The sequence below is a fragment of the Zingiber officinale genome, chromosome 2B (assembly GCF_018446385.1).
Source record: "Zingiber officinale cultivar Zhangliang chromosome 2B, Zo_v1.1, whole genome shotgun sequence".
NCBI classification, from domain to species: domain Eukaryota; kingdom Viridiplantae; phylum Streptophyta; class Magnoliopsida; order Zingiberales; family Zingiberaceae; genus Zingiber; species Zingiber officinale.
In genome coordinates, this window is record NC_055989.1 from 70,550,727 (window position 1) to 70,694,905 (window position 144,179).

The following is a 144,179-nucleotide window of genomic DNA, read 5'->3' on the forward strand; positions in this document are numbered from 1 at the left end:
TTTTTACTAACTAAGATATTTTTTGTTGGGTGCAGTGGAGGCCTATTATGACTCCATGATTGAGCAAAGACTAAAAGTGAGAGATGAAGCGATCAAAGCGAAGGAGAAAGAACTTCTTACAGCTTTGAATTAGCCTCCCTCAACAGAGGTTCCTGCCAGTGTGGGTCAATCTTCTTTCGCAGAGGTTCCCACGGGTACAGAGGGTGCTTCTGTTTCACAGGCTGCAGCCTCGGAGGAGACCCTCAATGATTCCCCAGCGAGGTAGAAATCCCCTCTCCAGTGTCCTCGGAGAAATCTCTTGAGAGAGCTCCTGTCCGGAAGAGGTGTAAACTAACTATTGCCCTTTCTCCCAAAAGGGCATCTTCTTCCATTCCTGAGGATTCCCCTCCTATAGACACAATCCCTGCTTCTCCGGATCTTCCCCTTGCGTCCCTCTACTCGACTCTTGTCTCCTTATCTTCCACAACCCCTTCCACTACTATGGGTAGCTCTGCATCTACCTTTTTTGCGAATTTCCCTATACATACCACTTCAACCACTCAAGGCTCAACCTGTCTTTTTTTTTATCCTCCTTTGGCTCAAACCCATTTATCTTCTATTTCTTCCCTCACCTCCACATTTCCGATAATGCTAGGAGGGTCCCTTAGCACCCTTTGGGAGGAGGTGCGCCAGGCATATGAGGGAACTTCTCATTCAGAGGTAGCCACTCGATTTTCTATTGAGGAGATAAGGGTAACAATATTTTCTTATCTGTATTTATCATGTTTTTACTGATTTGCTAATATACTTTAATTGTGCAGCGCTGGTTACATAACTTGTGTCTATCCCATTTGTTGGATTCTTCCCTTCGGAAGATAGAGACATTAAGGGGGCAGACTTCAAAATTATCCTCAATTCAGGCTTTTGAATAGGTAAACAAGTTGTCTGCCGAGCTTCAAGAGGTTCATTCATTACTTCAGTCTGAGACCAAGAGAGATGATCAATGCAAAATCGAGGCAGAGAATTCTCAGTCTCAATTATAGTTAGTCGCCACTCATAGTGATGAATTGTCCTCCAAACTGGCTGAACAAACGGCCGAAATCTCTCGATTATCTTCCCAGCTATAGTCTTTGAAGGATGGTCATGCTAAAGAGCTAGCTGATCAGTTATCCCAGCTTAATTCGAAAGAGGATGCTTTAAAGGCCGCCCAAGAAGAACTGGCAGACTATAAAGCCAACGAGGATGCCCGGTTCGAGACACGCCAGAAGGCCTTCTTTGAATCTCCCGCCTTCCTGGTCCCCATGTCTGATTTCATCATCAACGATATTCATTTTATACTTAAAGAGGGGGTGGACCAACTGAAGGACTTGAAGTTGGTGGTTGCTGATCCTCCTCCCAGCTTCCCTGATCATAGAAGAATACTGAAGAACCGCCCTCCTGACTTTTATCCCCGCTTTTCATAATTCTTAAAGTGTTGTATCTCTTAAAATGGTACCATGGTTGTTTTAAAACTTGGTTGGGTGTATTTTGATTATTTTTTGGTTGGTTTCACTCCCCGGGTAATATTCCCTTCGCTTGGCTCTTCTCTTTGAGAACATTGATTGAATAATTGTATATGTAAATTAGGCATCCGTTCGATCCTTCTATCGAGGCAAGGTGGACTTATTTGCCTGACCCCCCTCTCAAAAGACAGGGCGAACCTATAAGTTCCCTTCTCCTCATTCGTTCAATATACCCAGACGGACTTTTCCCATCCGCTCGGGTTATCTCACACCTCTCTTGGATTTTCTCGATTATGCGGGCGTCCGTTCCTTCCATACCGACCTAACATCTGAGCACACCTTTCTATCGCATTGACCAGATTAATCTCAAGCATTCACTCGAGCTTACCACTAGAAATCTGTTAAAAGGCGGATCTTCATCCTCCTCGGGCTTTGATATTTACTTGGGATTAGTGTTCTGGGAAATGACGCAACATAAGCGTGCCTCCTTCTGTGTACCCTCTGATCTACCTGCACCTCTACTGGCTTTCCTTCCGTCTTCGTGCTTCCATCTTGCTGTGTGAATCATTTTTATAAGTCGTTGTTTCATAGGTTTTTAGGAAAAAGAACGGAAAGGAGATTAAGGGTTTTTCTCTTCGTCTTCCTCCTCACGCCATTTCCACTATCCCTGTTCAATCAACGACTCCGACCCCCTTCTTCAGTCCTTCGCTTATGATGGCTTCTTCTTCCTCGGCCACTGAATGGTTCGCCATCTGCTCTTCCGACGCTAGTGAGGCAGAGGTTTGTGTGATTGACCTGGATTATGACTTTCCTTCGTATGTAGCCCTTCCTACTCCCGAGGATCGCCCCCACCTTCCTCCTACAAGTAGCATCGCCGTTTTTTGGGAGCAAGTTTTGGCAGGCTTTCGACTTCCTCTACATCCTTTCTTTGTGGATGTAAGTTCCTACTTTGATATACCCTTGAACCAACTCATTCCTCAATCCTTTTCCATCCTATCGGGCTTCATTGTTGTCTCCCATTTACTAGATTTTCCTCCTACTCCTCGCTTGTTCAATCAATTTTTCATCCTCCGTCAAGTAGAGGATAGCCTTTTTAAATTTCAAAGTCGCCCCAAAACCAGTTTATTCTATCACATTCCCCCTCATGCAGAATGGAGACAAAAGTTTTTCTTCTTACAACTTCCTTCTCCTCCCCCCTACCCTATAGTCTGGCGACGGGTTCTTCCTCCTTCTCCCCCTCCGGAGACAAGGTCCATTGACTTGACATTCAGCCCTTCTATGTCAAAGCTACAAGGGGTCAAGTTTAGCTTGCCTCCGTTGATCGTTGAAGGCTTGCTGTTTATTTTTGGAATAAGCTCCGTGGACATAGAATTGAAGGCTTCTTTTGGTGAGTTCAATACTTCTACCCATGCTCATTGATTTCCTATTATCTCTATCTCATCTTCTTAATTCCTGCTTCTTTCAGCTGATGTTGTTCTCCCCGCTTTCATGTACAAACATCTGGGGCTAACTAAGTCAGTTCTAGCCAATTTGGGCGAAGAACTATTGTGGCGGCGTCGACTCAATCCTCGTTCCTCTTCTCTTGGATTGCTTCCTCTTCATGAGGCTCCTGTTGAAGCTGATGAGTCTTCTGAAGAAGAGTCCCTTTATTGTTCATCGTCCGCAACATCTCACCACAAAAAACAATCGTCCTCCAATCGTCATATCTGAATTTACCCAAGCTCTAATTACGCCAGCCGAGATTTCTTACGAAAAAGGTAAGGGACCAGCGCCTCCCAGTCGTTTTCGTCGTAGATTGGCCCTTAACATGATGGGACCCAGTTTGCTAATTTCTACAGTTCCCCCAATTGTCTCTGCTCCTGAGGTAACACCGACCACATCGGAATCTCCTCAGCTTCCCCTCACCTTCTCTCCTTTTCAATCGATGGCGAGGGCTAGAAGAACCCCTTTTAAAAGATCTTCTCATCTTATTTCTCAAAATACTACTTCCGAACCACCTTCTGAATCCCTTCCTCTAGCCCTACCTTCCAACGTTTCTAACCCAAGCGGTCTTATGACTCTAAGCGTTGAGCCCCCACCTTCTTCTTCTGAGTCCTTACCTCCTTCATCTGTTAATCCCTCCTCTTTTGTTCCTCCTAGACTTCTGTTTCGGCAAGCTCAATGCGTGCCCTCCGCGATGGGAAAAATGTACCCCCTTCTGCTTACGGGATCCTTCAGTTGCATGACTTAGTAGCCGGGGCTTGGCTACGCGGCCAAGACTTTCTAAAAGGCAAGAGTGTTTCTAAACAAGCTGACCTTCACCACCGCCAAGCTTCTACTGTAAGTATTTTGGGTATGTTTCCTTATTTTACAATTACAGTTCTGTAATTATGTTATTGCCTTTGCTTAGTTCATGGCCTCAAGTTTCCACATGGGCGCCCTGGCTCCTGAGTTAGACGGGGAGAATAAAATCTTAAGGGATCAAATAAAGGCTTTGGAAGCAGCCTCCCTTTTCTTTGGTGGAGAAATCACCCGATTAAAGGAAAAGATAGACTCCCAGGCTCAACAGACAACCCTTCTGGAGCAAGATTTGCAAAATCACAAGCAACTGCTAAAGACTAAAGATGAGGAGAAAAGGACTCTGGAGTTACAAATACAAAGTCTCTCCTCTCAACTGAGTGTTGAGGTGACCCTGAAAGATAAAGTCATTTCAAATGTCACCCTCAAGTCTACCCTTTTGACTCGATTTGGAACTTCACGTCCTTGATCCCCTGATTCAGCTCAAGAATTAGCCTCTCACAATTTTGAGTTGTTGCAACTACAAGAGCAGCTGAAAGCTCAAGCCTCATAGGCGGATTTGCTATCCAAAGAGCTGGATCGTGTTAAAGAAGAAAGGGATAATTTTAAAGCTACGTCAGAACGTCTTACTTCATAGCTACAAGATTATAAGACAGATGAGGAAAAACGTTGGGAGAGTAGGCATCTGGAGTATCTTGCTTCCCCTGAATTCGGATTTGAGTTTGCCGGGCGCATCATCGGGACCATGACTAGCTCAGTTAAAGACATTCTTGAACAACTGAGGGAAGGAGGTTTTTTACCTCAAGAACCTCCTCCCTATTTCGTAGATTTCCGGTGTCTCAAAGAAGGGTTACCCAAAGACCTGTTTGGCCGTTTCAAATAAGGGTTGAGTGTATATATTGATCATGGGACAAACCTACTGGTGTCTCTCCCCACTACTCAAAGACTATGTTGATGTGTTTTAGCCTCATTTATTTACCCCTCACTTACCATCTCGTTAAGGTTGTAAAGCAGATTTAGCAAGATATTTTTGTAATAAGCAAGGTATTGCACGTAAACATGTGAAGCAATTGAATAATGTATTTTGTAAACCATAGATGGGTATTCAAACATTAGTGTTTACCTGTTTGATGATTCTCGATACTTTTTTCCTTTGTGTCTTCAGAACCACCCTTGTCTGAATTCCTCCCCTCGTCCGAAGAGGATTTTTGAGTCAACTGAAATGAATAGAAAAACATGTTCCACCATACGTGGTTTAGGCGCATATCTGTTTGAAGGATGTAGAATTTTTGTTTTTCTTCGTGGAGATCTAACCGACCACCTTACCGGGTCTTTAATTGGCCATAAAAGAGCATAGGATGCAAGCTTGCTCTTTTCTTTGAAGGTTAAAAGTTTCTGGTTCTTCATAGGAAAACCCGATCGACTATGACAAAGCGGAGGAAGCATACTCGAACTGTTTAAGGTTTCAAGTCTCCGGTTCCCCCTGAGGAAGTCTGACCGGTCATACCTCAAGGTCCCCGATCGACTATGATAGAGCAGAGGAAGCATGCTCGAACCATTTAAAGGTTTAAAGTCTCCGGTTCCCCCTGAGGAAGCCGGACCGATCACTCCTCAGGGTCCCCGATCGACTGTGACAGAGCGGAGGAAGCACGCTCGAACTGTTTAAAGGTTTAAAGTCTCCAGTTCCCCCTGAGGAAGCCAGACCGGTCACTCCTCAGGGTCCCCGATCGACTGTGACAGAGCGGAGGAAGCATACTCGAACTGTTTAAGGTTTCAAGTCTCCGGTTCCCCTTGAGGAAGCCTGAGCGGTCATACCTCAAGGTCCCCGATCGACTGTGATAGAGCAGAGGAAGCACGCTCGAACCGTTTAAAGGTTTAAAGTCTCCGGTTCCCCCTGAGGAAGTCGGACCGATCACTCCTCAGGGTCCCCGATCGATTGTGACAGAGCGGAGGAAGCACGCTCAAACCGTTTAAAGGTTTAAAGTCTCTGGTTCCCCCTGAGGAAGCTGGACCAATCACTCCTCAACGTCCCCGATCGACTGTGACAGAGCGGAGGAAGCACGCTCGAACTATTTAAAGGTTTAAAGTCTCTGGTTCCCCCTGAGAAAGCCGGACCGGTCACTCCTCAGGGTCCCCGATCGACTGTGACAGAGCGGAGGAAGCACGCTCAAACCATTTAAAGGTTTAAAGTCTTCGGGTCCCCCTGAGGAAGTTGGACCGGTCACTCCTTAGGGTCTCCGATCGACTGTGACAGAGCGGAGGAAGCACGCTCGAACCGTTTAAAGGTTTAAAGTCTCCGCTTCCCCCTGAGGAAGCCCGACTGGTCACTCCTCAAGGTCCCCGATCGACTATGACAGAGTAGAGGAAACACGTCTGATAGTGAGAGCAATTTATACTCATTAGTGTGGGCACAACTTGCTTATAGAATCAATGTCTGCACTTTTTCATTACTCTTAAATTAGATGAAACGCATGTATGAATTACAGGTGTACTTGCTAGGTTCTATATGGTTGCAAGTGATTAGCGCTCCAAGGTCTATCTAGATTTCTCCCTTCTGCATCCTGGAGATAGTAAGAACCTAAGGCAAGCTTCTGTATAACCTTGTATGGTCCTCCCCACTGAGGAGCCAATTTACTAACATCTCCCACCGGTTTGATGCATTTCCATACTAAATCCCCTACTTGAAAGAATCGAGGGATGACCCTTCTGTTGTAATTCTACCTCATGCGTTGTCTGTATGATATAAGGCATGTAGCTACTTTGTCTCTAACCTCTTCTATCAAATCTAACTCCATGAGACACCGACCAACATTATCTTCTTCATCATATAGCCTTCTTCTATCTGATTCTACTCCAACTTTAATGGGAACTATTGCTTCTCCACCATATACTAACTGAAAGGGAGTAATTCCTGTGGCTTCTCGAGGAGTAGTGCGGTATGCCCATAGAACACTAGGTAACTCGTCTACCTAACTACCACCAACATGATCTAACTTGGTTTTGAGGCCTCTGATGATCTCCCTATTAGTCACCTCTGTCTAACCATTACTCTGTGGATATGCTACAGAGATGAAGGCATGTATAATGTCGTATCGTGTGCACCATTCTTTAATCTTTTTCCCTTGAAACTATCTACCATTATCAGAGACCAATTTATGAGGGATACCAAATCTGCAAATAATATTTTGCCATAGAAACTTGATAACCGCGCTTTCAGTGATTCTCGCTAGTGGTTCTGCCTCTACCCATTTGGAGAAGTAATCCACGGCTACTAATAAGAACTTCCTCTGTGCAGTCGCCAAGGGGAAGGGTCCTACTATATCCATGCCCCACTGATTAAAAGGGCAAGAGACTACAGAGGCTTTCAACAGTTGAGTAGGATGATGTAAAATATTTTGATGAGTCTAACAAGATATACAGGTTCGCACAAGTCGAGCTGCATCTTCCTGTAAGGTGGGCCAAAAATATCCGGCTAATAATATTCTGCGAGCTAGAGATCTTCCCCCAGCATGACTACCACATGAGCCCTGATGAACTTCTTGTAAAATGTAGGGTATATCATCGGTTCCGATACACTTAAGCAAGGGACTAGAAAAGGCCCTCTTGTATAGATGGTCTCCTATCAGGGTGTAATGAGTAGCCTTCTTCTTAAAGACCCTAGCTTGCTCTACATCTACAGGGAGGATGCCTTGTTGCAAGAATAAAATGATGGGTGCGCGCCAGTCTCCTTGTATCTCCGCATTGGATACTCTCTCAATACAAGATACTAAAATTGTTTGTTCTACTAGTTTGTCTAGGTTCCAAGGTATCACTGCTGACACGAGTTTTTGCTAATTCATCAGCTACTTGATTCTCTGATCGGGGTATCTTCTGTATATTAACTTCCTGGAATGAAGCTCTCAACTTATCAAAGGCCTCTGTATATAACTTGAGTCGGTCATTATTAATTTCAAATTTGCCCATCAACTGTTGTGCTACTAATTGAGAATCAGAATACATCTGTACCCGTGAAGCCCCTACATGCCGAGCAGCTTGCAACTCAGCTATTAGTGCTTCATATTCTCCCTCATTATTAGTGGCTCTGTAATTTAGGCGAACGGAAAGTTGGATTCGATCCTCCTTAGGGGATATGAGAAGAATTCCGATCCCACTACCCTGCTTGGTGGAGGATCCATCCACATAAATCTTCCAAACTCCTTCTTCCTCCGGACCTTGTACCTCTGTTATGAAATCTGCCAATGCCTGTGCTTTGATGGTTGATCGGGGTTGATACTGTATGTCATATTCACTGAGTTCAGTTGTCCATTTAATCAAACGACCCAATGCCTCGAGGTTAAGAAGTACGCGGCCCAGAGTACTATTGGTCAATACTATGATAGCGTATGATAGGAAATAAGGGTGTAATCTTCTAGCTGTCAATACTAGTGCACAGGCTAATTTCTCAAGCGTAGTATGTCTACACTCGGCTCCTTTTAATAAGTGGCTTGAAAAATATATAGGTTGTTATTCCTTGCCCTCCTGCCTTACCAATACAGAGCCTACAGCATGCTCATTCGCAGAGAGATAGACCCACAAAGTCTCTCCTACCACAGGCTTAGCTAGGACAGGCAAGGTAGACAAATAGTCCTTCAATTCTTGGAAAGCTTTATTACATTCTTCGTCCCATTGAAACTTAGTGGCCTTCCGAAGTATCTTGAAGAAGTGGAAACTCCGGTCTGCCGAGCGGGAGATAAAACGGGACAAGGCTGTAATTCTGCTGGTCAACCTCTAGGCTTCTTTTATGTTGCGCGGCGGCTCCATGTCCTGGATCGCCTTGACCTTGTCGGGGTTGGCCTCTATTCCCCATTCTGTAACCATATAGCCCAAAAACTTGCCACTCTTGGCTCCAAACAAGCATTTGCAAGGGTTTAGCTTGAGCCCATATTGTCTCAATGTTCTACAAGTTTCTTCTATCTCCCTGCATAAATCATTAGCCTGAAGAGATTTAATCAATATGTCATCCACTTAAATCTCCATATTTCTTCCAATATGTTTTCTGAAGACCTTATTCATGAGCCTTTGATATGTTGTCCCTGCATTTTTTAGTCTGAAAGACACAACATTATAACAGTAGGTACCTTTGGAAGTTATGAAACTAACCTTTTCCTGATCCTCTTTGGCGCGGGGGACTTGATGATAGCCCTGATAGGCGTCTAATATACAAATATACTCACACCCGACGGTAGAGTCCACCACTTGATCTATGCGAGGAAGGGGATAAAAATCTTTTGGACAAACTTTGTTAAGGTCTCTGAAATCGATGCATACCCGCCACTTGTTCCCGGATTTAGAAACCAGGACCACATTAGCCGACCAACTAGGGAATTGTACCTCCCTGATGTAACCCGCCTCCATCAATTTATCTATTTCTTCTTTAATAATCTGATTTTGATCAACTCCGAAATCTCTTTTCTTCTGTTTTACGAGCCTAGCATCAAGGTAGACATGCAATGAATGTTCCATTACCAGGGAAGATATGCCTATGACTTCTTTGGGCATCCAAGAAAATACATAGTTGTTTCGAACAAGACATTGCACTAACTCGACCTTAAGGAGAAGATCCAGATCAGCAGCTATGTAGGTTATAGCCTCTGGCCGGCCAGCTTGTATCTGTATTTCTTCTTTTTCATCGTACACTAAGTCGGGTGATCTTTCTTCAACAGTGTTAACTTCCACTCTTTGAATTTTACGAGTTGTACTAGCTTCCATCCGGATAATCTCCACATAGCATTTACGTGCCAACAACTGATCTCCGCGAACTTCTCCCGCCTGGTCATCAACAGGGAACTTCACCTTCTGACAGAACGTAGAAACGACCGCCCTAAACTCATTCAAGGCAGGTCGACCCAAGATAACATTGTACGCAGAAGGTGCATCTACTACCATGAAATACAATCTCCTAGTTCTCATTAAAGGCTCCTCTCCTAAAGAGATGGCAAGCTTTATCTGATCAAACGGTTGCACTTCATTGCCGGTAAATCCGTAGAGCGGAGTCATCATGGGTTGGAGCTCGCTGGGGTCTATTTACAGTTGATTGAAGGCTGGCTTGAATATAATATTAACAGAACTGCCCATATCAATGAAGGTGCGAGAAATATTATAATTGGCTATAACAGCTTTGATTATTAGTGCATCATCATGAGGTATTTCCACTCCCTCTAGGTCATTAGGACCGAAACTAATTTTTGGTCCAGCCGCCTTCTCGGCACTACACCCTACAACATGTATTTGCAACCGCCGAACGTGTGACTTCCTTGCCCAGTTTGAATCACCGTCAGTAGGACCGCCTGTGATCATATTTATATTACCTCGCGGGGTGTTGCTCCAATTTTCTTCTTGGCGGACGGTGATCATTTCAGGCTGCCTTGGTTCGAGCATCCGAGAAGGGCTTCCCGGTATCTGCACTGTATCTTGCTGGGGCTCGGCCATCCAATATTCCATCCTGGGCGGGATATTCCGTCTCTGGTAGATTGGTCGATTGGGAGATCGTTGGCGGTATCTGCCCTCATTCATTCGCTGATTCTTCAGGGCAAAATAATTCTCGGTGGAGTGGGTACCTGACATATGATATGTACACCATCTCCTAGGAACTTCTTGTGGTATCTACACGTGTTGCACTGTGTGAGGCCTTTGTCCAGGATATCGATGTGGTGGGGGAGCTGCACGTGGTCCTCGTGGGGGCTGTATAGGAACAAGGGTTCTGTCATTAATCGTTAGCGGAGCAGGGGCAACAGTTTCCTTTTTACGAGATGCTTGTGCTTCTTCCACATTAATAAATTCCGTGGTTCGATCGATTAATAAATCGAAATTTGTGGGTGGATTACGCACTAAGTCTTTGAAAAAATCATTATCATTAAGCCCCTGAGAAAAGACACTCACCAGGATTTCCATGGTAGCATTAGGAACATCAACAGCTACCTGATTAAACCTTTTGATGTAGGCCCTGATGCTTTCTTTAGGCCCCTGGTTGATGGAAAACAAACTGTAACGACCCGCCTTCTACTGACTAGGCTGTGAGGCCGATCGCTACATTATGCTGTGCTAAATTACTATTGCGGAAATCTGGATTGATTAAAATTTTACTAAACTGATTACTGTAAAATCTGAACTTAATATTCTAGGTGTACCTAGGAGTTGTACACATGCTAGGGAAGATAATCTATGCCTCTCGGATGTCCTTCTGGCTATAATCAGGCATTTCAATCGATCCATGAATCGATTGGGTTGTCGGATCGATCCAGTGATCGATCCAGCTTGATACCGGCACGGAGAAAACTCAGGATCGGTCGGCTGACCGATCCATAAGCTATATTGCTTCTATATACGGTTGGATCGGTCTACCGACCGATCCAGGAGTACACTGATCAGTCGGCTGACCGATCAGTGAGCTTCTGTACTCCCTGTTCGCATCTGGATCGGCCGGTTGACCGATCCATAACAGACGCAAACTCTCTGTTCGCGACTGGATTGGTCAGCTGACCGATCCAGTGGCACAACCCAATTCTGATCGATCTGTAGATCGATCTGGGTTTCTGATTTCGAATCAGAACCCCTGATTTCAGCACTATTTCGTGCCCAACTCATACACATCAAGTCTATAACAGCTAGAAACATTTTTAACATGTATTAGCTTGTTGGTTGCTACTCGGAAAACCTAGAGGTTCCACTGTACAAAAATTTTGTACAAAGGTTTGAACCTTTTCCTAGCTACCATGTGTTCTTTTTAAATTAAATTTTGGATCGCCTGCGGAACTTAACACGTTTGATCCAAAACTTAATCTATTTGTCTTTAAGGTTTAGACTTGGATCTCCTGCGGAACTTAACACGTTTGATCCAAATCACCTAAGTTATTAATTCCATTAAATATTAATTTCCATAATTGGTTCCCAGTACTGACGTGGCGAGGCACATGGCCTTCTTGGATATGGGAACAACCACCACCGACTAGACAAAACCTTTTATGGAAAGCTAATATTTAATTTCCTAAAATAACTTTAGGTCAACCAAAAAGAACAATCAAATCACAAGGAAAAGAAAAAAAATAAAAGAACACAACTTCGAAAAACATATTCGAAATACTAGAATCGTAAACCTCTTGTATTTGGTATTATTTCCATAAATAACTAGCATGATGCGGAAAGGAAAAATTACTAGTTATACCTTCTAAAAAGACCTCTTGATCTTCTACCGTATTCCTCTTCTAACCTCGGACGTTGTGTGGGCAACGATCTTCCGAGATGAGAACCACCAAGCACCTTCTTCTTCCTTGCAAGTTTCGGCCACCACAATTCTCCAAGAGAAGTAGAGGTCCGACCACCACCACCAAGCTCCAAGGGATGCAAGAAACAAAACCACCTTTCTCTCCTTCTTCTCCTAGCTAGAACCGGCCACCATCAAGAGCTCCAAGAGAGGTTGCCGCCGGCCATAAGAAGAAGAGAAGAGGAAGAAGCTAGGGTCGGCCACCAAGGAGGAAAAGAGAGGAGAAGAATAATAGAGTTGATCACCCGTGAAGGCACCTCTACCCCCTCTTTTATAATCCTTGGTCTTGACAAATAAGGAAATTTTAATAAAAAATTCCTTAATTCTTTTGTCATAAAAAAGAAAAATTATTTTAATTAAAAAACAATTTTCTTCTTTTAATAATAATGGCCGACCACTTCTAATTCCCCAAAACAAGGAAAATTTAATTCACACAAGAATTAAAACTTCCTAATTTGTTTCTAGAAATTTATAAAATTTCTCCAATAATTTTATCCCTTCATGATTGGTTAATAAAAGGAAATTTTATAAATTAAAATTCTTCTTTTAAACATGTGGATAATTTCCAAAAGGAAAGTTATCTCTAAAATTAAAATCTCTCTTAATCTACAAATAAGGAAAGATATCAAATCTTTTCTTAATCTTTTGTAGAAACTAATAAAAGAGAATATTTAATTTTTAAACTTCTCTTTTAAATTATTATCATGGTTAAAAAGGAAAGTTTTTCTTAAAAATAAAATCTCCTTTCAATCTACAAATAAGGAAAGATTTCAAATCTTTTCTTAATCTTTTGTAGAAAGCTTTAAAAGGAAAGATTTAATTTTTAAACTCTCTTTTAAAACTATGATATCCACATAAGAAATAATTTTAATAAAAAAATCCTTTTTAATATGATGTGGCCGGCCACCTAAGCTTGGGCTCCAAGCTATTGGCCGGCCACCTTAAGGCCAACCTTTAGGCTTGGCCGGCCCTAAGCTTGAGCTTCAAGCTTAGCTTGGCCGGCCCCTATTGGTTGGGTAAGAAGGTGGGTATGTGGTGGGTATAAATCTCTATATACAAGAGGCTACGATAGGGACCGAGAGGAGGAATTGGTTTTGGTCTCCCGATGAAATTAAGCTTCCCGTGTTCGCCCCGAACACACAACTTAATTCCATCAATAATAATTCATTCCACTAAAGAACTATTATTGAACTACCGCACCAATCCCAAATTACATTTTGGGCTCCTTCTTATTATGAGTGTGTTAGTCTCCCTGTGTTTAAGATGTCAAATGTCCATTAATTAAGCGAGTTACTGACAACTCATTTAATTAATATCTTAGTCCAAGAGTAGTACCACTCAACCTTATCGTCATGTCGGACTAAGTCCACCTGCAGGGTTTAACATGACAATCCTTATGAGCTCCTCTTGAGGACATTCTCAACCTAGATCACTAGGACACAGTTTCCTTCTATAATCAACAATACACACTATAAGTGATATCATTTCCCAACTTATCGGGCTTATTGATTCATCGAACTAAATCTCACCCATTGATAAATTAAAGAAATAAATATCAAATATATGTGTTTGTTATTATATTAAGATTAAGAGCACACACTTCCATAATAACTGAGGTCTTTGTTTCTTTATAAAGTCAGTATAAAAGAAACGACCTCTAATGGTCCTACTCAATACACTCTAAGTGTACTAGTGTAATTATATAGTTAAGATAAACTAATTCCTAATTACACTACGACCTTCCAATGGTTTGTTCCTTTCCATTATGGTCGTGAGTTACTGTTTATAATTTATAAAGTACTGATAACATGATCCTCTGTGTGTGACACCATATACCATGTTATCTACAATATAAATTAATTGAACAACTACATTTATCATAAATGTAGACATTTGACCAATGTGATTCTTATTTCTAGATAAATGTTTATACCAAAAGCTAGGCTTTTAGTATACACTCTAACAATCTCCCACTTATACTAAAACACTAAGCTGTCATATCTGCTGCCATACATCTGATTCCCAACCCTTCAACATGTCCATCAAAAGCTCTCGCTTTAAGGACCTTAGTGAAAAGATCTATAGGTCATCATCTGATGCATTCTAGGCGGCAACAACTTCTCCTCGTTTATACGATTTCTCGTATTGGGTGGTACTTGCGCTCTATTGTGTTTACTTGCCTTATAGACTCATGGTTTCTTCGAGTTTGTTACTGCACCATTATTATTACAATAAATTGTAATAATTTTTGGACAAACTAGAAATCATATCTAAGTCTATCTTGAGGTAATTAAGTCATTCAGCTTTTATGGCTTCCTCAGAGGCTTGCCATATACTAAGCTTCTATGGTGGAGTCCAGAAAAACACCTATGCTTATCACTCTTCCATAGTTATGACTTTACCTCCTAAAGTAAACACAAAACCCCGAGGTTTACTTATTATTGTCCCTATCCGATTGGAAGTTAAAATCCATGCAACCCACAGGGACCAAATTAACTGCCTTGTAAGCTAGCATATAATCTCTAGTACCTCTAAGGTACTTCAATATATGCTTTACTGCAGTCCATTGTCCTTGTCCAGAGTTATTTTGATATCTGCCAACTATGCCCTTGGCAAAACAGATTTCTTATCTCGTGCATAGCATTCATTAGGCTTCCGACAGCCGAAGCATAAAGAACTGCCTTTATTTCCTTTATCTCCTTTGATGTCTACAGAGACATATCTTTAGATAAAGTTACTCCATCCTGAAAAGGTAAGAAACCTTTCTTGGAGTTTTGCATGCTTTAAAACGAGCAAGGATTTTTCCGATGTATGAAGCTTGGGATAAGTAAAATATTCTTTTCTTGCGATCCCTTATTACTTTGATCTCAAGAATATATTCATTCTCCCAAGTCCTTTATATCGAATTGTTTGGACAACCATATCCTTACTTCTGACAACATTTTGATATTGTTTCCAACTACCAAAAATGTTATCTACGTATAGTACGAGAAATACCACCACGCTTCCATCATACCTTTTGCATACACAAGACTTATCCGGTTACTAAATAAATTCATAGGTCTGAATTACTTTGATAAACCAGATGTTCCAAGACCTTGAAGCTTTGCCTCAGTCCATAGACTGATTGAGCTTTACATAAGATGCTCTTAGCCCTTTGCAATGAACCCTTCTGGTTGCTTTATATGGATGCTTTCTTCAAGACTTCCATTAAGGAATGCTGTCTTGACATCCACTTGCCAAATAGATAAAAGAATCCGGATAGACTTAAGCATGGCTACCAGTGAAAAAAGTTTCCTTTTTCATCAAGCCTTGCTTTGAAGGTTTCTACCTCCCTGTCTATCCCTCTTTTCCTATTATAGACCTTTTACACCCAAAGGCTTTTACACCACTTGTTGGTTCTACAAGCTTCCAGATTTTATTAGAATACATATATTCTAATTCTATTATTCATTACTCTTTGCCAAGATGCTGCATATTTATCTTGGAGTGCTTCGTCATATGTCCGGAGATCAGGTTCATGTCCTTCAGGGATCGAGTTCAAAAACTCTCCCAAAACATGAATCTTTTAAGGTTGCTTAACAACCCTCCCACTACGACAAGGCATTTTCTGCAATTGTGTATCATTTGTGATACGTGTTACAGTTTTCTTGTGGTATCTCATCTTGTACAGTTGGTACTAGATTAGACATGTCTTTTATTATTTCCTTAAGAACAAATTTACTTATGAGCATGTGGTTCATTATATAGTCATTTTAAAATCAGTCATTGATGCTAACAATGACCTTCTGATTTTTAAGACTACAAACCTACTTTTGTTTATCTAGGATAACTTACAAACAAGTGAACTCCTATCCAACTTATCATTATCTCTCTTTAACATATGTGCTGAATTACCCGAATCCGAATATGCTTCAAAATAGGCTTACGCCTATTCAACAATTCTATATGAGTAGAGAGTTCTAACTTGGAAGGTACTATGTTCACTTTCATTTTCAGAGTTTTATCCTTAAAACAAACTTGGTAATTCTCTGAATAACTCATCATCTATCTAATTATTCCATAAGAGTCCTTTACCTTCTTTCTACTACACAATTCTGTTGGGGTGTACCAGATGCAGTTAGTTGGGATTGAATCCCTACTTCTGATAAGTAACTCCTAAATTCTCCCAAGAGGTACTTGCCACTATGATCTCACCATAGTGTCTTTTTACTTTGTTGTTTCTCCACATCAGCCTAGTACTCTTTGAACTAATCAAAGTACTTAGTCTTGTGGTACATTAAGTAAATTTATTTGTATCTTGAATAGTTGTCTATAAAATAGACGAAATATTCAATACTACCTCTTGTCTGGATAGTCATAGGATCACACAAATCAGAATAAATCAATTTCAACATATCTTTGACTCCATACCCCTAAGACTTAAAAGCTTCTTGGTTATTTTTTCTTCCAAGTAAGACTCGCAGGTTGGAAAGATTTCCACTACTAATGAACCCAAAAGTTCATCAGCTACCGATGAATCCTACTCAGGTTAATATAACCTAGCTTTAGATGCCAAGGATATAATTGGTTCATTTCCGAAGGTTACTTCCTCTTAAAGTTAGAAGATGTGTTACTAATTTCCATTTGTTGCATCGTGAGAGTTATTGGATTTATAAATTGCCAACCAACGTACCAGAATAGATAACTTCCCTCTTTTTCTTAATAACAACTTTGTTATTAAAAGAGGCAGAATATCAAGTTCTTTGAATAGTTTAGAAACTGAAAACTAGTTCTTTCTAAACTTGGTGCGTAAAGACAATTACTCAAAAATCCATGTTTTATTCTTATCAAAAGATAAACATCTCCCACTGCAACAGCTACCATTTTTACAGTAGTGCCCATGTGGACGGTGTTTTAATTTTCATTTAGTTGCCGGATTTCCTGGAACCCTGCAATGAATTGCGGACATGATTGATGGCATCTGTATCTACATTCCAGGTTCTGGTAGATAACACCACTAAACATGTTTCAACTAATGAATTAAATACACCTATATTGTTCTTAGTTCTAAGAAGACAGTCTACCTTAATGTCCAAGTCCTATTTCCAATCATTACAATTAGGACTACTAAGTCTTTTCTATAGTATAACAACTAGGGGATTGACAAACATTTTAAATCCTAAGAATCACAAAAATATTTGGTCAAGATCAATTCTTTAAAATCCCCATGAATTTTGTATGCCACGATAGTGTGGACGTATACAAAATCAAAGAGGAGATTTTATCCATTAATTTTATTATCTCGTCAACTTTACTTTATGACGAATAAAATTAATAGTTGATCTGTCTTTGATCAAATATTTGGTCAAAACCTTTTGAATTTAAAATAAAATATTGATTCCTAAAACAATATTATTTAAATTCACCAACACCTCAAACACCGTGAATTTTGCATGCCACGTTAGTGTGGACGTATACAAATTCAACATTTGTAAAAAGGAGGGTTTTACCCATTAACTATCTTGTCAACGTATCTTTATGACAAATAAAATTATCTCAAACACCGTTAATTTTGTATGCCACGTTAGTGTGGACGTATACAAAATCAATCATTTGTAAGAGGGGTATTAACCCTTTAATTTTATTATCTTGTCAACCTAGTTTTATAACAAATTAATAGTTGGTTTCATTTGGTCACACAAATAATAGCAGTGACTCCGATGGGGAGGATACTATTAGATGTGTCTAAGTGTATACCATTACTTGACACTAAGTCCATTAATAAGATTATGCCCCTTCCGTTGGGGAAGATCACACGCTCTTAATTAACTTCCTATAGTCATCCAAAAATGGAAGTCTGTTCTAGTGATCCACAAACAAGCTCATCCGTTATGGAGGAAGGCACTCAGAGCCAACGCGCAAGCTTGTTTGCATCACTTACAAACCAGTAATGGAGACCATGGGATTTATTTAAAAATCTCTCTCCCACTTAGTTATTTATAAACGAGGAATTTTAACTATGCTAGCCTACTAGTCATGTATACTAACATGCACACACAACACAATATAAAAGCAATAAATAGAAAATCTAATTTTCAACTATTATGGCTTTTATCTCTAGTTATCCTCCGTGTGTTGTCATCCCAAGCTGCTGCAATATTTGGCCACCGCCACCGGTCTGTCGCATCCATCTTGCTCCTAGTTCCGCAGCGCCTCTGGTCCTTAGAAGGTTCCACGCTTTGCAAGATTCGATCCGCGACATAAATAGAATTTTACATTTTGATCCTATATTCCATAAAAGGAATGTACATGTATCTAGATCAAAAATAAAATCCTAATAAAACTAAATACAGCTCCTGCTGTATTTTAATACAATCACGCACACACAGATAAATGCCCTTGACATGTCCAAGGGTCCAATCACACACATAATAACTAAAAGCCATAATAGTTGGATCCTGCATCCACAAAGTTAGCACATCCTACTATTAACCTGCCTAAATTATGTATGACATGTGCATAATTAAACTAATACCAAATACACAGAGGCAAAAACCTAGTTCTGATACCAATTGTTGGTTGCTACTCGGAAAATCTAGAGGTTCCACTGTACAAAAATTTTGTACAAAGGTTTGAACCTTTTCCTAGCTATCATGTGTTCTTTTTAAATTAAATTTTGGATCGCTTGCGGAACTTAACACGTTTGATCCAAAACTTAATCTATTTGTTCTTTAAGGTTTAGACTTGGATCTCCTGCGGAACTTAACACGTTTGATCCAAATCACCTAAGTTATTAATTCCATTAAATATTAATTTCTATAATTGGTTACCAGTACTGACGTGGCGAGGCACATGGCCTTCTTGGATATGGGAACAACCACCACCGACTAGACAAAACCTTTTATGGAAAGCTAATATTTAATTTCCTAAAATAACTTTAGGTCAACCAAAAAGAACAATCAAATCACAAGGAAAAGAAAAAATAAAAGAACACAACTTCAAAAAACATATTCGAAATACTAGAATCGTAAACCTCTTGTATTTGGTATTATTTCCATAAATAACTAGCATGATGCGGAAAGGAAAAATTACTAGTTATACCTTCTAAAAAGACCTCTTGATCTTCTACCGTATTCCTCTTCTAACCTCGGACGTTGTGTGGGCAACGATCTTCCGAGATGAGAACCACCAAGCACCTTCTTCTTCCTTGCAAGTTTCGGCCACCACCACCAAGCTCCAAGGGATGCAAGAAACAAAACCACCTTTCTCTCCTTCTTCTCCTAGCTAGAACCGGCCACCATCAAGAGCTCCAAGAGAGGTTGCCGCCGGCCATAAGAAGAAGAGAAGAGGAAGAAGCTAGGGCCGGCCACCAAGGAGGAAAAGAGAGGAGAAGAATAATAGAGTTGATCACTCGTGAAGGCACCTCTACCCCCTCTTTTATAATCCTTGGTCTTGACAAATAAGGAAATTTTAATAAAAAATTCCTTAATTCTTTTGTCATAAAAAAGAAAAATTATTTTAATTAAAAAACAATTTTCTTCTTTTAATAATAATGGCCGGCCACTTTCTCCCCTAAACAAGGAAATATTTAATTCACACAAGAATTAAAACTTCCTAATTTGTCTCCAGAAATTTATAAAAATTTCTCCAATAATTTTTATCCCTTCATGATTGGTTAAAGAAATTTTATAAATTAAAATTCTTCTTTTAAACATGTGGATAATTTCCAAAAGGAAAGTTATCTCTAAAAATTAAAATCTCTTTTCAATCTACAAATAAGGAAAGATATCAAATCTTTTCTTAATCTTTTGTAGAAACTAATAAAAGAGAATATTTAATTTTTAAACTTCTCTTTTAAATTATTATCATGGTTAAAAAGGAAAGTTTTTCTTAAAAATAAAATCTCCTTTCAATCTACAAATAAGGAAAGATTTCAAATCTTTTCTTAATCTTTTGTAGAAAGCTTTAAAAGGAAAGATTTAATTTTTAAACTCTCTTTTAAAACTATGATATCCACATAAGAAATAATTTTTTTAAAAAAAATCATTTTTAATATTATGTGGCCGGCCACCTAAGCTTGGGCTCCAAGCTATTGGCCGACCTTTAGCCGACCCTAAGCTTGAGCTTCAAGCTTAGCTTGGCCGGCCCCTATTGGTTGGGTAAGAAGGTGGGTATGTGGTGGGTATAAATCTCTATATACAAGAGGCTACGATAGGGACCGAGAGGAGGAATTGGTTTTGGTCTCCCGATGAAATTAAGCTTCCCGTGTTCGCCCCGAACACACAACTTAATTCCATCAATAATAATTCATTCCACTAAAGAACTATTATTGAACTACCGCACCAATCCCAAATTACATTTTGGGCTCCTTCTTATTATGAGTGTGTTAGTCTCCCTGTGTTTAAGATGTCAAACTAATTAAGCGAATTCCTGACAACTCATTTAATTAATATCTTAGTCCAAGAGTAGTACCACTCAACCTTATCGTCATGTCGGACTAAGTCCACCTGCAGGGTTTAACATGACAATCCTTATGAGCTCCTCTTGAGGACATTCTCAACCTAGATCACTAGGACACAGTTTCCTTCTATAATCAACAATACACACTATAAGTGATATCATTTCCCAACTTATCGGGCTTATTGATTCATCGAACTAAATCTCACCCATTGATAAATTAAAGAAATAAATATCAAATATATGTGCTTGTTATTATATTAGGATTAAGAGCACACACTTCCATAATAACTGAGGTATTTGTTTCTTTATAAAGTCAGTATAAAAGAAACGACCTCTAATGGTCCTACTCAATACACTCTAAGTGTACTAGTGTAATTATATAGTTAAGATAAACTAATACCTAATTACACTACGACCTTCCAATGGTTTGTTCCTTTCCATTATGGTCGTGAGTTACTGTTTATAATTTATAAGGTACTGATAACATGATCCTCTGTGTGTGACACCACACACCATGTTATCTACAATATAAATTAATTGAACAACTACATTTATCATAAATGTAGACATTTGACCAATGTGATTCTTATTTCTAGATAAATGTTTATACCAAAAGCTAGGCTTTTAGTATACACTCTAATATAGCTAACATTTTAAACATGATATCACGCATGATTCACTAATTCATGGCATGCAAATGTACTATGTGTAGAATAATAAGGTTCTAACAGTTAACTAATTTTGCTGAAAGTTCTAATGCATAAATAAAGCTTGTTAGATCCCTAAGATCTTTTATTCCAAGTTCCTTCCACACACATCTTCATCGCATTGTCCTCCAGCCTCCGCTAGTCCATTTTCTCTTTACCTTTATCTGCAGTATAAGGAAAAAGTATCTGTAAGCTTAAAGCTTAGTAAGAAACCAGCTACCTCACAAATCATGCACACGATGCAATTTATGTTTTGAAAACATACTATTTGAAATACGTACTGAACATAGATAAGCATGACATAGCAAAGTTACTAAGCACAAATACTGAAACATAACATGCATATCAAAATCTAAGCATGGAGCTAACTCATGGTATCAGTCAGGAAGAACTAAACTGAAACTGAACTAAACTAAGCTGATACTGAATTAAATCCTGATCACATAGGTGACTGAGAGTTTTGAAAACTGTATACATAAGTAGATTAAAATAATAATCATGCTGCTGAGGGCCCTTGCAACTGTACGTGCTGTGCGCGCACCCCTAGCTAGACCCGGGATTGCAAGTTCCAAATCTAGTAGAGTTTACTAGGTTATCTGAACCTAGGGACGACTGTGGGAGTCCAACCCAATGGATATCTGATCCTGTACAGTGCCACTGCTGAAAATAAAATATTGAATAGCTGTACTGTTTTATTTAGCCGTTTCTAGGTTATCTGAACCTAGAGCTAGGTTGTCTGAATCTAGAGGCGACTGTGGGAGCCCACCCATTGGACATCTAGCCCCATGAAAGCTGTAATAAAGCTAATTAACTGGATCAATACGTCTATACGGCATTTGACTGAGCTGAATAAATGCCCACTGAATCAAAAGCTGTCCTAATCTTTTTATCGAGCATTTGGTGTGCTCTAACTCTTCTCTCTAGTAGGGAGACCACCTCTAGGCACCCGACAACGTCTAACACCTCAAACTGAAGAGGGCAAACGCGTCCGACCCATCTAGAGGTGCTCGACTAATCCCTAAAGCTGCGAGGAGGGTTAAATACACCCTAGATGTCGACAAAAATTCGAGTATAACTAATCTAAAAGCATGCATTCAAACGGAAGCTACTTATACTGCAGGTGAGGGGTTTCTTATCTCCTGTTAGGATTTTCTTACGATTCTAATTGCTGGATTTCCGGAGGAGACGATCCTTTCAACGATCTTCTCGCGTCTACACGTTCCTCTCGCGGAGGGGAGCGTCCTCGTGTCGAAGTCGTCGCCGGAAAGTGCTCTCGGAGCCCTTGGGACGGAACCCTCGCTTGCTCTTGTGGTTGGCGCCGAGAGAAGGAAGAAAAGGGAGAGGGTCGGCGAAAACTAGGGTGAGGAGGAGCAAGTCACGTTAAAAGAGAAAACCAAATAACTCTTCACCCATTAATTCCCTATTTATATTAAGTGGGTATTTCGGCCCAACTTAAACTTAAATATAAATGTTTCCCTTTCCTTTCAGCACGGCCCTGCTGGGTTCACTTGGTTACCATGGTTCACCATAAGTCATAGGACCCAATAGATCTCGGGTTCAATTCCCGCGTAGGCTATTTTACGGTCCTACTTATTTTTGCTACTTCCATTACTCTAAAAATTCCATAAAATATTCTAAAATTCCATAAAATTCGTAGAATATTTCTAAAATATTTTTGAGAATTTTCGGGCGTTACAATCCCCCATACCTTATAAAAAGTTCGTCCTCGAACTTAGAATAACTCGGTGTCTTTCTTGGCCTCTGCCTCCCAAGTTGCCTCTTCTGTTGGACTATGCCAAATAACTTTGACTAATGGTACTTCCTTGTTCGTAATTTCTTAACCGCTCGGTCTATTATCCGAATAGGCCGATTGTCATAGTTGAGGTCTTACCGACTGGGGCTCAATCACCTGGTGGCATCTGGGATATGCTTCTTCAAAGATAGAGACATGAAATACATTATGGACGGTGACATTTCCTGGGTAGCTCTAGCTCATATGCTACCTTGCCCACTCTTGCGATAAGGTATGGTCCCACATATCGGGACTTAGCTTGCCCTTCTTCCCAAAACGCATTACTCTTCATGGGAGCTACTCTAAGGAACATCAATCCCCAAATGAAAACTCCAAAGGTCTGCAGGATATCAAGATAGCTTTTCTCAAGGCTCTGCCTCTATCCTCTGGCGGATCAGATAGCTATTGTGGTATCGCCACTAGATCTGTCAAGTTCTAGCTCTTCTGCTCACCACTCATACCCAGATTGGAGATCTACACCTCCGCCCATAAAGAGCCTCATAAGGTGTCATACCGATAGTGGCCTGATAGCTGTTGTTGTATGCAAATTCTGCTAAACTCAGATATTTGCACCAACTTCCCTTGAAATCTAGGGCACATGCTCGGAGCATATCCTCGAGTACCTGATTTACTCACTCTGTCTGTCCATCTGTCTGCGGATGGAAGGCTATGCTAAACTTTAACTTCGTGCCCAAAGCTGTCTGTACACACTCCCAGAAGTGTGACGTGAACCTGCTGTCTCTGTCTGAAATAATGGTTCGTGGGACTCCATGTAATCTAACGATCTCCTTGAGATACAACTGAGCTAGCTGTTCCATGGAGTAGGATATCCTGATAGCTAAGAAGTGGGCTGATTTAGTCAATCTGTCGACTATTACCCAGATGGTATCAAAACCATTCGTGGTTCTGGGTAATCCCACTATAAAATCCATAGAAATGTCTTCCCACTTCCATTCTGGTATCTGTATGGGCTGCAAAACTCCCCCTGGTCTCTGATGTTCTGCCTTAACCCTTTGACAAGTTAGGCAGGTGTTGACATATCGAGCGATGTCCCTCTTCATCCCAGGCCACCAAAAATGTTTCTTCATGTCTTGGTACATTTTGGTGGAGCCAGGATGCATCGCATAGGGAGTCTTGTGAGCCTCGTCTAGGATTTTCCTCTGTAGTTCCTCCTGATCCGGAACACATAGCCTGTCACCAAAATACAACACCCCGCTATCTGATATTCTGAACTCTCCACCTTCTGATTCTGCTAAACCTTGCTTGATCCTCTAAATTTCAGGATCCTGCTCCTGAGCTGTCTGGATGTCACCGAGCAAGGTAGACTCTAATGTCATAGTAGAGAGTTGTCCGACTATGAGCTCGAGATCGAAATCTGAGATCTCCTTCTATAGGGGCGGTGACATGGCTGCTAGAGATAATAGGGTAGCGCTGGACTTCCTGTTGAGGGCGTCTGCTACCCTATTCGCTTTTCCTGGGTGGTAGAGGATATCTATGTCGTAGTCTTTGACCAGTTCTAGCCATCTGCGCTGTCGCATATTCAGATCCTTCTGAGTGAAGAAGTACTTCAGACTCTGATGATCTGTATACACTCTGCACTGAGCTCCATACAAGTAATGTCTCCAAATCATGAGAGCGAACACCACTGCTGCAAGCTCAAGGTCATGAGTAGGATAGTTCTTCTCATAATCCTTAAGTTGTCTGGAGGTATAGGCGATCACCTTGCCATCTTGCATCAGCACTGCTCCTAGTCCCAACTTCGAGGCATCACTATATATGTCAAAGCTATCTGCGTTCTCTGGTAGAGTCAGAATAGGTGCACTGGTCAATCTCCTTTTCAGCTCGCTGAAACTGTTCTCACAGTCCTCTGTCCACTGAAATTTTCTGTTCTTTCTGGTAAGAGCTGTCAGTGGGGAGGCTATCCTGGAGAAGTCCTCTACGAATTTCTTGTAGTAACCTGCTAATCCCAGAAAGCTTCTGATCTCACTGGCGTTCTTGGGTCTTTTCCAGTTGCTCACACCTTCTATCTTACTAGGGTCTACCATGATACCATCCTTTGAGATGATGTGACCCAGGAAGGACACCTGATCTAGCCAAAATTTACATTTGGTGAACTTGGCGTACAGCTTATTCTGTTGAAGGGTCTGCAATACTGTTTTCAGGTGCTCTACGTGTTCTTCCTGAGTTCTGGAATAGATAAGGATGTCATCGATGAACACGATAACGAACCTATCTAAATATTCTCTGAATACCCTGTTCATAAGGTCCATGAAAGTAGCTGGAGCATTTGTCACGCCAAAGGGCATGACTACGAACTCGTAATGTCCGTATCTAGTCCTGAATGCTGTCTTGGGTATGTCCCCTTCTTTAACCTTCACCTGATGATAACCTGATCTGAGGTCTATTTTAGAGAACACTGCTGCTCCCTTTAGCTGATCAAACAGGTCATCTATTCTGGGAAGAGGATACCTGTTCTTGATTGTGACTTGGTTCAGTGCCCGGTAGTCTATACACAGGCGCATGCTCCCGTCTTTCTTCTTCACGAACAATACAGGTGCTCCCCATGGTGAGTGACTAGGACGGATGAAGCCCTTGTCAAGCAGCTCCTGTAGTTGCTCATGAAGTTCCTTCAGTTCTGCTGGAGCCATGCGGTAAGGTGCTTTGGAGATAGGATTTGTACCGGGAATGAGCTCTATCTCAAATTCGATCTCCCTGTCTGGTGCTAGGCCTGGTAACTCTTCAGGGAAGACTGCTGGGTAGTCACATACGACTCGGACCTCTGCTAGCTGTTGGTCCTTGTCCTGACTGGTGCTGACTACGTGTGCTAAGAACCCCGTACATCCTGAATCCATCAACCTCTGTGCCTTCATAGCTGAGAGAAACTTCTTGGCCTTTCTCCTGGGTTCTCCGACGAATTCGAACTGTGCTTCTGCTTCAGGTTGGAATATGACTTTCTGTTTACGGCAGGAGGCACCATATTTGATTAAGAAGTCCATCCCGAAGATGACGTCGTAGTCGGTCATATTAATCACTATCAGATCACAAAAGAGCTCTCTGTCTGCTATAGTGACCGGCACTGCTCTGAGCCAGTGCGTAGACGCCATGATTTCTCCTGAGGGTAACGTCGTAAGGAACTGGCTACTGAGTACCTCTGGAGGTACTGCTAACTTCTCAGCAAATGCCCTGGATATGTATGAATGGGTTGCCCCAGTATCGAATAAGACAGTTGTACTTTGCTGTAAAATACTAATCTGACCTGTAACAACTGTCGAGGCATTTGCTGCGTCCTCTCTGGTGAGTGAGTAGATCCTCGCATTGGTCGTAGCTGGAGGGGCTTCTAATCTGCCCTGGCTGATATGTGGACCATCTAAAGCGGCCTGCATCTGATGTAACTGAGCTGGCTGGCCTCCATACTGAATCGGCTGTGGCTGAGGAAGACTGGTCTTGTTTGGACACTGCTTGGCCATATGCCCTTCCTGTTCGCATTCAAAGCATCCTCGTGTGCCTCTACGAAACTCCAGGATGGATTTTCCCACAAGTAGCACACTTTGGATAACTGGGTTGCTTGCGGCCCTCCTTTTGGGTAACTCCTGGTTTGCGCTTGTTCTTGGAGTTCCCTTCCGCTAGAGCCATGGGAGCCGTGGGCCTCATTGCTTCGAAAGTGCCCGAGCCTCCTTGACCTTTAGCTTTTGAGAGGACTTGCTTCAGCCGCTTGATGCTATTCTCGTAATGCTCGGTGATTAGAGCACCGCTCACTAATTCTTACGTGGTTTGTGGCCCATGAACGCCACCACCACGCTCATTGCTATTTCCTCAAGATCTTGAGCATCAACCGGATTCGTTCCCTTCTGTGCCGACTAATTCAGGCATAGACGAGCCAACCTGTTGAATTTCTTCACGGCTTCCTCAACTGATAGGTTGACGAAACTCCGTGAACTCATCGTAGTGACGGTTGGTGACGTGAAAGAACTCCTCAAAGAATTCCTTCTCAAGTCACCCATGTCATCTGGTTCACTGCACTTCGCTCCGATTCTCTCCCACCACATACGTGCATCTCCCTGCATAAGGAGGCGCACTTCACCTTCTCATGTTCGCGTCCAGAAGCTCCATCGTACTTTCTAGTGTTTTGAACCATGCCCGAGCATCCCATGGTTCATTGTTGCCTGAGAAATTCTCCGCTTGACTCTCTGCCACTGGATTAGATAGGCTTCTCTCTGCGTTCCTGCTGCTAGTGCCGTAGGCTGGACTGTGGAACCTCTAAGAACCACGTGTCGCTAAGTTAAGCTCCGGGTGACAGTGGTGTTCTGCCGACTAGCCTTTAAGGTGGCTATTTCTGTCGCCTAGTCAGAATCGAGCCACTAGTGTCAGAAGATCCGGGGAGGCACCGAATCGCCCGCCTCATGTCGGGTTTCGATGGTCGATGCCCTTCTAGCTGGGCATCCTCGTGCCATTTCTAAAGACATGCAGGACATACATGACTAACACAAGCATAATAGAGAAACTATTGTTATCATGTTAACTACTATCATAAACAAGCATGCTTTAGTTATCTATAACAGAAAAGCAATAAACATACAAAGTGAGAGGTATTCTTACTTGGAAGCTGCAGGTACAATGCTGATGTGTGTGTAGGAAGTATGGAAACTTGGCTCTAATACCACTCTGTAACGACTCGCCTTCTACTGACTAGGCTGTGAGGCCGATCGCTACATTATGTTGTGCTAAATTACTATTGCGGAAATCTGGATTGATTAAAATTTTACTAAACTAATTACTGTAAAATCTGAACTTAATATTCTAGGTGTACCTAGGAGTTGTACACATGCTAGGGAAGATAATCTATGCCTCTCGGATGTCCTTTTAGCTATAATCAGGCATTTCAATCGATCCATGAATCGATTGGGTTGTCGGATAGATCCAGTGATCGATCCAGCTTGATACCGGCACGGAGAAAACTCTGGATCGATCGGCTGACTGATCCATAAGCTATATTGCTTCTGTATGCGGCAGGATAGGTCTACCGACCGATCCAGGAGTCCACTGATCGGTCGGTAGACCGATCCAGTGGCACACTGATCGGTCGGCTGACCGATCAGTGAGCTTCTGTACTCTCTGTTCGCATCTGGATCGGCCGGCTGACCGATCCATAACAGACGCTAACTCTCTGTTCGCGACTGGATTGGTCAGCTGACCGATCCAGTGGCACAACCCAATTCTGATCGATCTGTAGATCGATCTGGGTTTCTGATTTCGAATCAGAACCCCTGATTTCAGCACTATTTCGTGCCCAACTCATACACATCAAGTCTATAACAGTTAGAAACATTTTTAACATGTATTAGCTAACATTTTAAACATGATATCACGCATGATTCACTAATTCATGGCATGCAAATGTACTATGTGTAGAATAATAAGGTTCTAACAGTTAACTAATTTTGCTGAAAGTTCTAATGCATAAATAAAGCTTGTTAGATCCCTAAGATCTTTTATTCCAAGTTCCTTCCACACACATCTTCATCGCATTGTCCTCCAGCCTCCGCTAGTCTATTTTCCCTTTACCTTTATCTGCAGTATAAGGAAAAAGTATCTATAAGCTTAAAGCTTAGTAAGAAACCAGCTACCTCACAAATCATGCACACGATGCAATTTATGTTTTGAAAACATACTATTTGAAATACGTACTGAACATAGATAAGCATGACATAGCAAAGTTACTAAGCACAAATACTGAAACATAACATGCATATCAAAATCTAAGCATGGAGCTAACTCATGGTATCAGTCAGGAAGAACTAAACTAAAACTGAAACTGAACTAAACTAAGCTGATACTGAATTAAATCCTGATCACATAGGTGACTGAGAGTTTTGAAAATTATATACATAAGTAGATTAAAATAATAATCATGCTGCTGAGGGCCCTGGCAACTGTACGTGCTGTGCGCGCACCTCTAGCTAGACCCGGGATTGCAAGTTCCAAATCTAGTAGAGTTTACTAGGTTATCTGAACCTAGGGACGACTGTGGGAGTCCAACCCAATGGATATCTGATCCTGTACAGTGCCACTGCTGAAAATAAAATATTGAATAGCTGTACTGTTTTATTTAGCCGTTTCTAGGTTATCTGAACCTAGAGCTAGGTTGTCTGAACCTAGAGGCGACTGTGGGAGCCCACCCATTGGACATCTAGCCCCATGAAAGCTATAATAAAGCTAATTAACTGGATCAATACGTCTATACGGCATTTGACTGAGCTGAATAAATGCCCACTGAATCAAAAGTTGTCCTAATCTTTTTATCGAGCATTTGGTGTGCTCTAACTCTCCTCTCTAGTAGGGAGACCACCTCTAGGCACCCGACAACGTCTAACACCTCAAACTGAAGAGGGTAAACGCGTCCGACCCATCTAGAGGTGCTCGACTAATCCCTAAAGCTGCGAGGAGGGTTAAATACACCCTAGATGTCGACAAAAATCCGAGTATAACTAATCTAAAAGCATGCATTCAAACGGAAGCTACTTATACTGCAGGTGAGGGGTTTCTTACCTCCTGTTAGGATTTTCTTACGATTCTAATCGCTGGATTTCCGGAGGAGACGATCCTTTCGATGATCTTCTCGCGTCTACACGTTCCTCTCACGGAGGGGAGCGTCCTCGTGTTGAAGTCGTCGCCGGAAAGTGCTCTCGGAGCCCTTGGGACGGAACCCTCGCTTGCTCTTGTGGTTGGCGCCGAGGGAAGGAAGAAAAGGGAGAGGGTCGGCGGAAACTAGGGTGAGGAGGAGCAAGTCACGTTAAAAGAGAAAACCAAATAACTCTTCACCCATTAATTCCCTATTTATATTAAGTGGGTATTTCGGCCCAACTTAAACTTAAATATAAATGTTTCCCTTTCCTTTCAGCACGGCCCTGCTGGGTTCACTTGGTTACCATGGTTCACCATAAGTCATAGGACCCAATAGATCTCGGGTTCAATTCCCGCGTAGGCTATTTTACGGTCCTACTTATTTTTGCTACTTCCATTACTCTAAAAATTCCATAAAATATTCTAAAATTCCAGAAAAATCCTAGAATATTTCTAAAATAGTTTTGAGAATTTTCGGGCATTACACAAACTCCAAGGAGTCTTGTGATACCTCCGATTACTGGAAAAATGATGCAGAAAAGCTTTTCGAAAATCTTTGAAATGCTTGATAGAATTTTTGGGTAGTCTTTTAAACCACCTCTAGGCTACTCCTCCGAGAGTAGTAAGAAACATATGACATTTAACCCCATCTGTGAATTGCTGCAACAGGGCTGCACTCTCAAACTTGGAAAGATGATCTTCCGGATCAGTGGTTCCAGAGTATTCTCCAATGTTTAAAGTTTAATAACGCTTGGGTAGGGAATCGTCAAGGACTCTCCGAGAAAATGGGGTAATCACCCTTTCCGGAGAACTATCGCTGGTTACCACTTTTCCTTTGCGCTTTTCCTTCATGGGTGCTTCATCTGAAGATTCATGAAGTGCAGGTTTCCGTCCTCCTTGATCTATTAGAGTGCGGAAGAGTGTTTGGAGATGGCGAGTGGGTGAAATAGGAGCTGGGGTTATATAAGAGATTTCTTCTTCCTCTATACCTTTGTTTCTCCGTCGATCTGTGGTGGAAATTGCTAGATTCATTGTTACCAGTAGCGTACCTCTAGCATTCACTTGTTGCTGCTGTTGTTGCAATGCTTTTTGGATGCTGGAGTTGATGAGCAACTCCAGATCTTCCCAAGTCATGGTGATGGTATTGGATTTTCCAGCGTCCTCCATCATGAAGTCTCAGATTCAAGTGAGATTTCCCACAGACGACGCCAAATTTGATCCTGTCTGAGAGCTTGCGAGATGAAGCACTGGGCGGCGACGGGTGATGGTACATTCTGATACCGATGAACAAAAGAAGATCTGAGAAAACCACAGCGGACCTTACTCACTCTTGGAGACAAGATAACCGATTTGAGAAAACCAAAGCGGATCTTACGGATGATACCTCACGAAAGGGAACGCTGGTGAGATGGCTCCGAGAGTCAGCAGAAAACCGACAGTCCGATGGATGAAGCGATCTCGTGATCCTGCACACAATGAGACTAACCGACAAAGCGTTAGTGACCTAAGACCAGGGTGGGAATCCCTGGCTAGGCCCTCCGACGCTCAAGTTAGTTTCCGGCGAGGAGAAAGAGTAATGTGGAAGAAGATGAAAATTAGGGGTTTGCATTATGTAGGAATGATTACTTACCTGGCCAGTGGAGAGGATTCCCCTTTTTATACCACCTCACTTGACCTTCACAATCATGAGGTGGACCCCGATTTGTTGAAGTTGGTTATGAGATGACGTAAGCATCACTTATAAAAATAGTTTAAGGAATATTTATTGTACCCCAGATGTACCTTCTTTGTCTTTTAGCCAACCTGTACAAGCTTCTAGAAGACATTTCCCGCCAAATTAGTTAAACCTTTATATAATCACAAAGCATTTCCATATGATTTATGCACTAGAGTTTATAAGGAGTTAAACGATATAAGACTCGGCCAGCCTCTTTCGCTCGGTCGGTCTTCGCTGGCCGAGCACACGATACCTTGTCTGCTGTAGGGATAAATGCTTCTTCTACTCGACTAACTGCTTACGGCCCGACCTGTCCCGGCCCGCCGAACCTAGGTACTCGATTGGTCCTTTTCGCTCGGTTGACCTCTTTCGCTCGGTCAGTCTTCGCCACCCGAGCACATGGTACCTTGTCTGCTGTAGGGCGAAATGCTTCTTCAACTCGACCGGCTGCTTCGGCCCGACCTATCCTGGCTCGCCGAACCTAGATACTCGGTCGGTCCTTTTTGCTCGGTCGGCCTCTTTCGCTCGGTCGGTCTTCGTCAGCCGAGCACACGGTACCTCGTCTGTTGTAGGGCTAAATGCTTCTTCTACTCGACCGACTGCTTCGGCCCGGCCTGTCCTGGCTCACCGAACCTAGATACTCGGTCGATCCCTTTCGCTCGGTCGATCTCTTTCGCTCGGTCGGTCTTCATCTGCCACACTTATACAAACATTACTGCTTGATTAGTTTTCCTTCCTCCTTTACTGGAAAAATGGATCTATTCTCCATAACCCGTATTAGTCATCAAATATTACTAAATAGTATACATTTCCATTAATAGATTTAATTTCATATGAGTCAAATCAATCCAAATGTAATAATGCAAGTGTTGAATAAGTTTAAATTTGATTAGTTAGTTTGTGGGTTGATTTGGTATGTTTTCCTTCTTGACAGGCATTACAAATTGTTGTGTTTAAGTTGGGTAGTTTAGGTAGTCCTCTAACTAAGCCATTTAGTTTGGTGAGGTTTCTAAAGTTAGTGTGAGACATTCTCCTATGCCATAGTCAAGCTTCTTCTTTTTGTATCAAGTGACACTTAAGTGAAGAGCAGGTTAGGTTAATTGTGTAAATATTATTATCCCTAAGTCCTTTTAACCTTATTGTAGGGTCTTTCATATGTTTAATTAAATATTCAATGGATGTAAATCTAACCTTATATTCTGAATCACACAGTTGACTAACACTCAGCAGGTTAAATTTAAAATTTTCAATAAGTAGTACCTTATGAATAATGAAATTAGATTCTAAGTCAATGTTACCTATTCCAATTACCTTTAGTTTATCGTTATTTATAAAGATAATTGTTCCTAGTCTTTTGAATGATAATTTAGTGAACATTGCTTGATCCTCGGTTACATGTCGACAGTAACCACTGTCCAATATCTACTTAGATTCCTATAAATAGTAAGAGAAAAATAGTTTTAGCTTAAGTGTGAACTTAATTTAACTTAATTTACTTTAAATTTAATTTAATTTAAATTTAATTTAATTTAAATTTAATTTAATTTAACTTGAATTTGAATTTAATTTTAAATTTAATTTTAATTTCATTTTAATTTAATTTGAATTTGAATTTGAATTTAATTTTAATTTAGTTTAAATTTAATTTGAATTTAAATTTAATTTGAATTTAAATTTAATTTTAATTTAATTCTTAGTCATCTCACCTGATCTATATTTTCAATCAGGGAATCTTATGATTTTATGAGATGACTTAAGTTGAAATTCAGGGTTTGGTTTAGTTTAGTGTTAGATTCAAGTTTAGCTTTGAGTTTAACAAATAGACATTCTTTAGATAAATTTTTAAGCTATGGTGTGTCACCTGGACATCATTAAAGTAATCACGCCTTCAAAATTTTCCAAATAGTCCTATCCATTAAACTTAATGCAAAACTTTAGTCTAACCAGTTAAGATTAATAAGGGGTAGTTTCAGTTAGTTCCACTAAGTCAAATGCACCAGATCGAAACATATCTTCCTAGACATGCATAGACAAAGCTTCCCTAACCTACTATCATCCAAAACTTCTCTAATATTGTTTATCAAGTTAAACTTTTATCCCTATTGAATTATATCTTTTGGTATATAGTACTACTGATTAAGTCCTACTTGCGTGGTTAGGTATACTTTTGGAATCTAAGTTTTAGTTAATTTTGACTTCTGAGTTAAAGTTAAAAATGATTTAAACGTTGAGTTAGATTCGAATCCAGATTTATTATACACAACTCTTTGGGATCCAAGTATCATATTTAGATACTTGGATCCTGAGTTAAACTTTTCCAACTGTTCTTTCAATTCTTTAACTTGATTTTTAAAAACAAATTTTTCTTTCTCAAGATTTACAACTTGAGTTGAATTTCTGTGTTGAACTTGGTCAGTTAAAGAGATCAAGCTCAGATGTTCCTTAAGGATGTTATTTTCCTTAAGGAGGAGTTTAGCGTATTCCTCGGTTTTAGTTAATTTCTTGTTTAATCATAAAATAAGTTTAAAAAAGTTTGCAGTGTAATTAAACTTTACCCCAGTTGGTTCATTTGAACCGGATGTAGATTCATTGCTCGACTCATATTCTGACTCGTCTCTTGATCCGTTTCACTTCTAGTTGCCATCAGAGCGAGGTAACTCACTTGCTTTGGTTCGTCTGCTCTTGATCCGTCCAAAGAAGATTTATCCCAAGTCACCTTTAGTGCTTTCTTCTACTTCTTTTTTGATTTTGTCTTTGTTCGGGCATTTGTTTTTGAAGTGTCCTTTCTTATTGTAGCCATAGCATGTGACATTTACCTTTGAGTTGTTGGATGCAGATGTGGGCATCTTCTTCATGTCGTGTTTAGTGAAGCTTTTCTTGCGTCTGGTGAACATCTTCCTTACCATGTTCACCAATTGCTCTTCCTCATTTGATTCTAATTCGGATTCAATTTCAGCTTCGGGTTTAGTTCCCTTCGCGGTACCTGCAATAATGTAATTCCTATCTTGACCCTTAGGCCTTTAGTTTGTTCATCCATTTCAAGTTTGCAAAATAGTTCATCTAATTTTAACTTGGAGAGGTTCCTTGAAACCTTATAGGCATCTATGATCAATGCTCATAGTGTGTTTCGAGGGAACGAGTTAAGAGCATATCTTATTACATCCCGATTTTTGAGCTGGTGTCCGATTAGATGAAGGTCATTGAGAATGTCCTTGATTCGAGTGTGGAGTTGATTTGCGGTCTCACCTTCCTACATTTTAATGTTGAATAATGAATTAAGAAGTAGGTCGCGCTTTGTTACCTTCAAATTAGGAGATCCTTCGTGTAGCTCGATGAGCTTGTCCTATAGTTCTTTTGTATTCTCGTGTATGCCGACTCGGTTGAGTTATTCTTTTGTGAGTCCATACTGGATCGTGTTCAATGCTTTGGAGTTGATCTCGGTTTCCTTTTTATCTTCTAGACTCCATCTTTCTAGATCGAGTGGTACTTTTGTTACTTCATCTACAGGTGCCTGGTACCCTCGTCGAATGGTAAACCATTGCTCGATGTTTGTCTTCAAGTAAACTTCCATCCTCTTCTTCTAGTACGGAAAGTCATTTTTGTTGAAGAGAGAAGGATGAGCGGTGTTGAATCCCTCAAGTTAGGACATTTGATTACTGAAAAAGAAAACTAGAAGGAGGTATCAAGACTTGGTCTTGGATTAGTAGTATTTGAAAAAAAAAAAAATGCGTCGATGACTCGAGTGGTGTTACACCAATTTCAAGTACAAACCAAATGAGAAGGAATTATTTGAAGAGATAAATTTTACTAATTCAAATAAGCTACGAAAAATAGAAATCAGAAAAAGAATTAAAATTGTTCCCCTGGCTTGATTGATGGTTGCACTAATTCAAAACAGAACCTGCTTTGATACCACTTATTAGATCGAGATACACATAAGAAGGGTAGGTGAATCACGTGGTTTTAAAAACTTGTTCTTTTCGGTTTTATAAAATCAAGTGTGAAGTGGAAAATTAAGTACTAAAGCGAAATAAAAGAACAAACAAAAAGACACACGGTCAGTTTTACTTGGTTTGGAACCTTCAGCAACTCCTACTCTAAGACCTAAGTTCCGCAGACCTATCAATGAGTAATCCATTAAAGAGGAAATCGAGTACAAAAAGAGTTGAAGAAGTGTAACACACTATACTTCCCATTTGCAAAAATTAAATACAAAAATTAACTTTTTACCAAACACTGTTTGTAGTCGGTCAGATCAACCTCGGTGTTTGGGCGACTTCTTGGTGACAGTCGGGTGTAGTAGACTAGTAGCAAGGTAGCAGCAGCAAGCCTGAGCAGCCAAAAAGCTGATTGAATGTGTAGAAGCTCGTATGGAAGTTCTATTGAAAGCCTTAGGTGAGACACCGTTTTATTAAGCATGGAAGATGGCTGCCATAACTTTGAAGGTGCCTCCAATGTGAGAAATTTGATCTCAAACAACTCGCTCCTTATATGGAATAAAGTCTGAAATTTTATCCTGCAAAAGGTGTCTTCCATGGCACTGAAGCCACCTTCCATGAACAGTGTAGAAAACGCCTTCCATAGCATAGAACGCACATTGGGCATTGTTCACTCAAGGCCTTTTGTGCTCCTTTTGCCTTGTAAAAAGTGTTAGTCCAATAACCTGTAAGACAATGTTAGCATAGTAATAATGAGTAGTAATTATACCTTGTCTCTCCGAGACCAAGATCTAGTCAGGGTGTCAATTTAGATTTTCGAAATGGACCTAAATTTGACTGACGCCTACTATCCCTTCGAACAGGAATGCGTCCTAACTTAGTCATTCTCCTCCAGTGACTTACCTCCACTTACCAGGTGTAGAGTTACCTCCGGAATCACATATCTGGACTTCAAGAATCAAACATCCCGACCTACCAGAATCACACATCCAGTCTTTTCCAATCAAGAATCGCACATCTCGACCTACCAGAATCGCACATTCAGTCTTCTCCTATCAGGAATCACACATCTCCACCCTTGCCAGAATTCCACATCTAGACTTCAACTTGTCGGGAATCGAACATCCCAACTTGCCAAAATCATACATATGATCTTCAATCAATTAGGAATCGAACATCCTAACTGGGTTAGTCAATCATGCACACTCGATAACAAGGTTAGATCATAACTCATCTAACTTTAACCTATTTGTCATTCATCAAAACTCAGGTTTGACCATTAGTGTCAACTACACCAATAGCGACAACCAAGGCAAAGGCAAGGGGAAGGGCTTAGATAAAAGCAAAGAAAGAGCTTCAAGCAAAGGCAAAGGCAAAGGCAAAGGCAAAGGCAAGCAGATAATATGCAACGAAGGTAACGAAAATCATTGTGTTATTATTTTCAGAAATCATGAACAAAAGGCTATATTCAATATGTTTGTTTCTAGGAAAATTATTTGCACTCATTATCTTAACGAAACTACCATGTTTGTGCTAGGAATTAAAGATAACATTGATTGGTTAAATAGTGCCTTTGGTTGGAATAATTTAATGTATATATCTCATCCAACCTATCCCCGCCTTACCTTGAAATTCTTAAGTTCAGTAGAGATACATTTCCACTTTGAAGATGATCATGATAGGAAAATTAGTAGTCGAGGTAAATACCTCCATTATGTGCTAGTCACTATTCCAAAGGCTAGTAGCCGCCCGTGATTTACCTCCTCCGTGTTGGCCCTGGGACGGGTTAGCGGGGGCGCTGGGGGCGAGCGTATTCTCCTTTTGCCACAATGATAGGAAAATTAGCTTTTGATTGTTGAATCATGATTATCAATGGACTCTATTTGATTTTGTTGGCGCAATTTGCACTAATTGATCTAACTCAGGTTTCGATGAATGACAAGGGAATTAAAGTTAGAATATTATTGTGATCTAATGCATTTATCAAGTGTGCAGAGATTGATATGTCTAGAGGACCTGACATCAGAATGAAATCCAACTAGGTCTGAGGACCCAATAGTTAGTATGAAGCTCAGATAGGTCAAAGGTTGACCTGATATCTAGTAAGAAGTCCAGCTGGATCCATGGCGCCTGATAGCTGGCTGAAGTCCAGTTGGGTCTGCAGACCTGATAACTGGTATGAAGACCTGGTGGGTCAAGAGACGAATTAATAGACTGCAATTGGTAAGTAAAGGTAAGTCACTGGAGGAAAGTGACTGAGGACGCATCCCAGTTAAGGGGGCAGTAGGCGTCAGTCCAGCTTAGGTCCATTTAGGAAACCTAAGTTGAGACATTGACTAAATCCTGATCTCAAAGAGATAGAATCTAATTACTACTTCTTATGCTTATTGTGCTAACTCTGTTTTATAGGTTATTATCTGTTTTGATCTAACATGGACTTGCAAAATTGATTGGCACAAATTCACCTTGGATAAACAGTTCTGAGGTCGCCTCTGAGATGGCTAGAGGTGCCTCAGACCAGGCTGAAGGTGCCCTCGCACGTGGGCTGAAGGCGCCTTAGATCTGATGGAAGGCACCCTCTCGTGTGAACTGAAGGTGCCTAATTAGAGCTGATGGAAGGCACCCTAAAGAGGATCATAACATTGCTTCATCGTGGATGAGAAGTGATCTTCTGGGAATAAAGCTTCAAGGTTGAAGTGCCTCCATGGGCATTGGAGGCGCCTCCAACAGCCTTTAAGAGGGTTGTTTGAGCAGCATTTGAAATTTAACTTGAAACCGAGCTTCTACGACTCCTTTGTTGCCTCGATTACGATCTGCTGCTACTGCACTTCTACTTCGTGATATCTGACTGCTGCCTATAGACCGATATCAACGCACGAGCCTATTCAGATTCCTATCTACTAAAGTGTTGGTAACAATCTTAATTTATTGTTTACCTTTTATATTGACAAAAAGAAAGTGTAGGTTGTTACACTGTCCTATTTTCTATCTTATATTCGATTACCTCTTCCGGCGATTTTAGAAGAGACATTTAATAGATTACCCATTGATAGGTCCACGGGACCTGGATCTTGGAGTAGAGTCACTAAAGGCTTCGAACCAAGTAAAATCGATTGAGTTTTTCATGTGCGTTGCTTTCTTTATATTTCCATTGAAATTTTATTTTTTACTCTCTAATTTAAATTTAAATAAGTAAATCATGATTCACCCCCCCCCCCCCCACCTCTCATGATCCAACATATTTCAATAATTATTTCGGCTTGCTTACGGGTGGCTCTCCCTAATTTGATCACAATTTTAATAGTAATTCCTTTTGGAATGATATCACTGGTATAAAGGAACCCCATGACCCTTCAAGATCAAAAGCTTCATATATGCAAAATCCTGTCTTTCGATACCTTCACCGTGTAATGAGCAAAGTAATTTTTAGTAGAGGTGAGAGTGATGGGGTGATGAGAAAGGTAGAACTTAATTCATTTTGGGGCATGCTTCATAAAGTGGACTTTGACACGAGTTTCCATTTTCAACATACCCTTGCTAGAGTCGGGAAGGTTTCTTCCAATATGATAGTTTTGGTGGACTGATAACCCATATTGCTTTAAATGTGCAATGGGAATTTTTTTTTTAGAGATTATTCATGGCAATTCTAAAATTAATATTGATACATGTCTTACTATGAAAATAATATGTCAAAATGAAAATAGTTTTGCTTCCCCAAAGAGGGATGGATTTCCACTCTTCCTTCCAAACCCTGATCGAACCACGGTTTGCAACCCTAATAATTGAGTTATTAGGGATTTAGCACCCAAGCCTGCTCCCATCCCCCCTAGAGCACCCTGAAGCCTCATCTTCTAGACATCCGGGGTCGAATACTTTTTCAGAGCTAGCTAGATACTCTTTTGCCCATGGTAGCACAGGTCCCTCTAGATTCGATTTCTAAGATTTTCGTGTCTCTATAGAGGCTCTCCATGAGAGACAAAGTGGCATCCAACTCATGTTGGAAGGGCACTGTACGTTGTCTCAAGAACAATTCCAAGATGTATGTGATTGTTTTTAGGCGACAAGGACCTTTCAGGGACAGGTAGTAAGGTTTGTTAAGGATTATTATTTGAATTGAGAGAGGGAGGCAAATTTTAATAATAATTGAGAGAGGGAGGCAAATTTTAGACGTACCATGTACTATATGAACCAGCAGGTGGCCTCACTTTATGATTATCATGAGGGTTTTGGCCATGAGCTAGGTCTTCCTACTTTTCTGGTTAGGCCCTGTGGTCATCGTCATAATGATGGACCACCTCCTGAGTATCCTCCTTCCCATCCGATACCGACATACCACCCTCCACCAATGGAGTGATTTAATCAGGACGATAAAAAGTTTAAATCTAGGGGGATTGTATATATGTGCATATTAGTCTTGCTTTAGTCTTGTTTCAGTTTGTGTCTGTTTTTAGCTATATGCTATTTGTTTTGCTTCAGATTATTTGTTGTTTGCTTTGCTTCAGTCTACTTTGTTGCTTTAGACTTGTCATTTGGTGGCATTTGGAGTACATCAATCGTGCTTTACTGTTGACTTTCCTAATAGCAAAAATTTCTTGCACATTCATTGTTTAGACTATGTTGTTGTGTTTTGTTAGTGCAAGTATATTTAGTGAGCTATTTTTCTCTATCTCTAGTAGCATAAAATGAGCATTGTTTTATGTTAAGAAAGATTAAGGAATGACCTAACTTAAGGATATCACCTCACTTTGCCTAAGTTTAGATAGTTAAAAACTGAAAATAGTTATGATTCATAAAACTTGTACGTACTTGTATACCATGGGGATCTCCCAAACTACATCTAGGTTACTGGATGAGGCTTGAATTATGTAAGATTTCTTGGGAAAATTAAAATATCCCTACATTTGTACTCATTTGCATTTATAAGTGCTATGTTTGATGCACCAAAAAAAAAAGTTGAATTGAATAAGAGATATAAAAAAATAGTTTCGCAAGTGGAACCTAGTAATTTACCCCTTTGAGACTTAGTTAGGTTACTGGGGAAATAAATGCTAAGTTTCTCTTGATATCGAACAAGCCTTTGAGACCTAAGGTAGATTGGAAGGGATGAACCAAGTGTATGGCAAGTAAATGACTATCGCTAGGAAAATAAGAAACACAGTTAGATGATGACTTGACTAGATTTAGGGATTGATACTTGAAAAACTTTAAGTCATTCATCGCACTATGCACGAGAACTTAAACTTAGAACATATACTTGAGTTACTTTATGATCATGCACACCAATGAAACTAGTTATTAGAGCTAGACAGTTTCACTAGGGATTATGAGGCACTATATGAGCACATGAGTCTAGATTGCAGAGTTTTCCTTGAGGACAAGAAAAGGTTTAAGTCTGGGAGTATGATGTGAGTAGTTTGTATACAATTTTATCCTTATTTTAACACTCATCTACTTACATTTCTTGATGTGAGTAGATCCCTCGTTCGTTGCCCTCTTCTCTCAATCACGACCAGTGATGGCATCGCCAAGCTAGAGCACCGTAAAAAAATTGTTCGTAACCGCAAAGAAGTCGTCAGCGCTGATATGAGCTTGCAGAGAAATCCAACCGGCAAAAGGTGAGAGGGCGGTAGTGATGGATCAAGAAGGAGAGCTCAGCCGGAAAAGGATCCAGGTTAGCGCACGAGAGTGGTTGTAGTGGCGATTGTCGACACCTAGCAGCACATCTCACAGTCAGGGTCAGACGGCTAGCGACCGGCATCAGACCGTGGTCGGCAACAGCAAAAGTAAGGAAGTGTATTGGAGAAAGGGCTCGATAAGCCTACCCATGTCGCCGGCTCGTGTGCTCGGCTTCCAGCAAGCACCTGGTGCTCGTGGCTAGGAGAGGAAGACAACACTATTATCGACGAGGAGATGCGACGATGGTAGGTGGCGGCTGGCGATCTAGGGTGATGATGACGAGATTAGGAGAGGGGGTCGGCGATTCAGTTTGGGGAGAAAGGAAATCGGCGAGAATGAGAAGGAATCGGGAGAAGCAAATGAATTAGCAATTAAACTTAGGTTTAGTTTTTATACTTAGGTCAATTAGGCTTAATGAAATTAATCAACACCCACTTAGGGATATTCCAAACAGACTCCCTCTAAGCCTTATTAATTCATCCCCTTAAACGTGTCATACGAACTCCGTTTAATTTCAAAAAAAAAGTAATTCCCTAAAAATTCAATAAGGTTATTTCTCCAATAACACTTATTATTTAATTTGTCATATCTTACATTCTCTCCCACTAATAAAAATTTGGTCCCCAAATTTACTACTCAACTCAGAGATCCTCATCTAAGGGTAACAACTAAGCAACATACTCATATACCACTTCAACCATATATCATGAACAAATCTCCAACCGTAAGGGATGACTTTATGAGTTATAAGCTCACCCTGCTTTCACTACTCCCCCACTACTATGTTAGGATCTCTTCGTACGGCTAGAGAGGGGGGGTGTGAATAGCCGACCCCAATTGCTCGCGTTTCTTTCTACAAACTAGGGTTAGCGCAGCAGAAACTAAATACAGAAAGAAAACAGGAGAAGAAATCAAACCTCTACGCAAGGATGTAACGAGGTTCGGAGATGAAACTCCTACTCCTCGGAGTGTCCGTAAGGTGGACGAAACCTATCAATCCGTCGGTGGATGAGTCCCCGGAAAACCGGCTAAATCAAACTCCTTGTGGGTGGAGAAACCTCGCCACAATCACTTGCAACAGCAAGCTAAGAGTACAAGAGAATAGCAAGAACAAAATACAACAGGAATGTAAACACAGTAGCTTGCCTTCTCGTCGACTAGGGTCCCGGATGAAGTAGCAACTTCACGGACAGATGCAACAAGCAACTCAGCAGCAGCTGATCCAGTCGTGGAATGAAGCTCACGCGAAGCTTCGACAAGGAGGAGCTCAACAAAGCTCAAGCACAACAGCACTTCGCAACAGGAAGGAAGAAGAAGAAGTAGAAGAAAAGTAATTCACCGAAGTCCTGTAGCCCTCTTTTATACCTGCGAAGAAGAAGAGCAGAGAACTAGCCGTTGTCGATCAGGAGATTCTGATCGGTCCATGGACCGATCAGGAACCTCCTGATCGGTCCACGCATCGATCGGCCCCTCATCGACGGCCTCTCGATCGGGTCTATGGACCGATCAGGAACTCTCGATCGGTCCATAGACCGATCAGCCTTGGCCTCAATCATATTATGCCCGATCGGTCCGCCGACCGATCAAAATAGGTGGATCGGCCGGACCGATCCACGCTTTCTCGCGAGGTTGAGTTGCCTCATGATCGGTCTCCGCACCGATCGATTACAATCGCGAGCCATCGATCGATTTCGATCGGTCACCGCACCGATCGTGGCAAACGCAGATCATCGGATCGGTCACCGCACCGATCCAAACTTCTCACCCTAAACCTAAGGCTTCCACACCAACATCCGGTCAACCTCGACTGTTGGCACATCCCTAGCATCCGTCACCCTCGACTGCTAGCACTCCCCGCTAAGTGTCCGGTCAATCCCTTTGACCCACTTAGACTTTTCCACACCAGATGTCCGATCATCTCTGATCCATCTGGATTTTCCTCTTCGTGCCAAGTATCCGATCACTCCCTTGATCTACTTGGACTTTCCAACACCAGATGTCCGATCACCCTTGATCCATCTGGATTTTCCCTTGCCTGGCTTCACTCACCAGGACTTTCCAACTGCCTAACATCCCAGTTAGGACTTTCCCATTGCCTGGCTTCACTCACCAGGACTTTCCAACTGCCTAACATCCCAGTTAGGACTTTCCCATTGCCTGGCTTCACTCACCAGGACTTTCCCTTGTGCCAAGCTCCCTGCTTGGACTTCTCCGTGCCAAGTCACCATACTTGGACTTTTCCAGTGCCAAGTCTCCATACTTGGACTTTTCCAGTGCCAAGTCTCCATACTTGGACTTTTCCGGTGCCAAGCTCCCTGCTTGGACTTTTCCGTTGCCAAGTCTCCATACTTGGACTTTTCCGGTGCCAAGCTCCCTGCTTGGACTTTTCCGTTGCCAAGTCTCCATACTTGGACTTTCTCCCGAATCAGGTCAACCAGGTCAACCTTGACCTACGGTTGCACCAACAATCTCCCAAACATCTATTCTTGTCAAACATCAAGAATAGAACTCTCTTTTCGTCAAATATCAGCATACAACTCAACTAGGTCAATCTTGACCTAAGGTTGCATCAACAATCTTCCCAAGTCAAACATCAAAATACAACTCGAGTCAAGTCAACTCGAGTCGGGTCAACCAGGTCAACCTTGACCTAAGGTTGCACCAACAATCTCCCCCTTTTTGATATTTGACAAAAACCCATAATCAAGTTAGGTTAACCCGATAACCTAACTTAGGTTTTCCAACCATCTTCCAATGTTCTTTCCTTGAACATTCTCTAGACATTCTCCCCTTAGGTTAACCCGATAACCTAACTTGGGTTCTCCAATAATTCTCCCCCTTTTTGACACACATCAAAAAGAATTCCAATGTTCTTCCTCGAACATTCCTTGACATTCTTCCCCTAGCTTAGGTTAACCCGATAACCTAACTTGGGTTCTCCAATAATTCTCCAATGAACACTCTCCCCTTTTTGACACACATCAAAAAGAAAAAGAAGGGTATCAAGGTCAAGAGTTTCTTCCTAATGAGAGTCACATACTTTTCATTGAAACTCTTAATTTCCCCCTTGATACTAAACTCAACAATCAACTTAGTGATAATCCCATATCACTAATCCTCAAAAGTCTTAAGGAGTAAAAACTCCCCCTAAAAGTCAACTCCCCCTTGACAATTAGGTAAAACTTCCCCTAAAGGTCAACTCCCCCTTGACCATTGCACCAACAATGTCTTGGAGAGTTTCAAACCTTTAGAAATCCACAAAACTCAACTCCCAAAAATTGAAATTTCAGACACCTGCTGAAAATCAGAAACTGGCACGCACTGATCGGTCTGCAGACCGATCCATGCTTCACTGGATCGGTCCGCAGACCGATCAGGACTTCCCTGGATCGGTCCCCAGACCGATCCAGACTCTGACAGGAGATTTCTGAAATTTCCTTCCCGAAATTCAGAAACTCCTAGAAAATTCCAGAAAATTCGAAAAATTGTGAAATTTTGAGGATACATTCCTCATACCATATACTATCAAGGAAAAATAGTTTTCTATGAAAATAACTTCCATTTTTCAATCTTGATACAAAGTTCAAAAACTTTGAAATAGTTCAAGTTTAACTCAACTTTGTATCACAATGTTCAATGATGAATGCAATCACTAAGATGGCTTCATCAAGATTTTCCAAATCAATTTCAAAATGATTTTAAACCTTTTAATTTATCTCCATAATCTTAGGGCTAAATGTACATGACTTGTACACAAGTTTTCCCTATGATCCTCCATTTCTTGAATTAGGCTCATCTAGGTACAAGAACTATGCACCTTGATCCTAATTCATGATCCTAATATCTCACACACATCTAAAGTGTATCAAACACATCCATGGCAATTTTGATGTGAGATATGGGTTTAGGTATCTTAGACTAAGGTCTCATGCATTTTCTAAACACAAATTTGATCTCAATATCAAAATGTGTTTTTCATCCTTAAATCAATTCAATTGATTATTAATGCAAGAGATGATGACATGGCATAAAATGGTATCATAAATGAAAACATGTGCCAATGTCATGATGTCATGGCATAAAGTTTGAAACTTAAATAAACATGACATAAAAACTAGCCTAAGCATTATCATGACATTTCAAATGATAATAAAACTAAACATGATGTCATGACATGTGAGGGCAAACAATCATGGCAAGATTTAGCATACATAAGACATACCTAGATTGTCTATCTAAGTATCCTTAGTCTTAGCTAATACTTAAGCTTTAACCCTTGATCGCCCTAAAATGCCAAAATCCTAATTTTGACACTTCTTGAACTCTAGATTCATTCATGCCACCTAAAGATCAAATTTATCCTCAAATCTTGGCTTGTTTCAATTTTTCCTCAAGAGTTCTCTAGATTTTCCCAACTTGTGCCAATTGAAATTATCATCAACATTTTCCATGATGGCACATTTTACTCTTCCAAGGAGTAAAGATTATTCCATTTCATTTTCAAAGGTTCACAAAACCTTGAAAATGCTCCTTGAGTGTCAATTTCCTCAAAGTTGGGTTAACTACCCTTCTAATCGGAGTTGACACTCTCTAACCCATCTATGGGGTAGAGAAGATGCTCCTAGGAACCCAATACCTATTTGAGCTCATTGGGTTCACTAAATATTCACTAGGGATAACTTCCCTAGCAACCCTCCTAATGACCCTCTTAGGCTTTAAAGCCTTGGCCATTTGGGACTCATCCAGATCAACTCTAGGGGTGACTCCCCTTGTGACCTTGGTGTTGGTCTTCCTAGCCCTAGGTTTTGTTCCATAATCGAATGGAACATTATGATAGGTGGGCTTGACCATTTAGGACTTAGGTTTGTGACCCAAACCTTTCTTATCCTTGGACTTGGGTTTTTGACCCCTAGACCCTAGAGTCAAATCCTTAAGAGCCTTTTCTAGAGAGTCAAGTCTTGACCTCAAGACTTGATTTTCTTTCTCTAATACCTCAAGTTTTGATTTGTCATTCTTTCTTGAGGTGTTCCTAGGCATGTGTCTAGTTGATTTAGGATTCCTACCTAGGTTATCCTTAGCCTTAGATGGGTTGATCCTAGGGTTAGCCTTTCTAGAATTATCCTTATCTAGACTCACATGTTTAGCTCCTAAGCACATGTATTGATCCCTAAGGTTATCATGCTTGTTATTATCGACAAGTGCAATAAAATTCCTAGCATGCATTTTATTAGAATTGCAAAAATGAACCTTAGATGTTACCTTAGATTTTGCCTTAGCTCCCCCTATCGATGTGCCCGGTCTCTTGCCCTTGTGAGGTTGCCTCCCCCTCGGACAATGGCTCCTATAGTGTCCCCTTTGCTTGCATTGGAAGCACACGATGTGCTCCTTGCCCTTGCGTTTCGGGACTCCGGCTTCCTTGACCTTTGGCGCCGGTGGAGTCTTTCTTACCCTCTTCGGACACTTACTCTTGTAATGTCCATGTTCCCTACACTCAAAGCACATAATGTGTAATTTAATTGAACTTAAATTGCTTGAGTTACCTAGGGTTGAGGGTGGATGCGAGCTCTCTTCTTCATCCCTTTCGGAGGTAGAAGTTTCTTCTTCTTGCTCCGAACTTGAAGAAGAACTCTCCTCCTCTTCGTCCTTAGATGTTGAGTAACTCTCAACTTCTAATTCCTCTCCTCCATGATGTGAGCTACTTGATGACTCACTTGTCTCCTCTTCATGATTTGAAGTGGAGCTCTCCTCATGGTACTTGGCTAAGTTATCCCATAATTCCTTGGCATTGTTGTAACCTATCTTACACAAGATGTTAGTAGGCAATGAAAATTCAATTATTCTCGTTACCTCTTCGTTGATTTCGGATTTGTGAATTTGTTCTCTGGTCCACTCCTTCTTCTCAAGAGGTTTTCCTTCCTTATCCACCGGAGGAGTAAAACCTTCTTGTACACAAAACCAATTCATTATGTTAGTCATAAGAAAGTACTTCATCCTTACCTTCCAATACGCGAAGTCACCGCATTCGTAGAATGGTGGAATGGTGACATCTTCTCCGAGTAGATCCATCCTCTAGCTCGTGCTCCCCGGGTGTTAATCCGATGAAGAGCAAACCTTTGCTCTGATACCACTTGTTAGGATCTCTTCGTACGGCTAGAGAGGGGGGGTGTGAATAGCCGACCCCAATTGCTCGCGTTTCTTTCTACAAACTAGGGTTAGCGCAGCGGAAACTAAATGCAGAAAGAAAACAGGAGAAGAAATCAAACCTCTACGCAAGGATGTAACGAGGTTCGGAGATGAAACTCCTACTCCTCGGCGTGTCCGTAAGGTGGACGAAGCCTATCAATCCGTCGGTGGATGAGTCCCCGGAAAACCGGCTAAATCAAACTCCTTGTGGGTGGAGAAACCTCGCCACAATCACTTGCAACAGCAAGCTAAGAGTACAAGAGAATAGCAAGAACAAAATACAACAGGAATGTAAACACAGTAGCTTGCCTTCTCGTCGACTAGGGTCCCGGATGAATTAGCAACTTCACGGACAGATGCAACAAGCAACTCAGCAACAGCTGATCCAGTCGTGGAATGAAGCTCACGCGAAGCTTCGACAAGGAGGAGCTCAACAAAGCTCAAGCACAACAGCACTTCGCAACAGGAAGGAAGAAGAAGAAGTAGAAGAAAAGTAATTCACCGAAGTCCTGTAGCCCTCTTTTATACCTGCGAAGAAGAAGAGCAGAGAACTAGCCGTTGCGTCGCAACGGCTAGATTCCTGATCGGTCCATGGACCGATCAGGGAACCTCCTGATCGGTCACGCACCGATCAGGCTTGATCCCTCGTCGATCGGCGTCTCGGACGGACCGATCAGAACCTCCCGATCGGTCCATAGATCGATCATTCTCGGCCTCACCACTAATCTATGCACGATCGGTCCACCAGGCCGGGTGAATCGATCGTGCACCGATCCACGGCTTTCTCTCGCGAGGTTGCGTTGCCTCGATCGGTCTCCGCATCGATCAGCCGCGAGCCATCGATCGATTACGATCGGTCACCTGCACCGATCAGCAAACGCAGATATCCGGATCGGTCACCGCATCGATCCAAACTCTCGACCCTAAACCTAAGGCTTCCACACCAACATCCGGTCAACCTTGACCTGTTGGTACATCATCCCTAGCATCTGATCACTCCCTTGACCTGCTAGCACTCCCCGCTAAGTGTCCGGTCAATCCCTTTGACCCACTTAGACTTTTCCACACCAGATGTCCGATCATCTCTGATCCATCTGAATTTTCCTCTTCATGCCAAGTATCCGATCACTCCCTTGATCTACTTGGACTTTCCAACACCAGATGTCCGATCACCCTTGATCCATCTGGATTTTCCCTTGCCTGGCTTCACTCACCAGGACTTTCCAACTGCCTAACATCCCAGTTAGGACTTTCCCATTGCCTGGCTTCACTCACCAGGACTTTCCAACTGCCTAACATCCCAGTTAGGACTTTCCCATTGCCTGGCTTCACTCACCAGGACTTTCCCTTGTGCCAAGCTCCCTGCTTGGACTTCTCCGTGCCAAGTCACTATACTTGGACTTTTCCAGTGCCAAGTCTCCATACTTGTACTTGGACTTTCTCCCGAATCAGGTCAACCAGGTCAACCTTGACCTACGGTTGCACCAACAATCTCCCAAACATCTATTCTTGTCAAACATCAAGAATAGAACTCTCTTTTCGTCAAATATCAGCATACAACTCAACTAGGTCAATCTTGACCTAAGGTTGCATCAACAATCTTCCCAAGTCAAACATCAAAATACAACTCGAGTCAAGTCAACTCGAGTCGGGTCAACCAGGTCAACCTTGACCTAAGGTTGCACCAACATACTATCTAGCCAACCATGGATAAATCAAACATCTCCAAAATCCATAACACATACAATCAGCGGATCCTCAAACATCTTATAGTGCGCTCAGACTATCCATCTGTCTGAGGGTGGAAAGCTGTACTAAAATAGAGCTCTATACTCATGGTATGTTGTAAGATATGAATCGTGGATCTCCATCCGATATGATACTTAGAGATATACCATGAGGTCCGGTAATCTCTCTACAGTATAACTATACTAATCAATCAAAAGAATCCATTCTACGAATCGATAGAGCAAATTAGTCAACTAATCAACAACTACCCAAAACACATCATATCCTCTCCGTGTCCTGGGTAATCCCATAACAAAGTCCATCATAACATGGTACCATTCCCATTTCGATATTTGTATCTACTAAAACAATTCTGCTAGTCCCTGATATTTAGTCTCCACTTGTTTATATACTAGACATCAAGCTACAAAATCTGTGATATCTTTCTTTATGTCATTCCATGAATAGGAATGCTTCAAGTCTCTATACAATGGATACCATCCGAATGTATCGCAAATCCCAAACGATGTGCTTCCTATAGTAACTCCTCTCGGGCAAGAAGTGACTTAGGAATACACATCTCACATGCAAATAAAGAATCTCATTCACATTACACGAGAAGTCCGTCTTCTGGCATAAGACTACTCTGCTCATGCTACATCAGAACTGATTCCAAAATCATGAGTCAGATAATTCTTCTTATGATCGTACAGCTGTCGAGAAGCATATGGAACTACTCGATCGTGCTACTACAAAACTACACCTAATCCCTGGTATGATACATATGTGTAGAATACAAATCCGTCCACACTAGAAGGTGAAACCAAGACAGGTGCAGCTATCAGCTTTTCGTTTCAATTCCTGAAACTGGTCTCATAAGCCTCTGTCCAAGAAAGTTTCATACCCTTCCTTGACAATCCAGTCAACGGCATAATAATGCTAAAGAAACCCTCAACCAATCTCCGGTAATATCCAACCAGACCAAGGAAGTTGTGAGTCTCCTGTGTAAACTTCAACTACTCCCAACTGGTAAAAGCCTCTATCTTCTATGAATCCATTAATATGCCACTGCTAGAGACAATGTGTCCCTAAAATCCTATAGAAGACAACCCAACATGCACATTTACTAAACTTCGCATAGAAATGTTCTCGTCCAAGCATCTCCAGAAGTATGCGAAAATATTATTCGTAATCCACCTCGGATCAAGTATATATCACAGTATCATCAATAAAGACAATACCAATCTGATCCAAATTCCTTAAGAATATCAGATTCATCAAGTCCGTGTAAACATCTAGGGCACTGGTAAGCCTAAATTATAATACCAAGGACTCATAATATCCGTACATCAGGCACCCTCAACTATAAGATCACCGACGAATCTATAATATGATCACCAACTATAAATCACCAAATCCACAAATATCACAGACATACTACTCCCCATGTCACTATCAACATCAAATACCAAGTCATAGGCCACCAAGTCAAAAATTCACAAATAGATCATCAGAAACCACATCATAACATTAGATCTCATAGTATCCATCAATCACAAACCATCCTCAACATCCATCAAACCTGATAACTCCCCAGTGACCAATACTCATTGTGGTGTACTATCAAAATATAAAAATATATCACTATCCTACCAAAAGTGTATGACTACTAAAGTCCAAGGGATATCCCTTGACTTCCTGATCAATAATCGACAACTCTCCACATAGTAGAGATACGATCTATCCATGAGATATGAGTATAAAAACTGTCCTAATTTCATCCAAAATATCTAAAGAGTATCTCAAATCTCATCCTTTCAAATACTCAACTGTCCACAGTAAAGGAATGATAATCCAAAGTCCAAATAGTCACTCAACCTCTTGACTGAGAGTATATCCAGCAAGAGGGTATCTCTCCAACTCTTATATTCGTGTCTATAAATATCCCTCGACAAATATCAATAAAAGGTCGAACCCTCTGATCTGAGATCTAGACTTTAAGACCTTGAGTAAATAGTCATGTGGTCAAGATCTTAAGCTACTTAATAAAGACAATATTAGTTAAGTCGCCTAACCATTATCTTGTAACCATCCATACTACGATTGCTCCACCTGAGGACCAATAACCTCTAGTGACGAGCCATGCATACAAGGATAGAGGAGCACTATCACTAAATAGCTAGTCAAAATATCTGTCAATCGATGTTGTGCCCCTCGAGATCAACATCTGATATTTACACTTAGTAACAATGGAATTTCATAGGTATTAATTAACTAATACCACCTCTTCTACATTATTATGGATCGTATAACTCTAAATATTATCAATGTCATCTAACCATATCTGATCTATCCATGAGTTAGGATCTCCCATGGAACAATGTTAGGTGAGTCAACTGACCATCACCTTATAAACCATCATACCACCAAAGGAGGTAGAAAAGTACTCTCTATCCAAACATCTCAAAGTAATCACCAAGTGATACCTTGGTCTCAAAAATCATATTTTGTATCTTCTTTCACATGGTGCTTGGTCACATAAAGGATACACAACTAACATCATCTAATCCACATCAATACAAGTCATATATCTGAATGTACTCTCCAAGTTATACACCCAAGTAACGGTTGTATCTCTTAAGTGTTAAGCAGGAAGCTCCACACTTGTCCACATCAGTGGGGCATCTATCCAAATGTACCTTTTAAATTATCCAACCAAGTACAGACAGTTCATAGTCAAAGTCTCCATGGAATACGATACATCGATCCTCTACAATTGGTCGAATCAACAATGATATACATCTAATTTAGTCCTTTCTATGTCTGAACAACTCATGTACCCAAACGTACCTTCCAGGTTATCTAACCAAGTAGAAGTAACTCAAAGGTCAGAATCTCCATGGTATAGAGTAAGCCAATATCATACTGATCGAAACAACAAGAATAGATCAATCCTCTACTAATCAAGTCAACAAGGATAAATCAGTTCTTTACTGACCGAACTAACTAGGGTAAATCAATACTCTATTGATTGAGTCAACATGAGTATACAGATACTATCCACTATCAAGCTAATAATAGCAAGGGTTGATTTATGACTCAAACTCTCAACCAACTAATAGTAACAGAAACTAGTAAAACTGATGGTATGTACAAGGAATCCCCTGAGACTCTAATCCTTGATTTTCAATAAGGTCGGATAGACATAAATAGTGGTTCCCACACATGTCATAGATGATCCAAACAACTAGACCACTACTAACAGAAGAGTACCAACACATGTCATAACTATCATAGATAACTATACTTGTACCAACAAAAATGTATGATAACAGTGATACAAACTTACCTCTTACAACTTAGAGATGTCTATCACTGTCTGGTCCCAAAATCCAAAATATCACATCGAGAAAACAAACCACGAAATCAAAACACAAGAAATAACCCTCGTAAACATATGGTTATGATACCAATAAATTATCACACCCTAGAGGAATTCCTGTTTGACAAACGGACAACATCTCCCTTGTAATAGTGACAATATAAATCATATATATAATGTCACACAGCTACTTACAAGTTATAATAAATAGCTCACACGACTAGAACATACATAACCACGTAGTTATATACACAGCTCACTCTACTAGAACAAAATAAAAACCAGGCAATTGTATAATAAAAAGCTCACGCGGCTGTACTAAAAACACAACAGAAAAAGAAAGGAAAGCTCATAAATCAAGAAAGATAAACCGCCAGCCGACTAGGCTTTACACACAGTCACAACAAGATAAATACAAGATACCAACATAGCAAAACTCTAAAATAAAATTGAAGAAATACAATGTCAAGCTCACAAATTCGTAAAGCAAGTAAAGTAAGAAGTAAAACCCAAAACCATCCTCAGATGTGACGTGGGACCGACAAACAGGATACTCCAAGCGACTCCACAATCATCTACCTACTACCTGAGGAAAAAGACAATACACAAATGTAGTGGTGAGTATTGGTCACTCAGCAGGTAATAGACAAGATAGTGCATGGTCTAAATAAAATATGGAGATCAAAATATACAGTCTCAATAGGGAAATAAGAACATGTTCATACTGACATAATCAATGCATCTAAACATAACTGCATAATGAATACACATATCCAATCTGGATCTAACGCATAAGGTCAAGATCGAAAATATGATAATAGATGTGTATATCCAATCTAGAATCGACATATACGGTATAATGATTAGTAAAATCACCAAGGATCAACAACAGATCTGCTTGTAATACCTGAGTAATATAACCGAAAGTATACACATATATAATAAATGATATGTATGAAGCATGACAACCATATGCAACAATCATAACTCAAACAAGTACAACATATCACAATCACATGTATCTAGTATCTACTAGATATATATGTAAATATATCTCCACAGATGCACCGCGCATCATATACAAATGTGCATGCATGCCACATGGTCACTCACGCCACCCCTCAAGACACCACAACACCTGTATGACCGAGAGACTTGGGTCCGTGACAACTGTACTACCTTCTAGATACCACAATAGAGTGGTCGAGGTGAACAGTTCGCTAAGTAGTTATCTAGCTACATAGCATTAGGGTCTCTGACTACTCACATCTCTAGCCCCTTACTACTGTACTCTCCAGATACCACTACTCATGGTGTGCCGAGGCTGACAAAGTACAAGTACATAGGTGTAGGAAAATCCAACAGGTGTCCACTAAATATCAAATACAGTAAATAGCAACACTATACACATACACACCCTGCACTGTAGGTATAATCAACATGAAACCTCCAATAGTCATACCAGACACGTATGCACATGACCACATAGGTATAATTAGCAAGAAACCTCCAATAGTCATACCAGCCACATAAGATCATCAAAATAAGCATTATCGACATGATTCCTCCAATAGTACACATCAAACACATGTACACACAACATAGATACAATCAATATGGTTCCTCCAATAACAAACATCGGACATGTAAACACACACAACATGCAAATAGACAATCAACCAGGTGACTCTTATAACATATACCGATCATGTGTACACTCAATGTCAAATGCATAATCAGTATGTTAACTCAGTCATCAAGATATCCCCTACAATAGACACTCTACATGTGTACACACAACGGAGTCTAGATATTCAAAAGTCAAGACTTATGTGATATAAATACATTATCTCAAAGGTCAAGCATAAGTATCAAGTAAGATAGCAGAAAACGTACAGATTTAAGGTAAAGTAATATAATCCATCAATCAAAAACAACCATGCACTAAGTTCAAAGAACTAAAGAAGCTAAGGAAGAAATACCCGTGTTTATCTGTTCATTGTGATAAACAAATCCCACATCGAGATGCTCGTCTCAAATCAAAGTCCTGCAATACATGATTTACAGATTTAGCTAATTACATATGAATTAATTAGCTAAATCAAATCCCCAAGCCTATTAAGAGTAACCCTAATCGAAATACGATCATTGATTAACCACCTAAACTAGAGTTAAACTAGTTTAATCCTAATTAATGATTAATTCCAACTAATATCAATTCCTTGATTGAATTAGGTTTAACCCAACATTATCAACTCCTTGATTGATCCAAGTAGAAATCAATTTACTAACAAATCAACTCAACATAAATCCAAAATACCTAATTCATCCAATTGATTAAATCAATTATTTAGATCATCCATTAATCAAATTACATCTCTATCATCAATAGATTATTAAAATTGCAAATCTAACACAACTCCAAATAAATCCACATCTCAATTTATTCCTTAATCTAATCTAATACATAATGTAAACAATCCATAGCACAACTTACCCAAATTGAATTTCTCCTCCGTCGATTCACGGCCGGAGAGGTTCACTGTCAGAATAAGATGGTTCGAACTGTGGTTCTCCAACGAACAATATAATGTTGGCTGAAGCTACAAAAACCAGCCAAGGATCAAATCTCCTCATCCCAATATAAAGAATGTAAAATCGATCTCTGTTAATCCAATTTTAAGCATACATTACCTCAATCCGGGTTTATAACTATTTAGTGAAGAAACCACAGGTTACTGCGATAAATAGGGGCTCTATACACAGATCTACAACCACCCGATGAAGATCCTGGATGCTACTGTGAGGAAATAGAGATCTCTCGCTGGTTGCCCTCTTCTCTCAATCACAACCAGTGATGGCATCGCCAAGCTAGAGAACTGTCACACAATGTTCGCAACGGCAAAGAAGTCATCAATGTTGACCTGCGCTTGCGGAGAAATCCAACAGGCAAACGGCGAGAGGGCGACAGTGTTGGATCAAGAAGAGGGAGAGCTCAACCGGACAAGGATCAAGGCTAGGGCACGAGAGTGGTTGCGGTGGAGATCGTCGACGCCTAGCAGCGCATCTCATGGTCGAGGTCAGACGGCTGGAGACCGGCATCAGATCGTGGTCAGCAACAGCACAAGTAAGGAAGTGGATCAAAGAAAGGGCTCAAGAAGCCTACCCCTATCGCCGACTCGTGTGCTCGGCTTCCAGCAAGCACCTGGTGCCCATGGCCAAGAGAGGAAGACAACACCATTGTCGACGAGGAGACGCAATGATGGTAGGCGGCGGTCGGCGATCTAGGGCGACGACGACGAGATCGGGAGAGGGGGTCGGCAATTCGGCTTGGGGAGAAAGGAAATCGGCGAGAATGAGAACAAATAGGGAGAACAAAATGAATTAGGTTTAGCTTTATACTTAGATCAATTAGGCTTAATGAAATTAATCAACTCCCACTTAAGGGATATTCCAAATAGGCTCCCTCTAAGCCCTATTGATTCATCCGCTTAAACGTATCATACGGACTCCGTTTAATTTCAAAAAAAATTCTAAAAATTTTTGAAAAATTCAATAAGATTATTTCTCCAATAATACTTATTATTTAATTTGTCGTATCTTACATGAAGACCCAACACTGCACTTGGATAAGCTTTTCTTATCTTTTCTCTCTTAAATTGCTTAAGAAGCTTATAATCTTAATGTTTTTGGATTCAATTGTCCTTGTCATGGAGTAGATCCACTTATTCTAAGATTAAGGGAATAATTGTAATGTGAGATTGATATCAACTCTATAGATATGCTAATTTCCCTTCCAATGATGTGTTTATGCCTTGTATCCATTTGATTGAAGGTGTGTGTGACATGTTTATGCTTAATTTCCATGTTTAATTGATTAAATATATAGATCTTTTACCCCGTAGAGGGGATGCCCTAGATCGTATACCCGAGGAGGGCCGTGATAAGGGGTAACCCTTTAACCGAATTTTCAAAAGTGTCATCTTGAAAGGGAGAGTGATTCTCTACACAGAATGACCTAAGTATGTTTAATGGGTTGTTTCTTATTCTATATTAATAGGTATATTATATAATCTAGGATCGTAAACTCGGGGAGCCCTATGTGACAAAATGTAACCCTTTAACTAAACATTATAGGTTATCTCTAATACTTAGGGACATCAGGTAGTCAAGGGAGCAATACTCCAGTACGATCGTCATTAGGGAGTGTTAGGACTTAGTTAAACTTCCTACATTGCATAATAATAGAGGGTAAGAGGAGCAATTCATAATACATTGATCAACGTTATAATGAAATCGAACCCTTATAACACTCATTGTAACGATCCGCCTTCTACTAACTACACTGTAAGGCCGATCGTTACGTAATGTTGTGCTAAATTACTATTGCGAAAATCTGAATTGATTAAAATTTTGCTAAACTAATTACTGTAAAATCTGAACTTAACATTCTAAGTGTACCTAGGAGTTGTACACATGCTAGGGAAGAGAATCTATGCCTCTCGGATGACCTGCTAGCTGTAATCAGGCATTTCAATCGATCCCTGGATTGATTGGCCTGTCGGATCGATCCAGTGATCAATCCAGCTTGATACTGGCACGGAAAAGCCCTCTGGATCGGTCGGCTGACCGATCCATAAGCTGTCGCTTCTACATGCGGCTGGATCGGTCTACCGACCGATCCAGGAGCACACTGATCGGTCGGTGGACCGATCCAGTGGCTCACTGATCGGTCGGCTGACCGATCAGTGAGCGTCTGTGCTCTCTGTTCGCACATGGATCGGTCGGCTGACCGATCCATAACAGACGCCAACTCTCTGTTCGTGCATGGATCGGTCAGCTGACCGATCCAATGGCACAACTTGACTCTGATCGGTCTGTAGACTGATCTGGGTTCTGATTTCGCACTAAAACTCTTGATTTCAGCACTATTTCGTGCCTCAATCACATTACATGTTCTAAGATGGCTAGGAAACACTCTAACAATAACAACTAACATTCTAACATCATATATTTAACATTCTAAGCATAATCTAAAGCATGGTTCGTTAGCTCATGGCGTTTAACATGCTAAAACAAAGAGTAATAGAAATACTAAAGTTCATATGCTTAATTGAAATTGCTGGATCCCTAGGATCTTTATTCCATGTTCCATCCACACACATCCTCATCATTGCATTGACCTCCAGCCTCCGCTAGTCCATCTTTCCTTTACCCTTATCTGCAGTATAAGGAAAATAGAATCTGTAAGCTTAAAGCTTAGTAAGAAACCATCTACCTCACAAAAACATGCATACGGTGCTAATAATGTTTTTAAAACATGATATTTAAAACATATGTTGAACATGTAAAAGAGGGCATGGCATACAATCATCCAAACATGTATATCGAACTGAACATAGAGTTATCATGCATAATCACAGGAAAAAAAACTAAGCTGGAGCATGATACTGAGCTAAGCTATTACTGATCTGATACTAAAACTGTACTGAATTCATATAACTATTTTATGAACTTTTGAAAACTATATACATAATATGTGAAAATACATAATCATGCTGCTGGTTGGGCCCGGCAACTGTACCTGCTGTGCGCGCATCCCTAACTAGACCCGGGTTTGCAAGTCTCGAATTTAGAAAGGTTACTAGGTTATCTAAACCTAGGGACCGACTGTGGGAGTCCAGCCCAATGGATATCTAATCCTGTACAGTGCCACTGAAAAGTAAAATACTGATTATGGTTGTATTTCTAGGTTATCTGAACCTAGAGCTAGGTTGTCTGAACCTAGAGGCGATTGCGGGAGCCCACCCATTGGACATCTAGTCTCATATAAGCTGTAATAAAGCTGAATGTGCTAAATGAATGCTTCTATTGCATTTAACTAAGCTATTAAAATGCCTAAATTGCATTTCTTTTCTGGGCTGAGCATTTTATCAAGCACTTGGTGTGCTCCAACCCTCTCCTCTACTAGGGAGACTACCTCTAGGCACCCGACAGCGTCTACATCCTCCAACTGTAGGGGAAGGACGTGTCTGGCCCATCTAGAGGTGCTCAACTAAATCCCTAAGTCGCGAAGGAGGTTAAACACACCTTACGTGCCGAAAAACTGCGTACAACTAATCTACAAGCATGGAATTCATACGAGAGCTACTTATACTGCAGGTGAGGGGTTTCTTACCTCGTGTGCTAGATTTCTTACAAATCTAAGCGCTAGTTTCCGGTGGAGAAGGTCCCTTCGTCGATCTTCTCGCGTCTACGTGTTCCTCTCGCGGAGGGGAGCGTCCTCGTGTCCGAGATGTCACCGGAAGGCACTCCTATGGCCCTAGGGATGAAACCCTAGGCTTGCTTGGGTGTTGGCGCTGAGAGAAGGAAGGAGAAGAGGGGGGGTTTGGCGTGTGGCTAGGGTGAGGAGAGAAAAGTTTTCTCGTTAAAGAAAAATAGCAATTTCTCTCTTAAATTCCTATTTATATTAAGTGGTAATTTCGGCCAACTTAAGTATAAATATTATTGGTCCCCATTCCTTTCAGCACGGCCCTGCTGGGTTCAACTGGTTACTAACATTATCCGTAAACTGTAGGTTTTGGGTTCAATTCCCGTTTAGGCCGTTTTTCGCTTATATTTATTTTTGCTACTTCCGCTACTCTAAAAATTCCGGAAAAATATCTAAAAATTCTAGAAAAATCATACTATATTTCTAAAATAGTTTTAAGAATTTTCGAGCGTTACAATCCCCCATACCTTATAAAAAGTTTGTCCTCGAATTTAGAATAATTCTGGGTACTTCTGTCTCATGCTGGCTTCTGTCTCCCAAGTTGCCTCTTCTGCTGTGTGACTGTGCCAAATAACTTTGACTAATGGTACTTCCTTGTTCCGTAATTTCTTAACTGCTCGGTCTATTATCTGAATAGGCTGACTGTCATAGCTGAGGTCTTCACGGATCTGTACCGACTGGGGCTCAATCACTTGGGTGGCATCTGGGATATGCTTCTTCAGCATAGAGACATGAAATACATTGTGGACAGCTGACATTTCCTGGGGTAACTCTAGCTCATATGCTACCTTGCCTACTCTTCTGCTGATAAGGTATGGTCCCACATATCTGGGACTTAGCTTGCCCTTCTTCCCAAAACGCATTACTCCCTTCATGGGAGCTACTCTGAGGAACACTGAATCCCCAACTGAAAACTCCAAAGGTCTGCGCCGTATATCAGCATAGCTTTTCTAGCGACTCTGAGCTGTCTCTATCCTCTGGCGGATCTGCTGTATAGCTGCTGTGGTATCTGCCACTAGATCTGTCTGAAGTTCTAGCTCTTTCTGTTCACCACTCTCATACCAGCAGATTGGAGATCTACACCTCCGCCCATAGAGAGCCTCATAAGGTGTCATACCGATAGTGGCTTGATAGCTGTTGTTGTATGCAAATTCTGCTAAACTCAGATATTTGCACCAACTTCCCTTGAAATCTAGGGCACATGCTCGGAGCATATCCTCGAGTACCTGATTTACTCGCTCCGTCTGTCTATCTGTCTGAAGATGGAAGGTTGTGCTAAACTTTAACTTCGTGCCCAAAGCTGACTGTACACACTCCCAGAAGTGTGACGTAAACCTGCTGTCTCTGTCTGAAATAATGGTTCGTGGGACTCCATGTAATCTAACGATCTCCTTGAGATACAACTGTGCTAGCTATTCCATGGAGTAGGATATTCTGATAGCTAAGAAGTGGGCTGATTTAGTCAACCTGTCGACTATTACCCAGATGGTATCAAAATCGTTCGTGGTTCTGGGTAATCCCACTATAAAATCCATAGAAATGTCTTCCCACTTCCAGGTATACTGTATGGTGCAAAACTCCCCGGTCTCGATGTTACGCCTTAACCCTCGATAGGTTAGGCGGTCTTGTATATCGGCGATGTCTCTCTTCATCCCGTGCCACCAAAAGCGTTTCTTCATGTCCTGGTACATTTTGGTGGAGCTAGGATGCATCGCGTAAAGTCTTGTGAGCCTCATCTAAAATCTTCCTTACGAGTTCCTCCCGATACAGAGTCTGTCGCCAAAATACAACACCCTGCTATTTGATATTCTGAACTCTCCACCTTCTGATTCTTCTAAACCTTGCTTAATTCTCTGAATTTCAGGATCCTGCTCCTGAGCTGTCTGGATGTCACCGAGCAAGGTAGACTCTAATGTCATAGCAGAGAGCTGTCCGACTATGAGCTCGAGACCGAAATCTGAGATCTCCTTCTGTAGGGGCGGTGACATGGCTGCTAGAGATAATAGGGTAGCGCTGGACTTCCTGCTGAGGGTGTCTGCTACCCTATTCGCTTTTCCTGGGTGGTAGAGGATATCTACGTCGTAGTCTTTGACCAGTTACTCACAGCTTCTATCTTACTGGGGTCTACCATGATACCATCCTTTGAGATGATGTGACCCAGGAAGGACACCTGATCTAACCAAAATTCACAATTTGTGAATTTGGCATATAACTGGTTCTGCTGAAGGGTCTACAATACTGTTCTCAGGTGCTCTGCGTGTTCTTCCTGAGTTCCTGAATAGATAAGAATATCATCGATGAACACGATGATAAACTTATCTAAATATTCCCTGAATACTCTGTTCATGAGGTCCATGAAAGTAGCTGGAGCATTGGTCACACCAAAGGGCATGACTACGAACTCGTAATGTCCGTATCTAGTCATGAACGCTGTCTTAGGTATATCCCCTTCCTTGACCTTCACCTGATGATAACCCGATCTGAGGTCTATCTTAGAGAACACTGCTGCTCCCTTTAGCTGATCAAACAGGTCATCTATTCTGGGAAGAGGATACCTGTTCTTGATTGTGACTTGGTTTAGTGCCCGGTAGTCTATACACAGGCGCATGCTCCCGTCCTTCTTCTTCACGAACAACACAGGCGCTCCCCATGGTGAGTGACTAGGACGTATGAAGCCCTTGTCAAGCAGCTCCTGTAGTTGCTCATGAAGTTCCTTCAGTTCTGCTGGAGCCATGCGATAAGGCGCATTGGAAATAGGATTTGTACCGGGAATGAGCTCTATCTCAAATTCTATCTCCCTGTCTGGTGCTAAGCCTGGTAACTCTTCAGGGAAGACTGCTGGGTAGTCACATACGACTCGGACCTCTGCTAGCTGTTGGTCCTTGTCCTGACTGGTACTAACTACGTGTGCTAAGAACCCCGTACATCCTGAATCCATCAATCTCTGTGCCTTCATAGCTGAGAGAAACTTCTTGGCCTTTCTCCTGGGTTCTCCGACGAATTCGAACTGTGCTTCCGCTTCAGGTTGGAATATGACTTTCTGTTTACGGCACTCGATGGAGGCATCGTATTTGATCAAGAAGTCCATTCCAAAGATGACATCATAGTCAGTCATATCTAATACTATCATATCACAAAAGAGTTCTCTGTCTGCTGGAGCCATGCGATAAGGTGCTTTGGAAATAGGATTTGTACCGGGAATGAGCTCTATCTCAAATTCTATCTCCCTGTCTGGTGCTAAGCCTGGTAACTCTTCAGGGAAGACTGCTGGGTAGTCACATACGACTCGGACCTCTGCTAGCTGTTGGTCCTTGTCCTGACTGGTGCTAACTACGTGTGCTAAGAACCCCGTACATCCTGAATCCATCAATCTCTGTGCCTTCATAGCTGAGAGAAACTTCTTGGCCTTTCTCCTGGGTTCTCCGACGAATTCGAACTGTGCTTCCACTTCAGGTTGGAATATGACTTTCTGTTTACGGCACTCGATGGAGGCACCGTATTTGATCAAGAAGTCCATTCCAAAGATGACATCATAGTCAGTCATATCTAGCACTATCAGATCACAAAAGAGTTCTCTGTCTGCTGGAGCCATGCGGTAAGGTGCTTTGGAGATAGGATTTGTACCGGGGATGAGCTCTATCTCAAATTCGATCTCCCTGTCTGGTGCTAGGTCTGGTAACTCTTCAGGGAAGACTGCTAGGTAGTCACATACGACTCGGACCTCTGCTAGCTGTTGGTCCTTGTCCTGACTGGTACTGACTACGTGTGCTAAGAACTCCGTACATCCTGAATCCATCAACCTCTATGCCTTCATAGCTGAGAGAAACTTCTTGGCTTTTCTCCTGGGTTCTCCGAAAAATTTGAACTGTGCTTCCACTTCAGGTTGGAATATAACTTTCTGTTTACGGCACTCGATGGAGGCACCATATCCGATCAGGAAGTCCATTCCAAAGATGACATCATAGTCAGTCATATTTAGCACTATCAGATCACAAAAGAGTTCTCTGTCTGCTATAATGACTGGCACTGCTCTGAGCCCTCTCGAAGGTAACGTCGTCAGAAACTGACTACTGAGTACCTCTGGAGGTATTGCTAACTTGTTTGCGAATGCCCTGGCTATATAAGAATGGGTTGCCCCAGTATCGAATAAGACAGTTGCTATTTGCTGAAAAATACTAATCTGACCTGTAACAACTGTCGAGGCATTTGCTGCGTCCTCTCTGGTGAGTGAGTAGATCCTCGCATTGGTCATAGCTGGAGGGGCTTCTAATCTGCCCTGGCTGATGTGTGGACCATCTAGAGCGGCCTGCATCTGATGCAACTGTGCTGGCTGGCCTCCGTACTGAATCGGCTGTGGCTGAGGAAGACTGGTCTTGTTTGGGCACTGCTTAGGTATGTGCCCTTCTTGTCCACATTCAAAGCATCCTCGTGTGCCCTTACGACAAACTCCAGGATGGAATTTCCCACAAGTAGCACACTTTGGATAACTGGGCTGCTTGTTGGCTGGTCCTCCTTTTGGATAACTCCCTGGTTTGCGCTTGTTGCTGGAGTTCCCTTTCCAGTTAGAGCCATGGGAGCTGTGGCCCTGCTGTTTCTGAGTGCCTGAGCCTCCTTGACCTTTAGCTTCTGAGAGGACTTGCTTCTGCTGCTTGATGCTATTCTGGTAATGCTCAGTGATTAGAGCAATGCTCACTAATTCTTCTGTGGTTTGTGGCCTATGAACGCCACCAGCCATGTTCATTGCTATTTCCAGCCTCAGCATCTTGAGCATCAACCGGATTCATTCCCTTTCTGTGCTGACTAATTCAGGGCATAGACGAGCCAACCTGTTGAATTTCTTCACGGCTTCCTCAACTGATAGGTTGCCCTGACGAAACTCAGTGAACTCGTCGTAGCGACGGTTGGTGACCGCATGTGAAAGAACTCCTCAATGAATTCCTTCTCGAAGTCAGCTTATGTCATCTGGTTCACTGGGCGCTTCGCTCTGATTCTCTCCCACCACATACGTGCATCTCCTGTCAGACAGAAGGAGGCGCACTTCACCTTCTCATGTTCTGACCAGTCCAGAAGCTCCATCGTGCTTTCCAGTGTTTAGAACCATGCCTGAGCATCCCATGGTTCACTGCTGCCTGAGAAGTTCTCTGGCTTAACTCTCTGCTATTGGATCAGATAGGTTTCTCTCTGTGTTCCTGCTGCTGGGGCTACTGGTGCCGTAGGCTGGACTGGCGGAACCTCTAAGACCACTGGTGTCGCTAAGTTAGGCTCCGGGGTGACAGTGGGAGTGTTCTGCTGACTAGCCTTTAAGGTGGCTATTTCCTATTGTTGTTCTGAGCTGCCTGCCTCATGCTGGGGCTCAGTAGCTGGTGCCCTTCTAGCTGGGCGTCCTCGTGCCATTTCTAAAGACATTGAGGACAGGACATGCATAACTAATACAATCATAATTATATAACTATTGCTATCATATTATATACTATCACATACTAACATGCATCAATTATCTATAAACATGAGCTATAACAAGAAAGCAAGAAACATAAATAAAGTAGAGGTATTCTTACTTGGAAGCTGCAGGTACAATGCTGATGTGTGTGTAGGAAGTATGGAAACTGCTCTGATACCACTCTGTAACGACCCGCCTTCTACTAACTAGACTGTAAGGCCGATCGTTACGTAATGCTGTGCTAAATTACTATTGCGGAAATCTGAATTGATTAAAATTTTGCTAAACTAATTACTGTAAAATCTGAACTTAACATTCTAAGTGTACCTAGGAGTTGTACACATGTTAGGGAAGAGAATCTATGCCTCTCGGATGACCTGATAGCTGTAATCAGGCATTTCAATCGATCCCTGGATTGATTGGCCTGTCGGATCGATCTAGTGATCGATCCAGCTTGATACTGGCACGGAAAAGCCCTCTGGATCGGTCGGCTGACCGATCCATAAGCTGTCGCTTCTGCATGCGGCTGGATCGGTCTACCGACCGATCCAGGAGCACACTGATCGGTCGGTGGACCGATCCAATGGCTCACTGATCGGTCGGCTGACCGATCAGTGAGCGTCTGTGCTCTCTGTTCGCACATGGATCGGTCGGCTGACCAATCCATAACAGATGCCAACTCTCTGTTCGTGCATGGATCAGTCAGCTGACCGATCCAATGGCACAACTTGACTCTGATCGGTCTGTAGACTGATCTGGGTTCTGATTTCGCACTGAAACTCCTGATTTCAGCACTATTTCGTGCCTCAATCACATTACATGTTCTAAGATGGCTAGGAAACACTCTAATAATAACAACTAACATTCTAACATCATATATTTAACATTCTAAGCATAATCTAAAGCATGGTTCGTTAGCTCATGGCGTTTAACATGCTAAAACAAAGAGTAATAGAAATACTAAAGTTCATATGCTTAATTGAAATTGCTGGATCCCTAGGATCTTTATTCCATGTTCCATCCACACACATCCTCATCATTGCATTGACGTCCAGCCTCCGCTAGTCCATCTTTCCTTTACCCTTATCTGCAGTATAAGGAAAATAGAATCTGTAAGCTTAAAGCTTAGTAAGAAACCATCTACCTCACAAAAACATGCATACGGTGCTAATAATGTTTTTAAAACATGATATTTAAAACATATGCTGAACATGTAAAAGATGGCATGGCATACAATCATCCAAACATGTATATCAAACTGAACATAGAGTTATCATGCATAATCACAGGAAAAAAAACTAAGCTGGAGCATGATACTGAGCTAAGCTATTACTGATCTGATACTAAAACTGTACTGAATTCATATAACTATTTTATGAACTTTTGAAAACTATATACATAATATGTGAAAATACATAATCATGCTGCTGGTTGGGCCCGGCAACTGTACCTGCTGTGCGCGCATCCCTAACTAGACCCGGGTTTGCAAGTCTCGAATTTAGAAAGGTTACTAGGTTATCTGAACCTAGGGACCGACTGTGGGAGTCCAGCCCAATGGATATATAATCCTGTACAGTGCCACTGAAAAGTAAAATACTGATTATAGTTGTATTCTTGGCTGTTCTTGCTATTTCTAGGTTATCTGAACCTAGAGCTAGGTTGTCTGAACCTAGAGACGACTGCGGGAGCCCACCCATTGGACATCTAGTCCCATATAAGCTGTAATAAAGCTGAATGTGCTAAATGAATGCTTCTATTGCATTTAACTAAGCTATTAAAATGCCTAAATTGCATTTCTTTTCTGGGCTGAGCATTTTATCAAACACTTGGTGTGCTCCAACCCTCTCCTCCACTAGGGAGACCACCTCTAGGCACCCGACAGCGTCTACATCCTCCAACTGTAGGGGAAGGACGTGTCTGGCCCATCTAGAGGTGCTCAACTAAATCCCTAAGTCGCGAAGGAGGTTAAACACACCTTACGTGCCGAAAAACTGCGTACAACTAATCTACAAGCATGGAATTCATACGAGAGCTACTTATACTGCAGATGAGGGGTTTCTTACTGTTGGTTGCTACTCGAAAAACCTATAGGTTCCACTGTACAAAAATTTTGTACAAAGATCTGAACCTTTTCCTAGCTACCATGTGTTCTTTTAAATTAAATTTTGGATCGCCTGCGGAACTTAACACGTTTGATCCAAAACTTAATCTATTTGTTCTTTTAGGTTTTGACTTGGATCTCCTGCGGAACTTAACATGTTCAACCCAAGTCTCCTTAAGTTATTAATTCCATTAAATATTAATTTCCATAAAAGGTTCCCAGTACTGACGTGGCGAGGCACATGGCCTTCTTGGATATGGGAGCAACCACCACCGACTAGACAAAACCTTTAATAGAAAGCTAATATTTAATTTCCTAAAATAACTTTAAGTTAACCAAAGAGAACAATCAAATCACAAGGAAAAGAAAGAAACAAAAGAACACAACATCGAAAAACATATTCGAAATACTAGAACGTAAGCCTCTTGTATTTGGTATTATTTCCATAAATAACTAGCATGATGCGGAAAAGGAAAAACTACTAGTTATACCTTCTAGAAAGACCTCTTGATCTTCTACCGTATTCCTCTTCTAACCTCGGACGTTGTGTGGGCAACGATCTACCAAGATGAGAAAACACCAACCACCTTCTTCTCCTCCAAGCAAGGTTCGGCCACAAAGGAAAAACTTCACCAAGGAGGAAAACCAAAATACTAACCAAGCTCCAAGAGATGCTAGCTTCCTCTCCTTCTTCTTCTTCTTCTTCTTCTCCGAGTAGTATCCGGCCACCACAAGAGCTCCAATGGAAGAGGGAGATTCAGCCACCACAAGAGGAAGAGAGGGAGAGGTTGGCCGGCCACACCAAGGAACAAAAGAGGGAGAGAAATAATAGATGTTGTATCTCATGAAGGCACCCTCACCCCTTCTTTTATATTCCTTGGCCTAGGCAAATTAGGAAATTTAATTATAATAAAATTTCCTCAATTTCCTTGATATGATTTAATTGAGAAAAATAAAATAAAATTTCCCCAATTACAATCACATGGCCGGCCACATCATTGGAGAACAAATTGGACAAGTTTTAATCAACAATTAAAACTTCCTAATTTGTTTCCGGAAATTTTAAAAAATAAAATTTCTCTTTAAAATCTCTTCATGGTTGACAAAAGGAAATTTCTATAATTTTAATTTTATCAACATGTGAATAATTTTTAAAGAGAAAATAAAACATCTCTCCAATTTACAAATAAGGAAAGAGATCTAATCTCTTTCTTTAATCTTTTGTAGATCTTTTACAAGAAAGATATTTTAATTTTAATTCTCTTTAAATTATATCTTCCACATAATAATAAAAATTCAAATTAAATTTCTTTTTTAATTTAATTTGGCCGGCCCTACTAGCTTGGGTTCAAGCTAGGGCCGGCCACCCAATTTTGGCCCTAGCTTGTTCCCAAGCTAGCTTGGCCGGCCCCTATTGGGTGGGTATAGAAGGTGGGTATATGTGGGTATAGAACTCTACTAATAAGAGGCTACGATAGGGACCGAGAGGAGGAATTGGTTTTGGTCTCCCGATAAAATTAAGCATCCCGTGTTCGCCCCAAACACACAACTTAATTTTATCAATGATAATTCATTCCACTAGACAACTATCATTGAACTACCGCACCAATCCCAAATTACATTTTTGGGCTCCTTCTTATTATGAGTGTGTTAGTCTCCCTGTGTTTAAGATATCGAATGTCCACTAATTAAGTGAGTTACTGACAACTCATTTAATTAATATCTAAGTCCAAGAGTAGTACCACTCAACCTTATTATCATGTCGGACTAAGTCCACCTGCAGGGTTTAACATGACAATCTTTATGAGCTCCTCTTGAGGACATTATCAGCCTAGTATCTCTAGGACACAGTTTCCTTCTATAATCAACAACACACACTATAAGTGATACCATTTCCCAACTTATCGGGTTTATTGATTCAACGAACTAAATCTCACCCATTGATAAATTAAAGAAATAAATATCAAATATATGTGCTTGTTATTACATTAGGATTAAGAGCACACACTTCCATAATAACTGAGGTCTTTGTTCCTTTATAAAGTCAGTATAAAAGAAACGACCTCAAATGGTCCTACTCAATACACTCTGAGTGTACTAGTGTAATTATATAGTCAAGATAAACTAATACCTAATTACACTACGACCTTCTAATGGTTTGTTCCTTTCCATTTTAGTCGTGAGCTTCTGTTTATAATTTATAAGGTACTGATAACATCATCTTCTGTATGTGACACCACATACTATGTTATCTACAATATAAATTAAATGAACAACTACAAACGAATGTAGACAATTAGACCAAATGTGATGCTTTATTCATAATGAATGTTTACAAAGCTTAGGCTTTCAGTATACACTCCAACAATCTCCCACTTATACTAATGACTAAGCTGCCATATCTTCTACCATACATCTGATTCTCATTCCCTCCACATGCCGATCGAAAGCTTTCGCTGGAAGGGCCTTAGTGAAAGGATCTGCCAGGTTATCCGCTGATGCAATCTTGGCGATGACAACTTCTCCTCGCTTCACGATATCTCGTATCAGGTGGTACTTGCGCTCTATATGTTTACTTGCCTTATGAGCTCGTGGTTCCTTCGAGTTCAGCGCTATTATCACAATAAATTGTGATGATTTTGGGAAAACCAGAATCACATCTAAGTCCATTAGAAAGTTCTGAGCCATCTTGCTTCTTTAGGCGCCTTAGAAGCTCATATATTCTTCCATGGTTGAGTCGGCATTGCTTACACTCCTCCATGAAACGGCTCCACCTCCTAAATTAAACACATAGCCCGATGTAGACTTCTTGTTATCCCTATCGATTGGAAATCAATCAGTGTAACCCACGGGGCGGATCGTCCGCTTGGTAAACTAGCATATAATCTCTAGTCCTTCTCGTGTACTTTAATATATGCTTTACCTGTCAATGTCCTTGTCGAGATTACTCGATATCTGTGACCATGCCCACGGCAAGCAGATATCGGTCTCGTATATAGCATACATTAGGCTTCCTACGGCATAAGGAACTGCTTTCATGTCCTCTATCTCTTTCGACGTCTTTGGAGACATCTCTTTAGATAGAGCTATTCCATGTCTAAAAGGTAAGAAACCTTTCTTGGAATCCTGCATACTAAAACGAGCAAGGATTGTATCTATATATGAAGCTTGGGACAGACACAACATTTTTTTCTTACGATCCCTTATAACTTTGATCCCAAGAATGTGTGCACAATCTCCTAAGTCCTTCATATCAAATTATTTGGACAACCATACCCTTACGTCTGATAATACCTTGACATTGTTGCCAATTAACAAAATATCATCTACGTATAGTACAAGAAATACCACCACGTTTCCGTTACACTTCTTATATACATAAGACTCATCCGGACTTTGAATAAATCCATATGACTGGATTACTTCATTAAACCGGATGTTCCAAGACCTTGAAGCTTGCTTCAGTCCATAAATGGACCGATTGAGCTTGCACACTAGATGCTCTTTGCCTCTTTCAATAAATCCTTCTGGTTGCTTCATATGGATGTTTTCTTCAAGACTTCTATTAAGGAAAGCTCTCTTGACATCCATTTGCCAAATCTCATAATCCATATGAGCAGCAATGGATAAGAGTATCCGGATAGACTTAAGCATGGCTACCGGTGAAAAGGTTTCCTCATAATCGATTCCCTCTTTACGAGTGTACCTTTCGTAACAAGCCTAGCTTTGAAGGTTTCTACCTTCCCATCATCCCTCTTTTCCTTTTGTAGATCCACTTGCATCCAGCTTTTACACCATCGGTGGTTCTACAAGCTCCCGGACCTTATTAGAGTACATAGACTTTATTTGAATTCATTGCCTTTTGCCAAGTTCTTTGCATCTATATCTTGGAGTGCTTCAGTCATATGTTCGTGGATCGGGTTCATGTTTACAGGATCAAGTCGAAGACTCTCCCAAAATATGAATCTTTGGTGCCTTACAACCCTCCCACTACGACGAGGCACCGTCCGTGGTTGTGTATCATGTGTGACACGTGTTGCGGTCTCTTGTGGTACTTCATCTTGTCTTGTTGGTGCTGAAGTAGACATGTCCTCTCTTAGTTCTACTAAAACAACTTTACTATTTGGGCTTGTGATCCATTATATAGTCTTCTTCTAAAAGCGGGCATTGGTGCTAACAATGACCTTCGGTCTTTAGGACTATAAAATAAATCACCTTTCGTTCCTTTGGGATATCCTACAAACACGCGAACTTACATGCGATTCTAACTTATCGATCTGGTTTCACGTATGTCTTGGACTACCAAATCGAATATGTCTTAGGCGGGTTTCGCCCATTCCACAATTCTATGGGAGTAGAAGAAACTGATTTAGAAGGTACTAAGTTCAAGCGATATCTTCTTTGTTTCGTATCATCCCAAAAGAATTTGGTAATTTCGAATAACTCATCATCGATCTAACCATCTCCATAAGAGTCCTATTCCTTGTTCGCTACACCTAATTCGTGTGTTCGGTGCAGACAGTTGGGATTGAATCCGGCCTCGATAAGTAATTCCTAAACTCTCCTAAGAGGTATTCGCCACCACGATCAGATCGTAGTGTCTTGATACTTTTACCTAATCGTTTTTCCACATCAGCCTTGTATTCTTTGAACTTATCAAAGCACTCGAACTTGCGGCGCATTAGGTAAATATATCCGTATCTTGAATAATCGTCTATGAAGGAGACAAAATATTCAAAACCTCCTCTTGCCTGGACAGACATAGGACCACACAAATCAGAGTGAACCAATTCTAACACTTCTTTGGCTCTATACCCCTTGGCCTTAAAAGGCCTCTTGGTCATTTTATCTTCCAAGCAAGATTCACAAGTTGGAAAATTTTCCAACTCTAATGAACCCAAAAGTCCATCGGCTATAAGCCTCTGAATCCTACTTAAGTTAATATGACCAATCCTTAGATGCCAAAGATATGCTTGGTTCATTTCTGAAGGTTCTTTTCTCTTATTAGAGTTAGAAGATGAATTATAAATTTCCATGTTTTGCTTTGTGGAAGAAATTGGATTTAAAGTATACAAATTGTCAACTAATGCACCAGAACAGATAATCACTTTATTTCTTTTAATAATTACATCGTTACTGAAAGAAACTGAATATCCATCTAAAAATAGTTTAGAAACTGAAATTAAATTCTTTCTAAAACTGGGTACATAAAGACAATTTCTTAAAATCAAATTTCTATTTCTACTAAAAGATAAGTAGACGTCTCCCACTGCAACAGCTGCCACCTTAGTAGCATTGCCCATGTATACGGTAATCTCCCCTTCAGATAGTCGTCGGGTTTCCTGGAACCCCTGCAAAGAATTGCAGACATGATCAGTGGCTCCCGTATCTACACACTAGGTGCTGGTAGATAACACCGCTAAACATGTTTCAACAACTAGAGCATGAGATATACCTTTGTTTTGGTTTCTACGAGGACAGTCCGCCTACCAATGTCCTGTTTGCTTGCAGATGAAGCACTTGCCCTTGGGCTTCTTCACTCCAGCTTTAAATCCTGTACTCTGAGATTTATTCACTTTCTTTGCTGAACCAGCTTGTTTCTTCTTCTTCTTTCCTCTCGGTTTAGAAGTAGAACCATTTTCAGCATAGTGAATTTGAGAATTATGACGAAATAATCCTTCTGCTGCTTGAAGTTCTGTCAGTAGTTCCCCTAATGAATAAATCCTCTTATTCATATTATAGTTCAGGCGGAACTGCTCAAAACTTCTAGGTAGCGTTTGGAGGATCATATCGATCTGGGTTTCCCCATCAATTTCTCCTCCAAGGATCTGTATCTCGTTCAGATAAGCCATCATCTTTAGGATATGATCCCTTACAGGAGTACCTTCTTGCATGGTGGTTGTCATTATCTTTCTCATAGCTTCTTGTCTAGAAGCCCTATCCTGATGACCAAAGAGTTCCTTGAGATTGTTCATAATATCATAAGCTGTTGGTAAATCTTTATGCTGATGTTGCAATACATTTGACATTGAAGTCAAAATGTAACACCGCGCCATCTCATCTGCCTTTACCCATCTCTTATGATATTCAATCTCCTCTTGGGTAGATTCACCAGTGGGTGCATCAGGACAAGGTTCAGTCAGTACAAATTTATAGCTTTTAGCAGTCAGAACAATGTCCAGGTTCCTTTTCCAATCTATGTAATTAGGTCCAGTAAGTCTATTTTGTTGAAGTATGATGGACAGTGGGTTGAAAGTCATCCTAAGAATCACAAATAACTTTTGGTCAGAACTCTAAATTTAGAATAATATTGATTCCTCAAACAATACTATTTTAAATTAACCAACACCTCATCACACCGTGAATTTTGTATGCCACGTTAGTGTGGACGTATACAAATTCAACATTTGTAAAAGGAGGGTTTTAACCCATTAATTTTATTATCTTGTCAACCTAACTTTTTGACAAATAAAATTAATAGTTGGTATTATTTGGTCACACAAATAATAATAGTGACTCCGTTGGGGAGGATACTATTAGATGTGTCTAAGTGTATACCATTACTTGACACTAAGTCCATTAATAAGATTATGCCCTTTCTGGGGAAGATCACACGCTCTTAATTAACTTCCTATAGTCATCCAAAAACGGAAGTATGTTCTAGTGATCCACAAACAAGCTCATCCGTTATGGAGGAAGGCACTCAGAGCCAACGCGCAAGCTTGTTTGCATCACTTACAAACCAGTAATGGAGACCATGGGATTTATTTAAAAATCCCTCTCCCACTTAGTTATTTATAAATGAGGAATTTTAACTATGCTAGCCTACTAAACTTGTAAACTAACATGCACACACAACACTATATAAAATCAATAAATAGAAAATCTAATTTTCAACTATTATGCCTTTTATCTCTAGTTGTCCTCCGTGTGTTGTCATCCCAAGCTGTTGCCATATTTGGCCAACGCCACCGGGTCTAGCTGTCGTATCCATCTTGCTCCTAGTTCTGCTGCGCCTCTGGTCCTTAGAAGGTTCCACGCTTTGCAAGATTCGATTCGCGACATAAATAGAATTTTACATTTTTGATCCTATATTCCATAAAAGGAATGTACATGTATCTAGATCAAAAATAAAATCCTAATAAAACTAAATACATCTCCTGCTGTATTTTAATACAATCATGCACACACAGATAAATGCCCTTGACATGTCCAAGGGTCCAATCACACACATAATAACTAAAAGCCATAATAGTTGGATCCTGCATCCACAAAGTTAGCACATCCTACTATTAACCTGCCTAAATTATGTATGACATGTGCATAATTAAACTAAATACCAAATACACAGAGGCAAAACCCTAGCTCTGATACCAATTGTTGGTTGCTACTCGGAAAACCTATAGGTTCCATTGTACAAAAATTTTGTACAAAGATCTGAACCTTTTCCTAGCTACCATGTGTTCTTTTAAATTAAATTTTGGATCGCCTGCGGAACTTAACACGTTTGATCCAAAACTTAATCTATTTGTTCTTTTAGGTTTTGACTTGGATCTCCTGCGGAACTTAACACGTTCGACCCAAGTCTCCTTAAGTTATTAATTCCATTAAATATTAATTTCCATAAAAGGTTCCCAGTACTGGCGTGGCGAGGCACATGGCCTTCTTGGATATGGGAGCAACCACCACCGACTAGACAAAACCTTTAATAGAAAGCTAATATTTAATTTCCTAAAATAACTTTAGGTTAACCAAAGAGAACAATCAAATCACAAGGAAAAGAAAGAAACAAAAGAACACAACATCGAAAAACATATTCGAAATACTAGAACGTAAGCCTCTTGTATTTGGTATTATTTCCATAAATAACTAGCATGATGCGGAAAAGGAAAAACTACTAGTTATACCTTCTAGAAAGACCTCTTGATCTTCTACCGTATTCCTCTTCTAACCTCGGACGTTGTGTGGGCAACGATCTACCAAGATGAGAAAACACCAACCACCTTCTTCTCCTCCAAGCAAGGTTCGGCCACAAAGGAAAAACTTCACCAAGGAGGAAAACCAAAATACTAACCAAGCTCAAAGAGATGCTAGCTTCCTCTCCTTCTTCTTCTTCTTCTCCGAGTAGTATCCGGCCACCACAAGAGCTCCAATGGAAGAGGGAGATTCGGCAACCACAAGAGGAAGAGAGGGCGAGGTTGGCCGGCCACACCAAGGAACAAAAGAGGGAGAGAAATAATAGATGTTGTATCTCATGAAGGCACCCTCACCCCTTCTTTTATATTCCTTGGCCTAGGCAAATTAGGAAATTTAATTATAATAAAATTTCCTAAATTTCCTTGATATGATTTAATTGAGAAAAATAAAATAAAATTTCCCCAATTACAATCACATGGTCGGCCACATTATTGGAGAACAAATAGGACAAGTTTTAATCAACAATTAAAACTTCCTAATTTGTTTCCGGAAATTTTAAAAAATAAAATTTCTCTTTAAAATCTCTTCATGGTTGACAAAAGGAAATTTCTATAATTTTAATTTTATCAACATGTGAATAATTTTTAAAGAGAAAATAAAACATCTCTCCAATCTACAAATAAGGAAAGAGATCTAATCTCTTTCTTTAATCTTTTGTAGATCTTTTACAAGAAAGATATTTTAATTTTAATTCTCTTTAAATTATATCTTCCACATAATAATAAAAATTCAAATTAAATTTCTTTTTTAATTTAATTTGGCCGGCCCTACTAGCTTGGGTTCAAGCTAGGGCCGGCCACCCAATTTTATACCTAGGCCGGCCCTAGCTTGTTCCCAAGCTAGCTTGGCCGGCCCCTATTGGGTGGGTATAGAAGGTGGGTATATGTGGGTATAGAACTCTACTAATAAGAGGCTACGATAGGGACCGAGAGGAGGAATTGGTTTTGGTCTCCCGATAAAATTAAGCATCCCGTGTTCCCCAACACACAACTTAATTTTATCAATGATAATTCATTCCACTAGAGAACTATCATTGAACTACCGCACCAATCCCAAATTACATTTTTGGGCTCCTTCTTATTATGAGTGTGTTAGTCTCCCTGTGTTTAAGATATCGAATGTCCACTAATTAAGTGAGTTACTGACAACTCATTTAATTAATATCTAAGTCCAAGAGTAGTACCACTCAACCTTATTATCATGTCGGACTAAGTCCACCTGCAGGGTTTAACATGACAATCTTTATGAGCTCCTCTTGAGGACATTATCAGCCTAATATCTCTAGGACACAGTTTCCTTCTATAATCAACAACACACACTATAAGTGATACCATTTCCCAACTTATCGGGTTTATTGATTCAACGAACTAAATCTCACCCATTGATAAATTAAAGAAATAAATATCAAATATATGTGCTTGTTATTACATTAGGATTAAGAGCACACACTTCCATAATAACTGAGGTCTTTGTTCCTTTATAAAGTCAGTATAAAAGAAACGACCTCAAATGTGTTGGTTGCTACTCGGAAAACCTATAGGTTCCACTGTACAAAAATTTTGTACAAAGGTCTGAACCTTTTCCTAGCTACCATGTGTTCTTTTAAATTAAATTTTGGATCGCCTGCGGAACTTAACACGTTTGATCCAAAACTTAATCTATTTGTTCTTTTAGGTTTTGACTTGGATCTCCTGCGGAACTTAACACGTTCGACTCAAGTCTCCTTAAGTTATTAATTCCATTAAATATTAATTTCCATAAAAAGTTCCCAGTACTGACGTGGCGAGGCACATGGCCTTCTTGGATATGGGAGCAACCACCACCGACTAGACAAAACCTTTAATAGAAAGCTAATATTTAATTTCCTAAAATAACTTTAGGTTAACCAAAAAGAACAATCAAATCACAAGGAAAAGAAAAAATAAAAGAACACAATATCGAAAAACATATTCGAAATTCTAGAACGTAAGCCTCTTGTATTTGGTATTATTTCCATAAATAACTAGCATGATGCGGAAAAGGAAAAACTACTAGTTATACCTTCTAGAAAGACCTCTTGATCTTCTACCGTATTCCTCTTCTAACCTCGGACGTTGTGTGGGCAACGATCTTCCAAGATGAGAAACCACCAACCACCTTCTTCTCCTCCAAGCAAGGTTCGGCCACAAAGGAAAAATTTCACCAAGGAGGAAAACCAAAATACTAACCAAGCTCCAAGAGATGCTAGCTTCCTCTCCTTCTTCTTCTTCTTCTCCGAGTAGTATCCGGCCACCACAAGAGCTCCAATGGAAGAGGGAGATTCGGCCACCACAAGAGGAAGAGAGGGAGAGGTTGGCCGGCCACACCAAGGAACAAAAGAGGAAGAGAAATAATAGATGTTGTATCTCATGAAGGCAACCTCACCCCTTCTTTTATATTCCTTGGCCTAGGCAAATTAGGAAATTTAATTATAATAAAATTTCCTCAATTTCCTTGATATGATTTAATTGAGAAAAATAAAATAAAATTTCCCCAATTACAATCACATGGTCGGCCACATTATTGGAGAACAAATAGGACAAGTTTTAATCAACAATTAAAACTTCCTAATTTGTTTTCGGAAATTTTAAAAAATAAAATTTCTCTTTAAAATCTCTTCATGGTTGACAAAAGGAAATTTCTATAATTTTAATTTTATCAACATGTGAATAATTTTTAAAGAGAAAATAAAACATCTCTCCAATCTACAAATAAGGAAAGAGATCTAATCTCTTTCTTTAATCTTTTGTAGATCTTTTACAAGAAAGATATTTTAATTTTAATTCTCTTTAAATTATATCTTCCACATAATAATAAAAATTAAAATTAAATTTCTTTTTTAATTTAATTTGGCCGGCCCTACTAGCTTGGGTTCAAGCTAGGGCCGGCCACCCAATTTTATACCTAGGTCGGCCCTAGCTTGTTCCCAAGCTAGCTTGGCCGGCCCCTATTGGGTGGGTATAGAAGGTGGGTATATGTGGGTATAGAACTCTACTAATAAGAGGCTACGATAAGGATCGAGAGGAGGAATTGGTTTTGGTCTCCCGATAAAATTAAGCATCCCGTGTTCGCCCCAAACACACAACTTAATTTTATCAATGTTAATTCATTCCACTAGAGAACTATCATTGAACTACCGCACCAATCCCAAATTACATTTTTGGGCTCCTTCTTATTATGAGTGTGTTAGTCTCCCTGTGTTTAAGATATCGAATGTCCACTAATTAAGTGAGTTACTGACAACTCATTTAATTAATATCTAAGTCCAAGAGTAGTACCACTCAACCCTATTATCATGTCGGACTAAGTCCACCTGCAGGGTTTAACATGACAATCTTTATGACCTCCTCTTGAGGACATTATCAGCCTAGTATCTCTAGGACACAGTTTCCTTCTATAATCAACAACACACACTATAAGTGATACCATTTCCCAACTTATCGGGTTTATTGATTCAACGAACTAAATCTCACCCATTGATAAATTAAAGAAATAAATATCAAATATATGTGCTTGTTATTACATTAGGATTAAGAGCACACACTTCCATAATAACTGAGGTCTTTGTTCCTTTATAAAGTCAGTATAAAAGAAACGACCTCAAATGTGTTGGTTGCTACTCGGAAAACCTATAGGTTCCACTGTACAAAAATTTTGTACAAAGGTCTGAACCTTTTCCTAGCTACCATGTGTTCTTTTAAATTAAATTTTGGATCGCCTGCGGAACTTAACACGTTTGATCCAAAACTTAATCTATTTGTTCTTTTAGGTTTTGACTTGGATCTCCTGCAGAACTTAACACGTTCGACCCAAGTCTCCTTAAGTTATTAATTCCATTAAATATTAATTTCCATAATTGGTTCCCAGTACTGACGTGGCGAGGCACATGGTCTTCTTGGATATGGGAGCAACCACCACCGACTAGACAAAACCTTTTATGGAAAGCTAATATTTAATTTCCTAAAATAACTTTAGGTTAACCAAAGAGAACAATCAAATCACAAGGAAAAGAAAAAAATAAAAGAACACAACATCGAAAAACATATTCGAAATTCTAGAACGTAAGCCTCTTGTATTTGGTATTATTTCCATAAATAACTAGTATGATGCGGAAAAGGAAAAACTACTAGTTATACCTTCTAGAAAGACCTCTTGATCTTCTACCGTATTCCTCTTCTAACCTCGGACGTTGTGTGGGCAACGATCTTCCAAGATGAGAAACCACCAACCACCTTCTTCTCCTCCAAGCAAGGTTCGGCCACAAAGGAAAAACTTCACCAAGGAGGAAAACCAAAATACTAACCAAGCTCCAAGAGATGCTAGCTTCCTCTCCTTCTTCTTCTTCTTCTCCGAGTAGTATCCGGCCACCACAAGAGCTCCAATGGAAGAGGGAGATTCGGCCACCACAAGAGGAAGAGAGGGAGAGGTTGGCCGTCCACACCAAGGAACAAAAGAGGGAGAGAAATAATAGATGTTGTATCTCATGAAGGCACCCTCACCCCTTCTTTTATATTCCTTGGCCTAGGCAAATTAGGAAATTTAATTATAATAAAATTTCCTCAATTTCCTTGATATGATTTAATTGAGAAAAATAAAATAAAATTTCCCCAATTACAATCACATGGTCGGCCACATTATTGGAGAACAAATAGGACAAGTTTTAATCAACAATTAAAACTTCCTAATTTGTTTCCGGAAATTTTAAAAAATAAAATTTCTCTTTAAAATCTCTTCATGGTTGACAAAAGGAAATTTCTATAATTTTAATTTTATCAACATGTGAATAATTTTTAAAGAGAAAATAAAACATCTCTCCAATCTACAAATAAGGAAAGAGATCTAATCTCTTTCTTTAATCTTTTGTAGATCTTTTACAAGAAAGATATTTTAATTTTAATTCTCTTTAAATTATATCTTCCACATAATAATAAAAATTAAAATTAAATTTCTTTTTTAAGTTAATTTGGCCGGCCCTACTAGCTTGGGTTCAAGCTAGGGCCGGCCACCCAATTTTATACCTAGGCCGGCCCTAGCTTGTTCCCAAGCTAGCTTGGCCGGCCCCTATTGGGTGGGTATAGAAGGTGGGTATATGTGGGTATAGAACTCTACTAATAAGAGGCTACGATAGGGATCGAGAGGAGGAATTGGTTTTGGTCTCCCGATAAAATTAAGCATCCCGTGTTCGCCCCGAACACACAACTTAATTTTATCAATGATAATTCATTCCACTAGACAACTATCATTGAACTACCGCACCAATCCCAAATTACATTTTTGGGCTCCTTCTTATTATGAGTGTGTTAGTCTCCCTGTGTTTAAGATATCGAATGTCCACTAATTAAGTGAGTTACTGACAACTCATTTAATTAATATCTAAGTCCAAGAGTAGTAAGACTCAACCTTATTATCATGTCGGACTAAGTCCACCTGCAGGGTTTAACATGACAATCTTTATGAGCTCCTCTTGAGGACATTATCAGCCTAGTATCTCTAGGACACAGTTTCCTTCTATAATCAACAACACACACTATAAGTGATACCATTTCCCAACTTATCGGGTTTATTGATTCAACGAACTAAATCTCACCCATTGATAAATTAAAGAAATAAATATCAAATATATGTGCTTGTTATTACATTAGGATTAAGAGCACACACTTCCATAATAACTGAGGTCTTTGTTCCTTTATAAAGTCAGTATAAAAGAAACGACCTCAAATGTGTTGGTTGCTACTCAGAAAACCTATAGGTTCCACTGTGCAAAAATTTTGTACAAAGGTCTGAACCTTTTCCAAGCTACCATGTGTTCTTTTAAATTAAATTTTGGATCGCCTGCGGAACTTAACACGTTTGATCCAAAACTTAATCTATTTGTTCTTTTAGGTTTTGACTTGGATCTCCTGCGGAACTTAACACGTTCGACCCAAGTCTCCTTAAGTTATTAATTCCATTAAATATTAATTTCCATAAAAAGTTCCCAGTACTGACGTGGCGAGGCACATGACCTTCTTGGATATGGGAGCAACCACCACCGACTAGACAAAACCTTTAATAGAAAGCTAATATTTAATTTCCTAAAATAACTTTAGGTTAACCAAAAAGAACAATCAAATCACAAGGAAAAGAAAAAATAAAAGAACACAATATCGAAAAGCATATTCGAAATTCTAGAACGTAAGCCTCTTGTATTTGGTATTATTTCCATAAATAACTAGCATGATGCGGAAAAGGAAAAACTACTAGTTATACCTTCTAGAAAGACCTCTTGATCTTCTACCGTATTCCTCTTCTAACCTCGGACGTTGTGTGGGCAACGATCTTCCAAGATGAGAAACCACCAACCACCTTCTTCTCCTCCAAGCAAGGTTCGGCCACAAAGGAAAAACTTCACCAAGGAGGAAAACCAAAATACTAACCAAGCTCCAAGAGATGCTAGCTTTCTCTCCTTCTTCTTCTTCTTCTCCGAGTAGTATCCGGCCACCACAAGAGCTCCAAGGGGGAGAGAGAGGTTCAGCCACCACAAGAGGAAGAGATGGAGAGGTTGGCCGGCCACACCAAGGAATAAAAGAGGGAGAGAAATAATAGATGTTGTGTCTCATGAAGGCACCCCTACCCCTTCTTTTATATTCCTTGGCCTAGGCAAATTAGGAAATTTAATTACCATAAAATTTCCTCAATTTCCTTGACATGATTTTATTGAGAAAAATAAAATAAAATTTCCCAAATTAAAATCAATGGCCGGCCACATCATTGGAGAACAAATTGGACAAGTTTTAATCAACAATTAAAACTTCCTAATTTGTTTCCGGAAATTTTAAAAAATAAAATTTCTCTTTAAAAATCTCTTCATGGTTAATAAAAGGAAATATCTATAATTTTAGTTTTATTAACATGTGAATAATTTTAAAGAGAAAATAAAACATCTCTCCAATCTACAAATAAGGAAAGAGATCTAATCTCTTTCTTTAATCTTTTGTAGATCTTTTACAAGAAAGATATTTTAATTTTAATTCTATTTAAATTATATCTTCCACATAATAATAAAGATTAAAATTAAATTTCTTTTTTATTTAATTATGGTCGGCCCTACTAGCTTGGGTTCAAGCTAGGGCCGGCCACCTTAAACCCAAGCTTAGGCCGGCCCTAGCTTGGTTCCCAAGCTAGCTTGGCCGGCCCCCTTTAGGTGGGTATAGAAGGTGGGTATATGTGGGTATAGTACTCTATAAATAAGAGGCTACGATAGGGACCGAGAGGAGGAATTGGTTTTGGTCTCCCGATAAAATTAAGCATCCCGTGTTCGCCCCGAACACACAACTTAATTTTATCAATGATAATTCATTCCACTAGAGAACTATCATTGAACTACCGCACCAATCCCAAATTATATTTTTGGGCTCCTTCTTATTATGAGTGTGTTAGTCTCCCTGTGTTTAAGATATCGAATGTCCACTAATTAAGTGAGTTCCTGACAACTCATTTAATTAATATCTAAGTCCAAGAGTAGTACCACTCAACCTTATTATCATGTCGGACTAAGTCCACCTGCAGGGTTTAACATGACAATCTTTATGAGCTCCTCTTGAGGACATTATCAACCTAGTATCACTAGGACACAGTTTCCTTCTATAATCAACAATACACACTATGAGTGATACCATTTCCCAACTTATCGGATTTATTGATTCATCGAACTAAATCTCACCCATTGATAAATTAAAAAAATAAATATCAAACATATGTGCTTGTTATTATATTAGGATTAAGAGCACACACTTCCATAATAACTGAGGTCTTTGTTCCTTTACAAAGTCAGTATAAAAGAAACGACCTCAAATGGTCCTACTCAATACACTCTGAGTGTACTAGTGTAATTATATAGTCAAGATAAACTAATACTTAATTACACTACGACCTTCTAATGGTTTGTTCCTTTCCATTCTGGTCGTGAGCTACTGTTTATAATTTATAAGGTACTGATAACATCATCTTCTGTATGTGACACCACATACTATGCTATCTACAATATAAATTAAATGAACAACTACAAACAAATGTAGACCATTTGACCAAATGTGATTCTTTATTCATAATGAATGTTTACAAAGCTTAGGCTTTCAGTATACACTCCAACAAAATGGTCCTACTCAATACACTCTGAGTGTACTAGTGTAATTATATAGTCAAGATAAACTAATACCTAATTACACTACGACCTTCTAATGGTTTGTTCCTTTCCATTTTAGTCGTGAGCTTCTGTTTATAATTTATAAGGTACTGATAACATCATCTTCTGTATGTGACACCACATACTATGTTATCTACAATATAAATTAAATGAACAACTACAAACGAATGTAGACAATTAGACCAAATGTGATTCTTTATTCATAATGAATGTTTACAAAGCTTAGGCTTTCAGTATACACTCCAACACTTACCTCGTGTGCTAGATTTCTTACAAATCTAAGCGCTAGTTTCCGGTGGAGAAGGTCCCTTCGTCGATCTTCTCGCGTCTACGTGTTCCTCTCGCGGAGGGGAGCGTCCTCGTGTCCGAGATGTCACCGGAAGGCACTCCTATGGCCCTAGGGATGAAACCCTAGGCTTGCTTGGGTGTTGGCGCCGAGAGAAGGAAGGAGAAGAGGGGGGGTTCGGCGTGTGGCTAGGGTGAGGAGAGAAAAGTTTTCTCGTTAAAGAAAAATAGCAATTTCTCTCTTAAATTCCTATTTATATTAAGTGGTAATTTCGGCCAACTTAAGTATAAATATTATTGGTCCTCATTCCTTTCAGCACGGCCCTGCTGGGTTCAACTGGTTACTAACATTATCCGTAAACTGTAGGTCTCGGGTTCAATTCCCGCTTAGGCCGTTTTTCGCTTATATTTATTTTTGCTACTTCCGCTACTCTAAAAATTCCGGAAAAATATCTAAAAATTCTAGAAAAATCATACTATATTTCTAAAATAGTTTTAAGAATTTTCGGGCGTTACAATCCCCCATACCTTATAAAAAGTTCATCCTCGAACTTAGAATAATTCTGGGTACTTCTGTCTCATGCTGGCTTCTGTCTCCCAAGTTGCCTCTTCTGCTGTGTGACTGTGCCAAATAACTTTGACTAATGGTACTTCCTTGTTCCGCAATTTCTTAACTGCTCGGTCTATTATCTGAATAGGCTGACTGTCATAGCTGAGGTCTTCGCGGATCTGTACCGACTGGGGCTCAATCACTTGGGTGGCATCTGGGATATGCTTCTTCAGCATAGAGACATGAAATACATTGTGGACAGCTGACATTTCCTGGGGTAACTCTAGCTCATATGCTACCTTGCCTACTCTTCTGCTGATAAGGTATGGTCTCACATATCTGGGACTTAGCTTGCCCTTCTTCCCAAAACGCATTACTCCCTTCATGGGAGTTACTCTGAGGAACACTGAATCCCCAACTGAAAACTCCAAAGGTCTGCGCCATATATCAGCATAGCTTTTCTGGCGGCTCTGAGCTGTCTCTATCCTCTGGCGGATCTGCTGTAATATCTGTCTGAAGTTCTAGCTCTTTCTGTTCACCACTCTCATACCAGCAGATTGGAGATCTACACCTCCGCCCATAGAGAGCCTCATAAGGTGCCATACCGATAGTGGCCTGATAGCTGTTGTTGTATGCAAATTCTACTAAACTCAAATATTTGCACCAACTTACCTTGAAATCTAGGGCACATGCTCGGAGCATATCCTCGAGTACCTGATTTACTCGCTCCGTCTGTCCATCTGTCTGAGGATGGAAGGCTGTGCTAAACTTTAACTTCGTGCCCAAAGCTGACTGTACACACTCCCAGAAGTGTGACGTGAACCTGCTGTCTCTGTCTGAAATAATGGTTCGTGGGACTCCATGTAATCTAACGATCTCCTTGAGATACAACTGTGCTAGCTATTCCATGGAGTAGGATATTCTGATAGCTAAGAAGTGGGCTGATTTAGTCAACCTGTCGACTATTACCCAGATGGTATCAAAACCGTTCGTGGTTCTGGGTAATCCCACTATAAAATCCATAGAAATGTCTTCCCACTTCCATTCTGGTATCTGTATGGGCTGCAAAACTCCCCCTGGTCTCTGATGTTCTGCCTTAACCCTCTGATAGGTTAGGCAGGTGCTGACTTATCGAGCGATGTCTCTCTTCATCCCAGGCCACCAAAAACGTTTCTTCATGTCCTGGTACATTTTGGTGGAGCCAGGATGCATCGCATAGGGAGTCTTGTGAGCCTCATCTAAAATCTTCCTTCTGAGTTCCTCCTGATCTGGAACGCACAATCTGTCGCCAAAATACAACACCCCGCTATCTGATATTCTGAACTCTCCACCTTCTGATTATGCTAAACCTTGCTTAATTCTCTGAATTTCAGGATCCTGCTCCTGAGCTGTCTGGATGTCACCGAGCAAGGTAGACTCTAATGTCATAGTAGAGAGCTGTCCGACTATGAGGTCGAGACCGAAATCTGAGATCTCCTTCTGTAGGGGCGGTGACATGGCTGCTAGAGATAATAGGGTAGCGCTGGACTTCCTGCTGAGGGCGTCTGCTACCCTATTCACTTTTCCTGGGTGGTAGAGGATATCTACGTCGTAGTCTTTGACCAGTTACTCACAGCTTCTATCTTACTGGGGTCTACCATGATACCATCCTTTGAGATGATGTGACCCAGGAAGGACACCTGATCTAACCAAAATTCACAATTTGTGAATTTGGCATATAACTGGTTCTGCTGAAGGGTCTGCAATACTGTTCTCAGGTGCTCTGCGTGTTCTTCCTGAGTTCCTGAATAGATAAGAATATCATCGATGAACACGATGACAAACTTATCTAAATATTCCCTGAATACTCTGTTCATAAGGTCCATGAAAGTAGCTGGAGCATTGGTCACACCAAAGGGCATGACTACGAACTCGTAATGTCCGTATCTAGTCCTGAACGCTGTCTTAGGTATATCCCCTTCCTTGACCTTCACCTGATGATAACCCGATCTGAGGTCTATCTTAGAGAACACTGCTGCTCCCTTTAGCTGATCAAACAGGTCATCTATTCTGGGAAGAGGATACCTGTTCTTGATTGTGACTTGGTTCAGTGCCCGGTAGTCTATACACAGACGCATGCTCCCGTCCTTCTTCTTCACGAACAACACAGGCGCTCCCCGTGGTGAGTGACTAGGACGTATGAAGCCCTTGTCAAGCAGCTCCTGTAGTTGCTCATGAAGTTCCTTCAGTTCTGCTGGAGCCATGTGATAAGGCGCTTTGGAAATAGGATTTGTACCGGGAATGAGCTCTATCTCAAATTCTATCTCCCTGTCTGGTGCTAAGCCTGGTAACTCTTCAGGGAAGACTGCTGGGTAGTCACATACGACTCGGACCTCTGCTAGCTGTTGGTCCTTGTCCTGACTAGTGCTAACTACTTGTGCTAAGAACCCCGTACATCCTGAATCCATCAATCTCTGTGCCTTCATAGCTGAGAGAAACTTCTTGGCCTTTCTCCTGGGTTCTCCGACGAATTCGAACTGTGCTTCCGCTTCAGGTTGGAATATGACTTTCTGTTTACGGCACTCGATGGAGGCACCGTATTTGATCAAGAAGTCCATTCCAAAGATGACATCATAGTCAGTCATATCTAGCACTATCAGATCACAAAAGAGTTCTCTGTCTGCTGGAGCCATGCGATAAGGCGCTTTGGAAATAGGATTTGTACCGGGAATGAGCTCTATCTCAAATTCTATCTCCCTGTCTGGTGCTAAGCCTGGTAACTCTTCAGGGAAGACTGCTGGGTAGTCACATACGACTCGGACCTCTGCTAGCTGTTGGTCCTTGTCCTGACTGGTGCTAACTACGTGTGCTAAGAACCCCGTACATCCTGAATCCATCAATCTCTGTGCCTTCATAGCTGAGAGAAACTTCTTGGCCTTTCTCCTGGGTTCTCCGACGAATTCGAACTGTGCTTCCACTTCAGGTTGGAATATGACTTTCTGTTTACGGCACTCGATGGAGGCACCGTATTTGATCAAGAAGTCCATTCCAAAGATGACATCATAGTCAGTCATATCTAGCACTATCAGATCACAAAAGAGTTCTCAGTTCTGCTGGAGCCATGCGATAAGGCGCTTTGGAAATAGGATTTGTACCGGGAATGAGCTCTATCTCAAATTCTATCTCCCTGTCTGGTGCTAAGCCTGGTAACTCTTCAGGGAAGACTGCTGGGTAGTCACATACGACTCGGACCTCTGCTAGCTGTTGGTCCTTGTCCTGACTGGTGTTAACTACGTGTGCTAAGAACCCCGTATATCCTGAATCCATCAATCTCTGTGCCTTCATAGCTGAGAGAAACTTCTTGGCCTTTCTCCTGGGTTCTCCGACGAATTCGAACTGTGCTTCCGCTTCAGGTTGGAATATGACTTTCTGTTTACGGCACTCGATAGAGGCACCGTATTTGATCAAGAAGTCCATTCCAAAGATGACATCATAGTCAGTCATATCTAGCACTATCAGATCGCAAAAGAGTTCTCTGTCTGTTATCATGACTGGCACTGCTCTGAGCCAGTACGTGGATGCCATAATTTCTCCCGAAGGTAACGTCGTCAGAAACTGACTACTGAGTACCTCTGGAGGTATTGCTAACTTGTTTGCGAATGCCCTGGCTATATAAGAATGGGTTGCCCCAGTATCGAATAAGACAGTTGCTATTTGCTGAAAAATACTAATCTGACCTGTAATAACTGTCGAGGCATTTGCTGCGTCCTCTCTGGTGAGTGAGTAGATCCTCGCATTGGTCATAGCTGTAGGGGCTTCTAATCTGCCCTGGCTGATGTGTGGACCATCTAGAGCGGCCTGCATCTGATGCAACTGTGCTGGCTGGCCTCCGTACTGAATCGGCTGTGGCTGAGGAAGAATGGTCTTGTTTGGGCACTGCTTAGGTATGTGCCCTTCTTGTCCACATTCAAAGCATCCTCGTGTGCCCTTACGACAAACTCCAGGATGGAATTTCCCACAAGTAGCACACTTTGGATAACTGGGCTGCTTGCTGGCTGGTCCTCCTTTTTTGCGCTTGTTGCTGGAGTTCCCTTTCCAGTTAGAGCCATGGGAGCTGTGGCCCTGCTGTTTCTGAGTGCCTGAGCCTCCTTGACCTTTAGCTTCTGAGAGGACTTGCTTCTGCTGCTTGATGTTATTCTGGTAATGCTCAGTGATTAGAGCAATGCTCACTAATTCTTCTGTGGTTTGTGGCCTATGAACGCCACCAGCCATGTTCATTGCTATTTCCGGCCTCAGCATCTTGAGCATCAACCGGATTCGTTCCCTTTCTGTGCTGACTAATTCAGGGCATAGACGAGCCAACCTGTTGAATTTCTTCACGGCCTCCTCAACTGATAGGTTGCCCTGACGAAACTCAGTGAACTCGTCGTAGTGACGGTTGGTGACCCGCATGTGAAAGAACTCCTCAAAGAATTCCTTCTCGAAGTCAGCCCATGTCATCTGGTTCACTGGGCGCTTCGCTCTGATTCTCTCCCACCACATACGTGCATCTCCTGTCAGACAGAAGGAGGCGCACTTCACCTTCTCATGTTCTGGCCAGTCCAGAAGCTCCATCGTGCTTTCCAGTGTTTTGAACCATGCCTGAGCATCCCATGGTTCACTGCTGCCTGAGAAGTTCTCTGGCTTAACTCTCTGCCACTGGATCAGATAGGTTTCTCTCTGCGTTCCTGCTGCTGGGGCTACTGGTGCCGTAGGCTGGACTGGTGGAACCTCTAAGACCACTGGTGTCGCTAAGTTAGGCTCCGGGGTGACAGTGGGAGTGTTCTGCTGACTAGCCTTTAAGGTGGCTATTTCCTGTTGTTGTTCAGCTAGCTGCTGCTGTAACTGAGTCACTAGTGATGTAAGGTCTGGGGGAGGCACTGAACTACCTGCCTCATGCTGGGGCTCAGTAGCTGGTGCCCTTCTAGCTGGGCGTCCTTGTGTCATTTCTAAAGACATAGAGGACAGGACATGCATAACTAATACAATCATAATTATATAACTATTGCTATCATGTTATATACTATCACATACTAACATGCATCAGTTATCTATAAACATGAGATATAACAAGAAAGCAAGAAACATAAATAAAGTAGAGGTATTCTTACTTGGAAGCTGCAGGTACAATGTAGATGTGTGTGTAGGAAGTATGGAAACTGCTCTGATACCACTCTGTAACGACCCGCCTTCTACTAACTAGACTGTAAGGCCGATCGTTACGTAATGCTGTGCTAAATTACTATTGCGAAAATCTGAATTGATTAAAATTTTGCTAAACTAATTACTGTAAAATCTGAACTTAACATTCTAAGTGTACCTAGGAGTTGTACACATGCTAGGGAAGAGAATCTATGCCTCTCGGATGACCTGCTAGCTGTAATCAGGCATTTCAATCGATCCCTGGATTGATTGGCCTGTCGGATCGATCCAGTGATCGATCCAGCTTGATACTGGCACGGAAAAGCCCTCTGGATCGGTCGGCTGACCGATCCATAAGCTGTCGCTTCTGCATTCGGTCGGTGGACCGATCCAGTGGCTCACTGATCGGTCGGCTGACCGATCAGTGAGCGTCTGTGCTCTCTGTTCGCACATGGATCGGTCGGCTGACCGATCCATAACAGACGCCAACTCTCTGTTCGTGCATGGATTGGTCAGCTGACCGATCCAATGGCACAACTCGACTCTGATCGGTCTGTAGACTGATCTGGGTTCTGATTTCGCACTGAAACTCCTGATTTCAGTACTATTTCGTGCCTCAATCACATTACATGTTCTAAGATGGCTAGGAAACACTCTAACAATAACAACTAACATTCTAACATCATATATTTAACATTCTAAGCATAATCTAAAGCATGGTTCGTTAGCTCATGGCGTTTAACATGCTAAAACAAAGAGTAATAGAAATACTAAAGTTCATATGCTTAATTGAAATTGCTGGATCCCTAGGATCTTTATTCCATGTTCCATCCACACACATCCTCATCATTGCATTGACCTCCAACCTCCGCTAGTCCATCTTTCCTTTACCCTTATCTGCAGTATAAGGAAAATAGAATTTGTAAGCTTAAAGCTTAGTAAGAAACCATCTACCTCACAAAAACATGCATACGGTGCTAATAATGTTTTTAAAACATGCTATTTAAAACATATGCTGAACATGTAAAAGATGGCATGGCATACAATCATCCAAACATGTATATCGAACTGAACATAGAGTTATCATGCATAATCACAGGAAAAAAAACTAAGCTGGAGCATGATACTGAGCTAAGCTATTACTGATCTGATACTAAAACTGTACTGAATTCATATAACTATTTTATGAACTTTTGAAAACTATATACATAATATGTGAAAATACATAATCATGCTGCTGGTTGGGCCCGGCAACTGTACCTGCTGTGCGCGCATCCCTAACTAGACCCGGGTTTGCAAGTCCCGAATTTAGAAAGGTTACTAGGTTATCTGAACCTAGGGACCGACTGTGGGAGTCCAGCCCAATGGATATCTAATCCTGTACAGTGCCACTGAAAAGTAAAATACTGATTATAGCTGTATTCTTGGCTGTTCTTGCTATTTCTAGGTTATCTGAACCTAGAGCTAGGTTGTCTGAACCTAGAGGCGACTGCGGGAGCCCACCCATTGGACATCTAGTCCCATATAAGCTGTAATAAAGCTGAATGTGCTAAATGAATGCTTCTATTGCATTTAACTAAGCTATTAAAATGCCTAAATTGCATTTCTTTTCTGGGCTGAGCATTTTATCAAACACTTGGTGTGCTCCAACCCTCTCCTCTACTAGGGAGACCACCTCTAGGCACCCGACAGCGTCTACATCCTCCAACTGTAGGGGAAGGACGTGTCTGGCCCATCTAGAGGTGCTCAACTAAATCCCTAAGTCGCGAAGGAGGTTAAACACACCTTACGTGCCGAAAAACTGCGTACAACTAATCTACAAGCATGGAATTCATACGAGAGCTACTTATACTGCAGGTGAGGGGTTTCTTACCTCGTGTGCTAGATTTCTTACAAATCTAAGCGCTAGTTTCCGGTGGAGAAGGTCCCTTCGTCGATCTTCTCGCGTCTACGTGTTCCTCTCGCGGAGGGGAGCGTCCTCGTGTCCGAGATGTCACCGGAAGGCACTCCTATGGCCCTAGGGATGAAACCCTAGGCTTGCTTGGGTGTTGGCGCCGAGAGAAGGAAGGAGAAGAGGGGGGTTCGGCGTGTCGCTAGGGTGAGGAGAGAAAAATTTTCTCGTTAAAGAAAAATAGCAATTTCTCTCTTAAATTCCTATTTATATTAAGTGGTAATTTCGGCCAACTTAAGTATAAATATTATTGGTCCCCATTCCTTTCAGCATGGCCTTGCTGGGTTCAACTGGTTACTAACATTATCCGTAAACTGTAGGTCTCGGGTTCAATTCCCGCTTAGGCCGTTTTTCGTTTATATTTATTTTTGCTGCTTCCGCTACTCTAAAAATTCCGGTAAAATATCTAAAAATTTCAGAAAAATCATACTATATTTCTAAAATAGTTTTGAGAATTTTCGGGCGTTACACTCATCTTGACCTTCTATCCTCAAAACTCTCTTTCTCTCTGTTATTCTGTCAATCATAATTCATGAGACTTCAATTAATATTTTAATCATTTAGCTAATTAGTCGTGTGATCTCACTAAACAATTCTGATAGAATCGATATGTTATTATATGATGATAACTATAGGCTAGACTTATAGACTTATGGGTTGTACAACATTGCCCTGTAAGAGGGAGATGATATGTGGTATTGTAGGAGGAGATGGGCAACATAGTTAATAGAGTCGTCGCGTGCCAGGTTATTAACGGTAACAAGCGAATTCTTGATTTCTTCCGATGGTGTGGGAAATTAAAAATAAAATAAATCCAATCGTGATCGTGACTTTTCGCCTTTATTTCTCACCCACTCAATCTGTGTTCGTAATTCTCGACGACCATATTAATCTCTTGCTCTTCTCCTGGCGACTTGAGAAGGAGCCATTGTTGATCCTTGTTAAGCAGCGAGGATGTTGTCAGTGTTGTTGATAGGAGAGTACTAAACAATAGTAAATTGTACCAAAATAGCAAGCATGTAATAAATAGGTAAATAAAAGAGAATTTATTGCAATAAACTATCTTTAGAGAATTTATTACACGGGACAGAACCAAACCTCGCATTGATTCCCTCTCACGCGGGACAGAACGCGTTGGTCAAACCAAAGACATACTGGCAAAAACAAACCAGGACGCCTGAGACCCACGAGCTGGGGATTTGCATCCCCCCTGCGCGTAATGATCGCGTGCGTCGCGCCCGATTTATGGATTTCCGGCACAAACCCCCGGAAACCACCTGATTTGGGCTCGGCCCGCACATGCGTGTAGGTCCCCTTAACATTGCTAAGCAAGGATGGAATGGCTCTATATATAAGCTCTTCCAACCTTCTTGGCTTAGCAATGTGGGACTAAATGTATACACATATACATTACCAAAACAAGAAAAATAGTTTGAATTAAATATACAAAACTCAACAATCAGTTAGCAAGTGAAGGCAAATAGGAGTTCGCTTGGCACCGTGGGCTTCGTCTTTTTCCTCATCTTCTCTTTGTGGGTCTACTTCCCACTCTCGCTCTCGGTGAGGGGGTAAAGCGAGGAGGCGCGTGCTTGCTTTAGGGATGTTCGGCGTGAGTCCTCTTCTGTCTCTTTCTCTCCCTCTATTTTCTTAGCGATATGTGCTTCAACTCGCTTCAATTTTGCTCAATCAGTAGTTTTATTTAAATTTATTTCTATATGAGCTTCCGGATTGTTAAATCTCTCCCTTTTTTGGTACATGAAATGAGGTTTTGTCGAGTGGAAAGTAGTAAAACTAGCTGATATTTGCTGTATTGGGAAATTTGTAGGGAAAAAAAAGTGCTAGTGATAGAGGCTTCATCCCCTTCTATTGTTACTTTTTGTTGATGAACCTTCGCCGATACATCTTTTTGTTTGATAATCTAGAAATTCAGTTCTTTGAACCAACAAATTATGAAGGTGATCGGTTCAATCTCATAAAAATTTTCTACCGACCATCAAGATATATCAGAAAATAAAGACGCATCAAGTGGCCAGCGTTTTAGGATTGTTGTCCCGGTGGAAAATTCCTATAATGTGCCACAGCTTGTATTCGACACTTGGATGTCTTGTTAACCACTTGGAAACCCAAACTACTGCACCATTACTCCGGGGTTGAAGTTGATGAATCAAAAGCAGATATTGCATTTTATCTGAATCATTCCAACAACCAAGTACCAGATATCCAACTCTGATTCATCATTCTAGAAGATAATTATTGAAGAAAACTTGGAAGCATCTGACTAGAATGGCTGGCCAGGCTAATAGTATAGATAAAACTCACATTGTTGAGCTACTAAAACAGAATAGCAGTCAAAGTCATCTAAAGTTAGATGGTGATACAGTGAGGACTTTAGTGCAAGGGGAAATGGAGAACGAACAAGCTAAAAGTTGTCATAATCATGTTGACAATGCCCGAAGAGGTTGCATATATCCAATTGCAAGTGATAAAGCCTTTACGCAGACACACGCCAGCAATATTCCACAATTTCCACTGGAATGTAAAAGGAGGAGAACCATGCTAATGCACAATGTGGAATTTGGTCAAATGACATGAGTCTCCAAATCATGTAGCTTTGTAGATGAACAAAATCTAATACCGTTGGGTGATTTGCAAACCTTAGATTTCATGTTCACATTTGGTCCCATCAAACGGGTGACAAAGAAGAGATCAAAGGTGCCTATTCGAGCCCTTAAGCCAGTTCTCACCGAGATAGTTGCAGGCTACAAAGATATTTTGCAAAACCTTAAAAGCATGCATCAAAGTCTTGTTCACAGATACTCGTGTGAGAATGAAAACAGGAAAACGAACAATAAGGAAGCATGTTCATCTCCATTCAACATCAGATAAGTGTAGTGAGCATAAAGAAAAACACTTTGAATTGAGTTCAAAATCAGATGTTTAACAAGAAATTGACATTAATGGTTTCCAGAATGTTCTAAAGACCATTAATGTCAATTTCTTGTGAAGCATTTGATTTTGAACTCAATTCAATGTGTTTTTCTTCATGCTCGCTATACTTATCTGAAGTTGAATGGAGATGAATATGTTTCGTTATTGTTCACTTTCCTGTTTTCATTCTCATATGAATATCTAGGACGAGGCTTTGATGCATACCTGATCTAAAATTTTGGGGCAAAACTTCTCGTCTAATTAAGTGTTGTGTGGCTTTATATCAAAATGTACAATTCGTTGCATTCATGATGAAGAAACTCTTAATCCTTGGGCAATTCTAGGGCTGTAAATGAGTCGAGCCGAGTTGAGCTGAACTTTGGGATGTTCAAATTTATTTGATAAGGTAACCAAGCCAAGCCAAGCTTAAAACTGAATCAAGTCATTGTTCAAGCTTGACTTGATTTATTTTTTATTAGTTTGAGACTGTTTGAAAGTTGACTTGAACTTGGTTCGTTTAGATGTTATCGAGCTTTCAATTCAAGCTTGGTTTGAGTTTGGTTCAAACTTAGTTCGTTTAGATGTTATCGAACTCTCAATTCAAGCTTGTTTAATTATTTGAAACTTATAGAGGACGTTTGATTCTCTCCTAGAAATCGGAATGAGAATGTGTATCATAGTATTATGGAATGGGAATGAGTATGAGTTTGGGTATCATTCTTAAAAATAATGTTTGATTAGTTAAATATTTTCAATCGGAATAAACCTAAATTTCCTTTTTTACCCTTAGAGAAAAATAAGAGTAAAAATTAGATGGAAGATAAAGTTGAATGTGAGATAAATATATGATGAGAGAGAAAGTGTGAAGAGAGAGAAAGTGTGATGGAAAAAAATAAAGAGAGGAAAAGTGTGATGAGAAAAAATGAGGAGAGAGAGCGTGATAGGAAATTGAGAAGAGAAAAAGTATGATGAGAGAGAAAGAGTAATAGGAAAAAATGAAGAGAGAGAAAATATGATGAGAGAAAATGAGAGATTGAGGAGAGAAAGTATGTTGAGAAAATGTGATGAGAGAGAAAGTGTGATAGGAAAAAATGAAGAGAGGGAAAGTGTGATGAGAGAAAATAAGGAGAGAGAGTATGATGGAAAAGAATGAAAAGAGATAAAGTATGATGAAAGAAAATATGGAGAGAGAGTATGGTAAGAGAGATTGAGGAGAGAGAAAGTATGATGAGAAAGAAAGTATGATTAAAAAATGAGGAGAGAATGAAGAGAGAAAATAATGAGAGAGAGTGTGATGAGAGAGAATATATAGAGAAAATGGTAGAGAATGTGTGTTGAGAGAGAATGAGGATAGAGAGTGTGATAGAAGAGAATGAAGAGAGATAAAGTGTGATGAGATAAAATATGGAAAGAGAGTATGGTAAGAGAAATTGAGGAGAGAGAAAGTACGATGAAAAAATGAGTAGAGAATGAAGAGAGAGAAAATAATGAGAGAGAGTGTATGATGAGAGAGAATACAGAGAGAAAATGATAGAGACTGTTGATGAGAGAGAAAGTATGTTGATAGAATGAGGAGAGAGAAAGTATGATGAGAGAGAGCAAGGAGAGAGAGTGAAATGAAAGAAAAATTGAACAAATATACTAAGGGTATTTTCGTTCAAAACTTAGGGACGTTTAGTTCTTTCCTAGGAATAGGAATCGGAATGGGAATCATTGTATTGTGGAATGAGAATGGGTATGAGCATGAATATCACTCTTAAAAGTAATGTTTGATTAGTTGCATATTTTCTATTGGAATAAATCAAAATTTCCCTTTTTACCCTTAAAGGAAAATAAGAGAAAAAATTAGATGTGAGAGAAAGATGAATGTGAGAAAAATATGATGAAAGAGAATGATGAGGGAGAAAGTCTGATGAGAGAGAAAGTGTGATGAGAAAGAATGAAGAGAGAGAAAGTGTGATGAGAGAAAATGAGAAAAGAGAGTGTGATAGGAGAGATCATGATGAGAGAAGATGAGAGAGAAAATATGATGTGAGAGAAAGTATGATGGGAGAGGATGAAGAGAGAGAAAATATAATAAGAAAAATGAGGGGAGAGAGTGTGATGAGGGAGATTGAGGAGAGAGAAAGTATGATGAGAGAGAAAGTGTGTTGAGGAAAAAAAAGAGGGAGTGTGACAAGAGAGATTGAGGAGAGAGAAAGTGTAATGAGAAAAAAAGAGAAAAGATAGTGTGATGGGAGAGATTGAGGAGAGAGAAAGTATGATGAGAGAAAAAGAAGGAAGAGAGTGCGATGGAAGAGATTGAGGAGAGAGAAAGTATGATGAGAGATAAAGTGTAATGAGAAAAAAAGAGAAAAAGAGAGTGTGATAGGAGAGATTAAGGAGAGAGAAAGTGTGTGATAAAATGATGAGAGTGAAAATACGATGAGAGAGAACAAGGAGAGAGAAGTGATATGAAAGAAAAAATAAATAAATATATTTTGATATTTGGTATTAAGGGAGAAAATTTTAGTTTTAGGTCAAGGGTATTTTTGGAATAAGGAAATATTTTGATTGATGAAAATAGGGTAATGACTCATTGAAGGGGAGGTACATGGGAATGAGTTATTACCCAATTTCAAGGATTCATTTCCTTATTTGCATTTCTATTCCTATAATCCAAACATTAACAATGACAATCAATGATTCTCATTCTCATTCCTCATTCCTATTCCCCTAAACCAAACGCCCCCTTAATTCTTATTCCCATTCCATCAAAACCCAAGCGAGGAGGTGAGTTTCATCTATACCCAAGTTTTTGGATTTCATTACAAAATCTTGATTCCATTTCCATCAACCAAACACAAGATTTGAAAATGAAACCATTCCCTCATTCCCAAACCTCTAAACCAAACGTCATCTTAGTTGTTTAATTAGTTATTAAGCTTGATAATTTAAACTTATTTATTTATTTATTTATTTTATTATTTATTTAACATAATAATAAAAATTTTATTAATGAATATGGTTCATAAATATTATTCACGAACGTTGTTCACGAACATTAAGGAACTGAACATATATGTATTCAAGTTTGTTTATTTAGTTTAACGAGTTATTCAAGCTTGTTTGTTTAATTGATCTTGTATATATTGAACAAATATAAATAAGTTCTTGTAAGTCTAACACTAAACTTGTTCATAAACGTTTGGTTTATTTACTGTCCTAGCATTACCAATTGTTATATGGTATAGTTTGTCCCATCCCAGTTTTAATTTTGGCTTCACAAAATTATGGATTATTTTATTAAAAATAAGTTCCGACAAAAATAGATGTAATATTATGAATATACAAATACAACAGGATTTGATATATATTTTTTTCTTCAATTTTTGTCAAATTACGAATGGATTTGGGCCGGAGGCGTGAGCATCAGCCATCGTGTGAAAACACCGTCAGCCCAATAACTTATACTTTTAGTTCTCCCTAAAAGTACAAATTGGGCCGAAGACCTAGAAGCAGACCATACGGTTAAGATATTTAACTTGTTTTGTGTATAAATGACATAAAAAACGAGCGGCAACGGCCAAATCTTAGGCGCCGAGGAGAAAGAGAGAGGAGAAGAAGGTAGAAACGTCGCCGACATTCTACAATCGGTAATGAGGACGAGGGCGATCCGATCATTGGAAGCTCCCTTCCGCCCCTGACAAACCACGGGTTTTGTTGCGAAAGCATCAAGCTGACTGTCACAGCCAAGCGGTCCGCAAGACCAAGCGGTGTCGCGGAACATGGGATTTGCCGATGGTTCTTCTCTTCCGCGACTGCGAGATCTATCCTCTTTCATGGGTAAGCGATCATTTCTTCTTTTCCTTTCCATAGGTGCCGTGGAATGTAGGGTTAGAGCGTGCCAGAACTAAATCACTACCATCCTCTTCTTCCACTCTAGTGGATCAAATTAATTATTTCAAATCTCTTAACATTTTTTGGTTTCTTAATTTCTAGTAGTTCATCAGCATATTTTCATATCTTTTAATTCTCGTTCCGTCTTTTTTCATATTGAACTCTTTCATTTTGAGATGCAACGGGAACACATTTACTTAAGCTATATTAAATGTTGCCCTAGATGATAGTTGAAGTCCTGTAGGGCTCCCTCACGAAGAGGATTAAATTCCCCTTTCTAAATTGTGGATAGTGTTCTTCCTAATAAATTTTAAATTATGCCTATTTTAGTTTGAAACTACTATTACTTCTACACCTTTATAAGCTCTGTATTTCTTTTTCTAATGTCCTAATTGATATCTGAAGAAACTCTTGCATTTTAAAGATGCTTAATAAGGAATTAATTCTACAGAACCCAAACATCTCATGCTTCGGGTAACTAATTCTTTTTGATATTTTTAATTTTGGTCCTGTATGGTGAGTTAATAGAGATTTCCACGCTTAAGGTTTGTCATTAATTGTTCTAATGATCTCTAATGTAAATGCTTAAGGAACTAGCTCTACCAAATCCAAACATCTTATTCTTCCATGTAAATAAATTCTCTGACACTTTTTTACTTGTTCAAATGATATTTAGAGCATCATGTGTGTACTTTTGATATACTTAATTCTAGTCCTGTAAGAGGAAATTAATAGAGATTAAGGTTTGTGATCGATTGTTTCAATTATTTCTAATGCAAATGCTTAAGGTACTAACTCGCTCTACAGAATCCAACATCTTATGCTTGCAGGTAATTAATGCTTCTTTGTTTGTTCAAATGATATTTAGAAACATCATGTGCGTACTTTTGAAATACTTAATTCTGAACTTGTAAGAGGGAGTTAATAGAGATTTCCATGGCTAGGGTTTGTAATTAATTGTTTGAATTCTCTCTAATGCAAATGCTTAAGGAATTAATTCTACAAAATCCAACTAAATACTGACGACACTTTTTTTTTTCTTGTTCAAATGATATCGACAAACATTTGATGCACTTAATTTCATGCTGTGGCGGTCAAAATTTTCTTAGATCAATGAGTGCTTCTTTTAGATAGTCATGATTTACTAGACATTGAAGTGTTTGTTGTTGACTATATAGTGGCATTGCCCAAGTCCATTTACAAAGACAGTAAACAAGATGTTTATAAAGCAATTTGACTGGTGAATCTCACTGCCATTGCTGCAGAGCAGAGCAGTACTCTGAACAATTGAGCAAGGTTAGTACAAAGCATTTACAACCTGCAGCACCCAACTGCCTCACGTTTTATTCATTTGATCGTATCCCAATTAAATGCACTTACTAACTCGAAACCAACAAAACAAAATCATAATTTTTAAAACAATTCCGAGAAAAACATCTGGATCCAACACAACAACCAAATAAAATCAGACACAAAAGGCATTCCATAACAAATTAGGAAGAAGAACAGGCCAGAACAAAATGATTAGTTGCCAAAGGAAAAGGTCTTAAATTTCTTAGAAGGCGGTTCATGCAACTACGGAAAAACCCAAGAAATAGTCTCAAACACAAGCAAAATTGAAGCTTTGGAACTTACTAAACTCCGATCTATGACAGATGATAATCTATGATTTAATTTACTAGTGATGGGATACGCGATTGTGGCAGAAGAACTTGATCGCAACGAACTATTCTGCAAAATTTTTGAACTCCGTTAGAGGTCGAAGTCCAGCCAGTTGTGGATCTCATTATCGGTGGCGTGGATGTCTTCGATGCCGGCGAGGTCGTTCAAGGAAAGATCGTAGTCCATTTGGTTCGTGAAGAAAAGGTCGTCAGGGCCCAGTACGAGCTCCGCTTCCAAAGGCAACGCTTTGAAGAGATCCGCAAAGGACATCTCCTGCTCCGGCTCCTCGGCGGCGAGTTTCCCCGGAGTGCTGTGGCTGGAGGAGGAGACGTCGAGGACGGAGGAGGGGGATGGTGGCTCCTTGACTGGAACGTTGACTGAGGCAGAGGATGAGGCGGTGACAGACAGGTTCTCCTTCTCGGATTGTAGGCGGAGGGCGGATGAAGCGGCGGCTACGGAGGGGCTCTCCTTTTCAGCTCTGAAGCGGACGGCGGCGGCTGCGTATGCGGCGGCCGCAGCCTCCGCGGTGTCGAAGGTGCCAAGCCAGATCCTGACGCCGCAGGGGTTGCGGATCTCCGCCGCCCATTTCCCCCACGGCCGTTGCCTGACGCCTTTAAACCTGGAAGCGGACGCAGTGTTTGCCGCTTTGACCTTCGCCTTGGGCAGGACTTTGTCAGGGGTATTGCGGTGCCTCCTGCCTCCCTCAAGCAGACGGCCGGCGTGGAAAGATGAAGGCACCGGAACAGGGAATTCGTAAATCGCCCTCTTCCTCTTGGGGGCGATTGCTTCGTCCTCGCTCGATTCGGTCACTTCAGGATCATCGAACACGACGCGGACTCTTTTCGCCGAGTTTTTGGCATCCAGCAGCGAAGTGGAATCAGATCGGCGAACTTGCTTCTTCCTTATCCTCCTCTTAATCATTTTATCTTCTTCCATCGCACTCATTTTTTAATCTCTCAACCAAAACTGAATCAAAACTAAAAAAAAAAAAAACCAGAAGTAAAAAATAGAAAAATCCGATCAAAATGGTAACCCGATCTCTTAGTCAAGTGAAAGCTCCTCTTGAGAAGATTAACAAAAAAAGACACCGATCTAAATGCTGAAATCCAAAGTACTTCACTCCAAATCCTACCCTGCATCCACAAAATCCCCACCAAATCAACCATCTTCAACCAAAAATCAATCTTCACAACATTCCTAACAAAAAAAATTGCAGATCGATCAAACCTGGAATATCGCATCGAGTCTGTTTTCTTCGCCTCAAGAGAACAGACGAGGAAGAATAAAATGGCGAAAACTCCGGTGATCCAACAGGCAACGAGATGATACCGATCCAACGCTTCGAGCTTTCCGGAGGCGAACGAGAATAGTTCGGTGGCTCCAGACGACATAAAGGATGAAGCCAAACCTGATCCGTTCGCTCGCCTTCCCCACCGGCGACTCCTCGACCTCTCTTCGCTTTCTCGATCTGATCGCCGCTAAACCCCGAAGCGAAGAGGAAGGAAGAGGAGTGAAAGAGAGAGAGAAAAAGATGGCGTCGGGCTAATTAATAAGAAAGGAAATGAAGCCTATGACCATCCAACGGTTCAAACTTGCCTCGCGGGGGGCGTTTATGGGCATACGGTCGCGATGAAGCAAAAGGATAAAGAGCAATATATATATATATATATAGACATATATTTCTTTAAAAAGTCAATTTAAATATTAATGGTAAATTTTGATTCGTTACTAAAAACATAGAATTTTAAAAAAATAAAAGAGTTGAGATAAATGTTTTTGTTTTATCAAGGATCTCCAATTTAATTCTTGCGATATACTTTTTAAAATAAAGGAAGTAAATTTGCAAATATTTGGAAAGTGGATAATTAATCAAATTGCCTTCTTTTTTTTCTTTGACGAATATGACTTAAAATTCTAATTAAAGATTATTTCCATTTTATTTTTAAAAATTGGAATTACTTAATTGGTTGTATTAACTTGAATTTTTCATCAAATTTTTGATTAATTAAACGAATCGATTATAAATTTTACGCACGACCACATGCACGTGCAGGCTCCCACAGCAATGCTAAAATAATACGGTAGTAGTTTATGCGCATAATTAATCCGCACGGACTAAGCACGTCGTCAGTTGTATCGTGGTAGATTCTCAGTGTAATCTCTCTTCGTTTATATTTAATGCATTACTTACGTAGTCACGTGATCACGTCCTGCCCTAGCACGTGGCACAGTTCGCGAAACAGTGCGGTCAAAATCTTGGCCGGTCATATTTAAAAATGTTAAGATTTATAATATTAGGATTTTAAAAAGTTATAAATTAAAATGGATGATTTTAATTTTAAGGAAATTTTGTGAGAAATTAAAATGGACAAAAATTCAAAACAACCTTTATATAACTGTTAGATAATATTGAGAGTTCATAATTCTATTATCGGGTGTAATTCAAAACATCATTTAAAATTGTTTCGAAGGTTTTCAAGAATATTAATCTTTTTTATTAAGGTTATATTTGATATAGAGTAATTACTCAACTCAAAATTTAGGTAAAAAAATTATAGGCTTTATAATAATAAAAAAATCCTATTGAAGAAAATTATATATTTTACGTGATGTGAGAATTTTATAAAAAAAAAAATCGCACCTTGGACAATTTAGAAAAAAAAAAAACCGACCGGTCCACAGAAAAATTTATGCCATTCTTTGATTTTTGGCCATTAAAATTCAATAAAATTAGATTATTAATATCGAATGTTTTCATTTTTATTAAAAAAAAAAGGAGAAAAAATACAACAAAATTATTTGTCCAGTTTTGCGTCAGTTTGCCGGCAGCGACTCCGACGGCCACAGCGAATCGGCGAAATCGAACAGGTCGAAGCCCGTGACTTCCTCCGCCTCAGCCACCGGTCTCTCCTCCGGCCGGAGCCCGGCGAACTCGCCCATCCCATAATACTCGTCGAAATCATCCGCCAACTCCCACATCTGACCAAAGCACACCGCCTCCGCCTCCGCCTCAGCAGCCGGCGCCGCCGCGGCCTCTTCGGAGGACGACGACGCGGCAGGGGGCGGCGGAAGGCCTAGCTCATCATCGGAGGCCTCGAGCAGGAATCCCAGGTCCGGCTGCTCGCCGGCCTCGCCGGCCTCGCCGCCCTTGCCCTTTTCCGGTAGGGAGATTTCTTCCTCCAGGCTCTTCATCACCGACGCGATGTCCTGCTCTCCGGCCACGGTGTCCTCTCCTTCGTCGTCGTCGTCAAAGAAGAGATCCTCGCGGAGGCGCTTCGTCCCCGGCGAAGGCATCTCCTCCTCCGCGCGGCGCCTCTTCAGATCGCCGGAAGTCCCAGAACACTCCATGGAAACCTAACAGAGGGTATAATCGTAATAACAGTGGGAGTCGAGTGGTCTTTGTCCACGGTGGAAGAGACTGGCATTGGAGGAGCCTCTTTATATAGGGACCGAAATTGGGGTGGAAGTCTATCCCTTCCATAGTTTTCTGAAATTACAAGTGCTTTTCTGCAAAATGAAATGGGATAAATTCAAAGGTCATCCACAACGGGCGCAGCGTTACCTTTCTTTTTCAGTTTTTTTTTATCCCTTTTTAGATTTTTTTTAATGAGAAAAAAGAGAAATTACGCATGGGATACACGTCAGAGTATGAACGGCATTTCAAGTCCGGATTTGGCGTCCGCTTCTAGATTTTAAAAAAGAAGAAAAAGAAATAAAATTTTGTCTGATTCGATGGACAGAAAGCAATTTGTGCGGTAGTTGTATGCGGTAATCGACGGGCGGGTAGATGAGAATGATCTCAAGTGACGCCACGTGGTGCGTGCTCCATGAGTTGCCGTTGCAGCGGATGGAACGGGACCGGTGGTTATGGCAATTCTTAAATATCGCCCCCTCGATTTCAGAATTTGAACGAAACACCATTTTAATACAAAATTGTTATTTCAGGAAATATTGGAAGATTTATTGGATAATTTTCAAAGCACACCCTCTTTTTATGCATTTCAAATAAACAGGGCACGCGTTATTAAAGAAAGCTTAAAAATATAGAATATTTTTTAATATTTGTATTTTATTATGGAAATACTCCTTCTGTATAATATTGTTAATATTAATTACATACCAAAAAAATATATAATAAAGTGACAATTATTGGGAAAAATCTTTATCATATATTTTTTAAAATTAAAATAACATTCAACATATTTTTCATCCTCCCAATAATATCTATTATTATAACAACATATAAAACTAAATTAACTCAATAATTTATTTTTAATCCAATTTATTAAATTTTTATATATTAAATACTTTTCTATCAAAATATATTTTATTAATTTGATTAAAATTATTTAAATTCGATTAAGATCACTTTAATTTGATCAAAATCACATATAAAATAATTTTAATTAAGTTTAAAATCTTTTGATTAAATTGGTAACAATAATGCTCTAATTTTGATAAGTTGGTCACTTTTAATTTATACTATATTATGTTATAACAATTATAGTTGTTATGGTAATATAAAAAAAAATTTTAAAAAGTATTTTTTAGATAAAAAATCTTGTTGAGCTGTTTTAATAATTTTTAAATGCGGCCTTTGAAAGAAAATAATAACTAAGGCGCCTTTTTATTTTTATCATTACTTGTTTAAAAATGTCTCAAAAGGAATTTAATTATGCGGATTTGGATTTCGCATTAATTTATTTCCGCCCTAAAATATATTTAATTAAGAGTACCACAATTTTTCAATTTGAAATAATGGATCCTTCGGTGGGATTATTGATAAAATTAAGTTAAACTTTATCTAAAACTTTGAATTTTATATCAAATACAATCGTGCGTAGAAAGTCAGGAGCGTAAGCTAAATATCTCATCCCTAATCAAGAAAATTACATATTTTACATTGCGGCTGTTCAATGTAATCGATATGTTACACTTACACTTTGGATGCTTATCAGAGGGACTTTTCATCAGAGACAAAAAGAAATATCTGAAGAATTATTGCTGTATATATTCTGTAGGTAGTAATTCAACACACAGAAATATCTATTTTTTGGGTGTCCTGCTATGACAGCACATAATAGAGAAGAATATATACGGACAAAAATGTCTATGTATTGATGAATGTTAATGTTATGTGTTTTCTAACATCTCTTCGTAGAAAGTTAAATCTTGACTAAAGTTGTACATCTTGTAATGTAACTTTGATACATTTTATATTGTCCCCTCCAGATAGTAAATCTATTAAAGTATAGGATATTATCATATTAATATAAGTATCTCATGATAGTTTTAATATGGTCAATCGAGTTAAGTTAGGTCTTTTTTTATTTAATATATTATGTCTAAGTGTATAGGAACTTAGGAGCACAAAAACTTGAGTGGAAGACATGACAGACGAGAAGGATGACACGAGAATCGAGTCAATGAGCTTGATGCATCCGAGGGACAAGAAAATACGGAAGAGTACACCGGTAGACGAAAAGGATATACGTGACATTCGAGGGACGAGAAGCCGAAGAGGAAGTCTGCTATAGGAGAATGTCATAATTCGGTTCGAGTGAGCTCAACTTCGGTTAATCGAAACAATACCTACGCAAACAAAGATCAGCTAAGACATTGATCTACCTCATGGAAGGAGCCTTTAATAGCTTAGAAAGCGTCTTGCATGAACAGTGCGAAGACGCTTTCCTTCCAGTTTGTTGAAGGCACCTTCAATAACCGTTCATTGAAGATAAAGTTTTATCTTCAACAAATAAAATTTATCATGATGGAGGTGCTTCGGACCCTCCTTGGAGGCTCCTCCAAGCCATGGATAAGATTTTTCAGGGATATAAAAAGACCCCTAAAGTTAAGAAATAAACAACAACTTAAGCAACAACTACTGTAATCATTCCTAGTCTTTTTTTTTTTTTGAGTTGTCAACGTCTACAAGATGCTACTCTGCCTTCAACGAAGGAGTATTTCTAGTAGAGTTTTTTAACGCCTTAGATTAACAACCACTTAAGTTGTAACCAAGTAAATTCAACCTTCTTATTTTTCTTCTTTAGTTGTTCATTTTTATGCACTTCATTTTTGTTTAACTTAATTGTGCATCCTTACTAAACAAAGCAAAAGATTTTTTTTAAACTCTGGTTTCAGGCAATTCACTCCCCTCTTGTCAGCCTATACCGACCAACAAGTGGTATCAAAGCCCAACCGCCTCAGAAAGACTAACCACCAACTGAAGCACCAAGATGATGGTCGGACCTAACATCTATCCACTAAATTTTAAAAGGGAGTTCACTATATGGAAAAAGAAGATTGAGGTATTCTTCAAAACTGATTTTGAATTATTGTTAATAATGAAATATAGTTTTGTAGTACCTAAGGATCAGCAAGAAGCCAACAAAGAAGAATATCAATGGACGAAGAAGGAGCAAGTCGACTTCGTGACAAACGGCAAGGCAGAATTTCATCTACGAAGCGTTTTACCATCACAAGAAGTCAACCAGATCGGAGTCTATAAGTCAGCTAAAGAGCTATGGGAGAAGTTTCTAAAACTATACAAAGGGACCTCGGAGGTAAAACTCACAAGACGGGACCTGCTCCAGAATCAAATCAGCAATCTCTTGATGGAAGAAGACAAAACAGTCTCACATCTACACTTGAGGATCAAAGAATTGATCATCAGACTCACGAATCTCTGAGAAACGGTAACAAATCGAGACTCAATAAGGTATGCATTGAAAGTATATTTGTTACCATTTAGAGGTAAGTAGGAGCCTACTATATATCCAAGGACATAGAGGTAAGTAGTTTAGAAAGTTTATTTTCTACCTTTGAACTACACAAATCTAGATGTGCAGGGATCAGAAAGAATAAGGAGTCAAACAACAATGTTGCCCTGAACACGAGAACGGTCGAGTCAGACATCGACAATTCTTTCGACAAAGACAAAAAGGCTTATGTGGTAAGAAAATTCTCAAAAAAATTCAAAACTAATAAATTCAATAAGTCTCTAACTAAGAAGTCTACACAAAATAAAAGATGAGTTCGATGCTACAACTGTAATGAAGAAGAGCATCAAAGTTGATTGTCCAAAGTTGAAGACACAGGAGAAAAAGAAAGAGCCAACCAAATCGAAGCAAAAACCTTAAAGACAACATGGGTTGAGTCATCATTAGAGTCCAAAGTTGAAGAGTATGGCGGACTAGCATTGATGTCAAGTCACGAAGAGGATAGCATCAATGAAGGGGGAGCTATTTCAGAGAAAAGTAGTAGTGAAGGGGGATAGTCAAACTTCAAAACTAACATGATAAGTGAGGTATGTATACTTCCTCACAAGGGTCAACTCAGAAAAATTCCTAGAAATCATATACCCTATGAAATTTTTTGATTAATCTAGTAGAAAATTATTTATTTTGGATATCAAAATCATGCTTAGGTCAATAAATTAATTTTTATGCATACTAAAAAATTAATTTTCTTAATTTATTTTTTTGATAAATTTAATAATTTCATCAACTTTGTTATATTTTCTACTCAAAATTTTATCTGTACAAAATAAAATATTATCTACAAACTAAAAAAATTTTGAAATATTTTGACCATTAGTTATTTTCTATAAATTTATTAATGAAAATAGTATTTTTGAAAATTTAAAATAGTTTGCAGATTTATTTTTAAAATCTTTTATTTTTTGTGATAAAACATAATGTTCTCTATCATAATAAATTTTTTTTGACATTTTTTTTAATATTATCTTAATTATTACATTTTTTTTACCAAAAAATAAATTTTTTATTATTAAAAGTTTAATTTTATTTCTATGGATAAATATTAAATCTTCAATGTTATGAAAAATTATCAAGATTTTTCAAAAATATATTCTATTTTTTAATTATTTAATTGTTACAATGAATATTCATGCTCAAAAATATTATTCTGGTCAAAATTAATATTTTTTGTCACTAAATTTTTTTACACTGATCTAACTACTTCTTATTGATGTTGACAAAATTTTTCAGGATTTTTTTTTTGAAACCGTAAATATTTTTTAAATTATTTTTATCAAAACAAATAATTAATTAGTAAAATTGAAATTTTTTTGAAAATTACTTTTAAAAAATGCTAGTTTCCTATTAATTCTGTTCAAAACCCTTAGAAAATTTTTCTAACTATTTTTTTTATATATTTTTTCCTTTTTTTTTTTATGTGATCAAATGAGGGGATAGAGAGTAAGTTAAGGGGGAGATTTTGTTGTACTTAATTACAAATTCTTGGTATAATTGTAAATTCATTTACTAAGTACTAATTACTTTATTTTGGGTTACCCCCTAACTTTAACTCGGGTTGATGCATATCAAAAAAGGAGAGATTGTAAGTACCTTATGATAGTTTTGATATGGTCAACCGAGTTAAGTTAGGTCTTATTGTGTTTGATGTCTTGTGTCTAAGTGTGTAGGAACTTAGGAGCACAAGAAATCAAGCGGAAGACATGGCGAACGAGAAGGATGACATGGAAATCGAGTCGACAGGCTCAGTACATCCGAGAGACGAAAACTACGGAAGAGTACACCGGTGGACGAGAAGGACATGCAAGACGTTCGAGGGGCGAGAAGCTAGGGATGAAGTTTGCTCTAGAAGAAGGTCAGAGTTGGGTTTAGATGAGCTCAATTCAGGTTAACTGAAGCACCACCTATGTGAACAAAGATCAACTAAGGGGCTTATGTGCCTCATGGAAGACGTCTTCAATGGCTTGGAAGACGCCTCTTATGAACAGTGCAAAAGCGCCTTCCAACCTATTAGGAGCGCTTTCAATAGTTGTTCGTTGAAGATAAAGTTTTATCTTCACCAGATAAAACTTATCATGTTGGAAGCTCCTTGGACCTCCTTAGAGGCGCCTTCGAGCAACGGATAGGATATTCTAGGGATCTACTCTTAGAGTTAAGAAATAAACAACAACTTGACCAACAACTACTGTAATCATTCATAGTCTTTTTCATGAGCTTCAATGTCTGTAAGAGGCTGCTCCGCCTTCAACGAAGGAGTATGTCTAGTAGAGCATTTTATTGCCTTGGATTAATAAATATCTAGGTTGTAACCAAGTAAATTTAGTCTTCTTACTTTCCTTCTTTAGTTGTTCATTTTTATTCACTTTATTTTTGTTTAAATTAATTGTGCATCCTTGTTAAGAAAAGCAAGAGATTTTTTTTAAACTCTGTTTTCAAGCAATTCACCCTCCTTTTGTCAACCTATGCGGGCCAACAATTAGGTTATGGGGTCCAAACTCAGCACATCCGAGCATGCCTTCCCCCATGCGTTAGCCACTGCACTAATGACTAGTAGTTGTTGGGACCTTGATCACTAGCTAGAGGGGAGTGAATAGGCGGTCACCCCCTTCGTTCGCTTTCCTACACTTGTTAGTGCAACAAGTATAAATGAAAGCTAAACCTAAAGACTAAGAAGATACGAAGAAAAATAAACCTAACACATTCATTTATCGTGGTTCAGAGATGATACTCCTATTTCATGGCATGCACATAAAGTGAATGATCCCTCAATCCGACTTCGGCTAATGAGTGGCTCTTTCTCGGTGAAGAAATCTCACCACAAACTTGATCACATGCACTTGGATCATGAGAGTTTGGAGACTCTAATAAGGGGTTAACCACCTTTAATTTCGTCACTCAAGCCAGCCATCCCAAGCTCTATTATATAGAGCTTGAGGGAAAACATCCAAGCTATTTTCTCGTTACCAGTCGACTGGTAAATTCACCAGTCGACTAGCCTCTATGAAAAATCGATTGTTATATTCTAACGATACCAGTCGGCTACTCCATATTGGTTGAGTGAACAAAGTCATCTATTTGCTCCCACTAGTTGACTCGTAAATCCTAAACCAAGGGTTTACCCCAAGTACAATCACTCAGCATTTGTCCTCACCCGCATAACTTGACCTTATCTTCTAGCCTCCTCTATCAGCCTTGCGTCCCTCAGATGCTTCGCCATCCTTTATGCTTTGCCTTTAAGTGTTTCCTTCGGCCTTGTCTTTTGTTGTTAGGTCTTCCATTTCCAAAAGACTCCTCACCTCCGAGACTTCATCCCTTGCCAAGAGTGCCTCACTCCGAGACTTCATCCTCGCCAAGTCATAATTAGACTTACGTTGCTAAGAATACACACTTGAACTTACACCGCCAAACCTCCACACTTGAATGTTGTCTTTAGCAAGATCACAATTGGACTTTCCTTTGCTAAGATCACACTTAGACTTTGCCTTATTGTACTTGCATCCTACACACTCACAAACGCATATCAAATACAATAATAAACTAATTTAAACCTTTATCCAAATATCAAAATCTAGTGTCACACTGATTGCTCCAACAATCTTTCCCTTTTTAATGTTTGATAATCTGTTTAAGTTAGAAAAACATATAATGCAATAATATGCAAATAAATATGCAATCTACTCATGCATATATCATGGAATCTAATTCTAGGCTCCCCTTCACCTAAGCTCCCATTGAGTTAGGATTTCCTGCAAAGGTATTTAGGTTTCTCACTTAAATCTAAATTTTTTCCCCTTTGTCATACATCAAAAAGAGCTCTAACAATATCCCAATTATTGGACTCTTTAACCTCTAATGACCATAATTATCATGTATTAATCTCCCATAAGATTATATATATATATATATATATATATCATCCTTTTGGTCATTTCCTATTGCTGAAAATAGTTTCAGCCTATATCAGTCGACTACCATAGTTTCCAGTTGACTGCCCTCATCAAAACAAACTAACAAAATCATTCTGTGTTCGATGAACAGTATTACCAGTCGACTGGTAACTAATGCATTTAACTGGTGCCCTATTTCATACTAAACTACATTCTGAATCTAATTTCAGAAATACACTAAAAATTCTATAGACCTCCAAAAATCCTTAAATTTTATAGAGATGTTTGTTTTACTATTGCTTATTTGGGAAAAATATATTTAAAATTTTAACTATTACAGATCCCAAGATTGATATAAAATCTAAAACTGTCTAAATGGTTCAATTGAAGTTTGACTTAAAGTCCTAGTTTTGACTTCCTCTTGATGTATCTGCCCTACTAAATCATAATACATACCTAGCATTAGTTTATATGACATTTATACATCTAAAACTAATTTTCATGTAATATGAATCTTATTTCATATTTTCATGCATGAATCATATCTCAAATGTGTCAACTAACTAGATTAGAGACTCAAGTCCATCTCTAACCCTTTTGGCACATATCATGACCCATCTGGAATCCTAAGTAAAGTCTACATGAGATTCATTGATCATCGATCCCAACTTGACTCTTTGAGCTCCCCCTAGAGTTCTTAACCTTAGCCACCTTCCTAGGTGACTCATCTACTATGGCTATACCACTATGATGCACCTTGGGTGACAATTGATCTACCCATTTGACCTTCTTCTTCTTCTCAACCTTAGGCTTTCCCATGTCTTTGGTTGATCTCTCCTTGTCCTTAAAGGGCTTTTCCTTATCATTTTTTGACCTCTCCTTGTTATAGTCATATACCACCATAGTATATGACTCTTCTCTAGTCTTAGAGGATTGCCCCTTGCCATTTGTATTTGCAATCATTACATGTGACATTCTTTTGGCCTTAGGGAACTCTACTATGGCATACCCGCCAAAGTGCTCCATGGATAACTTTACCTTACTCTTATTTAATGAAGACCAATATCCTAAATTGGATCTATCATCATACTTAATCTCTTAGATCCAAAATTAAATCTCTCAAGGGATTTCTCTAACCTATCAAGCTTTTCCCTTAAAGCTTGATTCTCCACTTCTAGGTTCCTTATCCTAGAATTAATTTGTTCACTATGGACATTCTTAGACCTATCCTTCCTAGGCATGTGTCTCCCTTTCTTATGCTTAACACCTAAGTTTTCCATCACCTTCCTCCCCTTAGGCAAAGTGGATTATTTTTTATTTGGTCTAACTTTAAAGTATGATTTCTTAGGGTTATCCACCTTGTTAACCTTGTAAGTACCCCAAGATAGTTTTGATATGATTAACTAAGTTAGGTTAGGTCCTATTGGTATTTAACCCCTGTGTCTAAGTGTGCAGGAACTTAGGAGCACAAGAAGTCGAGCGAAAAACGTAGCTAGCAAGAAGGATGACACGAAAGAGAGCCGACGATCTAGGTGCGTTTGAGGGACGATGTGCTGCAGAAGAGTACGTGGATGGAAGAGAAGGAGGCGCACGACATTTCCGAGTGATGAGAAGCCAGAGCGGAAGATTGCTCGAGAAGGTCAGAAGTTGGGTTCGGGTGAGCCCTATTCTGGATGGCCGAGATCACCCAAGCGAGCAGAGCTGGAGTGGAAGACCCAGACCAATGCAAACGGAAGCGAAGCAGAAGATTAGGACCAAAAATCAACAAAAAGTTAATTTTTTGATCAGGGGCGCCCCGACCAAGTCCGGGGCACCTGAACTTGCTCCAGGCGGCCGGACTCAAGACGCCCGGAACCCTTCCGAGCGCCAGAACCATAAATATTAGCCAAACATGATGTGGCACATTGTGTTACCATGGGGATAAAGTTTTATCCCTCTAGAGGCGCCTGAAATTCTTCCAGGCGTTCCGACCAGGGCTATAAATACAACCCTGGTTCCAAAAGGCTAGAAAAACATTTGTGATTGATTCCTATTTAGTTCTGCTCTGTAATCTAGTGCTTTAATTGTTGTAAAAAAGCTTCTCCGTCTGAAGGAGAGTTTAGTGAGTGTTCAACTTTCTTGAATTAACAACCTCCCTGATTGTAATCAAGTAAATCGTTTGTGCCTATTCCTTTCGTTATTTAAGTCTCTTATTCTTTTATACAAGTGTTGATTATTATTAAGTTGTAAGCACGAGGAAGGTTCATTTTTCTTTGTAGGGTTATTCACCCCCCCCCCTTTAGCCAGCTGCCAAGGATCCTACAAGTGGTATCAAAGTCAAGTTCGCTTCAGAAGGACTAACTGCCGAACAAAGTATACGAGATGGCCGAACCGAGCATCAACCCATCAAAGTTCGAGGGGAAATTCGTGAGCTGGAAGAAAAAGATGAAGGTATTTTTTAAAACAGATTTTGAATTATTGATCATTATGAAATATGATTTTGTAGCCCCGAAAGATAAAGAAGAATATCAGTGGACGAAGAAGGAGCAAGCCGACTTCGTGGCAAACAGCAAAGTAGAGTTTCATCTGCTTAACATTTTACCACCTCAAGAAGTCAACCATATTGGAGCCTACGAGTCAGCCAATGTGTTCTAGGAGAAATTACTAGAACTACAAGAAGGGACCTTGGAGGTAAAATTAGCGAGATGGGACTTACTCCAGAACCATATCAACAACCTCCAGTTAGAAGAAGGCAAAACTGTCGTACACCTTCACTCAAGAATCAAGGAACTCATCACCGGACTCACAAATCTTGAAGAAAAGGTAACCAACCGAGATTCGCTAAGGTATGCACTTAAAGCATTTCCTAAGACTCCGAAATTGTCGACCTTAGTAGATGCGTATTTCATCTCTAAGGATTTAGAGGTAAGCACTTTGGAAGAATCTTTTTCAACTTTTGAAATTCATGAGCCAAGATGTGTAGGTCTAAAGAAGGAATCAAGGCAAAATATTGCCTTAAAAGCTAAAATGGATGAACCAGATTCTGAGACATCACTTGACAATGATGAAACGACGTTAATGGTAAGAAAATTTAAAAAATTATTTAAATATAATAAATTTAATCAAGTGCAGGGTAGAAGAAGGAAAAGAAAGGTAAAGTGCTACCACTGCAATGAAGAAGGGCACGTGAAAGATAACTGTCCAAAATTGAAGAATAAAGACACAAGCACGGACAAGAGACCAACCCAGAAAAGGCACAAGAACCTAAAAGCAACGTGGGATGAAACCTCATCAGAATCGAAATCGAGGCCTACACCAGAATTGCACTAATGGCATGTCCCTAAGAAAACAAAGATGAAGCAAGCTCGTCCAAAATGAGCATCGAGAGCATCGATGAAGGGGGAGTGACATCAGAAGAAAGTAACACTTCAGGGGGAGCTTCAGATTGTGGGATCGGCAAGGTAAGTCAGGTACAATCTCTTCCTCATAACAAGTCATTTCAGTTTATAATACTATTATCAAAAAATTGTTGTAAGTTAGAAAAAGAAAATAAGGAGTTAAAATCAATCTTAGCTGGTTCTTGTTAATTAGAAGATTTCAACAAAGTAAAAAATAAAAAAATTAAAAATTAAAAATTAAAAAATGAAATAGAAAATTTGAAAGGTCATGCTCAACTTTTATTACTTCTAATTTTATAAATTTTTCATAACTTAACTGGTACCTTAAATATCATAAGGGTTAAATTAGAAAAATATTACAGAAATATATTTCTAAAAAATTCTTGATTAATTATGTAGGAAGGAATCTATTTTGGGTTCTAAAATCATATTTAGATTGATTATTTTTTTTGAACTAAGAGCCTTCAGAGAGAAAATTAAATATTAAATTTCTTTAAGAGGCTTTGTCTAGAAAGTGGTTGTTGCTCCAATAACTAAGAAGACCTAGTGTCTTGCCATAGCTTGGAAGCCAATTATTGAAATAAATATTTAATTGACTTATTGTGAAGCATTTAACTAATGCTTTAAATTACTTGTCAAAATTTCTGTTAGAAAAAGTCTGATCATTAAAATTTATTTAAGTTATTTTTTAAACTTTAATCTAAATAATTTTTTTGGAATTTTTCTGGTAGAAAATTTTCTATGAACTAGTTATCAAAATATAAATTTTTAAATTTTACTTAAGATTTAACTTTTTGTGAAATTTTTTTTGGTTCAACCTTTGTTAATTTTTTTTAAGAGTTTTGTTTGTAAAACCAAAGTTTTTAACTTAACCTTTCATATTTGTTTCCCCTTAGACTTTAAATTTAGCTTTTCTAAAGTCATTTTAAAAGTACCCCATTTTTAATATGCACAAAAGGGAAAGTAATAAAGATTAAGTCTAGGGAGAAGGTAGTTAGTACAAATTTTTTTACTTAAATTATAACTATTATTTGTTTATGGTTTACCCTTGTTGGTTGCTACTCGGAAAACCTAACGGTTCCACTGTACAAAAATTTTGTACAAAGGTCTGAACCTTTTCCTAGCTACCATGTGTTCTTTTAAATTAAACTTGAATCGCCTGCGGAACTTAACACGTTTTATCCTAAGTTTAATTTATTTGTTCTTTTAGGTTTAGACTTGGATCTCCTGCGAAACTTAACACGTTCGATCCAAATCACCTAGGTCACGAAGACAATTAAATATCTATTTCCAAAATCGGCTTCCAGTACTGTATGGCGAGGCACTTGGCCTTCTTGGATATGGGAGCAACCACCACCGACTAGACAAAACCTTTTAAGGAAATTAAATATTTAACCTTCCCATAGTAACCCTAGGTTAACCGCTAAGAACAATCAAATCACAAGGAAAAGAAAAAACAAAAGAACACAACTTCAAAAACTAATTCGAAAAACTAGAATCGCATGCCTCTTGTATTTGGTATTTTTACAAAGAAACAAAACTAACATGATGCGGAAAACAATTATTAGTTATACCTTTCTTTGTGAATAATAACCTCTTGATCTTCTACCGTATTCCTCTTCTAATCTCGGACGTTGTGTGAGCAATGATCTTCCGAGACGAGAACCACCTAGCACCTTCTTCTTCTTCCTTCAAGTTTCGGCCAAGCACAAAACCTCCAAAGGATGAAGAACCTTTTCCACCAACCAAGCTCCAAGGGATGCAAGCTTCTTCTTCTTCTTCTCCAAGCTAGGATCCGGCCACCACTTGATCTCCAAGAGGAAGAGGAGGTTCGGCCACAAAGGTGGAGAGAAGAGAAAAAGGGAGAGGCCGGCCACACCAAGGAAGAAAAGAGGGAGAAATAGAATAGAGATTGTGTCTCATGAAGGCACCCAAACCTCCTCTTTTATAATCCTTAGCCTTGACAAATAAGGAAAATTTAATAAAACCTTCCTTAATTCTTTTGCCATTGAAAAGAAAAATTTTAATTAATTAAAATTAAAATCCTTTTCTTAATGCATATGGCCGGCCACATCAAACAAGCAAACTAGGAAATTTTTCGCTAGAAAAATTAAAGCTTCCTAATTTGCTTTCGAAAAAATTTTAAAATAAAATTTCTCTTTAATAATCCCTTCATGGTTGATGCTATAAAAGGAAATTTCTATAATTTTAAAATTTATCTTTTCAACATGTGGATGATTTATAAATAAGGAAGTTTTTACCAAAATTAAAATCAACCTTTTAATCTACAAATAAGGAAAGAGATTTAACTCCTCTCTTAATCTTTTGTAGAATCTTATAAAAGGAAATATTTTAATTTTTAAACTCTCTTTTAAATCATGTATTCCACATAAGAAAAAATTTAAAATTAAAATTCCTTTTCTATTTTTAATGGCCGGCTACACATAGGTTGAACCCATGCTTGGGCTGGCCACAATCAATCCCATCTAAACATGGTTTGGCCGGCCCTTGCTTGGGCTCCAAGCAAAGCTTGGTCGTCCCCCTTTAGATGGGTGTGAAGGTGGGTATAGGTGGGTATAGTACTCTATAATTAAGAGGCTACGATAGGGACCGAGAGGAGGAATTGGTTTTGGTCTCCCGATAAAATTAAGCATCCCGTGTTCGCCCCGAACACACAACTTAATTTTATCAATAATAATTCATTCCACTAGAGAACTATTATTGAACTACCGCACCAATCCCAAATTATATTTTTGGGCTCCTTCTTATTATGAGTATGTTAGTCTCCCTGTGTTTAAGATAATGAACGTCCACTAATTAAATGAGTTACTGACAACTCACTTAATTAATATCTTAGTCCAAGAGTAGTACCACTCAACCTTATTGTCATGTCGGACTAAGTCCACCTGCAGGATTTAACATGACAATCCTTATGAGCTCCTCTTGGGGACATTCTCAACCTAGATTTCTAGGACACAGTTTCCTTTTATAATCAACAACACACACTATAAGTGATATCATTTCCCAACTTATCGGGCTTATTGATTTATCAAACTAAATCTCACCCATTGATAAATTAAAGAAATAAATATCAAATATATATGCTTGTTATTATATTAGGATTAAGAGCACACACTTCCATAATAACTGAGGTCTTTGTTCCTTTATAAAGTCAGTATAAAAAAAATGACCTCTAATGGTCCTACTCAATACACTCTAAGTGTACTAGTGTAATTATATAGTTAAGATAAAGTAATACCTAATTACACTACGACCTTCTAATGGTTTGTTTCTTTCCATCTTGGTCGTGAGCTACTGTTTATAATTTATAAGGTACTGATAACACTATCTTCTGTATGTGACACCACATACTATATTATCTACAATATAAATTAATTGAACAACTACAAATAAATGTAGATAATTTGACCAAATGTGATTCTTTATTCAAAATAAATGTCTACATAAGCTTAGACTTTCAGTATACACTCTAACAACCCTAACTTAACTTGGGTTTGCTCACATCAAAAAGGGGGAGATTCTAAGTACCCAAGGTAGTTTTGATATAATCAACCAAGTCAGGTTAGGTCTTGTTGATATTTAACCCCCTGTGTCTAAGTGTGTAGGAACTTAGGAGCACAAGATGTTGAACGAAAGACGCAGCTAGTGAGAAGGACGACATGGAAGAGAGCCGATGAGCTCGGTGAGTCTGAGGAGCGAGGTGCTGCGGAAGAATATGTGGGCGGATGAGGGACGAGAAGCCAGAGTGGATGATTACTCGAGAAGGCCGAAAGTTGGGTTCGAGTGAGCCCTATTCCGGATGGCCGAGATCACCCAAGTGAGCAGAGCCAGAGTGAAAGACCCGGACCAATGCGAGTGGAAGTAGAGCAGAAAATCGGAATAAAAAATCAACAAAAAGTTGATTTTTCAGTCCAGGGCGTCCCAACCAAGTCCTGGCGCTTGGACCTGTCTGGGGCGCTCAGACCGAAAAAATTAGCCAAACACGATGTGGCATGTTGAGTTTTGATGGGGATAGAGTTTTATCCCCCTAGAGGTGCCTAGAATCATTCCCGGTGCCCCGACCAGGGCTATAAATACAGCCCTAGTCTCAGAAGGCTAGAACAATACTTGTGATTGATTCTTATTCAGTTCTGCTATGTAATCTAGTGCTTTAATTGTTGTAAAGAGACTTCTCCATCTGAAGGAGAGTTTAGTAAGTGTTTAACTTCCTTGGATTAACAACTTCCCCGTTTTTAACCAAGTAAATCGTTTGTACTTCTTCCTTTCTTTATTTAAGTCTCTTATTTCTTTTATGCAAGTGTTGATTATTATTAAGCTGTAAAGCGCGAGGAAGGTTCATTTTTCTTTGCAAGGCTATTCACCCCCTATAGTCGGCTGCCAAGGATCCTACAAACCCTATTCCTATCATTATATCTAAATCCAAAGTTATGCATGGGTAAATAACCTACATTGTTATCTCTAGCATGTATATCCCTAAAACTTAAATTAATATTAGAATTAAAAATCAAGTTAGGGATTACCTTTCTACCTACCATTGGAGTTCCCCCTTAACACGAGCATCCACATGGTTTCATTCTTCTCCATTTCTTTAGTTGCTCCATCTCCTTAAGCTCTTCTTCCCTTGGACACTTTGTGTGGTAGTGACCTTGCTCACTACATGTGAAGCATCTAATATGTTTCTTCTCCTTCTTCTTCCTACAACTCAAATTAGATTCTAAATGAATTAAATTGAGTTTAGGCGTTACCTCTTTTTTCTTCTTGAGTGAAGGACACCTACTCTTGTAATGCTCCATCTCTCCGCACTCAAAACACTTGATGTGGACTTTAGTGCTCTTCTCGGTAGAAGTGGTTGAGGGTTGAGCTTCCAAGACCTCTTCTTCACTTGTCTCGGATTACTCGTCTTCTTCTTCCTCAAAGATGTGGATAGTTCTACTTCTTCCACGTCTTAGGATGTTGAACACGTGTCCACATCCGATGGTCTTTCTCCTCCTCTTGGACCAATGTGCCCTTCTCCTCAGGCTCTTTAACTTCTTGTGTTTGTAAGGTGTTCCCATGATAAGCAATTACCTTATTCCAAAGATCACTTGCATCCTTATATTCACCTACACTAGATAACACATTATAAGATAATAAATTTAATAAAATTTCAGTTACTTCCTTGTTCGCCTCCCATTGTTGCCTTTTCTGCTCGATCCAATACTATGGCTAGAGACACTTTCCTTTTTTGTCCGTTAGAGGTTCGAAAAGATCTTCCAATGCTATCCAATGGTTCCAATCTATTTGGAACCATACCTCCAATCGCAACCTCCAATACTTGAAATCTCCTTGCACATATGGAGGTGGAATTCGGATATCCCATCCTAGTGCTCCCTCAGACTCCATTTCTTCCTCTAGCACTTGCTCCTTCCGGCGGTTGGTCCTTCAAGTGTGCTCTTGGCTCTGATACTAATTGTTGGGACCTTGATCACTACTAGAGGGGGGAGGGGTGAATAGGTGGTCACTCACTTTGTTCGCTTTCCTATACTTGTTTGAGTAGCAGAATACAAAACAACAAGTATAAACGAAAGCTAAACCTAAAAACTAAGAAGACACAAAGGAAAATAAATCTAACATGCATGTTCATTTAACATGATTCGGAGATGATGCTCCTACTCCACGGCGTGTTTGTAAGGTGGACAATCCCTTAATCTATCAGTGGATTAGTCCCCGGTAACTCTGGCTAATGAGTGACTCATTCTCGATGAAGAAATCTCGCCACAAACTCGATCACACGCACTTGGATCACGAGAGCTTGAAGACTCTAATTAGGGATTAACTACCTTTAATTTCATCATCCAAGTCAGTCATCCTAAGTTCTATTATATAGAACTTTGGGAAAAACATCGAAGCTATTTTCTCGCTACCAATCGACTGGCCTATATGGAAAATTGACAGGTACACTTCAATAGCTCGATACTAGTCAACTGGTTAAGTCACCAGTCGACTACTCCACATCGGCTGAGCGAACAGAGCCCTTTGATCTCTTCCACTAGTTGACTAGTAAATCTTAAACCAAGAATTTTACTCTGAGTACAATTACTCAATACTTGTCCTCGCCCGCACAATTTGACCTTGCCTTCTAGCCTCCTCCATTAACCTTGCATCTATTAGATGCTTCCCCATCCTTCACGTTTTACTTTTAAAAGCTTCCTTTGACCTTATCCTTTGTTGTCAGGTCTTCCATTGTCAAGAGACTCCCCGCCTCCGAGACTTCATCATTTGCTAAGAGTTCCTCGCTCTGTGACACTTAGACTTATATTACCAAAACTACATACTTAGACTTACACCGCCAAACCTTTACACTTGAACTTTGTGTTTGCCAAGATCACACTTAAACTTTCCTTTGCCAATATCATACTTGGATTTTGTCTTATTGTACCTACATCCTGTACCCTTACAAGCGTATATCAAATACAACAATAACCTCATTTAAACCGTTGCTTAAATATCAAAGCCTAAGGTCACACCAATTGCTCCAACAGTAGCTACTCGTAATTTATCTTCTTTGTGTTAGTTTAAGGATGGGTTCACAAGAGCGTTGGAACGAAAGAAATGCTTTTTTTTACCACATTGATACTCTGATTTTATCTTGATATATATAATTTATTTATATAAAAACCATGTAGCCAATATGTTCGTTATATTTGACTAGATTAATTTTGATGCCGAGACAACTAAGTTTAGGGTAGTCTAATTTGAATTATAGCATATTAATCACTTATAATAACATAAATAATTTTGAATAAAAATCAAAAGTTCTTTTTATTTCTATTTTCACAAAGAATATTAGTATCTCATTTATTTCCATATCTTTAATCATAATAATATTAGAATAATTTTAATTAAGTTGAAATATTTGTAATTAATATTATTTCAAATTAATTAGGAAAGATTTTTATCTAAAACTGTTCAAAATAGTATTTGATCATAATTATTTTATATTTTAATAATTTTTATCAAAATTATTATAATAATATAAAATTAAGGGGTTTTTTTTAAAAAAGAAGTGTAGTTTTGATTTTTTCCTTTTTAAATATGAAATAATTCAAACTATTCTGATAATAAAAATATAGATTTTTTCTTTGAAAGTGTTTTTATAATTATATTATTTATTCGTGAGACACAAGCAAAATAAATTCAACCATAAAATATAAAACAATTTTGTTCTCACAAATTAAATTAGAGAATTATTTTTCTTTGGATAAGATTGGCAGGTAAGGGTATATATCAATGCACCATTCAGTCAAATAAAATTATCCACACATAATATAATTTAACATCGATAAAATTATCTGCGATTGCTGGAAGATGAACACGTTGACTGCCTTCAAGGTTATCTTAATTCCTTTTATCTTTTTTTTTTTAATTATAAAAATATTCGTAGCAATTAAATAAAAAGGATAAAAATCAGGAGGACTTTTTTTTTAATTATTAAAGGTGCGTTTTTAAATTTTTAATAAAAAACACCCCATCCATCTGTAACTCCTATAATTATTTAACTTCATTTTATTAACTATTCCTATCTAATTTCATCAGCTAATTATATAATTATATGAACAAAATAAATTTATATAGAGTAGCTACGATTTAAGATAATTATAAATTTATAACTTAAATATTACGGAATAAGATAAATCTATATTATAATAGCTACAACAATAACAATCAAATTTTATCCTACTAGATATGGTCGACTATATAGATCCTTTTACGATATTAAATTATATCTCCTACTATAACATCATCTATACTTAAATAAATTTTATCTTATTTTATTATTACTAATAAGTCTTGTTTGGACTTCCTCTTCCTCGTTTGATATACGTGTTTGTCATAGTTTCAAATCGCCTAACTTAAGTATTTATTAGTCATCAAGTACATGTCGGTACCATTTTAAACGTGTCTCTCAGAATTTTTTCTCAATAGATGTAACTCTGACTTTCTCTCTAATGCTCTTATTTATTATTATATTTATTCTCGTATGTCCATACATCTACCTTAATATCCTCATCTCTGTAACTCTTATCTTCTGCTCGTGTACTTGAGTCATAGCTCAACATTCAGCTCCATATAACATAGCAGATCTAACTATGATTTACGGTCATATAGAACACCCGACATTCTCATTTATTTCAACCATCCTGCTTGTATTTTATATAAGACATATCTCTAAATCTCTCGATTATTTTACAAAAATAATCTAAATTTCTAAAACTGTTGATTTCAGATAACTTGTCACCTCCTATTTTAACAATTGTCTCATTATGTCTAAAATTACTAAACTTAAATTCTATATATTCTGTTTTTATTCTACTAAGCCTAAAATCTTTCCCTTCTAGTGTTTTCCACTAAGATTCTAGTTGAACATTTACTCCTTTATGTGTTTCATCTATCAAAATAATATCATCTATAAACAGCATGCACCACGGTATTGTGTCTTGAATGTGTGCAGTGAGTTCGTCCATAATTAGTGTAAAAAAATAGGGACTTAGAGCTGATCCTTGATGTAATCCTATTTTTATTGGAAATATTTTAGTTACTCCGCCTGAAGTCTTTACTCTAATTGTTACATCTCCATACATATCTTTAATTAGTTTACTATATGTTACGCTAACACCTCTCTTTTCTAGATTTCTCCATATAATTTCTCTTAGGACTCTATAATAAGATTTTTCTAAGTGAATGAATACTATGTGTAGATCTTATTTTTACTCCCAATATTTTTTAATTAATTATCTAAGAAGATGTATAGTTTCTATTGTCGACTTTTCATGTATAAACCCAAATTGATTTTCAGTGACCGTGGTATCCTTCCTTAATCTTTTTTCTATTACTTTTTTTTCAAAGTTTCATGGTATAACTCATTAGTTTAATACTCCTATAGTTTGCACAATTTTGTACGTCTCCTTTATTCTTATATAAAGAAACTAGAGTACTTATCTTCCATTGATTAGACATTTTTTTCATTTTCAATATCATGTTAAATAATTTATAAGTTATTCAATATCTTATTTTCCTAGGCACTTCCATACCTTTATCAGAATATCATATGGTCCAATTCTATTGTATATCCCATTTAAAGCTTGTTCTACTTCTGAAGTTTGAATTCTATGATAAAAATTTAAATTTCTATGCTCATTTGACCTACTTAAATTACCCAAGTAAGTTGGTCACCTAAACCTTCATTAAAAAGTTGATGAAAATACCTCTTCCATCACTCTTTTATTTCTCCATCGTCTACTAGTACCTTATTACATTTATCTTTAATATATTTTATTTGGATAAGATCTCTTATCTTCCTTTCTCTTACTTTAGTTATTCTATAAATGTCTCTTTCCTCTTTTTTTTATCCAATTTTTAATATAATTATTCAAAAGTTTTATTCTTTGTTTCATGCACTACTCTCTTAGCTTCTTTCTTGGCTATTGTATATTTTTTTTAAGGTTTTCTCGTTATTGCAAATATATAATTTCTGATAAGCTATTCTTTTTTTCTTTACTTTCTCTTGTACTTTCTTATTTCATCACTAAGATTCCTTACTTAGTGGTGGTGCATGTCCCTTTAACTCACCGGATACACTCTTAGCTACCATTTTCAACTTTGATACCATCTTATCTCATGTCGTATTAGAATCATCATATATTTCACCTAATACTTGTACTTTTACCTTCTCCTTAAATATATTTTGCTTCCCGCTCTTTAACTTTCACCACTTAATTATAGAAGTTGTATATATTTTCTTTCTATTGATACTATATTTGAGCCGTATATCTAACACTACTAACCTATGTTGGGTAGTTAAGTTTTCTCCGGGGATAATTTTACAATCTTTACAAATTTTTCTATCCTCACTATAAGAAAAATGCTGAAAGACAACGCTTTTTATGCGTTGTCTATGTGGCTAAAAAAGTGATGTTAACTGTTGTTAAAATCCACTCAAAGACAACGCTTAAAAAATATTGTCATTTTTTTTACAAAAATAATGCTTTTGCAACACTTAAAAAATATTGTCTTTTTTTTTACAAAGACAAAATTTTTGTAAAGCTTAAAAAGTGTTATCGGTTTTAGTAAAGACAACATTTTTTAAATGGATAAAAAGTTTTTTTAAATATGAATATCCACAAACAGAAAATATAAGTATCCACAATCTTTTTTAAAATATAATTATTTAGTAAAAGATACAACTTCATACAATTCAGACAGAAAGTATGTACACATAATCTATAAATTAATTTTATATCGATGTTAAATCTATAAAAAGAAAAAACTCTCTTGAATTGTATGAAGCAAAAACCCTTCTTTGCAAAACATCCTTCACTAATTGACTTATGACGCATTTCTTTGGGCCCAACTTCTCAAGTTCTTTAACACAATAGTTGGTGGTCTCATTACAAGCTTTCTTGTACCTCCCAATAGTTGCTTTAACACTGCATTAAAATAAAAGTTTGGCATTAGAGATTCTCTTATGATAAAACTTAGAATTTTGAGTTCACTTCAAAAACTAGGAGCAAAGAATTAAGCTTAGCAAAATGTCTCTAAAAAACTTTCATTTGAGCAACCTTACAAGAACTACACAAAACTGAATGTTCATAATTATTTTACAGCTAACCAATTAGGCATAGATAAGTAGACTCCAATATGATAAGCACACCATTTCTGATGTTTGAAATGTGATCAATGATTATCAATGTTTTCTAAAATTCAAGTTGAACTTCATATAATATAACTTATTGTTATTAATTTAACTCTTGTAGTTATACAAATAAACATTGAACATATATATTAAAACCCTACTGATCAAGAAAGCCTCCCTACTCACAATAAGCAAGCATATTAATGGGCATGTAGGCTACAATACATAAATGATAGCATGTGCTAGTCATTATTCCAAAGGTTAATAGTCGTCCGTGATTTATCTCCTCTGTGTTGACCCTGGAAAGGATTGACGGGGATATTAGGGACGAGCGTATTCGCCTTTTGCCATCATGTAGGCTACAATACATATGTTCGTTATTATGAGAAAAATGACCACTAGGACATGGGAAATCTAGATATATACTTCCAGGAAAAGAATAACATCCCTAAATTCTTTAAACACAAGTCATTGCAATTTGATTGCAGTACAAAATTCTAAAATGAAATACACAAGGCAAGAAATATGTTGGTTATTATGACATGAGAGATGAATGATACCATGACTTTGGATTTCTACATGTATAGTGTACGGTCAATAGCATACTTTTCTTGTTTTGCAGAATAAGTGTATAAATTAATACATCTAAAAATTTCAATTTCTTAGTTAAAAAATTGAGCAGTTACCAGCTGGATTGTGCAACGACAGCTAATGAATAAAAGCTCACGAATTTTAGTAACTTATAGAGTATGTACATGCACTAAATGAAATTAACCAACAAGAACTCCAAAAGTATGATTGTTGTTGGATAAGGAAAATATATAGAAAAGTGAACAACCAATCATACTTATCGACATAGACTTTTAGTATTGAACTTTTCATTTCAAACATAAAACAATTTTTAAAGTCTCAAGCTATATCAAGCTAATAAAATAACACATACACTAATTTGACATGATATTGAACCAAAGATAATAGCTAGAGAGAGAGTACAATGGAAATATGGAGCACGCCAAATGATGACGTTATCATTCCAATGTTTCGGGAGAAAATGTTTGATTGCTGGTAAGAATGTTGCCATGCATACCAGTTTTAGCAACGATTGAGGTGCTCTTAGCTATAATAATAGTAATATCATCAAGACAGATCTTATCTAAAGAAAATGGCAGTTACATACGAGAGAGTCATGATCCCAAGAACAAAGAAGTAACATGTCAGTAATGCATTAACTAGATCTTTGGAGAAGAACTTGACAAGAAGAAACAGTGATAACAACATTTTGCTCTTCCAACAAAAGAAAATTGCATGGCATATTCATTTGACATTGTCTCCTGCATATATTTCATGTTATAATATTATATAGTTACTAATTTAATCCAACAAACACTACAAGCAAGTTATATATAGCCACTAACAGAAGACAAAGTCTCACTGAAGATGGTGTTGGCTTGACTGACCGACAGCAACCAATATAAATAGTTAGACATGTTGTCAAAATTACATTGACATTGGAATTTAACTTCACAAAAAGTGGTTCTAAAGTCAAACCTATAATGAAAATTTTAAATATAAATATAAAGCATTCTAAAAGATTGATAGACCATAACTAAATAAAGTTTCTGAATAAGAATTAACATGAGAGTAAACCTTTAAATATGCAAGTTATAGAGAAAAGAGCAAAAACCAAAGGTAACATATTTAAAAGAGAAAAGTTTATTGTTGGATTGAGTTGCACCTGAAAGGGGGAGGAGGTGAATCACTTAGTTTTAAAAAATAAATTTTTTTTAAACAAAGTGCGTAGCGGAAAAAAAGTAGACAAAAATGAAAGAGATACGAACATAAAGATTCTTACTTGGTTCGAAACCTTCGGTGACTCCTAATTCAAGACTCAAGTCCCGCGGACCTATCGATCCATTAAAATACCTCTTCCGATACCTCTGGAAAAGGAAATCGAGTACAAACAAAGTTGGAACAAGTACAAGACATTGTACTTGTCCTTTTGCAATAATTAAGCATACAAATGAAAGTTTACCAAACACTCTTCTGAAAATGGTCGACTTGAGCTCAGTGTTTGACTGGCTTCTTAGTAGTAGATGAGCGTAGCAGTGTCGCAGGAGAGTTGTAGCAGGAAGCCAGAACATTCAGAAGTCCAATCGGAAGCGCAGATATTTGTATGAGTGAGTTACTTGGGCGAGCACTCCCTTTATTGAGCAAGAAGGCGCCTTCAAAGGTCTTGAAGGCGTCTCCAATGTGGCAAGTCTGATCCCGAACATCCCAGTCCTTATCTTTGACGAAATCTAAACTTCATCCTATGGAAGGCGCCTTCCATGCACTGAAAGCACTTTCTATGAACAATCCCAAGGCGCCTTCAGTGCTTTAAGGCACCTTCCATCTCTCGGAAGGGGGCCTTAGGCACTATTCACTCGAGGCCTTTCGTTCTCTTCTTGCCCTACAAAGTATGTTAGTCTGATAAACCAAATAATAATCTGCAAGACAAGTGTTAGCACAATAATATTGAGTAGTAATTAGATCCTATCTCCCTAAGACCATGATCTAGTCAAGGTCTCAGTTTAGGGATCCGAAATGGACCTAAAATAAGCTGACACCTACTGTCCCTTAACTAGGATGCGTCCTCACTGAATCACTCTTCTCCAGTGACTTACCTTTACTTACTAACTTGCAGTCGGTTGACAAGCCTCTTGACTCACTAAGTCTTCATGTCAGTTGCTAGGTTCACATATCCAACTGGACTTTTGTCGATTGTCAGGTCCCACAAATCCAACCAGACTTCCAGCTAGATATCAGGTTAGCCCGTTGACCTATCTGAACTTTGCACCAGTTATCCGGTCCCGTAAACCTAGCTGGATTTTAGTCTAGTGTCAGGTCCTTCAGGTTCGTCAACTCCTGCACACTTAGTTAAGCAATTAGATCACAACAATACTTAACTTAACTTATTTGTCATTCATTAAAATTAGATTTAGACTGTTAGTGCAAATTATACCAACAATCCCCCTTTTTTGATGAAATTACAACCTAGGTTAAAGTTAGGAAAAATATGCAAGAACATATAAAATGATTTAAGAGAAGTTTAAAGTTAGTTTTGTTCTCTTGATCATTTTTAGAGTCAAGATCTTCTGATTTTCTTGAATTTTTGAATTTCTAACTTTTAAACCCTAACTCTCCTTCTTTGGCATTCATCAAAAACAATCATTTAGATAGATGAAAAATATGTAAAAGAACACGGAAAGTAATTACATTTTGATGAAGAATGTAGAAACTAACTAAAAGTCAAAAAATATAGTTGATACTTTGTACATCTCAGACTTAGAGAGAGGTTTGAATAAAAAGTATGAAATTAAAAACAATTTCTAACTTTCTAACATTAGAAAAGTTTTGTCAAGATAGATTGTAAAATACTATTAAAAACAAGTAATTTGTTACAAAGTAATTTTTAGAGTATCAATTGTTAGTAACTTTTTGAAACAGTTTTACAAATTATCTTTCCAAAATTTTGTTAAAGAATTTTCAAGGAAAATTGTCCAAGTAAAACAATGTTCTAATTTTATAAAGGATAACCATTGTAAAACATTTTGATAAAACATTTCAAAATTTAGTAAAGTCTTTTCGAAAGATAGTTTTAAAAGTACTTTTCAAAACATTTTTAAGCAGTTTTTTAATGTAAATTTTGAAATACTATCACTTTTCAAGATAAAAAAAAATAAGAGTATTTTTTCAAAATAAATTTTGAAAGTAAGTTTTGAGAGTATCTTGTACAAAGATTAAGCAAAGTAATTTTTAACACATATTGTAATTGCTAATATATTTTACCAAGTTAGTATAAATTTTAGAAACAAAAAAAAAAAAAAAACTCAAACACAATTTAAAGTAAGTTCGAAGTATTTATTACTTTTTTTAAAATAATTTTGAGATCATAAACAACCAAAAGTTAAAAAGTATTTTTTTTCCCAATATTCTCCCCCGAATTTGATATTATTTAAAGAAAGTAATCATCTAGGAATTATCCTTAAATGTCTAACCATTAGTTAGTAACTGACTATTAGAGGATAGCAGTGTTCACATGGTTAGTCAAGTTGAGTATATATATTCAGTTAGTATTTGACTAAGATGGATTACTTAACCTGATCACTGTAATTTAGTATTTCTCGGCCGGACTAGTGTTGATGCACTAATATAAGTATCATAAGTTCAAGCAATTTGCCTATACATCCCATACCGTTCTAAGTTTTTTGAATACATAATCAAGAGAAACCTAGTGTATTTGTGAGATGCTCAAGTCTTAGATCTATAGGATCATACTTTCTATAGATTTGATCTAGACTAAGGCTAAAATTGATTTTGAAATACTAAGAAAATGAGAATTTTTAGAAAGTAAAAGTAAGAAATTTTTCCTAGAATTTACAAATTATTTGAAAATTATTTTGAAAATAGCAGACCTCGTCTATGAAATATAATCCTATATTATCCAGATAAGATGAAAAAAAGTGAATAACTATATAGATCAAGTCAACGAAGTATACAAAGTATGATAGTGTACTAAGATGATCAAGTCTAGTCCTTATCAGCTGGAGGGGATGGGGACTGTTCAGGTACTCGCAAGGCTCGAAGAATATGCTGAAATTCGATGGTCATCTCCTCCTAGAGCAAGGAGAATCCGATGGTCATCTCTCTCCGAAGAGTGTTGAATCCGTCGAAGTCTGACTGCCGGAGCTGTGTGGAAGACTCCTCAAGTCGTGCTAGTTGGTCCTTGATGGATAGTGAGGTAAGAGGGTTGGGTCGAGATCGAGGGCTAGGTCAGAGTCAGAGGCTGTCCAAAGAGCTCCTCGACTGTGAATGTCGACAACTCCTCTCCCTCGGCCAGAAGGATAGGTGGAAAATTGTCCTTGGCCTCGCCTGGTATGTCTGGCCATGGTCCCACTCTCCATGCTAGTCCCCCCTAAGCGGTGACCCCTATATGCACTAGTGTAAACTGTCGCTGACCAATCTCATCATATACACTAAGTGGAGTGGATGTACCCTATGTCATATCTACCCCTATGGTCAAGAATATGTATGTCAAAATATGACAATAGGCATATGAACCTGACACCTAATGACGAGACTGGATGCATGAATGACATTACGAAATATATGTAATGCGATGTTAATGTCAAGATGCTGACAAAGTGCATATAGGAAGGAGTGAGGGTCGCATCATCGCAACATCACGAGATGTGATTGACAAAATACATGTGGTCAGGACTCGATACAGAACATAGTCTTGGACCCTAAGGGAAAGTGACCTAAAATCAGTCACAGTAGATAGTTTCTCCTCTAAAAAAAAATACATGTAGATAGTATCTAATGTAATATGAGAGTAGGGTTCACCAAATGACAAATCCCTACTAAGGTAGCATAAAAATGGACAAGCAGACCTCTTGAGTCCTAAGCTATCATACAATAGGGTGAGGGAGAAATAAAAGTCCTTCCCATCAACTCTAGTGGAATAACTCAGGTCATCAACCTTAACCAGATTGTTGTAGAACTGTGCACACAAGTCTATATTTATTACATGGATAGAGTATACTAGCCTATCTAACTGGTAGTAATCAACAATCTCTATGATAGGTGCATAGTATTTGGTAAAGAAGAACTACTCAAAAATCTAGATTTTAATACAATATATGTATGCTGTAAAAAATCTAATCTAAGTCATTCAGTCCAATTTCTCCTATGAAAGGACATGTCAGGAAAGTGCCTCCGACATCATACCTTAACAGGGCATGCATATCCCTGACAAGATAGTATAAGTTTCCATCATACTATCTCCTAGAAGGATATTGAGAGATACAACAGTGATCCCGCTGTTCAGCCGAGAGAGGTAGCCACTCGACTGAGACTCCTCCACTCGGTCGACCTCGGCTATTCTTCCTTGTGGTGACTGGGTATAGTAGCTTATCTCCTCCCTCTCAAACAAGCGCTTCAGTGACCTTAGCATTTTGTCGATCTGCAATGAGCGTTTAGCGATCTTGCCCTATTATTCCGAGCTGGACAGGGGTTGGCTCGGACAAGCCTCTTGCCAATCGGACATTGCTCGCACCAATCGACCATTATAGTCGACCTCCGCTCGACCACCATAGGCGAGCCCTTTGACATCCTGCGTTAACCACCTTGGCTTTGACCTCCACATCGGCTACTATCTCTGTCCTTTGACCAACACTTAGTGGGCCCCTCTTTGCCACCGCATCACAAGCCTTTCCCTCAAGTCTAGTCGAAGGAGGCTGCAAGTCCAACTGACTGGACGAGTAGTGCCTCGGGTGACCTCCGCCGATCGGACATTCTCTGTGCTTGGATGCTAGTCAACTCATATCTCCTAACCATTATTCGGACGTAATGAACGTCGAAGTTTATCGCTGACTCGAAGGTCTAATTCGCCGACCGACCATTGCTTTCTTTGAACTCAAACTCCTGATCGGATCACATAATCTTCAAAGCTTGCGGTGGATCTATCGTTCGTTGCATCTTAGACAGATATCTGTGCCGATCGGGATGGTTGACGACTGCACTTGGCGAATTTTTCCCTTTCTCTACGTTTTCTCGAATGAGCGTCTTTCATAGTAGCTGACGTCATCCAAAATTTCTAGAAAACTGTGCAAATCCTCGATCACTATGGCTGAGCACACGACCATGCCTTTTAATTAAGTCTTATTAATGCCCTCCCGTAGCCGACTTCCATCTGTCCTATCTTCTGCTGCCACACGTTTGACGTGACAGGCGAATATCTGCTGTTGATATGATAGGAGTCTTTTCAAATTCCACACCCAGATTTCGTCCTTATTTTTTGCAACCCTTTGACATCCTATCTTTGACCATCTTGACTTTGACCTCCACGTCGGCTGATATCTCCGTCCTTTGATCTGCACTTAGTGAGCCCCCCTTTATCACCGCATCATAAGCCTTCCCCTCAAGTCTAGTCGAAGGAGATTACAAGTCCGACTGATTGGACGAGTAGTGCCTCAGGTGACCTCCACCGATCAAACACTCTCTGTACTTAGATGTTGGTCGACTCATATCTCCTAACCGCCATTCGAACGTAGTGAACGTCGAAGTTTATCGTTGACTTGGAGGTATAATTTGTCAATCGACAATAGCTTTCTTTGAACTCGAACTCCTGATCAGATCACATAATCTTTAAAGTCTGCGGTTGATCTGCTACTCAACTGCATCATAGATAGATATCTGTGCCGATCGGGATGGTTGACGATGACACTTGATGAGTTTTTCCCTTTCTCTATACTTTATTGGATGAGCATCCTGTCATAGTGGCTGTCTCTATCCAAATTTTTGGAAAAGTGTCCAAATCCTTGATCATTATGGTCGAGCACGCAGTCATGCCTTTTAATTAAGTCTCATTAATTCCCTCCCATAGCCGACTGCCACGTGTCCTATCTTCTACCGCCGCACGTTTGACGTGACAAGCGGATATCCACTGCTGATGTGACAAACACCTTTTCAAATTCCATGGCTAGATTTCGTCCTTATTTTTTGTAACCCTCGATCAGATGACTCCAAGTGATCGACCATGAGATTTATGAACCTTCATTTGATCGCTGTCATCTTCACTTTGCATAGCGCTTTTGTCTTCGAGCAGTCTCTGCGACATTTCTTCTCCTCTTCTTCTCTGGCGACCTTTCTAGTAAGGTTCTTCTCTTTCCTTTGTTGAATTCGTGGGTTGCGTCTTCTCGATTTCTTTGTTTTCGATGGCTGATTTTCTGCAACCGCCTGTGCCCGTTCTCGGGCTCTGGTACACTTCAACCGAGTCTAAGTTTAATGGGGAGGAGATAGACCATCTTAAATCCACATACCATTTTCCATCTTATTATCAAATTGTTATTCCCTCTGCTTACAACTGGCCACACGAACTGCCTGCCGACTTCTTGACCTTCTTTAAGGACCAGTTTTGTGCAGGTCATCGATTTCCCATTCATCCCTTCTTTTTCGTCGTCTATAAATATTTCCACATTTCCCTACATCAATTAGTTCTGAACTCCTTTAGATTGCTGTGCGGGGTAATAGTTTTGTTCCGCCTGCACGATATTCCCTTGACGTCTCGGGTCTTTCATTACTTCTATTACCCTGAACTATCTGACTTGGGGACCTTCTTGTTTCAAGCCCGAGTGGGCTCAGTCTTTTTTGACAAAATGTCGTCCTCCAATAAGAATTGGAGGGAACACTATTTCTTTATTCATTTTCCCAAGTGGCTCGACTTCCCGACTGAGTAGCAGATCGAAGTGATAATGCCTCCGTCACTTGGGAGATACCGATGTCGATCGGACTATCTCCAAGAAGCTTCTAGTTTGGCAGGTCAGAAGTATCACATCCACCGTCTGCTGTTGGAGGGCGTCCTGTATGTGTTCGGCCTGAGCCCGATCCGAACACTGTTGTCGTCCAGCCTAGGTATGCTCTTTCTTCTCCTCATCTTTGAATCTAATTGATTGTTCTTCCTTTTTTGCAGCTCGAATCATGCTGAGGGCGCGTCTGGCCAACAAGAGTCACGGCCTAGTGTCGGTCACCCACTCTGACAATTTGCTCGATGAGGCGGGTGAGATACATGTGTCGGCCAGTGAGTGTGGAGGGAGTCAAACAATGGTTAGTAGAGCCGAGGCTACCACAGTTGACCTTCCTCCCGAACGGCCTTCTCTGCTATCGATCGAGTGGCCTCAGAGTTTGCTACCTCTGGTGAGCTTCTGGCAGGATGCAAGAGGAACCGCGGGGAAGCTTCCTCCCGCTCCGCCACTTTGGCTCTGCAAGCCCCCACTCGCACCGGCTCTCGTCCATCATTCGAGCGGGGTGAGACATCGACGCTCACTCTTTCAGAGCAGGGAGCCGCAACACTACATACTTCACTATCCTCCGATCAGACATCTTCACTATCTAGGCTGCCATCGGGGACCATCTGTGCGCTGCCGATCGCCTTCAGGCCACCACAATCCTCATCGTCCGCACAAGTATCCATCATCCGACCATCCCGGATGTCCAAGTCTACGGGGAGAGTGACTTCTGAGTCCTCGAATCCGAGCTGCCAGAGGCAAATAATGACCATCATCCATTTGCCCACTGATGAATGGCGCAACCCAAATGACGTCTCGTCCCGTACACCCAAGCACCAAATTTGGATTCAAGGGTCGCTAGCACAAGTGTGGGCCGATGTCAGCGCCCGCGCGAGGGTCATCTTACCGGGGGAGCTTGCTAACAGCCATACCTAGATGACCACTGGGGTATGTATATTATCTTTATATTTACTTGCTTTTATCCATTCAGCACTTACAATCTTATCGTGGCTGTAGTACTAGGTTGAGAGTCTGGCCATGTGCCAAAAGCTAGCCTTTCTGAAGTATGAAGTCCAACAGATGCGTGCTCCGAGCAGCCAATCAGAGGCCGCTCAGGCATGCATGGAGCAGCTGACTGTTGAGGCAACCCAAATGAAGGTCTATCTATAGAAGAGTTTTGAGCTGCTGCAAGTGGAGAAGGCCAAGAATGTCGAGCAGGCTTCACAACTGGTGAGTCTTAACAAGTAGACCAGGTCCTTTGAATCGAAGATCAACTCCACCAACGCCTAAACGCTCTGAGCCATTAAGGACTTGGATATCAAGAATAAAGAGGCCCGGGTCTTGGCTCAGAATATTAAGGAGGATGAGGCAACGCTAAGTGCCTAGCGGGAGAGTCGATCGACAAAGTAAGCTGCGGCAAAGGTCCAACTCGCCGCCAAGGATGTTGACTTGGCATTTGTTGAAGGCCGAGTTGGAAACATCCTGATCGACCCTCCAAATTTATCAAATGCAGAGCCTGGTCAGTTTGAAGTCCTCAAGCGGGATTATCTCCGCTCAGATGCCTTCAACGACCAGTTCACGGACCGAGCGCTCTATTTGAGTCACCATCGGTCGGTCTACCATCGATCATTCTATTGGGGTTGTAAAGTTACAAAAATAGTCCCACATTGAAAATACATGGGAACGATCATGGGTTTATAAAAAAAAAGATATCTCTATTGGTATGAGGCCTTTTAGGTAGAGCCCAAGAGCAAAACCATGAGGGCTTAGGCCCAAAGTAGACAATATCATACTATTATGGAGATATCTAAATTCTTTTGGTCCTAACAATTAATATCAAAGCGAGGTCACTCTTCACCAGACTAACCAACAGAAGAAGCATGAGCTAGAGCCATGATCCAAGATCAAACCATATGGGTGAAACCTTGAACGAAGTAGGGGAGACCCTGAGCAGGTCAGTGACCTAATACTCAAGGGGAGACCCTGAGCAAGTTAAGAGTGATCCGATGCTTGAGAGGGACCCTGTGGTCTTTTGTTTGAGACGGGATTGTTGGGGTTGCAAAGTTACAAACATAGTCCCACATTGAAAACACATGGAAAAAATCATGGGTTTATAAGAAAAAGATATTTCTATTGGTATGAGGTCTTTTGGGTAGAGTTCAAGAGCAAAACCATGAGGACTTAGGTCTAAAATAGACAATATCATACTATTATGGAGATATCTAAATTCTTTTGGTCCTAGCACATTCCAATCTCTCCACGAGCGGCGTTGTTTTGGTTCTCTTCTTCTCTAGCCGAGGGTCGGCTTCGTTCAGTAGAAGCTCGAGCGGAACTTGCACTGTTTCTTCTTTGGCTTCGACGATGGCGTGGTTCGGCCGTTGTTCTTTCTTCGTCCCTTTGGCCGGCTAATCGACATCTATGGCGTCGATCAGGAGATGGTGATCGACGACGATATCCCCACGGAGCCAGTCTGCTAGCGATTGGTGTCAAGTCATAACAATCGCGCATGTTATGTGTCGTCGACTGGTGGAACGAGTAGAACATTGATGTCTATGACTTGCCTTTTGCAACTTTTGGGTGACTGGCTACCACATATTATACGGTGTGCATTTTGGGCTCCTGGTGTTGCTATGCTCCTCCCACTTAGGGCCCCTTGGGTGGTTGATGGCTACTAGGTGGTCACCGCTCAAGCGCCACTGCGAGCTCAGCCGACGCCTCCTTTCTTCTTGCTACTGGGCATCTTCCATGTTTATGTACTCTGTGGCCCTCCTAAGCAAGTGGTCGAAGTCCTTCGACGACCTCCAAATGAGTGAGCAGAAGAACTCTCCTTTTGTGAGCCCCTGGGCAAAGACGTTCACCAATATTTCTGAGGAGATCGATGGAATATCCATGGCCATTTGGTTGAAGCACTTGATGTAGGACCTCAGTGCCTCTTGGGCCCTTGCTTCAAGGAAAATAGGTTAACGCTCGTCTTCTGGTAGTGGCGACTGCTGGCCAACAGTGCAAGAATGCCGCTCGCAAGTCTTTGAAGCTATAAATCGAGCCAATCGACATTCGTCTGAACTACCAGGAAAGGGTAGTGAGGAAGATCCGACACTTCACCCTGTCAATGTACTGATGAAGTGTGGCCGCATTATCCAACTAGGTCAGGTGGTCGTTTGGATCGGTCATTCTATTGTACTCACCGATCATCAATAGGGTGTAGTGCTTCGGTAGAGAGTCGTCCAAGATTCCCTGAGAGAATTGTTGATTAATCCGCTTGGGCGAATCATCATTCCTTGGTGCTTTCCCTTTACGCGCATCCTGAACGGGCGCGTCGTCTGAGGAGGATCATCGTTCCTTATCCGCTCAGCCTAGCTCCTTTGATAGAGTGTAGAACAATGCTCGATGGAAAGGGATCAGCGCGTTGGGCGCGTTTCTGTATGTGGCAGTCGACTTCTTACTCTGTCCTCGAACGGGTACATGCTCCACTCGATCTCTATATATGGCTTGATGACTCGCTGCTGAGGTGCGAGCTCTTATACCTGGTGATCGGCCAGTACCTGTTGATGTTGTTGCTCCACTATTTTTGCCACTCAGGCTTGTATCAACATATCTAGCTCCTCTTTTGTTAAAGCCACCATGATGAGTCATCCAGCGTCCTCCATCTTCGCATTTCGGATGCAGGCTACATTTCCACAGATAGCGCCAATATGATCCTGTATGAAAATCATGGAGATGGCAAGCTAGGGATGTGGCTGCCGTGTTGACTGGATGCGGACTCCACTCCGTTCTACAACACAAGAAACATTAGTACTGAGCCAGGGAAAGGGTCCCCGGCATTGGCCCTCCAATGCTTAAGTCAATCATTGAAAAGAGGAAAAAGATGACGCAACAGTAGACATAGGCATGAATAGTGAATAATGCATATCTCCGCCGATGTATGGACCCCCTTTATATAGTGCCCTGGTGTGCAACGTGCGCGCTTCTCTCGAGACATGGGCATATTCTCCAACTAGTCATGGGTACGTTTTCCAATTTGTCCTATGAAAGGACATGTCAGAAAAGTGCTTCTGACACCATACTTTAATAGGACATGCATATCCCTGACAAAACAGTAGAAGCTTCTGTCACACTATCTCCCAGAAGAAAATTGGGAGATACGACAGTGATCTCGTACTTCGGCCAAGCGAGGTAGCCGCTCGGCTAGAACTCCTCCGCTAGGCTAGAACTCCTCCGCTCGGTCGGTCTCGACTGTTCTTCCTTGTGGTGACTAGGTATAGTAGCTTATCTCCTTCCGCTCGGACAAGCGCTTCGATGACCTTAGCATTCTGTCGATCTGCAATGTATCCGACAATCTTGCTCTATTGTTCCGAGCTGGATAGGGGTCGGCTCGGACAAGCCTCTTACCGATTGGACACTGCCCGCACCGATCGACCATTATAGTCGACCTCCGCTCGACCACCATAGGTGAGCCCTTTGACATCCTGGCGTTAACCACCTTGACTTTGACCTTTACGTCGGCTGCTATCTCCGTCCTTTGACTTGTACTTAGTGGGTCCCCCTTTATCACTGCATTAAGACCTAAACTGGATTGACGTCTACTGTCCCTTAACCAGGATGTGTCCTCACCGAGTCACTCTCTTCCAATGACTTACGTTTACTTACTAACTTGCAGTCGGTTGACTAGTCTCTTGGCCCACCAAGTTTTCATGCCAGTTATTAGGTCCACAGATCCAACTGGACTTCTGTGGGTTGTCAGGTCCCGTAAATCCAATCAGACTTTCCGCCAGACATCAGGTTGGCCCGTTAATCTATCTGGACTTCACACCAACTTTCCGGTCCCGCAAACATAACTAGTTTTTAGCCTGATGTTAGGTCCTTTAGATCCGTCAACTCTTACACATTTATTTAAGTAATTAGATTATAATAATATTTAACTTAATTTATTTATTATTTATCAAAATTTGAATTAGATCGTTAATATAAACTGTACTAATATTCACAACTCTTTCATGTGCTCTCATTGTATCAATTCAAGCTCAGTGGCAAGTCAGAATTACAAGTATAATGTGATTGAATACAAGCTTGGAAGGAAAAGAAGTCCTTGTAAAATTTCAAATTTCAAAAATTCAGTAATAAATATAGCAATGGATTAGGGTCTCTTCCTCCCAATTTCTAACACGACATCAATGAAATATTAAAAATTTTAAATTTTCCACGCTGATAAAGAAAATAACTTGAGCAATAAGATAAGAGATCAAAAAATCTATTCCCTAGAAACATATATACTATATATGGAGATCAATCATCCTCATTGAACTCTTTATATACAACTCGATCAAATTATTAAATCACCACATTCAAAAAAGAAGTAGAATGAATGGATAAAAACTACTAGAAAGTTTAATAATATATCATCCTACCCACGATAAAATATAGATAAATAAATTATATTTTTTTTCTAATAGTCATCTTGTGCATAAGAGATGAGACACCAACCTATTGCCTATTTATTTATTTATTGTTATGGCTTCTGCTTTCTTTGTCACAGTCGTACAAAGAAATGATTTTTTTTATATGAATTAATTTACTTCTCTAGGATTTTTGGGGCTTTTAGTGTGACATGAAGAAGTGAACTTAATGGTGCAAGAAAATAAATATTTAATTCTTATCAAAGATCATTTTAATGACACAATAAGAAAAACGTTTAATATTAATAATATGTTTAAAATATTAAAAAATAAAGTTAGAAGATATTTATTAAAAAAACTAAATTTAAACGTATGAAGTTAAATAAAATAATTTAATTTATTTAAAAAATTTTATAGATAAAATACTTAAACTTCATCCAAAAAAAAAAAATTTAACTCAACAATTTTTAACTTCATAAAAATTACCTTAAAACTTAATTAAAATTGTTATTATAATAGTTTTAAATAATGTAGTAAAAAATTAATTAATTAATAATTTATTTATTTATTTTTGTACATAATATTTTTAATGAATTAAATTTAAAAATAAAACAACTTATTTTAATAAACTGTATCAACTACAGTACCATTAAATTAAAAATATTTTCTAAGAAATATGATAATTTTTTTATTTAAAAAAAATCCAAGCAAGCCGCCCAGAAAAGTCTACAAGAGCGCTGACAATCAAAGATCCCTCTCTCCCATCTGCAACCGCAATTAAAACTCAATTAACTGATGATAATAATAAAATAAGAATCAATTTTTTATTAAAATTTATCGAAAGAGATTTTTTATTTACACTCCATTTCACCACAATATATTTTTTTAAAAAAATATATTTATTTTTGATATTATTATTATAACTACAAAATTATAACTATTAAAATATACATTTCAACCATAGTCAACCCTAATAATAATATATTATAATAATTATAATTTATTATGATGATGATATAAATATCTAATATTTCAATTATAATCAATACTAATACTAATATATTATAATAATTATAATCTATAATTATTATAATCTAAATATTTTATCTTTTGATTAATATTATATTATACTAATTATGAATTAAAATTATTATAATAGATAATTTTTTTAATAAATACTAATTGAAATTATGTTTTATAAAAGGTGCATCTGCGGTCTAAATTATGTTTTATAGTTAAGAAATCATCTTGATTATAATTAGGGCAAACGTAAACAAGACACTCTAAAGTAAGATAGAGGCTTTAGTGTTATTGGAATAGCTATTGATATGGATTGTATGGCAGGGTCCACGTGGCGAGTCCTTAATCAGGTTAACGGGAAGTCTAGATGGCATCCTCCAGGACTTAGTTAATATGGGAGTTATGTGGCAGTGTCCAATCTTCCAAGTCAATCTAATCTTCTAGGCAAATCTAACTTACCGACCCACCGAATTGCCTACCTACATACCTCCCGAGTTTCCAACATGGAGTGTTTATTAAAATTAAAAGATAGGGTGGTTACAACAAAACCCTGCATGACCTTTTAATGACCCTTTGAGAAGAATGGTCTATAGGTTTTTTCTTTATAAAGGTAAGAGCTATGTTTTTAATTTTTCAACCTTTTGTTCCACTGCTAACTTAAGCGTAAGACAACTTCGGAAGAATCCTTTGATATTTTCTATTCTCTATAGAAAATCGTGACATTACAATAAAGGAAAGAAATTCTCCGTAGGAAATTGTGACGTTACAGGAGGGAAGGAAAGAAATTTAAGAGAATAAAGGGTCTTTGAGACCGGATGATCATGAATCCAAGAAGAGAAAGAAGTGATCAGGAGGGTTGGTGATGGCAAAGAAAAAGAGAAGGTCGGCAGGGGAAGAATGCAAGTCATGAAATTCAAGGCATTCCTCACCCTCGATGGTGGCCATCTCCTCGACAAGCGCTTCCTCCCCGCCCTCAACAAGCTCGGCCGGATTTGCCATGTCTACCTCACCCCTGACCATGCGATGTTCCTCCGCAACCTCATCGGAGGTGTCGGCGTCCAATCCGTCGCCTAGTTCGACAAGGATGTCCTCTTCTGCGACTCTCGCATCTCCAACCAGATTGTCGGCCGGATCGCCTTTGCAGTAGACACCGTCATCCTTCATCGCGCCCTCCGCAGCACCCTCACCATCCAAGAACAGGCTTCTGACGAGATCGCCACCATCTAGATCAAGCTCGTCAAGAAACTCCCTGCTTCTACATGTCTCCGAGGCCACCGATCGGTAGGGCTTTTTCGTCGCATCTTCCGATCCGTCGCTGCTGCATGCTCGCTGACGCGGAGATAAGTTCTGAAATTGCAATTCATTGCTATTGAATTGGTTATTTGCTTATCCAATTATCTCCCGTATGTAGTCGAATTACATTCCTTCCTATGTGTTTCTACTTTACATTTGCTAGCATCAACCTTAAGTAGAGGTTCCGACCCTGATACTAATTCATATATCATGAACGTGTCAAAATTTCTTGTCAAAGTTGGATCGAGAAAGCGCTAGACGGGATGAATAGCACTCTTTGTATGTGTTCAAAATTCGTTCCAAAGTTCAAAGTCGTAGCTGAGAAAATTAAATAACAAAAAGAAAATATGACACTTGACTTTACTTGGTTTGCATCCCCATTACTACTATTCCAAGACTTGCGGTTAGTTTGACTATTTTTCTTGGTCAATCACTATCAATTTGCTTCTTTTGCAAAAGATCAGATTCGGCAACAATCTTATTGACACTTAACTTAAAGCATACAAAGAAATTGAAAGAATAATAACTTGCGTTACCAAAGGCTAGGCTCGTTTGACTTCGTAGCGGCATCGCAACATTATTGTGTCATTGTGGCTTAAGCGTAATAGTGTTTCACAGGTGGAGAAGCATAGACTTGAGTGTAGATGAATGGTACAAATCCTCTAGTCGTAACCCCTTCTTTTATAGCTTTATCCAGGCTCCTCAATCGGTATAGGGTACCTTCAAAAACCTCTATTTGATCCTACTTCGATGTTGATTCGACCAATTCAGGCACCTAGATCTCTTCCGGACGCCTAGCCAGCTGACGTGATAACATCTCATTAAAGCTCTATCCGACCTCTTCCGTCGAAGCTTTATCCCTTTCTAGGCGCCTAGATCCTTTTCAGGCGCCTAGAAGCTGATGTGCGCTAACCAACCTAGACGCACCACCTCGTCTGGATGCAGAGCTGAGTTTCGAATGGTATAAGCACCTGGAACTATTAAGGATGCACAGATCTTCAAGTGCCTGGATCCACTTCGGGCGCCTAGAGTCCCCTTTTTCTAGCTAGTTTTTTTTTCTTTTTTTTTTGCTTCCTGCGTCATAGTGTTAGCACACATAATAATGATTATGATTGACATTTCTTCAAGTACTTATTCAGTCTCAACTTTAGGTTTTTCGTAAAAACCTTAGGTTGGACCGACGCCTACTGCTCTCTTTCCGAGAGTGGGTTCTGACCACTCCACTCAGGAGACTTTACTTAGTGTCAAACCTTGGTCCACCCGATGACTTTTGCCCAGCTGATCTTGACCCTCGGGACTTTTCGCTAGATTTCTGATCTTCGACCTGTCTAGACTTCCGTATGGTGTCCTCGACCCCAAGACTTCATGTCTGATGTCTTCGATAGGCCAAGACTTCCTGCCTAGTCCCACTGATTAGAACTTTCTTGCCTAGTCCCACCGACCAACACTTCCTTGTATAGTCTCAACTAGGGCTTTCTTGTGCATTCGATAAACACATCAAAACATCAAATATACTTAACTTTTAATCTTTTGTCAATATCAAAACTTAGGTTTGATCATATGATGCATCTTGCACCAATAATTTTCCTCTTTTTTATTATTGGAACACGGTTAAAATTAAGTTAAAATATTACATTTAAAATAAATGAGGAATAGTAATAAAACATTAAGGGCAAAAGAAAAAAATAGTCAAGTGCAGAAAAATAAATTTACAATATAAGGCACTTTAAAGCACTATTTTTTCTTTCTCTCCGTTAATTTGACCTCCCCTAAATTCATGCATATCTTAGTTAACTTGTCTTATTTCTCCCCTTCGGCCAATTCATCAAGAAATTATAGTTGAAGTGTTTCTCAATTATACAAGAGTAGTTATAAGAAAAAAAAATCTAAGGAAAGATTTTAGAGAAAAAACTAGGTTGTTAAAAACTTGAAAAATAAGATTTTGAAAAGCTTAACAAGATTTTGAAGAAAACATTTGAAAAAAAAGGTTTTCAAACAGGAATTTGAAGAAAATATTTGAAAAAAAACATTTTGAAAAAGCAAGTGTTATAAAAGTTTTTAAAAAAATTTGAACAACATTTTAAAAAAAAAAATTGAAAGGAAATAAAAAACTGTTTTTTTTATTTTTATTTTATTATTATAATTTTTTATTTTAAAAAGAGAAATATTATTTTTTATTTTGTTTATGTCCTTATGATCCAAGCATGTTAAAAATAGTAAGAGAAAAAAATATTTTTTTAATAATTAGTAAAAATAAACATCTAAAAATTAACCTTTAGGTAAATGTATGAACTTTTTTTACCCAAATGATAAAAAGTTATCATTGAGTTAGATTTGAGTTTAGTTACATTAAGTTTAAATAGTTAGTTTGGGATTAATTGAGTTAATTGATAATTAGGGGTTGATTGATAATTCATTTTTCCTTGGTTACAAAATTACTCAATTAGACTTTAGGTAAAAGTTTAAAATTAAGATATATTAGTAATTAGATTTAATTAATATTTGGCTAATTAAGTTTTAATTAATTAGTTTAACTAAGAAAATTTGTATTAGTTTAATAAATTAAGTTTTAGTTAAGTTAATTATAGTTAAGTTTATTAAGTTTTAGTTAAATTAATTTTTAGTTAATATTATTAAGTTTTTGAGCAAGAGCTCGGAACATCAACAGTGAGAGATCCCACTCGGAGGTGACAGCTAGGAAAAACCTTTCGCCCATAGTGGAGGGAGGTTTTTGGTTTTAATTGAAGAAGTCGCTCCGTGGTTACGGAGCCGCTTTTTCAACTTTTTGTTTTTTTAATATTAAATTTTTTTAATAATTGTAAAAAAAACAAATAACAGCTAATATTATTAGCCATTGTATATTGTATGCAGTTGAACAAAAAGCTAAAAAATCATTATTCAATGGTTAAATTTATTTTTTTTAATTTAATTTTTTTTATAAATACATGATCTATTTTATTTTTCTCATTCATCTTATTATTATCTTCGCTTTCTACTTCTTTCCTCTAACTCTCTATATTTTCAACCAGAAAAATATCTTGATTTATTTCAAATGACTCAAAATCCAGATCGATCTATGCTTCATGAATTCTGGAGAAATGAATTGGCAGAAGATGTCGAGGATATAGATGAACAAAGAATGCTCCGGCTATATGAGTAGCAACAAACGGTACGTCAAAGAGCTCAAAGTTATTCTGGTAGAACACAGAGGAGAAGGTATTTGAATCGGGATCGTGAAGTTGGACCTGCTCATCTTTTCAATAATTACTTCTCTGATGATCCAGTATATCCTGATGACATATTTTGACGTCGATTTCGAATGCAAAAAAGTTATTCCTTTGTATAGTTGATGTTGTGAAAAATCATTCCAAATATTTTCAATGGAAAGTCAATGCAACGGGAAAAAAGGTTTGTCACCACTTCAGAAATGCACAGCGGTTATCCGTCAATTGGCGTATGGAGTCTCTGCTGATCATTATGATAAGTATCTACGGATTGCTAAAACAACTGTCATCCAATGTTTATTCAAATTTTGTTGATGTGTAATTGAAGTGTACGGGACCCAATATTTAAGAAAACCTAATGCTTCAAATATCCAACACTTGCTTGAAATGCATGAGTAGAGACACGATTTTCCTAGCATGTTAGGTAGTCTTGATTGTATGCATTGGCAATGGAAAAATTACCTCATCTCTTAGAAAGACCAGTTTACTCGGGGAGATCATGGCGTCCCAACAATTGTGCTTGAAGCCGTTGCATCTTCGGACTTGTGGATATGATACGCCTTTTTTGAGATTACAGGGGCACATAATGATATCAATGTGCTTAATGAATCACTGTTATTCAACGACATCTTACAAGGAAATATACCTGAGGTTAATTTTATGATTAATAATACACAATATACAAAAGATACTATCTGACTCATGAGATCTATCCAGAATAGGCTACTTTCGTCAAGAGCTTTCCATGTCCCCAGGATCCCAAGAGAAAAATATTTAAGAAACGACAAGAGGCCGTGAGAAAGGATGCCGAGAGGGCATTTGGGATGCTCCAATCACGATGGGCAATGAAAAGAGGTCCAGGATGATTTTGGTGCAAGTATAATTTGAAAGACATCATATATATCTGTATTATATTACACAACATGATTATTGAGAATGAAGGAGATGCAGTAGTAAATTGGTTGGACGATGAAGGAGATCCTCAATTACAAATATTTCAAGGTTCCACCCAAGAATTCCAAGAATACATCCGCAGAAATTACGAGCTACGTGATAATCAACTACATCATCAACTTCAAGCCGACTTAGTTGAGTATATCTGGGCACACTATAATTGTACTCAGTGAAAAAATAATTTATTAATTGCGATATATATATTGTAATATTTATGTAATTTTTTTAATTATGAAAGTTATTTTATGTTAGTAATTTATGAATTTAAATTTTATTAAAATTTAATTATATAAAATATAAATATGAATGAAAGATAATGAAATATATATAATGAAAAGTGTTGTACCCATGAAGTAGTTGTCGAGAGGTTTTTTAATAGTGGAGAGAGCTGTGAAACTTTTTAACTTTTGATGTGGCGTAGACGTGGCAACAAAGGATCTTTCAATGTGCTCGATCTAATCACTGTGGATGCCCTTAGTTAAATTAATTTTTTGGTTAGGTTTCTTAAGGTTTAGTTAAATTAATTTTTTGTTAAGTTTATTAAGTTCTTTAAATTTTAATTTTTGAATTAATTAGGTTTATCTA

The 144,179-nt window shown here is 39.2% G+C and overlaps 2 protein-coding genes and 1 long non-coding RNA gene across 3 annotated transcripts; all 3 read right to left on the reverse strand.

Moving 5' to 3' along the window:
- Positions 1–52,579: 52,579 nt before the first annotated feature.
- LOC122049176 lies at positions 52,580–55,608 on the reverse strand. Its single transcript, XR_006130867.1, has 5 exons — positions 55,410–55,608; positions 54,938–55,331; positions 54,741–54,846; positions 54,226–54,290; positions 52,580–52,829 (listed from the first exon to the last, which is right to left on the reverse strand). It is a non-coding gene; the product is annotated as an uncharacterized LOC122049176 (long non-coding RNA).
- A 42,904-nt stretch (positions 55,609–98,512) lies between these two features.
- On the reverse strand, positions 98,513–100,188 carry LOC122045833 (ethylene-responsive transcription factor CRF4-like). The gene is made up of 2 exons (XM_042606205.1): positions 99,878–100,188; positions 98,513–99,783 (listed from the first exon to the last, which is right to left on the reverse strand). Exon 2 carries the CDS (start codon positions 99,593–99,595, stop codon positions 98,741–98,743), a length of 855 nt encoding a protein of 284 aa, XP_042462139.1. The 5' UTR covers positions 99,596–99,783; positions 99,878–100,188; the 3' UTR covers positions 98,513–98,740.
- A 1,149-nt stretch (positions 100,189–101,337) lies between these two features.
- Positions 101,338–102,082, reverse strand: LOC122049178. The gene has a single exon (XM_042610606.1). It carries the CDS (start codon positions 101,996–101,998, stop codon positions 101,465–101,467), a length of 534 nt encoding a protein of 177 aa, XP_042466540.1. The 5' UTR covers positions 101,999–102,082; the 3' UTR covers positions 101,338–101,464.
- Between the last annotated feature and the right edge of the window lie 42,097 nt (positions 102,083–144,179).

Excerpts from the sequence above, each read along its gene's own strand:
- LOC122045833 (XM_042606205.1), bottom strand. The coding sequence starts at position 99,595 with ATGAGTGCGATGGAAGAAGATAAAATGATTAAGAGGAGGATAAGGAAG.
- LOC122049178 (XM_042610606.1), bottom strand. The coding sequence starts at position 101,998 with ATGGAGTGTTCTGGGACTTCCGGCGATCTGAAGAGGCGCCGCGCGGAG.